General features: G+C 40.9%; 3 protein-coding genes across 6 annotated transcripts; 1 reads left to right on the top strand and 2 right to left on the bottom strand.

Moving 5' to 3' along the window:
* Positions 1-9,046: 9,046 nt before the first annotated feature.
* Positions 9,047-31,530, bottom strand: BTLA (B and T lymphocyte associated). 3 transcript variants are annotated; one of them, XM_034791183.1, is made up of 6 exons: positions 31,337-31,530; positions 18,717-19,037; positions 17,409-17,444; positions 14,652-14,795; positions 13,487-13,533; positions 9,047-11,303 (listed from the first exon to the last, which is right to left on the bottom strand). In XM_034791183.1, the coding sequence occupies exons 1-6, from the start codon at positions 31,422-31,424 to the stop codon at positions 10,962-10,964; spliced, it is 978 nt and encodes a 325-aa protein (XP_034647074.1). In that variant the 5' UTR covers positions 31,425-31,530; the 3' UTR covers positions 9,047-10,961. The 3 variants fall into 3 exon arrangements, with proteins under 3 accessions (XP_034647074.1, XP_034647066.1, XP_034647084.1); XM_034791175.1 differs by having other exon boundaries at positions 14,652-14,807; XM_034791193.1 differs by lacking the exon at positions 14,652-14,795.
* Positions 31,531-46,748: 15,218 nt separating this feature from the next.
* LOC117888103 (CGG triplet repeat-binding protein 1) lies at positions 46,749-51,449 on the bottom strand. Its single transcript, XM_034791207.1, has 2 exons — positions 51,247-51,449; positions 46,749-49,846 (listed from the first exon to the last, which is right to left on the bottom strand). Exon 2 carries the CDS (start codon positions 49,828-49,830, stop codon positions 49,327-49,329), a length of 504 nt encoding a protein of 167 aa, XP_034647098.1. The 5' UTR covers positions 49,831-49,846; positions 51,247-51,449; the 3' UTR covers positions 46,749-49,326.
* A 403-nt stretch (positions 51,450-51,852) lies between these two features.
* Positions 51,853-111,731, top strand: ZNF654 (zinc finger protein 654). Of its 2 annotated transcripts, XM_034791135.1 has the most exons (9): positions 51,853-52,026; positions 72,386-72,531; positions 79,800-79,881; positions 82,026-82,161; positions 93,811-94,013; positions 94,916-95,055; positions 103,583-103,724; positions 107,013-109,311; positions 109,746-111,731. In XM_034791135.1, the coding sequence occupies exons 1-9, from the start codon at positions 51,895-51,897 to the stop codon at positions 109,751-109,753; spliced, it is 3,288 nt and encodes a 1,095-aa protein (XP_034647026.1). In that variant the 5' UTR covers positions 51,853-51,894; the 3' UTR covers positions 109,754-111,731. The 2 variants fall into 2 exon arrangements, with proteins under 2 accessions (XP_034647026.1, XP_034647036.1); XM_034791145.1 differs by lacking the exon at positions 51,853-52,026 and having other exon boundaries at positions 72,410-72,494.
* Positions 111,732-128,115: the final 16,384 nt, after the last annotated feature.

Consider the following 128,115-nt stretch of genomic DNA (forward strand, 5'->3'; position numbering starts at 1 on the left):
CCCCCCCCAGGCAGCGACAGCCCATTGGCACCAACCATCACCCAGCAACAGCCCATTATGTAATTGCAAATGTATACATGCCGTTAAAGCATTTAATGTTTTTAAATAATGTATTTAGTGTATTTTCAAATTATTACAAATTAATTTTTTAATTATTTCACTAGTTATTTTTTACATTTCCAAATACATGTTACTATAGTATTACAACTTTTTTTATGGAAGGGGCCCCCAAAATTGCTTTGCCCCAGACCCCCTGAATCCTCTGGGCGGCGCTGGAGAAAACTGAGACTAAGGCTCATATCCTCAAAAGTGTTTAGGTTCCTGTCATAAACATACAGCTAAGGGTAGCATAAAATCCCTCCTTTACCTGTAAAGAGTTAAGAAGCTCAAGTAACCTGGTTGGCACCTGACCAAAAGGACCAATGAGGGGAGAAGATACTTTCAAATCTGTGGGGGAAGGTTATTGTTTTGTGTTCCTTTGTGTTCTCTCCGGAGAATCAGGCAGGGAAAATACATCTCCCAAAGCCATACCTGAACTAAAGGCCTCTAAAATTACAAATTGTAAGAAATAGAAAAGAAATGCGTTAGATTATCTTTTGTTGAAGCTTGTGAATTTTCCCTGTGCTAAGAGGGAGGCTTATCCCTGTTTTTGTAACTTTAAAGTTTTGCCTAGAGGGGAAATCCTCTGTGTTTTGAATCTTTTTGTTACCCTGTAAAGTTATCTTCCATCCTGATTTTACAGAGGTGATTCTTTTATCTTTTTTTAAATAAACCTCTTTTAAGAATCTGATTGTTTTTCAGTGTCCTAAAGACCCAGGGGGGGTTGATCTGTGCTCACTTTGTAACCAATTGGTTAGGATATTATTCTCAAGGAAAGGGGGTGTAGGGACTTGGGGGGATATTTTGGGGAAACAAGAACTCCAAGTGGTCCTTTTCCTGAAACTTTGTCTAACTCACTTGGTGGTGGCAGCATACCATCCAAGGGCAAGGAAGAATTTGTGCCTTGGGGAAGTTTTAAACCTAAGCTGGTAGAAATAAGCTTAGGGGGTCTTTCATGTGGGTCCCCACATCTGTACCCTAGAGTTTAGAGTGGGGAGGGAACCCTGACAGTTCCTAATTCCCATTAACATCAATGGGAGTTAGGCACCTAACTACACCGCTACCTCGATATAACACGACCCAATATAACACAAATTCGGATATAATGTGGTAAAGCAGTGCTCCGGGGGGGCGGGGCTGTGCACTCTGGTAGGTCAAAGCCAGTTCAATATAACGTGGTTTCACCTATAACACGGTAAGATTTTTTGGCTCCCGAGGACAGTGTTATATCAAGGTAGAGGTGTACCTTTGAGCATCTGGGCCTAAGTAACTTGCAGATGGCCAAAGGACATTTGGTGTCCAGCATGGATTGGAATTTAGGAACTATTGTTGTTCTGGGGCCACTGGACCACAGCCTCTCTAAGCAGTGTACAGGTGGGATGCAGTAGTGAGCGTTTCTTTGCTGCAATTAGCTCCTGACCACAGCATCATAATGTTCCTTTTACATATACCAATAATGCATGTGCTCTGTAGTAATGTTTTCCTCAAGGTGTCTCTCTCTCTCTCTCTTTTTTACAGCTGTGGTGTGGAAATTTATCTGTGATTCATTGTCAGGTGTAAGGTTTTATATTTCTGAAAAAAATCAGCAGAAGGAAGCAAAAGCTGTTGCAAAGAAAACAGCACAAGTTTTGAGCTCGGTTAAAAGAATGTCATGTGCAACCACACAATGACTACAAATGTGTGTCTGGGTTGACCTGATACTTACCTCACACAATCTCACTTGAAAGGATCATTCCTGTTGGCTTAGTTATGAACACTGTCATATGGATTTAAAACTAGCTGAAGCACCATACGCATATAGGGTAATGTGAAAAGCAGCAAAGTTTATCATTGAGTTGGTGAGAAATATCTAATAGCAGAGCTCAAGGATCTTAGTTAAGTCTAGTTTTATTTCATATATCTTGCACCATTAACTTAGGAAATACAAGTATCAGAGGGGTAGCCGTGTTAGTCTGAATCTGTAAAAAGCAACAGAGGGTCGTGTGAAACAGTTTCTCCTCCCTTGGTGTTCACACCTCAACTGCTAGCAGAGCACCTCACCCTCCCTGATTGAACTAACCTCGTTATCTCCACACTGATATATACCTGCCTCTGGAGATTTCCATTACTTGCATCTGAAGAAGTGAGGTTCTTACCCACGAAAGCTTATGCTCCCAGTACTTCTGTTAGTCTCAAAAGTGCCACAGGACCCTCTGTTGCTTTTTTGGAAATACACTTGATCAGACTTAATTCTATCGACGCAATTACTAAAAATCAAGGAAACCACCACTAAGGGCAACGTAAACATGCATACCGACTTCAGCTAATAAAACTTAAAGTCAAATGTCATAATACCCAGACACTCAGCCCTACGATAAACTATTTTAATGTTAACATATAACTACCCACAGTGCACACATCCACTTCTTCGCAATCACACTCAAATGTGCAGTCGGAACGCCAGCCTCAGTTAGAGAGATCCCCTGTATGCATCTTCAGTGTTGTGTTTGTTGATGGAAAAAGTATGAGGTCAGAGTTCAGGTTTTGCCTTTGCGTGCAGTTGTGAGGAACTGGGAGTGTGCATTCTGGCTTGCTGTGTGATGAAACTGAAAGGGAGTTTGTTGTGCAGTTGATAAAGCTGAGGGTTTGGGTGTTCTGGTATCTGGGTAAGAAACGTGAATTCAAATTGGTGGGGATGTTAATGTTGCCTTAATTAGTGCTGTCCTTGATTATTTTGAGGGGGGGCGGGGGGGTTGGCTTGTTTATTTAGTGTGTTGGCAGGAAACGCACTTGAGCAAGTTTAACACTAAATTAATGTAGTGTTTTTGTGGAGGAATTTTGCTGCTATTTAAAAATCAATTAAGGGAAGTCTTCAACCTGCAAGCCCCTGCCCGAATTCTGTGACTCTCCCCACTGTGTTTCTGCTCATGCCCAGTAGTCCACCTTGCTTCCCTCTACATTCTTGCATCCCCATTTCAGAGCATCTTCCCTGTGACCCCTTCTAGTCACTCTCTCTTCCTTCCCCTAAAGTCTTACTGCCACTGTAGTCTCTTGCACACCCTCCCCACATCCTGAGGGGCAGAGACTGGAGATTTGACTAATGGAATCAGTGTGGGCAGGGCAGGGCAGGTGGGGAACAGAACTGGGGAGCTGGGCAGTACAATGGAGCTAACTGTACACAGACCCACTATGCAGCCTTGTTCCACAGTTCCCTTGTTCTCCATCCGTTCCTCTCCCTTATCTCTTCCGTTCACAGTGGAAAAACTTTTGATGGGTGTGGAGATCCATGGAACCTGGGAGCTAGTTGATAATTGGGATCAGGGAAATGGGTCAGTGGTGTGGGGGATAGCAGTGCAGCAAGGGTCAGGAAGTCCAGTGAGAGCCTGGCTGCCCAGCCCCCTAACATCCTTTGTTTCCCTCTCCTCATGGTCCTCCACCCTCCTTCAGACATGACTGTGGTGTATTGAAAACTGTTAAAATTACAAATGATCACTTTAAAGGTTAGAGGTTTCTGGGTCCTGCTTGCAGATGAGGGGCTCTGTAGGGAAGTATGAGATCAGCATCTGTCTGCAGAAACCTAGCCTAGAGAAAGATGGGATGAGTTGTGCCTCTCGGGGAGCAGCCTGCTTTGTCTCTCTCTGTTTTGGGGTTCTTGTGTTAGGATTCTGAATTCTAAGAAATAAAGTAGGTATGTAGCAACCATCCAGTAAGAGTATTTCAGGTTTATTTAACTGCTGTGTGAATATGCTGTGAACATAATGACATACTTTGGCAGTGCATCAGACCAAGGGCTGGTCTCTGATAAACCAAAAGGTCCCACAGTCTGAGATGCTGCTTCCTTTGGGGAGTTGCAAACTCTGCTTCTCAGGCATCTTTAGCTATTGCTCTTGTTCCCACACCTCATGCCTGCTCTTTGTTGTAGCTAAGAAGATATAGGATATAGTGAGAAGGAGATGATTGCAGCTTAACTTGATGGAGACACACAGCTTGCTGCTCCCTCATAGAACTTCTGCTTCATTGAGGAGCTTCCTGGTCTGGCAAGGGAGAAAAGAGAACTTGTGGTTCACTTGAGATAGTCCCAGGTCTGACAAACCTTTGGGCCTGCAAATCTGCAAATCAGTACATACCTCGCTATTTATTATTATTTTTTCCTAGTAAAGAACTAAATTTTTTATTGGGAGGGAATAGGGAAAATGAAACACTAAGAGATGACATATGTATTTTACTCCCTGTCCTAAAAGCCCATTTGCTGCATAGTACATAAGCCATTTAAAAGGCTGCATACCATGCTTATTGTTCCCAGGATGACCTGGCATCACTGATACTGTAACTACAAGCTCTTCTTGTGCAAATCAGGTTAATGGACTATCATGAAAGGTGATGGTTCAATCCTGCTCTAATTGACACACACACTCAACTCCATAGACTTCACTGTAACATCCTAAGGGTTTCATGGGTGTAACAGAGGGCAGAATACATCCCTGTATGTGTGTTTCTGGCTTATTGTCTGAATACAATACACAGTCTATACAGTATGTGTGATACAAACCTTGCTAGTAACCATGAGGATCAAGAAGAAGAATGCACAATATATGCAGTTTGCAGTGTTGTTGTAGTCAGGATATTAGAGAGACAAGGTGGGTGAGGTAATATCTTTTATTGGACCAACTTCTGTTGGTGAGAGAGACAAGCTTTCCAGCTATACAGAGCATTTCTGGTTTGGACTTTGTGTAAGCTCAAAAACTTGTTTTGTCTCTCACCCACAAAAGTTGGCCCAATAATAGATATTACCTCTCCTACTTTGTCTCTCTAATATATGCAGTACAGCCTCACATTGTTCTTCAGGAAGGTTGGTCAGGTATAGAATGGATCCTAGGCTCCTTTTCCTACTTGAATGTGCTACAGTGGCTGTGTAAGTTGAATGCTAACCAGGGCTGGCGCCAGGCACCAGCGTAGCAAGCACGTGCCTGGGGCGGCCAATGAAGAGAGGGGCGGCACATCCGGCCGTTCGGCGGCGGGGCTGTTACTCCCTCTAGGAGTGAAGGATCTGCCTCCCAATTGCCGCCGATCATGATCGCGGCTTTTTTTTTTGGTGTGTGCTTGGGGCGGCAAAAACGCTAGAGCCGGCCCTGATGCTAAGTAAGCATTTTCTGTAATGTTCTCTCTCACCATATTTTGATAAGTTCATGAATTATCTTTTGGCCCGTAGACCTGGTTCTTCTAAGTCAAGGGTTGAGGTACGTGGGTGGGACAAATTGGAAGAAACTTGCACTGGCATTGCTGGTGCTGTGCCTATTACTTAAAGTATGTCTACACTGCAATTAAACACCCATGGCTGGTCTGTGTCAGCTGACTCAGGCTTGCAGGCTGACTTTAGGGCTTGGCCTGCATGGCTATTAAATTGCAGTGTATACATTCAGGCTCTGGGACCCTCCCCCCCTTGTATGGTCCCAGAGATCCCAACAATCTACACTGCAGTTTTATAGCCGCACAGCCCGAGCCCCTGAGCCTGAGTCAGCTGACATGAGCCAGCCACAGGTGTTAAATTCCAGTGTAGATATACCCTTAAAAAACTGAAGTATATCGTCTCCGGGGCTCTCAGCTGAGCCCTAAAAATGATTATATTGAATTATTGGCAAATGCTGTAGATATTAGAACCAGGGGCGGCTCTATGTTTTTTGCCGCCCCAAGCACGGCAGTCAGGCAGCCTTCAGCGGCATGCCTGCGGGTGGTCCGCTGGCCACACGGATTCGGCAGTGTTTCTGCGGGTGATCTGCAGGTCCCGCGCCTTCGGTGTCCCCGCCACCGAATTGCCGCCGAAGCCGCGGAATCAGCGGACCTCCCGCAGGCATGCCGCCGAAGGCTGCCTGACTGGCGCTCTCACAGCGACCGGCAGGCCGCTCCCCCATCGCTTGCCGCCCCAGACACGCGCTTGCTGCGCTGGTGTCTGGAGCCGCCCCTGATTAGAACAGAATATACTAACTCCTGAACCAGAGAATGGGATAGTCTTTCTAGTTTTGGATTATGAGCCATGGCACGTTACAGGATTGATTGAAAATGAAATCAGTTTCAATCTTTCCCAGGAGAAGAAATGCCCATGGAGACTGAGCAGACTGCATTTTACCTGCGCAGATTATTTCCGTCTTAATAGTAGGTGCTCTCAGCTCTTTACATTTCACTGCTTCAGGATGTCTGGTCTTCTGTTAAAAACCGAGACCCATTGTAAGTGCATGCCAGCTCCTTTTACTATTTTTTGCAGTTAGCACATTTGGTGGTAAGGCACTTCCTGTTTATCTGCAGAAATCTTACTTTCCAAATCAAACGTGGGTCTGCAGGGAGCACACTAACCCACAGCTCCCAGTCTTGCACCTGCATGTTAATTTAATGGCAGTTTCTGCTTCCCATTTTCACATGCTTCATGAGATGATCATGGCAGAACTCACTCCAGAGAAGAATGTAACTACGCCCCCTGTGATAGTTATTTATAGGGTGACCAGATGACCCAATTTTATAAGGATAGTCCCAATATTCAGGGCTTTGTCTTATATAGGTGCCTATTACCCCCATCATCCATCCCATTTTTTTCACACTTGGTATCTGGTCATCCTAGTTACTTGTAGCTCATGGAAAGCATTTTACTTTCATTAATTGAACACCAGATGTCATTAGGGGCCCACTTCTGCCAGCCACCACCTGATATTGAGACAGTGTACCTTACTGGACAGTGTACCTTACCGGACCATGGACAGTGTACCTTACTCCATGATAGTCTCATTGAATTCAGTGGCCCCACTCCCAGGATAAGATAGATACTATTTCATCTGGGTAGCAGAATTTCGCTCAGCATAAAACAGAACATTTTAAAGTAAAATTCTTCTGGGAAATAAATGAACCGTGTGTGGCTACCTCTACTTTAACAAAGGAGAGTAATGTTCTATGGCTTGTGTTTGTTTAAAAACAAAGGACCTGATCTTGTAATCTTTATGCAGGCTAAACTGCCACTGACTTCAATGACAGCTTTGTTAGCATTGGTACTGCAGAGTTAACTCAGGCAGGTGGAATTAACACAGAAGAATGAACCATAAGAATAATAAATATTCTTTATTAGCAATCGAAAAGAATGATCAAGAACCTGTTAATATTTGTGGTGCTAGTTGATATAGTACAGAGATAAGATACAAACATTTCTCTTTTCCATTAACTTGAGCACAAATATTCTGGTATGTTACTTGCACCCTGCGAATGATAGATGTAGTACATCCTTCCTTTTGAATTGTGGTCTGAATTTTAACCAAGCTAGAAGACTCTCATTGTTGCAGCACTAATCTGTTGATACGAATATTGCTATGAGTAATTTTCTTCCAAAGTACATTTTTTGCAGGACTAGAAGCATGGTATCAGAGCAAGAGCTGATCAAATGTCGTAAACCAATGTTGCAAACATTCTTTCAAATTTAAAATGGCATTCTGGCGTACCCTTTGTATTCACAAAGTTTGACGTGAATGGCTTTTTGTTTGTACCAGTGTTTGAAGAAAAGCTGTTTGTACACTACTTATCCACACTTACTTGCCAATAAAAGCTGATCAAGCCTGAATGAGAACATTCATCATTCATTGTTACCCTGTTCAAAAACATCTTTTAGTCGGCAAACAAAAGCAGTATCATGTGACTTAAATAACCAATCAGCAGGGCCAGCTCTAGGCACCAGCAAAGCAAGCAGGTGCTTGGGGTGGCAAATTTGCAGGGGCGCAAGAATCCAGCATGGGAGCTGAGAATCAACAGGGAGCCCTGGGAGCTGTAGTTCCTTGGTTAGCTCCCTGCCTATAGATCCAGCCCTGGAGCAGGGAAAGAACTACATTTCCCAGCATTCCCTCAGCCGCAATTAACAGGAAAGGGAGGGGGAAGGAGCGTAGAACTGAAACCTCATGCTGCAGCTTGCTGTGAATGGTAGGGTCAGAGCCAGCTCTAGGTTTTTTGCCGCGTCCCCACCTCAGCCCTGGGTTCCCCCCGCACCCGTGTTGCTCCAGCCCTGGACTCTCCCCTGCCCACACCCCCTGCTGCCCCAGCTCTGGCCCCCACCTGCACTCCCCTGCTGCCCCAGCCCTGGGCTCTCCCCCCACCCGCATCTCCTGCCACCCCAGCCCTGGGCTCTTCTCCCCCCCCCGCACCCGCACCCCCTGCCACCCCAGCTCTGGCCCCACGCGCACCTCCTGCTGCCCCAGCCCTGGGCTCGTCCCCCAAAGAAAGAATTGGGTGGACTAAATGGACATTGCACCTCTCTATCTGAAGCCTAGCAAGGCAGGTACGTGGATCCCACTAGAATTTAAAATGAAAAGTAAGGGAGGGGAGGCTCTGCTAGAGGACCTGGGTAGCTCTAGTTACAGTACCAGGCATGTAGGAGGATTTACACTTCTGAGCCATGGAAGCAGAAATTGACTTTTCTTTTCCAGATTCAGAAAGGGAATCCAGCACCTGCCTTCCAGATTTGAACACCCTCAAAATTCAGCAGTGCTCAAGCTCAATTTGGGCAGCTGTTACTTCATTTCTCCCAAATCAAATATACTGATCCACTGTAACTTGCTGTAGAAAAAGTAGACTAAATTGAGCAAGAAATTCTTCCCAGTGGTTATTAGGACTGGAATTGCTATTTTCAACAGCCATTGCTTTTATTATTATTATTATTATTATTATTATTAAGTTTTAGTTTTATTTGTTTAAAAGGAAGACAGTGATATCGCATTGGCAAATTCCCCATAGAAACAAAGAATGGAACAAAAGAATAATAAAGGCACCAACTTTTCCTCATTTATGTAGGACAGTCTTATAATATGCAGCCAGATATCCTCCAATCACACAAGTTGAAAATTGTTCCACTTTACTGCAGTTCTGTAACCATATGGGAACCAGTCCTGTCTGTGTTCTGTGCACATCCAAAATTCCTGCTGAATGACCTGCCCTGGGAGCGAGTTACCAGTGACCCTGGGCTGGGGCGGCAGGAGGGTGTGGGGAGGCGGGGGGGGACAGCCAAAATTTTTTTTGCTGGGGGCAGCAAAAAACCTAGAGCCGGCCCTGCAATCAGAATCCCAGGAAAGCCAATTATGAATACTTTAAGGGAACAATTTGTGAACAACCTGTAAGCTGAAATTTGACCACATAAACTGTTCATCAAATAGTTATGGAAAAGTGAATAAATAAAAAAACCAGCCTGTTCACAAATGAAATATTTATAGGAAATAAATAAACTGACACTTAGGGTATGTCTGCACAGCAAGAAAAACCTAGGGCTGGCCCATGCCAGCCTACTCAGGCTGTGCAGCTGTTTCGTTACTATGGAGACCTCTTTGGCTGGAGTCCAGACTCTAGGACCCTGCAAGGTGGGAGGGTCCCAGAGCTTGGGCTCCAGCATGAACCCGGAAGTCTGCAGAGCAATGAAACAGCCTCATAGCCTGAGTTGGCTGGCATGAGCCAGCCAGAGGTTTTTCTTTGTTGTGTAGATAAACCCTTAGACCTTTTTCCTGTTTGTTTATCACCTCAGCAGCACAATACATCTTGGCCTTGTATAATATCTTTCATGTTGTATCCCAGGCTCTCTACATAAACAAACAGTACAGTTAAACGTGAAATCAGAGGTGGAGGGAAATCAGTTGGTATAAACCAGGGAGACAATATGTTTCAGATAAGATTTTGAAAGGGGAGGGAGATGTCAGGATCTATGAAGGGTGAAGGCTCTTTTTGCCAACTGTTTTGAGATGATATGATGGGATGTGGAGAAGGCCATGAGAAGAGTGTGATTGGGAGGAACAAAGTGTCAGAGAAGTAGGTCAGAGTAAGTCCATATAAAGTTTTTAAAAATTAGGGCAATTTCTAGCTGGATCCTGAACTAAATAGGAAGCTAGTAGAGTTGTTTGAGAATCAGGTGATCCGGTGGCCGTTCATTTTACTTGTAAGAAGGTGAACAGCAGCATTCAGCAAACTGCTGGTGTTTGGCTTCCCCAGTCATGGCTCTCCACAGAAAAGTAAATTCCATGTTCACCTACAGTCTATGCTTCCATATGACAGGTTGAGCCATCCATTCATCTGTAATGTGTCTTATCAACATGACATCTGTTTATCTGTAAATGCATAAATTAATGTATGCATCTATTACCACTGTTTGTGTATCTTGCAGTGTATCAATACATTCCTCCTCTTTGTTGCCTCTTTAACTTCACATAGTTATTTTCTTGTCTGTCATTTCAAACATGATCTCTTTCTTTTAGATTTTTTTTTCATACTGTCTAGATAACCCCATCTACGCGGATGGGGATAAGCTGCTGGTTGAGAGTGATAAATTAGTAGTAGAAAACAAAAACAAAAAACCATTAGCTTTGCTTTTTAGTTAGTAGCAGGTTGATATGTTCCTCATAGTCAAGAACACCTCCCAGTCTTATGCTTAAATATGTTCTTCAAGCAAAATTCATATCGTCAAAAGTTTTCTTCAACAAACATAATTCATAATTTCCCCCAGTGGACCTAATCTAGTTCATTGTCCTTTAAATTTGTTTTCTTTTCCAATGCTCCTAACCTTTATTATTCAGTTTTTATTGATCCTGTCCAAACTCTGACTTTGTTCTGGACAGTGCTTTGATCAGAGCAGGGGGTTCCTGGAATATGAAAGCTTCAAATGAATCCACGTGGAAGATAACAAACATGTGATTGCTAATATCCAAGCATGAACATGGGCTTCACTTAAGTGTGAATTCCAGCACATATCCTAAGAATCATCATGCTTTTATTGATGAGAGTTCCTCTTTGTTTAGAAGAAAGTCTACTTAAAACTTGAATCACTGCAGGACATGTAACGTTACGGTGCTGGCCAAGTTAAAGAGATGTCATTGCCAGGGCTATTTCTTCACACAAACAGTGGCATATTCTGTAAATTCAATTTCCACATCCTGCTCTTTTCTCGGGAGCTTATCTAGAATACTAGAATGGTTTAGTGAAGCATAAACAAGGACATCTTCGCTCTCAGATGAGGGCTGGTAGGAATCAACAGCAGCGCTGTCACAGGCGTTGCCAGTTGCTGCCCTGCTACCATTCCAGTGAGGGACATGATTATCATAAATTGTGCTGTCATCCAATGGCTGCTGCAGGCTAGCCATGGAGCAATAGTAAAGTGTAGATCCTTCATTGGGGGCATGCGTGGTCCTATCGGTGTGATATGGAGCACATGTAGATCTGCTGACCTGCAAGAGAACAGAATGGTGTTCACAGTTCTGTGTGGAACAGTTTATTAGATATGTGTCGGCTGCGCAAAGCACACATGTGAGACTAACAGAGATGCGGCATAAGGTTTCATTCAGCTGGGCTCTACCGCTACAAAATTGCCTTAAAAATGATGGATAAATGTTGGAGCAAAGGTGGACATCCAGGTTCCCTGGAATATACTTTAGGGTAATGCACCAAATTATGGGATAAAGTTAGAAATCATTGCATCTTTAGCCTTTCTCTACCTTTACTTCCCTTCCCAAACTCTCTGTCTCCTTTCTCTTCCCCCCCTTACCCTCTCTCCATGTGATATGAGTTTCAGAGTAAAATTGAACATCATGTTGCAAGAGCTCTCCTAACTCACTCATTCTGTGCCTCTCACTTCCATGGCTCTCCCTGCCCATCAGTCATCCAGTCTCAGAATGCAAGACTCTCTCTATTTGTCCCCATCCTTCCGTCTCCTAATCTGTCATTCCTTCTTTCATCCCTTGTCCAGCATCTGTCTGCTTACAAGTTCATTCATATATTTTTTCCTAAAGAAACCCTCCTTTGGACCCCACTTGCCTATTCACCTAAATTCTATCTCCCTCCTTGAGTGGAACATCTGTTCCTGCTATCTCAATCTTCTCTCCTACGCCGTTGAATCCTGTGTAGTCTGGTTTATGGCCTTTCAACTCCTCTGGAACATTCCGTGCAAGTGTCCATGTGACCTCATGCTGGCCACATTTCAGTACCATTTTTCTTCACTCATCTTTCCCACTGTTTTTTTTGACACTTCTCCTCCATGGGCTTCAATTTTCTCCTTCTTCTCCACAATCTTTCTGTTTTTTCACCAGTAACTTCTCCCTTTCTCCCCTCTCCTTTTGTCTCAAGGTTTTGTCCTTTGTCCCCTCCACTTATCCCTCCGTACTCTCACTAGGTAAGCTCATCCAGTCCCACAGTTTCAGCTACCATCACTAGGTAGGTGATTCCCAAAACTCTTGCCTTCTTCCCCTCATTGCAATCTCACATTTACGCCATGTCTGGGCTGTCCCACTGACAAATCAAGCTCACAGTGGCAAAATTGAAACTCCCCTTCTTTCCTCTTCAGCCCTCTCCCTTCTTTTCTCCATCACCTTTGACAACTGTGCCATCCTCTACATCAGCCTCGCAACATCACTGAATGTGACTCCTGTCTTTCCTTTTTTCCTTCATGTCTCTCCTTTCTCCAAATCTATCAGTTCCTCTTATACATTTCTGAAATCCACTCTTCCCTCTCATTCCTTCCCACTTTGTCTTCCCTCACCTTGTTTACTGCAATCTACTCCACATTGGCTGCCTACTGTCATTTCTAGGCCCCCAACAGTCTGCAAAAAATGCTGCTGCTAACACTATCTTCCTTTGCTTGCTATTCTGATCGGATTACTGGCCTCTGGCTTCTTGGTGCGTTGAGATCATTGCTTATCATACTGATGAATATGGTTTCATTGTTTCCTTGTACTCACTTGTCTGTACCCATTTATTGTCTCTTGTCTTATACTTAGACTGTAAGATCTTTTGGGAAGGGCCTGTCTTTTTTTGTTGTTGTTGTTCTTTGTACAATGCCTAGCACAATGGAGTCCAGGTCCACGACCGGGGTTCCTAACTGCTATGGTAATACATATAGCCACATTTTTTTTATTTTTCTTTCACTTTCCATGTCAAGTTCAAACTTCTTGTCCTCACCTTCACTGCATTACCCAGCTCCAACCTTACCAGGATCTCTGCTTTTATGCTTTTCCATTTCCCTTTCCACTGCCTGTGTTCTTTCCAGGCTCCTGTCCTAAAAACCCCATCTGTATCCTCTTTGCATCTGCTTCCGTAATTCCCATATATTTGGAATGTCATCCCTCTGTCCCTTCAAAACCCTACTCAAAGCAGATTTCTTCCACTAGTCTTTATACAGCTGCAACCCAACAGCTATAGAACATGGACTAGCAAAACAAAACTACTTCACTTGAACTTTGCACCTTCAGCCTATGTGGTGTTACATGACTGAGGCATATTCTCTGTCTTTTATTTAGACTGTTTGCTCCTTGAGCTAGGGACTGTCTTCCTATATGTTTGTACAATACTAAGCATGCTGTCAGCACTCAATAATACAGGATATGACAAGGCTTGGTAGCACAGAGCTCAAACATACCGTGTTCATTTCCTTCTGTGAGGTTACTGGGGTTGTCTTGGGTTTCACTGGGGAGGAAAAAAAAAGAAAATGGTGTATCAATAAAACAACTGTGAGAATTGTCTTTCTGCTAGTAGAAAAAGGTTATGGACATCAGTAAAATACCCCTTTCCTTACTGGATACACCTCAAAACATGAAAATCCAGTTAGAGTATGCCCAGGTTGGATTCAGGAAGATCTATTTTGACAAAGGGTAATAAACATATTCTACAGTTTACTAGGAAATATGACTGTCCCTCCATAGCCCCAGAAATGTAAAAAGATATCTTCCTAGTATATGGGGGGTGGGGGAAGGAGGGAGATTCTCCTAGATTAACTGAAGGGGAGGCAGTTCTAGTCATAAACAAGAACATACTAGCCAGAGGCATCAGGCATGGAAAACACTCGATAAACTCGAGCCATGTAGTAGGCAATTACAGAACCTTTCATTGGAAAGTCTCAAAGCATTTTTCAAATATTAACCAACGAACCCTCAGAAAGCCACTGAGAAATAGGTAAGGGAAATGACCCATCACTTCCCACCACTGAAGTGACAATGTAGTGGAACTGTGGGTTCCATTTCTGAGGTGGAAGATAGCATTTTTGTAACAGCCCATGACACTACATCTTAGGAAGGGAAGAAGAATATTGTATCTAATTGAAAATACAAAGGGAAATTAGGGAAGCAGAATGTAATTAGTTGGAGTGCAATCAGGACTGCAAGGTTAACTCTCCCACCCTTATGAACTGTAGCAAGGGATCTGTAATGACCATAAGTGGTCAAGACTCTTGTTTAATGTCTTATCTGTAAAATGGGGATGGGGAGAGACAAAGAGCAAATCACAGCATTTCAAACTACTAAAGAAGTGTAGTTTGAGGTTTGGGTGGGTTCTTATTTTATACAAACCTATTGCACTGTCCCTAGATGAGAGTAGGCCGTGTGACAAATAAAGCAGCCAAAGAATCATCATCATAACCAGGTGGGCCTTGGCCATGTTCTAGCTCATCTGTCAGTTGGGGATGATTATTCTCAGACATTTTAACAGTACTTAGAGAAGGGACATTTTAAATAGTGGAAACCAGAGAAAACCAAATGACTCTGCCCACAGCAGCAAAAGGAAGAACAGAAGGTGGTATAAGAGCTCACCTTGGTGCCACTGCAGACAACACAACAGGCATAAGCAGATAAGGATGAGGAGACACAATGCCCCCAGAGATGGTAGGGCATAAATAATCCACTTCTTATTGTTGTTGCTAGGTCCTTGAGGAGCTTCTGTGACATTAGTGGCACCTGCAAATTCCTCTAAGATTTATTAGTACATGATATAGGATGTTGGCTGGATTATTCCAAGCCATCTGATTAGTTCATAAATTCAATGTACCAATTCGTTTAATCTGCTAACCGCACATTTTTTAGAGTAACTTGAATTAGGCTAGTTAACCAAGCATTTTAAAATATTCATTAGGAATATATTTAGTGAACTGTGAGGGGTGAAAGGCTATCTGAAATTCTTAGGGGGACTGGGGTTAGGGGCTGCTCAAAACTTCCTTTTTCTGCTCCAGATTCTCGCCTCCTCTTCTCTTTTTCGTTTCCTGTACTTTTTGCAGTATAGAAAAAAACTAACTTGGGAGGTTCCATTTTATTTTTTTCTCAACTAAACTCAAAGCCCAAGACTTTCAGAAATGGATGCTAAAGACAGGCTCCTGAGTCCAGACTTTGGCACTAGCCTAATTTTCAGAAGTGGTAAGCACCCCGCAGCTCCCACTGAAGTCTATGCAGGGGCGGCTCCAGGCACCAGCGCACCAAGCGCGTGCCCTGGGTGGCAAGCCATGGGGGAGCGGCCTGCCAGTCACCATGAGGGCGGCAGTCAGGCTGCCTTCGGCGGCATGCCTGCGGGAGGTCCGCGGGTCCCGCAGTTTTGGCGGCAATTCGGCAATTCGAAGGCGCGGGACCGGCAGACCTCCTGCAGGCATGCCGCCGAAGGCTGCCTCACTGCCGTGCTTGGGGCAGCAAAATACATAGAGCCGCCCCTGAGTCTATGAGAGCTGCTGGGTGCTCAGCACTTCTGGAAATCAGGCCATATATTTAGGTGCCTAACTATGGACTCAGGAGCTTTGGGTTCCCTTTAAGGGATGGCAGGAGGAAAAGCTTAGAAAGGAGAAGGGCTGGCAGAGGAGCCAGATTGGTGGGGAACTATGAGATTTTTGTCCTTTTGCTGCCTGTAATATTTCAAGAGAACAGTATGTTAAATGAGGGTGACAAAGATAGTTAAGATCATTTCCCCCATATCTATTTTAAAACCCATGTAATGTATAGGGTGCACAGATCCCTTTTTGTTGACAAGGGCGCAGCTGTGCATCGTTGGTTTATATAGTATTGGTGTGACACTCCTGAATAGGCCAGGCAGACTAAACAGATTATGGCTTTGGGTAATCTCTTTAAGATGTTGTTTATGTTCTGTTGACCCTTGAACCCGAACTGATCTTGGAAGGTTTATGCTTGTGTTTAAACTATAATCTATATGTTAAAAGCTAACATGCTTATAAATGCGGATATTAAAGCTGTAATGTAAGTAGGGAAGAACAAAATGTATAAATAGTCGAAATAGGCTTTGCAACAAGTTTAATACCTAACAGAGACTAGTAGTTAGCATAAGGCTTAAATATTTAGCATAAGTATTTAACCTACAATGATAATTTTTAGCAATATGTATCTTGTGATAAACAAGTAAACTGCAAAGGAATAGATTACACTTAAAATAATAGCATTTTAGGGGTTTTATAGTACACCTTTACCCCGATATAATGCGACCCGATATAACACGAATTCTGATATAGCGGTAAAGCAGTGCTCCAGGGGGGCGGGGCTGCACACTCCGGTGGATCAAAGCAAGTTCAATATAAGATTTTTTGGCTCCCGAGGACAGCGTTCTATCGAGGTAGAGATGTATATGTAACCATGCAGCAAAACTAAGTTTACCCATTGAAACTATTGTGAAATACATTGACCGCAAATTGGCCATGCAAGCAGCCTGAACTCTGACATTGGCCCCCTGGAATGCTATACAACAGTGGCTCTCAAACTTTTTTACTGGTGACCCCTTTCACATAGCAAGCCTTTACCCCTGCTATACAAGGACAGGGCACTGAGACTTAATCAAATATGGTCCCATACATGTGTGGGTGTAATGGAAATTAATTACATTACAATTAATGTATAAAAAATGTACACTCAGCCCTTAGTTGAAACATCACTCCCACTTACAGTGCTTCTCCATGTACTATTCATTCCATCTTCACTCATGATGCTCTCCATAAGGTTGTAAATATACACATTATAGGGAATTGTTTTTCTATCCTCATCTGACTTTTCTATGACTGTAATTATACTTCCTTGCATTTGGGTACTAAATAAAGTCTTCATGTCTCTATATATGTGACTCACCAATCTTATTTCCTGTAACAAATATTTAAGTAGTCACCTGAGTAAAAGAACCTGTTATTAGTGACTTGTGCATTTTGCACTGTAAATTAATCAAAGACTACAATTCTGATACAGTGTGACTCCTGGAACAGCATGAGTGACATGTGTAGCATGTATTACGCAGTATGAGAGAAATGTGTGTGAACTGAACAATCTGTTACACTATGATGGAGTGTCTAATTAGCTTTGTCTTGCTTATGCTGATATATTCATGCATTAGGGTGGGCAGCAGCAAGGGATTCTGGCATAGGTGATGGCTGTTTAGGTCCAAGTGAAGCATTCAAGCTATGGTGTGAGCAACAGTGATTTAGTGAGGTTAAACAGTATTTCAGTATGTGCAAAAATATATGACCCTCCCCAGACACAGTCATATAAATATTAGATAGTTCCCCTATTTTATGAGAGAAGATCAGAACTTACTTGATGGTGGATTTGTGGGGGCATTTGTAGTCACTTCTGAAAAAGAAAAGCAGGACAAGAATTGAAACTGATCTGAGAACTTGGTAAACTTTATGTTCCGGTTATGTTTTCCATACTCAAAGAGCAATCTTATAGTGAAGTCTCCATGACTTCTACTTTCGATTAAGGGAAACAACAAAACAAGAAAGAAGGCAGTTGGTGGGAGGGCACAGCACTTGTCTCCTAAGGCTGCTTGAGTAGTACACACACATTTTATTCAAAGACTTTGACATTTTAAAAAATCAGCCAAGTGAATAATTTGCAAATAGCTATTATGTCACTTTTTCAAAATACATTTGTGAATACTTTTTTTGCTCATCACTTTCTATTAGAGTTTAGCTCACACTAAGAGACGTGTGAGCTGGACACAGCCTAAACCACCTCGCAAGGTTCAGCAATAAATGCTGTGAGGGATTTTCTCTAGCCCTGCACCCTATGTAAATTGCTGCAGCAGTGAACAGGGGCCATAAAAGCTCCTTAACATACTGGGAGAGAATTCTCCTGGTGCAGGCACTGTGTAAGACAGCCTTACAGCTGGACTAGGCCAGGAGTGTGCCAGAGCCATATTGAGCAGTTCCTGGTTGCAGAGCTGCTTATAAGCAGCCCAGGCAGGGCTGCCATGAATTAGAGCAGACCTCTGAGTTGTTCTGGGAACCACACCAAGCCCATATCCCAAGGGCATCATATCCCTCTTGCTGCTGGGACTGTACTGTATTCTTTGCCTCCAACAGGCATAGCACGAAGTCATACACTCCTTTTGTACTCTCTGTAAGACAACTGTTGCTTTCAGCATGATTTTCTCGTAAGCCATTTCATTCCTTGTACTTTGTTGACCTTGTCCAATAACATGCACCTTTTCGCATCTTGACTGATTTGTGCAGCTTGTGACCAGACTGTACCTTTCCTGACTTTCCTTGGCTTTGACTGACTTATATTTCTTATTACTAGATTGGCCTTTCATGGATCATCCTAAATTCCAAGAGTTTTAGAATCCCCCATGACTGTATTTTTCTTTTCCTGATGCTCTTGAGTCTTTCCTGATTTCTTCCTAATGACCTTTAAGAGAGCCAGAAAGAGGGAAGACAGACATTAACAGGAGCAGAATGGGAGAGGTAAGAATGTTTAGGAGGCCGGTTGGATTACTACTGTGCCACTGAATAGTGTGTGTGTTTGTAGAAACAGGCTTCCAGATAGAATGTGTTTTTAACAGTTGGAATCAGTTCTGATAAAGAGAAACTCCTTCAAAACTAGTTATCCTCTAATGCTTACCTTGAACATGAACTACTACTGCATGGCTCTGACTGTTTAAACTTCCCACAGTAGCTTGGCAACGATAGAATCCACTGTTGTTCTGATGAACAGGTACAAAGTTCAGAACAAACACTTTCTCTTGTTTCCAGGCTGTGTGCATGTTTGACTCATCTTTCAGAAGTAAGCAGCCCTTCTCCTCTATCTTGCACCAGTTCATGGCCGGCTTTTCTGTGCAGTACTCCACTGGACACTCTATACTGAGGAAGTCCCCAGGTTTTCCCTGGTATTGTTTACCTCTTGTAACATGAAGTTCAACAGTACAGTTTACAGTCACATCTCCTGGAAGAGAAGAAAAACCCGGAAGATTATAATTGTTTCATAGTGTCTCTTCCCCTTATAGCTCTATTCATAGTCTCTTCCGACTGTCATTGCCCATTCTCTGCCTTGTCTACTTTTATGAGATCTCCTCATTATTTCTGTATGGGTCACTAAAAGAAGATAAAGCATAGATTATGGGTTCTTTCATCTCAAGGGACACAAAACTGGCTCTTGCAGAAGATTGGTAACGTGATGCAACTTTTGTCTATTGGTTCATGTCTAGCCCAGCTGTGACATTATAGTAGGTCAAGAATTCTCTGTAAAAATTATTTTTGATGGAAAATGCAGTTTCTGCAAAATTGGGGCAGAGTTAAGGTTATGCTGGTTGCGCTACTAGTGAGCTGTGCCTCTCTGGTTGGAGAAATAAAAGTTATTTACTATTAGATGCCTTAACTCTTCATTTCCTTGTTTTTGTGGTTTTCTATTTTGTGTGTTATGTATAGAGCCCCCTTAGCTCTCACACAACTTAGAGGTTTTGTGCATTAATAGAAAAATAGAGAGGGGGAAAGTATCCTAAATCTGGCCTCATTTCTCCCCCAACATTGTTCCCCGCTCCTAAATCCAAATGAGGGAGGGGACATCTGATCAATTTGACTCCAGGACAGGGCACAGAAGTAAACAGACAGGTCAGTAACTGTCGCCTCCAAGGTGGTGTGGTATAGCCTTTGGAAAACTGCCAAAGTAGTTAGCAGCCGCATTGTGCGCACACGAACAATAAACTGGACTAACTCACTTCACAGCAAAGTTTAGTTCACTTTGAAAGAGGAATCCAGAGTTTGTGATAAGTGCAGAGTCAGTGCTCACAATAAATTGTGTTGTGTTTACTCAAGTGTGGTCAAAGCAGATAAACTCAAAAAGCTGTGGATTTAACCTCCCCCTCTCCCTCAGCAGACAAGCCCTTACAGATGATGTATGAATGAGTCTAAACTATGGTAACTTGCTGAGCATACCATCTGGAAGAATGTGAACGTAGTGTCAGTTTAGATTCCCTTAAACCACTTCCTCCCACTGTTGTGTAATTTGCCCCTCACATATTACTTCTAAATTTGGAATCCTATTTGTCAGGAAGAAAGGACATAATTATGTGTGTTGGGTTTGGGGGGAGGGTTTCCCCCTATTTTTCCTCTTAGATTTTTTTGCTACTGTGGAATTTACTTGAGGTGCTGGTGGTTTCATTAGTAGTGACAACGTGCTGTCAGTGTGTTGTTTTTATTTTTATATACCATCTTTGCCTCAAATAGCTTACAATCTAATAGTGGTGTCTAGTGATTGTAAAAACTGTGTTTTCAGATTACTTTTTTTAAGGCGCACAGAGGACTTTGAGAGCAGATGCCTTGAAATAAAATAAATTATGAATGTTCTAAACCTACGAAATATGAATCTGTTGTTTTTAATATTCTCCTGCAATCACATGTATAACTGTAAGCATACATGCAGTACTAGTCCCATTGAACTCAATAGGGCTAAATATATGCTATAAGTTAAGCGCATGTGAAAGTTAAGCACATGTGAAAGGAGCCTAAATCAGAAAGTGGGATCATCATCTTTGCCTGTAGCTCAAACCCTTCCATTTCTGAGGAAAGGAAAATACAAATAGACTGTTAGTGTGCAGGGCAGAACAGCTGCACGGCTGAATAGTCTAAAAATGGAAACAAAGAGCTAGAATTAGAAAGCAGAAGTTTCAACCAGAACAACAATTAAAATGTCTATAATAATCTTCCGGAAATACAGTACCTGCAATGATCACAACTTGCTAGCCGTCCTTTCAATGCTATCACTGCGTGTGACAGATGCCTATATCAGAATGTTAAATTTGATCTATAGTTTTTTGTAGTAAGCCTGTCTGATACTGCATATACTTGATGACTCTTCCCTAAATACATTAAATGTGTTATCCTTCATCAAAATAGCTGTCCATGGTCAGTAACACAAACCAACTCTGTTCCTGCCATTTTCTTTTCAAACTCTATTTTTCTAAGAGGCCTACACAGTCTAGTCCTTCCTTCCTTTGACACAGCTTTAAAACAAACCGTTAGTAACCTTCACTACTTTGGCATCAATATCCAAAGCAACATTGTTATACTATTTCTGTAGCTTCTTCTTTCCCCTTTCACACCAGCATTATCTTCCCTGTCTTGTTGTAAATTAGATCCTGATCCTACAGTGAGCTTCGCAGAGATGCAAGGGGTCTGCCACCACAGACTTTTATGGTGGTGTAGAAATAAAAACATCACCATTCACTATTAGTTGAGGAAGAATCACTCAATTAACATTTCATAAACACTCCCTAAGGGATGATGAATGTAGCCGAGGGGACTCTCTTGTAAGCGGGAACTAAAGAACAACATAGATTAATTCATGTAAATGTTGGTAAAACCACATTCCTTTTCAACCAAGTCTTTAGCTAAAAAGCAGACATCACCCAAATAATCATCTTGGAACGGACAAGATACCCTGATGCTGTGGAAGGACCTCCCTGGATTGTGGCAAAGAGGTGCAGAAGAGCCTAGCTGGGCTCAGGCCCTTAAAGAGGCTGCTGAGCTATCCTCCTGCAGGGCCGGATTAATGCAGGGGCTTTAGGGGCTGCCACCCAGAGCCTCAGGCTAAGGGGGGCCCTGCAGGCCAGATGCGGCCCTCTGCTTCTTTTCATCCGGCCTGTAGCAAGTCTCACACCACGGGCCGGATACCAGTCCCCAAGCCTCAGTGCTATCCCCCGGGGCTGGAGCTGCAAGCGCTGGCTTGCCGATGTGCCCCTGTGGCTCCTAGGCGAGGGGCATTCAGGGAATCTCTGTGTGCTGCCCCCGCCCCCAGCACTGGCTCCACAGCTCCCATTGGCTGGGTACCCTGGCCAATAGGAGCTGCGGGGGCAGTGCCTGCGGGCACAGGCAGCGTGCACCATGCAGAGCTGCCTGGCCCCTCTGCCTAGGAGGGACATGCCAGCCACCTCAGGGAGCAGAGCAGCACGGAGCCAAGGCAGGCAGGGATCCAGGGACCCTGCTGCACCGCCAACCAGGAGCCATCAGTGCACCCCGTTGTGCACCTCTACCCCAGCCTGGAGCCCCCTCCTGCACCCAAACTCCCTCCCAGACCCCACACTCCCACCTGCACCCCCACCCCGTCCCATCTCTGGCCCCACCCCAGAGCCCACCCCCCTCTCCAGCTGGAGCTGCACCCCCTCCTGCACACCAATCCCCTGCTCCAGCCCTGAGCCCACTCCAAACCTCCAGGGGCACCACACAATCTAATAGCTCCAGGCCCACAGGAGAGTTAATTTGGCTCTATCCTCCTGAACACGGTTTGCCAAGCAAAAGCCAGGAAAGAGACAGAAGCAGTCTGTTGGAGGCAAGTTGGCACTGAAACATGGATAAACTTGCACTTCTGCTGCTTGTGCCATACCTGCTCTGAGATTGAGGACTTCAGTTTTCCAGACCAAATGTAACAGCCTACATAGATGATCACCGAGGGAAATTCCCCTCCTGTAAACTCCCTGCAGTGCTACCAGTTAAGACAGAAGAAGCCATTCCATGCTTAATATGAATATTTCACTTGCTTTGAACTTTACAAAAATTTCCATTTGCATTGAGAGTGCTCATACTTTGTCTCATCCAAAAGGTAATTTTTTTTTTCAAGAGAGAGTTTGAATAAAATGTTTTCATCTGCTTCTCAGCCAGGAGAATGTGATTCATGTTTTCCCCTCTTTTAAAAAGAAAGTGTGGTGTCTACAAAACATCTTTATCTTAACATTTGAACAATAACAAGTGCTGGGACAGCAGAAAGCCCTCTTCCTTCTGGAACAAACTTTTTGCCTTGTCTGAAGAAATAGGACTCTGTAGGCACAAAGTGATGAACATGGGCAGTATCCTTTCCTTTCCTATCTGATTTCAGTGTTCACAGAAGTGAGATGCTCTCCTTGGCTGCAATGCAAGTACTGCTATTTGCTCATTCAGCGTCACTTGTAGGAAACCACAACAATCAGGCTTGCTGCAGTGATGAGAGTGCTGGGGAGGCAAAACTGACTCCCCAAAGGCCAGAAGGATTGCTCTCCCACAGCCACTTCCTTCAGCCCAGAGCTGTGAGGCGTAGTAATAACATGATACCTGGCTCTCATAGTGCTTTTCATCAGCAGATCTCAAAACACTTGACTAAGGAGGTCATTATCATTATCCCCATTTCACAGATGGGGAAACTGAGGCATGGGAAAAGGGAAGTAACTTGCCCAAGGTCACCCAGCTGCTGCTAATAGTGATCTGCAAAAAGAAAATGGGCTTGTACACTTTTTTGTTTCTTTGCTGCATAATGACGTGTGTGTGTGTGTGTGTGTGTGTGTACCCTAAAAAAACAAAAAAGCCACTTCTGCTTGGTTTTTTATGTTAAAGATTCAATTCCTGCCTAGGCTGAAAGATGCTATTGAAGAGTGGAGAGCTAGTGCAATGGTAACATGATGAGAATCAGATGAGTGAAACCTGAGGTATTGCAATGGAAAACAATTTTGGACAGACTATTCAAAACTCCTCCAGTTTTGGGTTTTGGTTAATACCTATTTAACTGCAATAACTAAACACTTGGGATAAAGGAAGTCTTTGCTCAAATCCAGCATACTCTCTCCTTCAGTTAAATGGTTGGAGCCCACAATGAATATGCTTTGAGACCTCTCAATGGCCCTTCAACAAAGCCAATGGAAAATCAGACCTGACATTCCAGGTTTTTCTAAGTGGAAAAACGAGCAGTAAAAAAAAAAAAACAAAAAACAAAAAAAAAAAAACCATAGAAATATTTCAGGCCTGCCTTATATGTAATTAAAGGACACAAGGCCAATTTTTGAAAAGTTTTTTGCGGGTTCTCTTTAAAAAAGCAGTAGTGGGCCTCTGACTCAAGGAAGAAGTGTTCTAAGGTAAGCCTTAGGGTTTTGCTTTGTTTTGGTTTAAGTGCCTAAATAAAACACAGTATCCTAGGAAGTGGGAGATGTTTTTTCTTTATTTACCAGAGTATTCATTAGCAAGGGGAAACTCTGGACTCTAGTGCAGTAATACAGAGTTTATATGTGCTCGTACAAGCTTTACTGGGGGTGAATAATGCTCACCTTCCTTTTTCTGTAAGAATATCTCTTGAATGTTTCTGCCTGTTTCCTGTGCTGTGGTTTATTAACAGTTAACAATAGTGGTGTAACTAACCAACTCCAGAAATGATATTGTAGATGTGTGAGTGCATGGTATTTCAAGAGTCGTTGGCTGAGGCCTTGAAAAAGCTGGCCTGTTTACGTCAGATGTAGTGGAATTTGTGTCTTGAAAAGCTAAACAGGGATGGCCATGCACGATCAGTACTTGGATGTCAGACTTCAAAGAGGACAAAGGAATCTATAAAATATGCATTGCTTGTGTATCAAATTAGTCCTTGTAGTCCTCTAATAACTTATACTGCAAAAGGAAGAGATTCTTTTAGATCATTTGATTGCTCTAATGTTTTGGATGCAGAGAGCCAAACTTTAATTTCTGGCTAGACTGGATTCTTCATAAATAAGGATATCTTTTTTCTGTTTTCTGAGATAAATATCTCCACTCACATTAACGCACATGCCATAACCTCACTGATAGGAAAATCCTCCTTCGAATGATTTATACTTTAAAGGCTTTTTTTCCAGGACTGTCAAACGATTAAAAAAATTAATCGCAATTAATCGCACTCTTAAACAATAATAGAATACCATTTATTTAAATATTTTTGGGTGTTTCCTACATTTTCAAATATATTGATTTCAATTACAACACAGAATACAAAGTGTACAGTGCTCACTTTATATTTATTCTTATTTTCACAGTAAAAAACGAAAGAAATAGTATTTTTCAATTAATCTAATACAAGTACTGTAGTGCAATCTCTTTATCATGAAAGTTGAATTTACAAATGCAGAATTATGTACAAAAAAACCTGCATTCAAAAATAAAACAATGTAAAACTTTACAGCCTACAAGACCACGCAGTCCTACTTCAGCCAATCACTCAGACAAACAAGTTTGGTTACAATTTGCAGGAGATAATGTTGCCTGCTTCTTGTTTACAATGTCTCCTGAAAGTCAGACCACGAGTTCGCATGGCACTGTTGTAGCCGGCGTCACAAGATATTTACATGCCAGATGCGCTAAAGCAGGGATCGGCAACCTTTGGCCCGCGGCGTGCCAGGGTAAACACCATGGCAGGCCGGGCCGGTTTGTTTACCTGCCGCATCTGCAGGTTTGGCCGATCACGGCTCCCACTGGCCGCGGTTTGCCACTCCAGGCCAATGGGGGTGGCAGGAAGTGGCAGCCAGCACATCCCTCGGCCCGTGCCGCTTCCCGCAGCTCCCATTGGCCTGGAGCGGCAAACTGCGGCCAGTGGGACCCGCGATCAGCCAAACCCGCAGATGCGGCAGGTAAACAAACCAGCCCAGTCTGCCAGGGGGCTTACTCTAGGGTGACCAGACAGCAAGTGTGAAAAATCGTGACAGAGGGTGCGGGGGTAATAGGATCCTATATAAGAAAAAGCCCCTAAATATCGGGACTGTCCCTATTAAATCAGGACATCTGGTCACCTTAGCTTACCCTGGTGGGCCGCGTGCCAAAGGTTGCCAATCCCTGCGCTAAAGATTCATATGTCCCTTCATGTTTCAACCATCATTCCAGAGGACATGCATCCGTGCTGATGATGGGTTTTGGCAATAACAATCCAAAGCAGAGTGGACCGACATATGTTCATTTTCATCATCTGAGTCAGATGCCACCGACAGGTTGCAATTCCCTTTTTTTGGTGTTCGGGTTCTGTAGTTTCCTCATCGGAGTGTTGCTCTTTTAAGACTTCTGAAAGCGTGCTCCACCCTCATCCCTCTCAGGTTTTGAAAGGCACTTCAGATTCTTAAACCTTGGGTTGAGTGCTGTAGCTATTTTTAGAAATCTCATATTGGTACCTTCTCTGCGTTTTGTCAAATCTGCAGTGGAAGTGTTCTTAAAATGAAGAACATGTGCTGGGTCCTCATCCGAGACTGCTACAACATGAAATATATGGCAGAAATGTCGGTAAAACCGAACAGGAGACATACAATTCTCCCCCAAGGAGTTCAGTCACAAATTTAATTAACACACTATTTTTTTAACGAGCATCATCAGCATGGAAGCATGTCCTCTGGAATGGTGGCCGAAGCATGAAGGGGCATACGAATGTTTAGCATATCTGGCACATAAATACCTTGCAACGTCAGCTACAAAAATGCCATGCGAACGCCTGTTCTCACTTTCAGCTGACTTTGTAAACAAGAAAAAGGCAGCAGTATCTCCTGTAAATGTAAACAAACTTGTTTGTCTTAGCGATTGGCTGAACAAAAAGTAGGACTGAGTGGACTTGTAGGCTCTAAAGTTTTACATTGTTTTGTTTTTGAGTGCAGTTATGTAACAAAAAAAAATCTACATTTGTAAATTACACTTTCACAATAAAGAGATTGCACTACAGTACTTGTATGAGGTGAATTGAAAAATACTACTGTATTTCTTTTATCATTTTTACAGTGCAAATATTTGTAATCAAAAATAATATAAAGTGAGCACTGTGCACTCTGTATTCTGTGTTGTAACAGAAATCAATATATTTGAAAATGTAGAAAAACATCCAAAAATATTTAATAAATTTCAATTGGTATTCTATTGTTTAACAGTGCGATTAATCACAATTAATTTTTTTAATCATGATAAATTGTTTTGAGCTAATTGCATGAGTTAACTTGCGACTAATCGACAGCCCTTTTTTTTAGTTTGTTTTGTTGTTTGTTTGTTTACATTAAAAATTCAAGTCTTGTTTTCCCTTGTTTTGTCCTGGAAAACATTAAGGAGAACTGGAGAACTGTGTGTTTATGATTAATCATGCAGGTTTAATCTGATTAATTGAGATTCGCAACACTTAACTAACTCAACCCATGGGTAGAAACGCTGTGTTAAAAATTGACCATCCTGATCTTTCAATTAACAGCTGGTGCTAGTTTACGTCTGAGTTATGTAAGAATCCATCATCAAAAACAGTGAAGCCAAGACCCTGTGCTCTTGTAAAAATCACTCCCTTTAAGAACTGCAACTGGCCAGGATCTTGCTTTTACCTTTTATCTAAATAAAAGAGCAACACTAGCAGCCCCTAGTTCCATTCTGGGGTGCTGACTAGGTGGGAAGAGCAATTCCTCCTGAGTCTTCCAGCATGTAAGTGGTCTCCCATCTAAGTACTAATTAGACTTGATGCTGCTTAGTTTCTAAGAACAAACTGTGTGGTGGTTGATGGCCAGTTCTGCACATGAGGTCAGTCTAGAGAATCCAAGTAACAGAGGAGTAGCCGTATTAGTCTGAATCTGTGAAAAGCAACGGAGGGTCCTGTGGCACCTTTAAGATTAACAGAAGTATGGGAGCATAAGCTTTCGTGGGTGAGTGCCCACTTCATCAGGCGCAAGGGTCTTGCGTCTGATGAAGTGGTCATTCACCCACAAAAGCTTATGCTTCCATACTTCTGTTAGTCTTAAATGTGCCACAGGACCCTCTGTTGCTTTCTAGAGAATCCAGTGATCCCTTCTGGTCTTAAATTCTACCACATGATTGATATTTCTAAGGCAGAACAAAAGCAAGAACATTTTTGTTTGTTTAGCAAACTTTCTGAGACACGTTTAGTCATCATAAAGAAACAACAAAGGGCACAAACCAACCCCCCTTTGCAAGATCACATCAGGTGATGTTACATTTTGGAAAACCAGTTTGCCAACTCTCTATCTGAATATTTGTGGTCTTGATATGTAAAACTCTTTATATCCTAAGCCCTGGTCTACACTACAAACTTGTGTCCATATAACTATATTGTTCATAGAGGTGGAAAATCCACACTCCTGAGCAATGCAGTTATACCGACCGAACTCCTAGTATAGACAGCATTATGTCAACGGGTGGGTTTCTCTTGTTGATATACCTACCAGCTCTCGGGGAGATGGAGTACCTGCGCTGATGGGATAAGCTCTCCCGTCAGCATAGGTAGCATCTTCTTTAACCACTACAGCGGCACGGCTGCACTGCTGTAAGTGTCGACAGAGGTACAAGTGTCGGCAAGAGGCACTCTAGAAAGACTCAGGCCATGTCTACGCTACAAAATTATGTCGACCTAACTTGCATCATACAGCTCTCTCTCTATATATATAAGTACAATATTTATATTCCAATTGATTTATTTTATAAGTATATGGTCAAAATGAGAAAGTAAGCAATTTCTCAGTACTAGTGTGCTGTGACACTTTTGTATTTTTTTATGTCTGATTTTGTAATCAAGTAGTTTGAAGTGAGGTGTAACTTGGGATACGTGAGACAAATCAGACTCCTGAAAGGGGCACAGTAGTTAGAAAAGTTGAGAGCCACTGGTTTAAAGAATATAGGGTGGCAGTGAGATCTGCTAATTAGTTATGCTAATCTGCTAATTTAAAAAGAGAGAGAGATTGGGTGGGCAAATCTGCTTCTGCTCCCATCTGCAATACACGGAAAGGGGACCAAAGAGAGGAGTATTGCAGAAGGCACTCTTCTAGTTGATTTCCTTGACATTTGGAGTGGAGTAATGGATAAAACACATGAGTGCACACATTAATGTTCTCACAGCAGAACTATCTCAGTCATGTTGCACAAATGTAGTGTTTTATATAGCTAAATATCCATGATAATATTTTTTAAAAAGTCACAAAATATTCCACATATGTAACAAGGCTGAATTAATATTGTTATTGGATGCTTAATTTTTGCCTTTTTTCACTTAATTTTATCAGAGCTACCTTAATGCTTCATCAATGTACTTCTTTATCTACAAAGAGAAAATTTCCTGTGAATAATTATAGCAATTACAGTTTGAAATTCACCTTCCCACTGAGATGCCTGATAGATAGTCGTTGCTGTTTTCTGGCTGGTGAAAGTTCTCTGCAAGGCCGTGTCAACCGTGAAAACAAATCACTTTGGCTGCAGGTTGATAATAAGTTGTTGTTGTTTTTTAACAGAAGTTTAGAATTTGCAGATTAATGTGCAAAAACCATGAGTCCTTCATTTTTTCCATCCAATCTTCTCCTTTCCCTGATGTTAAGACAATACTTTTGGCAGGACTCTGTTTCAGGGAGACTTTTATAGTATTCTCCATGCAGACTGCCTCAGCAGCTGCTGATGTGCCCATCAGGCTGTGTGGGGAAAAAATACACTTTCATGTCACAGAGTTAGTGAGGTTTTATTAGGCTAAAAATAATAGAGGCGTACTGAGCACGTTCAGAGATTTTCCACTCATTTGACATTTTGTGCCTGTGAGGTAATACTACTTTTTCCAAATTTAAGAAAGCATACACTTCTTACTGATGACTCCTTACATCAAGTGTCAATGGTGAGCTGTCTCTGTGGAGGCAAAAAGGGTCCGTTTTTGTCCGTGTTAGGGGAGGGGAAACATTTTCAGTCCTATGTCAAAAATGGCTGAAGCAATTTGGCTTAAACTCTTCAGGCAAATGCACCTTTAGGCGAAGAACAAGCAAAAGAAATTCATGGCCAAAACGTAAATGTGTCAGAAAGTTATGAACGTGTGAAATCATGGGGCAATAATGGAGATTGCTTTTGCAAATTTCAGCACTGTGCAATATTTCTGATGCCGTTCTGTTATTTGTTTGCGGTAGCATGCATGATGTGCAAGGCACTTTCTAAGTATATAAGAAGGGCTGGCCCCTGCTCTGAGGAGTTCACAAAGGACAGACAGGTAGCATTAGATGTAGGTCAGGGAAGGGGAACAAAACCAGGGATTTTCTTCATGCACACAAGATTCATTATAGTGCACGTAGCAGAAATAGATTTTTGACAAGACTTAAATGTGGAGAGGTAGGGGACTGGCTGATGAATTTGGAGAGGCTGACCCATGCACATGGGTCATGTGGAATAAGGCAGAGAAGTGATTATCTGAGACACTGGCCACTGCCAGACAGTTGGCAATGGCAGAGTGACGCTAAGTTCAACAAGGAAGCTTAAGAAGGGAAGAGTAGACTTCCACAGAGACCTGAGGGAGATGGTCAGTAGTTGTAGAAGCTCACAAAACCTTTGAGGTAGATAATTGTTAGTTTAAAATGGGTAAAACAAAGTACTGAGAGATTAAGTGACTTGCCCAAAGTCAGGTCACACACTGAGTCAGTGGTAGAGAAGATCACATCGCTAACCAGGCAGGGCACGTCCTTTACCCCACACCTCTGACTTTCCCATGATCTGTGGCTAAACTGCTAATGACATGCACTTTAACTTAATTGTTGTCTCATGCTATTAATAGGAGTTTTACAAGTAATATTACGAGTCTGTACTGTGCAGTAAATTATAGCAGTGGTGGAAATACAACTTTAAGGTTAACATAGCATAACTTTTCAAAATCAGTTTAATGCTTACAGCATATTATGTGCACTGTTTCACACTATTTTGGACAAATGGAATGGACTGGAATAATCAAGACTGAATTAAAAGTGGCAAACACATGAGAGGCAATAAGCAGTTGTAATGGATGTGCTTATCTTTGTCATCCTTGACTCTAATTTTTTTTTAACCATGAACATAAAGTATAAATGTAAAGGGCTGTTCTTCTTTGTGAGACAGCCCAGAACCTCTCTTTCCATAATCACCATGGGCTAAAGTCTCTGTTGTAATGCCACTGACTTCAGAAAAATTATCATAGATGAATTAGGCACAATGTCTTCATAAATACAGGGACCAACTGTCCCTTATACTGGTATAAATCAGGAGAACCACTATTAAAGTCAACAGTTTCACTGCAGAAAGTGAGAGGAAAATTAGACCCCTGGATTTTTTTAGGACATGTGACTGAGGTAATTGGTAATTACTAGGTCTGGACATGCAAGCACTCTGCCGGCACTCTGGGGTCAAACCACACCTGGTAGAACCTAGGACTTTAAAAAGGTGCTTGGGTTCTACCCTTGCACAGCTGGCAGAGGCTTTGGTCAGGAACTGGAGAGAGCCCAGTCCCAATTAGCTGACTTTCAGTCTAGACAGTAACATAGAGGCCTGGTTTTAATATCCATAATCCACGTGCTCATTATTTTACCTTATTAGATTTATGTCTATCTTATTCCACCATCATCCAGCATACCATAGTTTCACAATCTGAATTTCTCCTCACCCAGACTACACTGAAAATCACTTGGGTACATCGTTTTCTATGAAGGCTAGTAACTTAAGTCACATTAGATTGATAAAGCATCTTACCATAAACCTGACAGACATCCAGAGATAGCACCACAAGAAGGATGTGCAGTACAATTCTATTCGCCTGCATGCCTGGAGAAGCCGTCATTTCATCGGCATGGTGGAGATGGGAGAGATTCCTCTGAGGTTAAAGAAGTGCACTTTGTATAGACACCTATACCTCTCTGTGATTGCCCATGGTGTCTCTGAACTGATTCTCTTGACTGAAGAGTTTAGACAGAGAAGGAGATTTGGGGGTGGGGAAAAGGGCGGGGAAGATTTCGGTAACATACTATGCAAAAATCTGACAGGTTACGTGGTGTTCTTTTATGTGGTTGTATCAGCATCCACCGCTTGCTTACTTTCAAAATCTCTGAATTGCAAAACTTCTCGTTTTCCCCTGAGTGCTTTTTCAGTGCAGTAAGTGGAACTACAGAATTAAAACTATAAGAAGAAAATCCTCGGTTAGTGCAACATTAAGACTGAGATTTTAATCTTACAAACAGTAAATTCAAAGCGAACACCTGCACAGTAGTGTTTCTTCCCCCACACTTTTTCCAACCCTTTTGGATCGCTTCTTTATTCCATTTTATTTTCATAGTACATTTTAAAAAAAACCTACATTAAAGGAACATTAAGGTGGTTCTTTGAGTAGTGTCCCTATGGGTGCTCAACTGTAGGTATGCTTGCATCGGAGGCACTAGAACATGGCTGTGTGCCCATCACATTTAAAAGTGAGAAAGACAGTGCGGGGGCAGGGAATTGGGGAGAAGGAGCGGGGGATGAAGGGGGGACAGGGCCACAGCTCAGGTTCCGGTGCCCCCCCCCCCCCACACACACACTTTTAGGAGCTTCCGCCACTTCTAGCTTGTGCCCTTGCACTACTGAACTGAGAACTTTGTAGCAGTGGCCTTTAGGCCACACATGCGCTATGCCTCCTTGGGCCATGCCATGAGGCTAGCCAGCATGCACGGGCAAGGCCCCCTGCCCCTTAATTCCTTCTCTACCACAGAGTCATTGACAAGAACTCTGAAGTAGAGGGGAGGAGGGTGGGTTGTGGAGCGCTCGTAGGGACACACATCTTGAAGAACTATTGTTACTGCAAAAGGTGAGTAACTTCTTGCAAAGTCAAGCATTCAGTTTAGGAAATGACAGAATTAAGGTTGCCTGTGCAACTTCAGTTTGGCTCCCTTGTACATATGCATAATGATACAGTCTATAATCACATGAGCACATGCTACCATTTTCCCCTGCTCTCACTTCCAACAGCCAGAGGCCCCCAGAACACAGAAACATCAGTTATATACATCAGCCCCTGAGATGGAATGTATTCACTTGTTCTGTGAAGATGAAATAGGCATTGTCCAGTCACACGTCGGAGCTGTGAAGGGATGGAGCATGAACATAAGAGTCACGAACGTTAACATCCAAGGTCCATCTAGTCCAATAACTTGTCTCTGACAGTGGCTAGAACCAGAAGATTCAGAGAAAGGTGTAAGACCCCTGCAGTATCAGATATGAGATAATCTGTCTGCCCCACATAGGCTCATCCTGGTCTCTAATAATTAGAGATTACTTTAGACCCTGAGGCATGGGGTTTAAAATCCCTTCCAAACATTCATTGACATTTAATTATAACAACTCCACAGATTCTTAATATCCATATAAATATTCAATCTCATTTTAACTCTTGCTCAATTCTTGGCCACAATGACTTCCTGTAGCAAGGAGTTCCACCATTTAATCACACATGTGAGAAAGTATTTCCTTTTTATCTGTTTTGAATTTCCCTTCTTTTATTTCCACTGTATTCCCACTGTTCTTGTGTTATGACACCAGGAGAACAGATGTTCCCTGTCTAATGTCTCTAGACCATTCATTATTTTATATATTGTTAGTATGTCCCCTCTTATTAATTTCCTTTCTAAGGTGAACACTCAATGTTTCAATCTCTCTTCAGAAAAGTTTTTTTCCAGGCCCTTGATCATTTGTGTCTCTTTTCTCTGAACTCCCTCCAGTTCTGCAATATTTTTTTGGAGATAGGGTGATTGGAGATAGGGTGATTAGTGTTGCACACAGTTTCCAGATAAGGCAGCTCCACTGGTTTATATAAAGGCTTCTACTATTTCTGATAATATCCTTCATTCCATTTCTTATGCATTGTAACATCTTGTTTGCTTTTTTGACCGGAGCTGTGCATTGAGTAGAGGTTTTCATTGAGCTATCTACAGTGATGCCCTAGTCCCTTTCTTGGGTTGACACAGGTACTTTAGAACTTTGTAAGGCATATGAGTGGTTTAATTTTTTCTCTCAATGTGTTTTACTTTGCATTTATCAACCTTAAATTTCCTCATGCTCGGTAAAAATGGAATCTTCAGAGAATTTAGCTGCCAAATTATGACAAGATTCGGAGTGTGAACAGCAATTTCTCAGTGGCTTATAAATTGGCCCAGATTGAGTGAATTTTCACAGAGATGTCCAAAAGCATATTCCTGGCACCAGACCCTGCCCACCAAATTCAAGACATTGCTTCAAAGCATGGGGGTGCACGAGCTCCTCAACTAAACAATTGTAAGAATTTTTTTAACATGGGTAAAACAACTTATTTTTTTCTAACCTCAGTCTCAAAACCAACAGAACTATTTTAGCTGAAACTTCTCAAAAAAAAAAAAAAAATCAACCTGAGACAGATTCCCGGCATGAAAATTTCAGCCCAAACAGTTAAAGTTTTAGCATGGTTACAAGCAACTGAACAAACAGGGTCTTATAAGGGAAATTGTAAGGCAACTTTATCTATAAGCAGTACTGCCAGCTCTGCATATAATACCTTTATCAGCATGAAAAGACTGCTTTTTGTAGATGATGCACTAATGAAGATCTAAATCCAGAAAGGTGTTTCAAGGCAATCTTTCAATGATGAAAAAATAGCATAAAAGAGTTAGAAATAATACTAATCAAATATTTTAAAAGCAGTTTGCAAAATGTTCATGAAAAAAGTGCTTAGCTTAGTTTATTATGATTTATTGATCCATGTAATTTGTTGTTCATGTACATTTGAGGAATGTCCTGAAATATGGAATCTCGGTCCATCCTAAACAGGACCCATTTATTAAAGAGAACTACCATAGACTATGGACACACACGGCAGACTTCCACTTAGCTTAAATACTAGTTTTGTCTCTTGTCTACCAGGGACAGGACCCAATCTAGAATTCTGTGGCTCACAGAGACATCTAGTGACTGAATAATATACTGCAATTGCACATTATTACATGGGACAGAAAGACGTTAAGGAAAATGATCATGATCATGAAAATTCTAGGCATTTTAGTGTTAATGATTATTTATACTAGAAGTGTAATATTTGCTGTTCCTGTTTTATCATTGTTTTTCCTACTAAAGTTTAAGTTATCTAATTAGTGAGGAGAAATAATATAACTGAATGGTGTAGTGAATAACAACACCATTCAAATAGTGACTAGCCTGAAGTGAACAGTTGGCAAGCAACTCACAGCCTTAAAATTATTTGTCCAAACAATTCAGCAAGTAAAAGAGCAAAGCCTTTTGGGGCAGTTTTTGGACTTCATGAGTTCTTGACATTTGTATGATACGTTTTAGACAGGGTTTGACACCTTCTTTACCACTGAGCTATGTTTGGACCCTTTGAGTGCTATTGGGGGCTTGCTTTACCCCATTTGAAACAAAAAATCATTTTGGACCATTTCCTCATATTTTCATAAAACAATTAAACCCTTTTGGGCATTTCTGAGCACTTCTTGGACCTTTTCAAGAACTTTTGGTAGCTCTTAGGCATTGTACTCATACTCTGGGTACCCTTTTGGCTTGCTTTAGCTCACTTTTTTATGCTGTTTCAATGGTTTGGGAACTTCTTTGGATGATTTTTTTTTTCATGTTTAACCTTTAAGTAACTTGAGGAATGTTCTGCTATTAGGGGCATTTTGAAGGAGGGTTGGAGCTGGATTTGAGTTTGTGTTTGGAGACTGATTGAGGCTCTGTTTTTAATTTTTTTAGGGAACAGTGGGAGTCTCTTTTTCTTTGTGCTGTTTAGGGTGGTCTTCCAGGCTATTTTTGAAGTTTTTAGTGACTAGCATTTGGTCTTTTTGAACATCATCTGGACCCATGGAAAAGAAGCCCTCGAAGAATTCCACCATGATTTTAACAATTTCCATCCCACCATCAATCTCAGCCTAGACCAATCCACACAAGCAGTCCATTTCCTAGACACTACTGTGCTAATAAGCAATGGTCACATAAACACACCCTATATGGGAAACCTACTGACCACTATACTTACCTACATGCCTCCAGCTTCCATCCAGGACACACCACACGATCCATTGTCTACAGCCAAGCTCTAAGATACAAACGCATTTGCTCCAATCCCTCAGACAGAGACAAACACCTACAAGATCTCTATCAAGCATTCTTAAAACTACAATACCCACCTGCTGAAGTGAAAAAACAGATTGACAGAGCCAGAAGAGTACCCAGAAGTCACCTACTACAGGACAGGCCCAACAAAGAAAATAACAGAACACCACTAGCCGTCACCTTCAGCCCCCAACTAAAACCTCTCCAGTGCATCATCAAAGATATACAACCTAACCTGAAGGACGATCCATCACTCTCACAGATCTTGGGAGACAGATCTGTCCTCGCTTACAGACAACCCCCCAACCTGAAGCAAATACTCACCAGCAACCACACACCACTGAACAAAAACACTGACCCAGGAACCTATCCTTGCAACAAAGCCCGATGCCAACTCTGTCCACCTATTTATTCAAGTGACACCATCATAGGACCTAATCACATCAGCCATACCATCAGAGGCTCGTTCACCTGCACATCTACCAACGTGATATATGCCATCATGTGCCAGCAATGCCCCTCTGCCATATACATTGGCCAAACTGGACAGTCTCTACACAAAAGAATAAATGGACACAAATCTGACATCAGGAATCATAACATTCAAAAACCAGTGGGAGAACACTTTAACCTCTCTAACCACTCAGTGACAGACTTGAAGGTGGCAATTTTACAACAAAAAAACTTCAAAAACAGACTCCAAAGAGAGACTGCTGAACTTGAATTAATATGCAAATTAGATACAATTAACTTAGGTTTGAACAGAGACTGGGAATGGTTGGGTCATTACACTAATTGAATCTATTTCCCCATGTTAAGTATCCTCACACCTTCTATGGGTCATCTCGATTATCACTTCAAAAGTTTTTTTTCTCTTGCTGATGATAGCTCATCTCAATTGATTGGCCTCTTACAGTTGGTATGGCTACTTCCACCTTTTCATGTTCTCTATATGTATAAATATCTTCTTGCTGTATGTTCCATTCTATGCATCCGATGAAGTGGGCTGTAGCCCACGAAAGCTTATACTCAAATAAATTTGTTAGTCTCTAAGGTGCCACAAGTACTCCTGTTCTTTTTGCGGATACAGACTAACACGGCTGCTACTCTGAAACCTAGGTTATGGGCAGTGGGTTTTGGGGGCCCACATCTCCTGAACTGGGTAGTGTGTGTGGTTTTGGGAGTATTTTGGGGGTTGATTATTGGGTGGTATTTCTCAAGCCGATTATTGGGGATCACATTGGAACAGGTGACTAAGCTGACTGTGGAGGATCTCTCTGTGTGATGGCTTTTGCATCAACTTGTATGGGGGCTGGTATTTGATTATCTCTTTGAACCGCTTTGGGCAGTTTTTGGACCATCTGCCCATCCTGAGCATTTCTGGGCTTTGTTTTAGACTCTGACATTTTCTACATCTTTTGGGCCTCTAAACGTAAATGAATTAAGTGAATTTCTTTTAGAAAACAGCTTATGAAACACTAAAAGAGAAGGTTACTCATCCTGTGCAATAACTGAGGTTCTTCGGGATGTGTCTCTTTGGGTGCTCCACTGCAGGTCCAGCAGCACCCTTTGCACCTGGGATCGGGGATCTTCATCAGCAGGGCCCATCGGCCCACACGTGCACAGCTCCCGATCTCATGCCATGAGAGGGACATATATAAAATGCTGTGCAGTCTGACTGCCCCACTCCCACACCCCCAGTTCCTTTTCAGCCACAGAGCTTATCTTTCAGCTCTGCAGCAAAGGGAAGGAGTGTGGGTAGTGGAGCACCTGTAGGGGGACACATCTCAAAAATCCTCACCACTGCATAGGGTGAGTAACCTTCTCTTCTTCTTCAAGTGATGTCCCTATGGGTGCTACACTGTGGGTGACTATAAAGCAGTGCCCCTCATTGGAAGGCTGGGGCTTCGGAGCAGCATTTACTGTCGATGATAGGACAATGTGTCCTAGCAGAGTATCTGATGCGGCGTCCTGAGTAATGGAGTAGTGACAGCTACAAGTGGCTGCGGATGCCCATGTGGCTGCTTTGCAAATGTCAGCAATCAGGACATTGTTGAGAAAGGCAATCAAGGTGGCTAGAGAGCAAGTGAAATGTGCTTGAGTTCCAGGAAGAGGTTGTTTATTGTGTAGTTGATAGGACAGGTGTATACACTGTTAGATCCACTTGGAAAGGCATTGCTTAGAAATGGTAGTGCCTTTCAGTCTTTCAGCTGTTGAGAGGAATAAGTGTGGCAATTTTCTGAAAGGTTTAGTTCTGTCCAGGAAGAAAGCTAATGCTCGTCTGATGTCCAGGGTGTGCAACATTGCCTCCTGTTGGTTGCTGTGTTAGTTTGGAAAGAAGCACGGAAAGTGAATAGGTTGATTTAGCTGGAAAAAGGATGGCACCTTGGGTAAAAATTTGGGCTATGGACATAGTGTAACCTTGTCTTTATGAAAAAATTGTCCACAGGGGTATGCCATACCGTGCTCCAATTTCACCAACCCACCGGGCAGAGGTGCTAGAGACAAGAAAAGCTGTTTTCATAGATAAATGGACATTAGGAGCATATTGCCATTGAGTTGAATGGAGGTCTAGTAAGAAAGCATATGATAAGGTCAGAGTCCCAAGCTGGAGTTGGATCCCATAGGGTAAAGATTTTGGAGGTCCTTCAGGAATAGTTTCATGAGTGGGTGGGTGAGGACGGAGTGGCTATCTATCTCCTAGTGGAAAGTCATGATGGTTCCCAAATGCACACAAATGAAGCTTCTGGATAACCCCAATTGTTAAGGTGTCAAATATAGTCCAGGATAAGTAGTAATGGAGTGCTTGTTGCCTTGACCTGATTGGAGGTGCACCAGGATTGGAATCCAGTCCTATTGTGGAGGTAAGTGCATCTAGTCGTATCAGACCTGCTGTTCAAGAGTACTTATTTAACTGCTTCTAAACAGGTTATTTCTGAGTCCTGGAACCATGGAGGAGCCATGATTTCAGGTGGAGCAGCTTGGATTGGGATAGAGGATGCATCCTGTGAAAGAAGTTGCAGAGTCGGACGGAGAGAGATTGGCAGGCATACCATCATGTGAATGACGTAAGTATAGCAGATCTGTTGTGGCCATGGCGGAGCTATAAGGATGACATGGGCTCAGTCCCGTGGGATCTTGTGGAGTACTCAGAACAGAAGGGGGAAGGGAGGAAAGGCATAGAGTAGCAGCGCATCCCATTTGATGAGGAATGCATCTGATCTGTGTCCTAAGCCCGCTCTTGAGCAAAATTGAGGGCAGTGGCCATTCTCCGGTGTGGGAAAGAGATGTATGGTGGAGAATCCCCAGTGGTTGAAGATGTGCTGAAGGGCTAATATATCTAGTTCCCACTCATGATCGTGGAAGAATCTCCTGCTTAATGAGTCCATGGTAGTATTCTGGATCCAGGAAGGTATGTGGCTGAGATGGTGATGCTGTGTTGGATACACCAGTTCTATAATTTCATTGCCTCCAAACACAGAGAATGGGAACTCACTCTGCCTTGTCTGTTGATGTAGAATATGCAGGCAATATTGTCCATCATGATTCTGATAGTACAATGTGCGATCAGTGGGAGAAAGCATTGGCAGGCATTGTGGACTGCTCATAGCTCTAGGAGGTTGATGTGTAGGGCGGATTCGGTTAAAAACCCCCAACCCTTGATAATTACCAAAGCTGAGTATGGCTCTTGAGTGACACAGCGGCAGGCTTCCGGTAGCCAAATCTTCCATCTGCCGGTGGGGACCGCAAGATGTATCCAGAGGGAAAGTCCAAACAAGTCCCAAAAGAGTCCAACTACCTCAAACTTTTCCCCCTTATTTATACATTAGTAATAGAGTGGCATATCCCTTAAAGAAAACTTGTCAAGTAAGCAGTTTCAATGGTCAAGCAAGAGGTTCCTTCTGATTATTGATTAACCAATCAATGGGTTTTTCCAGAGTTTTCAGCCTTGAGGCCCCAATAGACATTCCTGGGGCATATCCTGCTCTCCTAAAATGCATGTATCAGCAAATTCAACACAATTCTTACCAGGAAGGACGCGGGGTCAAGCTGCCCTTTCTGTGGCACCCAAAACCTCATCCCCTCCTCCCTTGGTCAAGCTGAGATTGCTGACTAGGCTGCTTTTAGCAATAAGCCATAGTGGTTTCAAGAACTTTACTGGTTTGCCAAAATCTCCCCGTACAAGCTGGAAACATGTCCTGGCTAAAACTTGAGGGCAGATTCTCTCCTTGAATACAAAATCAACTATAAACTCCCATGTTGCACAGTTGTTAGTGTAGATTTCTCTAGGTTTACATGAAGGCTGAGGCTCAAGAAAAGATCCATTGTCATTTGGACAGCATAAAGGGCATTGGTTTTGGATGTGGCCTTGAGGAGACAGTCATCTAAGTATGGAAAGATGACAATGCCCTCTTTGCGTAGGTAAGCAGCCACTACCATAAGGATATAGAGCACATGTGAGAGGCTGTCGAGACTCTGAAGGGCAGTACTTTGTATTGAGAGAGATCAATCCCCATAATGAATCAGAGGAACCATATATGGGTAGGGTGTATTGTGATAAATAAATAATGGGAGTACAAACCCTTCCCTCTGTGCTGGGATGGGACTGGCTTTATGGCTCCCAGTTGCAGAAGGTGATTTATATATTCTCATAGTACGGGTTTGTAAGAAGGGACTCTGAAGGGGGACTGGGAAAGAGAGGGATTATCCTTCCTTGATGATCTCTAGGACCCACTTGTCCGAGGTAATTAGCTGCCATGATGGAAAGAAAGGGGCTGGACTGTCGCCAGATTGCTGGGATGTCAGAGATGGTTGTTGTGACTGGAACAGGATGAGGCTTTTCGGGGCCTCAACCACCCCTTCAAAATTGTTGTTTGGTTGAACGTGCATGAGAGGTAGCCCCTTGAGCAGTCGTATATCTCCACTTGGTAGGGGGTTTCTGTCAACGGTGTTGAGTATCGTAGCGTCACTGGAGAGTGTATTATGGTGGTCAGGGTCATGAGGGAAGTTGGTATTTCCCCAGGCATCTCTTTGGCACTGGTGTGTAAATACTGAGAGAGCGGAGAGTTGCTTGAGAGTCCTTAAGGGAGTGTGGAGATTCATCCGTACGCTCCACAAATAATTTGGGACCTCCAAACAAGAGGTTCTCAATGGTGGTTTATACCTCCTTAGTAAGGCCAAAGCGGTGCAGCCATGACACTTCTCTCATGACTACAGCAATTGTGATGGAGTGGGCAGCAGTATCCACAGAGTCCAAAGAGCCTTGTAAAACTGTACAGGCCGAGAGGTGTCCTTCAGACACGAGGGCCTAGAGTTGATCTTTTTTGTCCTGAGGAAGGTCTTGGTAGGAAAGTCTGTATTTTAGAATAGTTCAGATAATTGTATTTGTTCATGAGAGTCTCATAATTGGATATTTAGAATTGTGGATAGTGAGACTGTGTAGAGGATGACTTTTGTGCCAGTCCCATGTATGAGGGTGTAACGTAGTACTCCTCCACCTCTGCATCGCTGGGGAAGGATGTCCCTCTCCCAGGCAGAGAATGCATTTTAGGTGACCATCAATTACCAGAAAGGCATCCTGGCAGGAAATGCTCCTCTTAAACCCAGGCAATCTGGGCATAAGGATGAGGGGAAAAGCTTCCTAGTCAGGAAAGGCAGGAAGTGGGAAAACGAAAACCTAAGCTATAAACTAATGGAAACGGAAAAACAATTTTTTTTTATTCAGGAAGAGGACAAGAAAGGAAGAAGTAACTATTAAACTACACTAAAACTAACAGGTAAGGCACTATCTAACAGGTCAAAAGGAGAAACAGGCTCTGCTGCAGATTCCGTCCCAGACCAAAGGCACTAGAGAAGAAACCGGGAGGGTGGTCAGACCGCACAGTGCTATATCTATGTCCCGCTCATGGTATGAGATTGGAAGGTGAGCATGTGCGGTCCAACAGGCACTGCTGATGAAGATCTCCGAACCCAGACGCAGGCGGAGCTGCCCCACCTACAGTGGAGCACCCATAGGGACATTACTCAAAGAAAAAGTATAAGTTCTTCTTCAGTGGCATCCATCTCCAAAAGGGGGTAAATATTTCTAGTTCAATATGTCGTAGGCTAGTTCTGAGATGGTTTATTTAAAATGCATACATTAGAGAGAAAAAGAGTAATATGAAGAGTGTAATTGAATAAGGGTGAAGGATCACCATGAAAATGAAATTAGTGTTGTTAGGGATGAAAAAGATTATATATAGGCATGGAAGGATTAGCTTTTTATTGGCAAATGTCAGTAAACATCAGTTTCACCATACACACACAAACTGACACAAAATATTTCCATTGATAACAACAGAAATTTACAGATAGGCAAAGTAAGAAAAATGCTATTTGAAAACATATTAGAGTTTGATTTAAGGATATTTATTGCATATATTTTGACATATGTTTTAAAGGCAGCAGGAAGGGCTGATGAGGCACTAACCTATCTTTGATTGGTTCATGATTGGCTGAAATATCTGCTCAATTTACGAGTGGATGAAGTTAATCTTTAGTAGACTTGGGTCATGGGGTATGAGCAGCTTTTGGCAGGACATGTGAAGAACCAAATTGCCCCAGATCACAAATCTTTTCCACATGGAATTACATGTTATTTTGTAGGTGGCTACTTCTGGCCAGGAGTACACATATCACCTGCCTGGAGATACTTATGAATCTGGATCTTTATTCTTCATCTTGTCTAATTACTATTTTTAATGAGACAAGGTAGGTGAGGTAATATCTTTTATTGACCCAACTTCTGTATTGTGGTATGCAGTGTAGTTGTAGCCAGGTCAATCCCAGGATATCAGAGAGATAAGGTAGGTAAGGCAGAAGTTGGTCCAGTAAAAGATACTGCCTCACCCCTTGTCTCTCTAATATCCTGGGACTGACATAGAATATCAAGGTTGGAAGGGACCTCAGTAGGTCATCTAGTCCAACCCCCTGCTCAGGGCAGGACCAATTCCCAGACAGATTTTTATTACCCCAGTTCCCTAAATGGCCCCCTCAAGGATTGAGCTCATAACCCTGGGTTTAGCAGGCCAATGCTCAAACCACTGAGCTATCCCTCCCCCACTAGACTGCACACTATTTTTAACATTTATAACAGACCTAAATTCAGGAATTTAGACTTAACTCACTCAGTGTTCAGTTGAGATGGAGGTGATGCTTCAGGGACTGCTTCTGACAGTAGGAGGAGGAACCTATATGTTGGGATTCTTGCCAACACCTCTTTCCACTCGCCTTTCCAAGAAGTCAGTTCGATCCAGACTTCATCACTCAGATATCTTTATTTGGCATACAGCAAAGCTATGCTGAGTTGATCAGACTCAAGCGTACGGGGTGGGTATAGGGCAATCCATACATCTAAAGATACACAGGAAACCTCTTCTTTTATGTACATTTACACACTACATTGCATATACATAGCTTGGTTACTTAGGGATCATACAATCATACACACTTAGGGATTGGCTTGGTTACTTTGTAGGAACCAGTCCCTGTTATAGCATGCTCAATAGAAGCACTGTCCATGCACAACTTTCTCTGTACCTCATCTTGTGTTCTAGGCTTATCTTGTCTATTATAAATGCTTCCTTGAGTGTCTTCCCTTATCTTAGCTAGTACAGACATTCTGTCTCTTAGCTTACCAACCCATTAACGTATCCTAATTAGCAAAGCCATTCTGTTTCCAGGTTGCTGATTCAGTTACCTCCCTAATCCTGTCTCCTAAGAAATGAGACCTCACCCATGTCATTACGTATGTCAAGCCAGGCCTACCTTCCACTGTTTTTGGTTTCCTTTTTTATATTGCAGTTTGTTTTATTTGCATTGTATTATTGTTTTGCTGCAATTTTATCACCCAGCAAAACTGCAATATTTGTAATTTTTTGAAGCACTATAATAACCAGGCTTAAAGTATGCATCAGCGTGCACAAATTCACCTCCTCTGGTATAACTACCAGCCTGTAATCCCACATTATGGAATGGCTTTCATAGAATCATAGGACTGGAAGGGACCTCAAGAGGTCATCTAGTCCAGTCCCCTGCATTAATGGCAGGACTACGTATTATTTAGTATTATAAGTATTTGCTCTTAAAGCATTCTTTTGTAATTTTAACTTTGCTTTTATTTTAATTACATTATGAAAAACTGGTACAAAATATAGAAATCTTTCCATTTATCACCAGATGAAACAGAACATAGGCTAATTAAAATAACATTTCCTGGGTTTGACCAGAAGTGGTCTGCTTCAGCCAATGCACAATACTTGTTCTTACCAGGCCTACACTATGATGATAACGGGGAGGTAGGACTTTTTATAAACATGGATGAAACATCTGATTCATAGGTCCTTGCATAGGCACTCAAATAGTTAAACTGCATTAGAACAGTCATGGGATTATGTAGCAAATTGTGAGATTCTTATAGTGGGGGATCTGCAAAAGGGTTGCCACATGACGATGTCCTTTACTTGTCAGTAACAGTTCTAGCCTCTGTGCCATCTGGATTTCAGGATTCCAGAGACAGGCCACTGCCTTTCCTTGACACTGAACTGCAGCAACTTCTGAATATTTTATTCATCCCCAGACATATATACATCTAGTGATTCTTGTTTGTTCTATATTTAACTTTATAATTTTATAAATAGCATTACAAATGAAGAAATGTAAGTATTATACGATAATGCAGTTTATACATAAATGTGTTTGTTTACTGAACGAAAGGACTATATCTATGGCCTATTACTATAATATCTGAGCACCTCTTAATCTTTAATATAGTTATCCTCACAACACCCATTATCACCATGTTACACCTGCAGACTGAGGCATGGAGAGAGACTATGTGACTTTTGGCAGCCCTGGATCCAATTCCATTCCTAGGCTAGCACCCTAATCACTGGGATGTCCTTCCTCCTTGAACATCAACTTGTTGTGAAACAACTCTTTCCATGCCATTTTGACTTAGTATAAAATCTTCAGTTTTAAACACAGGCATAAGAGGGCCTCTTTAGTAATCACTTCAAGCTTTCTGTGACTCAAGATGGTGCATTCAAACAGCTGGTAATGTAAACTTTTTTTTTTGCTTAAAACATTTATTGAATTCAACACACAACTTTAAAATTTTACACAGACAACGAGTGCTCAGGTTACATGCTCGAGCAAATAAAAGTTAGCAATGAATACAACGTGAACACAATAAACAAGGACTATTTCTCACTGCCAGACTTCCAGAGACGTTCTGAAAATTAGGTCAATATGGTATCAAACAACCAGGGCTGGAGTGCTTCACTGTTCAGTTCCATAGAAGCAGTAAAAAAATAAAATAAAATAAAATAAACCCTGACTAAAATAATCCTTTTCAGGCTAATGAGTTTTTCTGGCATGAGAATGTCCAACACTTTGCAGAACCAAGTCTCTCTTTTAATTGAAAACCAGTCTCTCTCCATCTATGCAAAATGTTTCATGATTCCTATGAACTAATGACCAGCCAAATTAGAGGTTTCTACATGCTTTTAAAATAATTAGAGCTTAAAAAAAAAAAATCAAGAACTTGGGTGACACACAAACTGCCTGAACAAACTACAATAAACCTGGTGCATAAACTCACCAATGACTGTGAAACATGGAATGTTGTTTTTGCCCACCTTCTTACTCTGAAAATTGGCTTTTAAAAATGCATTTCAAAGTAGTGTCCGGATGCCAATTAGTTAATCTAGCTTATTTACAAGGTTAAAAAAACAACAACCATAATCAGCAAATATTTTAACAGTGGCAAAGCCATTTGCAGCAGGCCCCCAACTCTACCATATTAGAGGTAATTGAAAACTTGAAGTTTCTACTACCACACCCATTGACTAAGAGCTCTCTCTGCAGGAAGCATTTGGAAAAATAATGCGGATTTCTTGTAAAAGTAAGGAAAACCCACGGGATTTTTAAATAAACTATTTCATTAAATACACCTCTACCTCGATATAACACAAATTCGGATGTAACGTGGTAAAGCAGTGCTCCAGGGGGGCAGGGCTGCGAACTCTGGCGGATCAAAGCAAGTTCGTCACAACGCAGTTTCACCTATAACGCGGTAAGATTTTTTGACTCCCGAGGACAGCGTTATATCGAGGTAGAGGTGTACTGAAATCCTAGGATACAGTCTATTATTTATGAAAGTTAGAGATGAAGTTTTGATTGAAATTTTCCCGCAAAATCTGACCATGACAAAGTTGCAGGGGTTTTCTGGGATTTTGCATGGGACGCATTTCTAATTTTAAAAGAAAACAAGTGTCTCACAGGCATTTTGGATTGTTTAGAATTACATAAGAAACAGAATAAATTAACTCACCACGTGCCTGTCACACTTACTTTGTCTCGACTCAAATTTGCCTGGAATGCCAATTGTATTTTTAATGTTTTGTTTATGAACACTTGCCATAACAAACTGATGTCTGGTATTTCTGAAACAAAGTTTCGAGAGAGAAAAATTATTATCATTTTTCCACTAGTACAGCTAGTGAAGCTCAAGAAAGGTTTCACTATACAGCCCCCATTATCTCATATAGATAGTACGTGCCTTGTATTTAACATGTCTATTTATTCTTTCATAACACCTGCTGTATTTCAATTATTATCTGGGACATTATTTGTGAAATCTTAATGACACCAAGATATCTGGAAAACCCTAAGGTTTGTTACAAGGGCTGTGCTGCTAGCACTGACTTTAGATTAAAAAGAAAAATTGGCACTGAAGTATTCTAGAAAGCCTGTGAAGAATTACATCAAACTTGTAAATTGATATAATTGAAGTCTAATTTTAGACCAGATTTTTATCACTTTATAAAGATAAATATAGGGTTTTAAAAGGCTGACATCAAGTGTATCTTAATCATATTACTAATGCTTTATTTTCTATTATTTGTAGTAATCTCCTTAGATACTTGAAAAACAACATAATTTATTTACCAAAGTTGCCTGTCATTTTTTATTTCTTCTAACACAAGAGTGAAGCGGCCTTTTTTGTTTTGTTTTATTAGTCTGTGTACCAACATGCTTAATCATAATGCTAGCATAGCTTTTTGAAGAGGGTTTATTAGTTTGATAGTAGAGAGCAGAGAAAAACATTTCTGTTTAGGTCTTTTGTAAAGCGACTTTAATATCAACAATAGCCTGTAAAATTATTAAAAAACATCAAGGCCAGAATTAGTCATCTCAAACTAGTACATAAAATAGCACTTTCTTGTTTTAATGGAAGACTGATTTCAAAAATTCATACTCAAGCTGTTTCCTCAATACTCACAACTGTTTTCCCTTTGTGATTCAACCCTAATACAACTGTATGGATGGAGTACAAAACTAATTCAAAGATATCTAACTTTGATTAATGAAATGCAGATAGCATGACTCCACTGAAACAAGAAGAGGAGCTGTCATGGAAGAACACAATTTTTTAACATAGAAAAGGCTATTGGCAGTGGTAACTTATACTCATGTGTCTTAAGAGGATTTATATGAAACAGTACCAGCCCTACGCAATGCATGATCCTAAGCACATCCCATAGCTAGTCACACTTGTGAAGGCAAATTGAGACATCCAAGATCAAGAGAAAGATTTCCACTACTATTTCTATCTGAAGTCCTAAACCAGCAATTGATATTGAATGGGCAGATTGCTTTAACTGTGTCGAGCCTCACTGGCTTCAATGGGGCTCAGCACCGGTGCAACGATTTGCCTGCATACTATTCATTTAGTTTGCTGTGTCTATACAAATACACCTCGCACAGCAGGCAACCAGTTGCAAGAAAGAAATGATTAAATTGTGTGAATACACTTTGAGCCATTCATCTGACAAGTTCTTTAAGATTGCATAAAAATAGTCAGCATTAAACTGTTTCCTCTCTTCAAGCTGATGTGTATTTTAAACTACCGAGAACTGCAGAAACCAACCAAATTAATAGCAGGCTAGTCTGTGTCCCTCTACAACTCCACCTGTAAGCACTATTAGTTAATGCTACTGTCAGCACCCTAAAATGAAATGGGCAAAATGAAGAAAAATGAGAAATATAGTGAAAACCGAGAAAGGGAAAAAGCAGCAAAATAGGAGGAACTAAACCTGCGAGACAGAACACTTATGGTGAGTGGAAGGCATGCTGCACTGCCTAGGAGATGCTCAGCACCTCACAGAATCACAGCAAAGAGGAGGCAGGCAGAAAAGGCAGTTGTGTTACTTGCCTCTGCACAATATTCTCTCTCCTCACCCAAGAGCTTTTTTGGACACTAAAGTTGAGTGGGCTACCACCATACTTAATTTAGGCATAATACTCAACTCCCCCAAAAAGATGTGAAAAGGGTTGAGAATTACACAATTTAGAGAAAGAAACACACATTACTGATATACAGTAAGTCACTTTTTTTATGATCCAGTGAAGATGGCACTGGATTGGAAAAGGAATTGTAACCCAGGTAACACTTATTCTACTGTTGCATCCTTTTCGGTACACTTACCTCATAGTTACACTACATGAACTATTTGTCATCAACAGTAACTGTTTTAAAAACACATTTAGGTCACTTAGTCTGCGACAAGCAAAAGACCCAGGAAAAGGATATGAGTGCAAGAGCTTAAGTGACCCCATACTCAAGTAGGACTCTTGAACTGCTACTCCCATGTCCTGATCAGTTCCAACTGGGTTCTGGTTTATAGCTAACAGATTGAAAAGAAGATGTTCTGCTTCTGCTGTCATGCTAGGAAAACACACAGCAAACTGTATTATTAGGGATCGTGACCAGGCATGTGTTTCATAGGCCAGCAGCTGCACAAGGCACCTTGCTCAAAGACACTAGTCTCTCAGCTTACTATAAGGAGACACATTGAAACTGCAAGACAGTGAATTTAAAACCGAGATAAGAAACTGCTTTTTCTTTTATGCAATGCGTAACAAACCTATTGAACTCCCTGCTTTAAGAGAAAAGTGAAGCCATAATTAGGTATTTAGATAGACGAGAACATCCAGAGTTACGTTAGATAGGATAAAAGAGTTTTTTAAAAGGATGTAAGTCCCCATGCTGCAAGGCATAAGTCAACCTCTACCAGCGGTTAGAATTTGCTTCTGTGGGCAGGTTATTATGTAACTGGCCATTATACGACTTTTTGCACGCTAACAATACAAGTCTTATTCCTGGTCATTGACAGAGACAGAATACTGAACAAAGATGGTCAATATGTCTGATGTAGTAAAGTAATTCCTACTGTTTGGTCCTTTCTTGTGTAATGAAGATGTCATGTTGGTGATTGAATTGGCATGGAAAGTCCTCCATGCACACGTGAGTGTTTGTTAATGGCACAGTTATGGTTGGCCTTTACATAGATGTTCCCTATCTTGAAAATGAGTTCTGAATCACAGTGGATATAAACTCTACAGTAGGGTTATCAAGAGTCTGTGGCACATCATTAATTTTGGTGATAGATTGTCATGTCTACAGTAATATAAAATAAACTGTAAAACCAATATATAACAGTGTATGCATGAATATAAAAATAAACCACACCATCAATATGTAACTTTAATACGCCATCCCCAAAATAGTTATCTTCTCAACAGTCTTCCATACTGAGGAGTTGGTTCTCATTCTCATATCCATCAGGCAGGTACGTTTTCCTTAACTGATCTGACTGCGGAATGGAACTACCATTCTTCACATGGCGAGACAGGAAAGCTCGCACCGATGGATGGTCAGCTTTCTCAAGTGGGATGTTAGCTTCCAAGCACATCTTCACAAAGTCCTGGATGACATTGATTTTCTCTGTCTGAGTAGCACTGTTGCATTGGAGAGAAGCAGTCAGAGCCCTCGGCTTCTTTCTGACACTCTGCTCTTCAAACTCTGCCTTCCTCTTTGTATGAGTTTTAGACTTGAGATGGTCATTGATTGCAGATTTGCGAACATGATTCAGGACCATATTGCAGGAAGTACAGAACAATTTCCCTCCATCTTCATGCAGTTCACTCCCAAACTCGGTTACACGATCCTGAGGGGTCACGTACAAAGCTGTCTTAGAACGGTTATGGGAAGGAGTAGCTTTCACTCCAAGTCGCTCCATTGTTGTTTTCACTAAGCTACTTTTAAAAAACAAGAGAAATACATATCAGATTCATGTAAGTCAAGTGTCCAAGGCTCCACATTTATATATCTAGATGTATTTTATTCACTTTAGACATAACTGTGTGCAAAATATTGTACATGCTAGATATGACCACCAGGAAGACAATGTGAGAGAAGTGTACTTAAGAAACTACATATAAAAACTTCAAAATAATTTAGATATCCCATTCAACTATCCCACAGTAGGGGATATCTAAACTCTGAGGAATCCAGAGTTTTACTTATGATTCAGATTTGTTTGGTTAATAAGTCACCTTGAACAGCCTGTGGGAGACACAAGACCCTACAGCTATCTATTTTAAAATTTTTACACCAACTGGCTGACATGGTATTTATCTTGAACAACAGACAAATTTCCAGGAGCTGAGACAAAATTACATGAATAGAAGAATGTGTAGCCTCATGTCATGGTGAAAAGGTTTCTGTTGAGGCAGAAATTTCTCATGAACTAGGGTAAAATGTTCAGAAGTTTCTATAGCTGCAGAACGGACAGGACCCAGTTTGAAATAAATTAAAACTGCTCATCACTGGAAATTAGATGTGTACTTTAAGAAGAGATTTTTACTGTTCAAGAAATGTAGCTTCTTCCCAACTACTTTTATTAGACAAACATTGCACTTTGATGCCTAAGTGCTGTTTTGAGAGTAAACATTGCTTCATTCTGTTTACCTCCTTCGAATCAATACAATTTATTCCAGGAGATACATACTTCTCAAACTATGTAGTATTAACAAGACATTGCCAAATATTGCTAATGGAAACATTTGACCCTTTGTCAGAACTGATTTGAGAATATCCACCCCTTATCTGCTCATATCCCAAATATGTATGTATTTAAAGTAGAATCTGGGTTGAGTTTTAAGCAATTAGCAAACGGAAAGCCCTATTGATCATAGCATTAGAAAGGAACAAGCAACGCCTTGTGCTTTCACAGGGCCGCACTGAAATCACATTGCAAAAGTGGGGCCTAGGTTTTTCAAGTATGAGGTGATGTATCTCTGAGATGAATGCACAGCTGTTACCTCTGTTCGGCCTAAACCCTTCAAAATAACTCGTTTGCTGTTACGAAAGCAGCCGGTGTCTGGGGAGGGAGGAGAAACTGGAACAGGGGTTGTTAGAGCGATGATGTCCGGTTTTCGCTAACACCCACCCACCGGAACCCGCCCACGCTGCCCTTAGACCTATCACCCCGGACTGCAACTCACGCCCCCATTCTCTCCCCCCGCCCCCCGGCACCGTTCCCCGCCCAGCCGCGTGCCCCCCCCCCACCCAGGCCGGAGGCGGTGCCGATCCCGGCTCCCCGCGCAGGGCCAAGAGCGCAGCGCTCCCCCCTCCCGCCCCTGTCCCATCTTACCGCCGCAGGGCGGACGGGGCCCGGCCGGGCAGCCCCCGATCTCCGCCCCCTGGCCAGCGGGCCCTGCACAACCAGCGGCTGCAGCGATTTACCCACCCAACCAGCCGCGGTAGGCGGGACTTGGCAACCTAGCAACGTCTGCTCCAATCAGTGAGCTGTTAACCTAAAGAAAGATGCGAGGGACTGGTCGCCTTGCGAGATTGTAAAAAGATGAGCAAGCTTCCGTCCAATTACAAAGTTGGGGGCGGAAAAAATCTTATGGTTGAGAGCTCTTTCGTCCAATCTGAAGGGGGGAACTACTACTATGATGGACGGCTATAAAATCCAATCATATGTAGGAAAAAATGGACTTTAATTGATTGACTTCACTTCTTACCAATCACAAGGCAGAACCGAAGTAATGAAGATAGTTTCATCCAATCAAACGCAGGCGATCCGAGACAGGGCGAAAAGAGGAGTTAAGGGTGAGAGATCGTTGGCTGCTCTTTCCCCCTCCCCACCGTTAGCAGATGATTGGCACCTTCAGTAGCCCGTGAGATCGCGGCCGGTGGGAGGTGCCGGATGTGAGGTAATTGGCAAGGAGGCGGGCCATCCGGTGTGTCGGGGCGAGGGAGGGGGGCTCGGTACGCGCAGGGTGGCCGGAGCAGCATGGCGGAAGACGAGAGCGACCAAGAGTCGGAGCGGCTCGGCGAGGAGCTGGAGGCCATCGCGGGGCCGCGTATCCTCGCCGGGGTCTCGCCCGCGCTCAGTAGCCAGTATTACTGCCGCCGCTTCTGCCAGGTGAGCCCAGCCCCGCCCCCGGGCCGCTCCTCGCCCCTCCCCCAAGCCTGGGGGGTGTCTGGTTTCTTGGGGGCTGTTCGGTTCCCACGGGTGGGGGGAGGGCGGTTCGGTTCCTCCCTCGGGCCCGTCCGGCGGGTGTCGTCCCGTCCCCAGAGCGGGGAGCGCAGTCTCGCCCTCCCCCCACCGAGGGGTCGGTCTGGGGCCTCTGCCCGTCACCGGGGCCCCGTTTGGATCCGAGCCTTGGCTGTGGCTGGGAGCGGCCCCTCTCCCCGCCCTGTGTGCGGCCTCCTCCCGCGGCTGCCGGATCCCCCCCGCGGCTGCCGGATCCCCCCCGCGGCTGCCGGATCCCCCCCGCGGCCGCCGGATCCCCCCCGCGGCCTTCCCCGGTATCACGGGTGGGGTCGGAGGGTTGCGCTGGGCGCTCGAGGGCTGGCCGGGGCTCGGGCTCGGGTGTGTCTACGCTGGGGAAGTGAGGCCTGGAACAGGCAGGGGGGGGTGGTGGGAAGGGTCATGGGTCGGGGCACAGCGGGGGTGGGGAGCTGTACAGCCACCCCCAGGTTAGGCGTTGGTACCCCACACACACACACACAGCCCGAGAAATGGCAGCAGTTTTCTCCTGCGCTGGGGGCCAAACAGGTTGTGTGGCTTTTGTGTGACTTGGGGGTGTTTGGAGGCGGCGGGGAGATTTCTGACACTGACTGTCAATAGGAAACACCCGTCTACATGTAGTGTCTCTCCTCGCGTACTACCAGGGCCCTCCTCTTAACGCCTTTCATAATGGTGGGATTGCCTCCGACATTGAGCTTGAAGTGTGTTCCTGACTAGCTAACCAGAAAACTGCAGGTAGTTTTTCCTGTATGGTTTAATTGGACACCAGGCAGTACAATTGAGGAAGCATTGTCCCATTTAAGTGCCACCCAGCTAGCCATCTAGAATCTGGCCTAGAAAATTTCTGTGAATTTATTTCATTTCTAAACTTCTGACATACAGTTCCAGGAAATTTTTTGGGGGGGTCGTTTACCAAAGTACCATATTTTCTCAACAGATAGTGCCAGAATGCCAGATATTTTGTGTTTTCAGTAGTTTGCTTTCCTGTTATTTCGTTGAATGGGACACTAACTTGACATTGAGTGTATTGAAATTTAGACTAAGCTCTTTGGTTCAGGGACTGCCCATTTGTTCTGTGCTTGCACAGAGGCTAGCACGGCATGGTCTTGGTCCATGACTGTGAGTGCTGTGCGTTATGGTAGTATAAATAAATAACTAATGAGTTGAAAATAGTTTGGTAGTGGTTTTACAGCTACATTTCTGTTGTTCAAACATTTCTTTTCCCCTTTGTTGTGAGACACTCATATAAACATAAACTGCCAGTACACAATGTCAAAAGTACAAACTGAAAAATCTGTCAAATATTTCAGTTATAATAATTTGTTGCTTGCAACAATAGTAGGCAAAAATATTCAGACAGAAGTTGTGACTTTGAAATTGATGGGGTTTGTTAATTTTGACAGGGAATGGTATACTGCTTTGTCCAAGGATAGGGGTTTTGCTTTAAATCTTTCCAGTGAAACTTGTTTTGTAATGCACCCTTTTGCCTCAGGAAGAGGTGCTGGTGAGGTGATAGTTGTATATGCTAATCCCACCACCACCCACACAGAGATGAATTAATAGGCAACAGGAAGAGGCCAAGACCAGAGAGGGAAGTTGGATACAAAAATGTATAATCCATTTTATTAGCAATACAGTGTTTTAAATCCCCAAACAGTTGGGGTTTGCTGCAGTCCTGTTGGCTAGAGATTTTAACAAAACTTTTACACCCTCTTACTCTTCTGTTTGAAGAGTAGAGGTGGGTGCTAATTTTGAGTGTGTGAAGGATGCAGTTTTCTTCAGTCAGTATACAAATTTTCAATAATCCAAATAAAAGTGAGTGTCAGTAAAATTTGTTTTCATTCTATCGGATTTTTAATGTTGGCCAGATGAACAGTAAATGCACATTTGTGTGCTTATTCAAGGCATAATCCTTGGAGTCTTGTGAAAGTATCCTTGAGTCTCAAGGCTTGTTAGCATAAGGCAGTGGTTTTCACACTGGGATATGTGAGCTCTTGTCAAGAAATATGTGAAAAAAATCCTATACTGGTGGATAACACATTTTATTTAATAAGACTTGGCAATCCAATCTGATTAGGGTCATTACATATCTCACGTGGGGATACAAAGCGGACTACATTATTTGGAAAGGGTTACATAGCCTAAGAAGTTTGAAAACCACTGGCATAAGGGATTTCTATACTAGTGTAGCTGCATTATTCCAGACTCCCAACATAGAGGAGCTGCAGCTGTGTAAAGCAGGGTTTGCAGCTATGATTTATCATAGTTTGGAAACAGATTCAGTTGCATAGATAAAGCCCTATATTAAATCAATGCAGAACATCTATAGTGAGGTTTGCAGTGGTGCAAAAAGCCCTCAACCTCAGTCTGCATGCAGCAGAACTGCTCACTAATATAGAATGATTACATAGATGTATTTTCCCGTTACTACTTTTCTAGATCCCAATGACTTAGAATTATGTCTCAATTTGTTGTCTCCTTTTAAAACTAAGTCAAAAACATTCCATCTTGCTACTAAATGCTGTTTACTTTGTCATTCCTTTTCTCATTTAGATATTTTCTTCCTTCTCTAAACAATATCTTCTCTTCAGTCAGTTCAGAACCCATCGCAACATTCTAGGCTCCTGATCTGAGCTTTGTGCTGATTTAGTTCGACCAAGAGACAGGCCACTTCACAACCTCCTACCCTCCTCCCTCCCTTTTGTACCAATAAAAAAGCTTGTACTTCTCCTTTCTAAAGCTCTTAAGTAGAGTGCAGTTTAATTAACATCACTATATTCCTGTTCCTTGGTCAAAGAGAAGAAGCAGCTGTGTCGGTAATTGCTTAGAAAAGATGCTATGAGATTGAACTGCCTAAAGGAAGCGATTTGTTCCTTTCCAAAATAGCAAGTAAACTGTTAAAATAACTAGGTTGTAAGTTAATATGGACAATGATATAAATCAGCATCACCAAATTTATTGCTGGTCCAGGTATAATCCTGCTACACAATCTGAGTAATGTATACACAGATGATTTTTATGGTTGGGGTATGTTATAAGGTGGTACCATGTGTTTGAACAGAAGGATCCCTTACTCTGTTGAAGTGTGCTTTATTGTATTGGAATTTCAATTTAAGATAGTGGTTGAAGAGGCAGCTATGACAATATCTCTGTTGTTTATTGTATATCAAATAGTGCTTTTCTAGATAGGTGTGCCTACATTTTAATAAGGTCAGAACAGATTAGTGTGGTGGTGTACATGGATTCTCTAAAACGACAATTGGCTTAATTTTTTTTTCATGATGTCATAGATGTGCACCAGCATGCAATAGTTTGCAGCTGGAATCTTATCAGAAGAAACCTCCTCACAAAATATCTGATCCCATTATGTGGAATGGAGGTGGGGAATGTTGGGGAAAGACAAAACCAGCACAGTTTGTGGGGGTGGGAGGCAATAGGAGGCTGAGGTAATAAGTGACAGTTTTACATTGTCTCATTCTCTGACAATGTTTTTTCTGAAGCAGTATGTAGCCATTTCAGCCACTTGTGCCAGACTTTCTAGGGTGAAAGGTAAAGTATAGATGCTTAATATTTCACATGTAGGTTTTGATTCTGCAAGGGGCTCTTCAGGGTGCAAAGACTCTGGGTAGGTGGAGATGGCTGCAGACCTGGGGACTTAAATTTATAAAAGAAAGCAAGTTAACACTTGCTGCTGAAAAGGTAAATGGGCTTCTGGTGGTAGAGGATAGGTTTTTAAAAAAAAAAAAAAAGTCCAAGGAAACTTTAAAATAAAAGGTTAAGAAAATAATAGAATAGTAGAGAAACAGTATATATAATTTCCCTGCTAATTTCTCTTATTCTTTCACTCTGAAGTACTTTTTATAGGGTGGCGATGTGTTGCTTAAACCTACACACAAATGTTAAAAAAGCTTTTGAAAAAATAAATTAAATGTGAAGTGAATGAGCCATACATATTTCAATAGCAGACAGCCATCCAGATTGTGTATTAGTAGGCAATTGCTGCATTTCTTGGGTGGCTGAAGGCATTCAGTCTTGTGCCTCACAGTGTACCCAAGACAGCCTATTAGCCTGCACTAGTACCCTATTATGATGACTTATTGCAATACTCACCCACGTCCATTAAATCTGTATTAAAATACATCGATCTATACCATATATCTTTTTGTTCATGTTTGTGCTTATTTACCAAATTGGTAGAAAACAAGGGAGTGTACAACTAACTCTTCAAGCTCTGTAGAATGTATTTAGTAACATAAAACAATAAACATATATACAAGGACCTAAACACTCTTGTTAATTTCATTGTTCATTTAGGACCACTCCTTTATCGCAATGGATTACTTGCAGAGGATTGCTTCTAGACTATTTTTTGTGCCCTAGATTGCTGTTTTTGTTCTTGATGTCAATACAGTATGCTTTCTTCACATAGAAGAGCCAATTCAAACTTTCTTACTGTGTAAAATTAAAGATCTTTAACTAAAAACTTATGCATACCAGTACCAGCTGCAAGTGACCACCTCTGTGAAATAGTTGTCTTGATATTTTATACATGGCCCTTCAATATCATCTTTTTAACTGAGTATCTGAAAGAGCTTGACAAAAACTAGTAATAGTGCATACAGAATTTGAAGTCATTAACACATGATTTGTTTTCAAGGACTTCTGTTTTTATGCTTTTCATTTGGAAGTTGTTACCTCTGGGTGCAAAACAGTGAATGGTGGCTCCAGACAACTTACAGGCTAAAGTAGAAGGTTAAGGCAACTCTCTAGAGGGTTATAAGGGTGTTTATGGCTGTTGTCCTGTCAAAAGAAAGTATTTCCAATGTTAGCTGCTTTGAAAACAAATTTTAATGGTAAACTGTGGAAACACATAAAAATGGAAATATCATGACAGTTCACTGCAATTCTGGTGAAAACAATATCACAATATGCATTACCAGTGTAGTGAGTAAGCCCCCCTGAGTGCATAGTAACGTTTTTATGTTACTCAACACTGCTGTGACTTGATTTTTTTAATTTTTTTTTAGATCACTTAATGTGCATAAATTTGAGAAGAGTACTTTCTATCTTCCTAAGAAATACTTGTGGAAATCTCCTTTATTATTTAATGACTTGGTTAAAGGGAGCTCTGTAGATCAGTTTACAGCATGTATGTTAATAACTTAAATTCATGTTCACCATAGCTAATATTTTGTGATTGGGTTTATATAGTTGTCTATATGGTTGTGTAAAGATACTAAATTTTATTTAAAATGTTGCTCAAAACTCATTAAAATAATTACTAAATGATACTGGTCTTAAATAGCAAAGGAGTGTAAAGACTGAACATTACCTGCTGTCCTCTACTGTGGATCAATTTACAGCCCTGCATAGAGAGAGGTGGCACCATTTGGACCACAGTTTGGTTCTGTTTTGTTTTTGCAGATGCCAGCATGTCTCTGATGGTTTTGTGTTCTCAGATGATAATTTAGTAGTGAAAACTTACTTGCTGAAATGGTTTAATAAATGTTTTAGCCAGGGAGCAATTTTTAAAATACTGTTTTATAAAAGCTTTTAAGACAATACTGGAAAAACTTGGTCAGTGCTTCTAATTTAAAAATAAAATGCTAGGAATTAAAAAGATAATTTGGTAAGCATTTAGGCCAAAATATTGTAACCTGTTGCATTTTTCACAGGAAATAAAATGGCTAAGGTAGTGTCTTAAATATAGTTTTTATCTATATCTGTTTTTTGAGTGTGTGCCTCATTTTCATATGGAATTTAAATACAAAGACATTGGATATGTCCTTAAGGTAGGAAAAATGTGAATGTTTCTGAATGTTTGAGTTGTTTTTGTCTTTGGTAAATCATTTATAACCATTCTATTAAATACAACTTTAAAAAGTGTTCAATTTAAACTAGAGAGTAAGACTCAACAGTGTTTTCACTTTCTAAACATGCGCCGCGCCCCCCCCCCCCCCCCCCCCCCAAAAAAAAAAAGTGTAATGGCAACCAGGAGTCTGGTGGCACCTTAAAGACTAACAGATTTATTTGAGCATAAGCTTTTGTGGGTAAAGTGCCACTGGACTCCTTGTTGTTTTTGTGGATATAGACTAACATGGCTACCCCCTGATATTTAGTGTAATGGGTTATGTCAACCCCTAGTTACCTTCATGTTTTCTGGGGCCCTCATCAGTCTGATACCTAATATATTTTTTTCAAAGTTGTGCATAGGAATTTAACCACTGAAATCTCACTGATGATATAGGGAGTTGTAGAGCTCAATCCCTAAGCATTACTCTGCATCTTAACCCTCTCACATAGTAAAAAGGTAGTTCCTAAGGCCTCAGAATGTATGTTACAGCCCTTGTATCAATTATGTATCAATATCTGATAATACAAAATACATTGAAGTCTTATAGCCACTGTTAATGTGCTTTTCTTTTTGTGTAGGGCCTGATTCTCGGGCTGTTTCATACAGAAGTCCAATAGAAGCTAATTTTGCAAATTTCAGAATAAGTATTATTGAATTTTATTTTTGAATTGATCTAATACAGTTGTTTCAGACCTATTAAGGGCAAATCATATGTTGCAAATAAACTTGTGTGTAACATCTTGGATTATTGGAAGCTGATGGAATTTAAAAATTCATTTAACCTGTCACTGCACTTTACATACTTACTGCATTTTTCTCAGGTTGGTCAGTAAAAAGGAATGAAGTTCATTTCACTTATAATAAACATTCAATTTTTTTAGTGCTGCATGAGTGTCAAGCATTACAAGGGTAATGGGATTGTCATGGGATTTTTTTTGTTTAAATTGTTTCTTTTGGTCTTAAATTTTAGAAAATCTTACGCCTTCTAAACTTAGATTTGTCACCACTTTTAAAGATTGTATGAAAATGTCCATTACAAACCTTTTTTCATATAAGCACTTTATGTAACAATGACTATTTGGGTGTAAATTAGCAGCCCCATTTTACAAATGGAAACTTGGTGTAGTAGAACTCCGGGCTTCTTGCTCAGATACTTGCAAATCTTGTGCAAATCACTGTTAATATGAAAAATAAAATTACTGTGAACCACATTGGTGCACAGTTTGTTTGGCTTGCTGTTTTGTTGGGACTTCTTCCAGAAAACCAGCCTAATTGTAGTCACTACTGATTTCTAAACATTATGCAGGAGATGTTTAATATTTGTGGGCATAATCCCTTAATTCTTCCCATTCATATTACCAAATTATTCACTTGTTTCACTTGTTCCTATTTACCCTCCTCTGAATTGAATTATTCTATCCTTGTGTATTCTCCCACGTTCATGCCCACTCATCTTTTCCTTGTTTAGTATTTTCCCCTTCAATTACTTCATACTCTCTCTCCTAACCCTCTAGTTCACTTTTGCTTTATGCCTATCCCCAAGTCAGTTAACTGCTGATGACCCTGTACTGTCCCGTCCCCTGTCGTTGTGTCGTACCGTCCCGTCCCCCCAAAAAATCTGGTAATTGCCTACTCCCACTTGCAAATAAACTAGTGTTTGTCCTTCCTCCAGTCTTAGGCTAAGTCTACACTACAGAATTAATTCAAGCTAAGTTATGTCAGCATACAGCCATTGCAGTAAATTAATTGGTTTTACGTGTACATGCTACGCTCCTTGTGTTGATGGTGTGTGTCCTCACAAGGAGTGCTTGCGCGGATTTAACTGCTAGTGTGGGACTTTGTGGGATGGTTTCTGAAAGGCAGCAATAGTTGATGTAAACAACACAGTGTCTACCTGATTATGTTGACTTAAGCGCTATGCCTCTCCCAGAGGTGGAGTTACATTGGTGTAGTGGGCAAGTTACTTTGATGGGAGCTACATTTTAGTATAGATGCGTACAGAGTTAGGTTGACCATAGGCAGCTTACATCGACCTAACTTTGTAGTGTGGACCAGGCCTTAGTGAGCATCCACTTGTGCTGGGGCACCGAGTGCAGCACGGTGCCCCTAATCCTGGCCTCGTGCCCCCTGTCCCCGAGTGGTCCCAGGAGCCTTCCCTCACCCTGGCCTCGTGCCTTCTGTCCCTGTGTGGTCCCTGATTTCCCCCCATCCCAGCCACAAGTGGTCCTTGGAGTCCCCCACCATGTCCTCATGTGCTCTCCAGTCCCCCATCCTTTGGGGCCAGTCCCCAGAGCCCTCTCCAGTTCCTCCCACCAACCCCAACCAGTCTCTTTCCTTCCTTAATCTGCCTCCAGTCAGCTTCTGCCACATCCTGGCCTCCCCCCATCTGCCTACCGCTGATATCTGAAGTCTCCTTGTTCCCTCCTGCTACCTGGAGCTTCCTTCCTGCCCTTTTGCTATCCCAGCTCCCAAAGGGGCATTGCACCGCTAGCTGGATCATAGTCCAATAGCTTCACTTCTTGGCTCTGACTCAAAAGTACCCACACCTCACTTTGCTGCCAGATCCCAGCCCATAGCCATTCCTCTTCCCTGGGAGTGGGAGTTGCAATACCAGCTCACGCCAGCCCCACTTGTCCCCTTTTCAGTTTAGGGAAATAAGTTCACCTTACTTTCTGTGTGGGGAGCTGGCGGGCAGTTGCGGCGGGGGTGGGAGGGGAGGGTGGATTTGACAAAAAATACACTACAGTGGTTTGAGCACTGGCCTACTAAACCCAGGGTTGTGAGTTCAATCCTCAAGGGGGCCATTTAGGGATCTGGGTCAAAAATCTGTCTGGGGCTTGGTCCTGCTTTGAGCAGGGGGCTGGACTAGATGACCTCCTGAGGTCCCTTCCAACCCTGATATTCTATGTTTCTATGTGCTAGGATTTTTCTCTTTCCTTTTCTATTCTACAGTGGTGGTACTGGGATCTTCACTCTTTATTTACTATCCCACAAGCTTATGGAACAGGTGAAGCTTGAATCTTTTCTCCTTTTCCCACAAGCTCTGGTAGGAAGGGGCTAATCAAGCCTTCGATAATCACTCCTGTGTCTGTAACTCATCCCTTTTTCCCTCAGCCAGGAAGTGTAGCAATGGGTTTTGGAGGAAGGGAGCTGCATCTCTTTGAGTGGGAGAACCAGCATCCTCTTCCTGGCCAGGTGCAGCAGTAGCTGCTGGCATGGGAGGAAAATGAGCCCCAAAGTCAACTCCTCCCCAGCTACAAAGTAGATGTCTCCTGCTGAAAGAGTTTGTTTGTGTGGTAACCCTCACTAGTCAGTGTGTAGTACATTCCAGCAAGGTGCATAAGTACATGCTTGCACAGTTTAGGGGGAGCTGTGGTAATGACGATTCATTAGGACATTAGCATAAGTTATTAGTGTAAAATATTTTAATATTAATTAACCAGATATTATAGGTGTAAAATTCTAGGATTTAGCTTTTTGATAGAGGTGCTGACAAATTACGGGTTTTAAATTACATAAACTCTCAACAAGTACAACATTTTTGGTGCTGCTAAAACAGCTGATATTTAATGCTAGCATGTGAAAACAAAGTATACTCACCTTATTGGGGGGGGGAATCTACTTTTTGTTTTATTTATTTTTAAGTCAGATATTGATAACTTTCCAGTTAAAGTACAATTATGTATTCTGTATGTAAAGAAGGATTACCCAGTCTTTTACAAAAGTATATCCTATATACAAAGGAAGTATCAGTTGGCTTTCAGACAAATTGAAGCTAGGTTATGTTAAAACTAGATGCTCTAAGAAGACTGCTTTCATTGTATTTTTTTTAATTGCTTCTTTGAAAAACAGTTCGCAAAATATATCTCTGCTATAACAGGATTTGTTCTCAAAAGAATGAAAAATACCCTGTTAAACATAATATATTGATGGTGACAATTGCAACATGATTTAACTGGAAGAGAACTAGCATAAAAAAGGTCACCCCATCCCCATTACACAGCCTGCTTACTTATACCCATGACTGTCTCTACTTCCTGTATGGGTGATAGACCCTCACCGCTTATCGACTGTTTCCTGATCCCGACCACCGGTTACCCACCCCTCATTGGGGACATTGCAGTCTGTATATACTATGTGTGCTGCCCAACCCCAAAACACCAACATACCCCTATACTCTGTATGTTACCCCCAATGACCAATAACTGACGCCTCAAATTTTCTGTATCGTTTATTTTTTAAATAGTCTCTAATAAAATTTAAATCTAAAAGAAATTTTACTGAGCCACTATGCAACAAAATACCAGATATATAAAGTTGTGGAAAATTATGAAAGTTATGCATAAATACCATGTGATCATTTAATAAACAACTACCTTATGCATATATATGAGTAGTACAGAGGTAAGGTTGCGAATTGAGCCTTTACTAAAGTTAGAAAAAAAAATCATTTTCTATTAGATAACTTGAATAGTGCATTAATATATTTTGTCTGAAGCAAATGTTTCTACATAACTGTTACTTATGTTTAATGCTACGATTTAGTCACGGAGGTCATGGCAGTCACGGATTCCCTGACTTTAATGGAGATCACTGACTTCTAGGGCTTCAGCAGGAGGCGGTGGGACTGTGCCCCTGCCCAGCAGTGGGCTGGCTGGAACCAGGACCCTGCAGCCCCAGCCCCACTGTTTCTTCTGGGGGGCTGCAGCCAGGGCTGGGACTCGTCATGTGCCAGGCTTGGCGGCGGCTGTGAGGGGCTTGGCCGTCAGTCTCTTCCCCTTCGCCCCCTGTCCCCCCCCCCCACATGGGACTCCATTCCTCCCCTAGCCCTGCACTCAGTTATTTGTAGTAAAGTAACAGACAAGTCATGACCTCAGTGAATTTTTGTTTTTACCTGTGACCTGTTCGTGACTTATACTAAAAATAACTGTGGAAAAAATCTTAGCTTTACTTATGTTGTATGATTGAGCCCGGTATATTTGTCTTTCATCAAGATTTCACTGCTTGACTGAGACACTATTTGTGTGAGAACCTGTACATTAGGATGATTTTTATTTTTAGTGTTTAAAAAGTAGTTGTAGATTTACTATAGTATGATGTCATACAACATGAATTGTAACGAAGATTTATTTTATATACCAAAAGCACCCATCTGTTGAGCTTAGAATAGGTTAATTACAAATTCTTTATTACATAATTAAAACAAAACAGAAATGAATTAAAAGTAGAATCACAGACTGTCCCTGCAGATATTTATGGCTTTATAATCATGTTCTTGTAGTTCAAAAATATTTATTTTCTCTATTGCAAGGATGTATACAAACAGGGGAAACTGCATATATAGGAGAAATGTGAAACTGACTATACACAAAGTGCTGTCAATCACAGAAAATAGAAATAAAAAAAGGATGCAGTGATGTCTCTTGTTCGTGGTGTCCCTTTAAATGCTGTGTGTGTTTTAAATAAATGAAACAGAATAATCCTAGTGTGCTGAGATACAGTTATTAGTGGAGCCACAAGTCTGCATGTGCAGAATATTTGCATAACTTCAAATCTCTTTTAAATTGTAGTTTCTCTTTTAAAAAGTTTTTAGTTGAAGAGTTTTCTTTGTATATACTGTTTGGTTGTTTATATAATCAACTGCATCCTTGCAAAGTTTGTCTCTGCCTTAATGTCAGGTGAGTTAGATACACCTAGAAGGTGAATAGTGCATTTGTTGTACTACCTATGCCACTTGTCCCTTATATTGTTTTGACAGCAAAATGGTTCACATTTTAGAAACTGCTCTTATATGAGTACTAGCAATCTCATTGCACTCTTGTTTGATTTGGAGGTGATCTCAGATGCTTCTTTCATCTTTGCAAAATCAGTTACTCTGTATAAAGTAGCCATTTTATAAAAATGTCAGCAACTCTCTTGGTAAACAATCCAAACTAGGCCTAAAAAAACAAGTTAAAAGTAATATTAGTAAAGTGAGGGGAAATATGATTTTACTCTTTCATAAATATAAATATTTAGTCAAAATGACACTAATATTGAAATCCATGTTTGTTGTCACTGAACAAAACTTTGCCCCAAGAAAATACCCCTGCTAATGAACACATGGATGGCTTTTTTTAAAGGCAAAACTTAGTTTTCATGCCTTAAGGGCCTTCACCCATGACAACTTAGTTTAAAATAATCACAACATTGGGCCTCATTATCTGATGACAAAACAGAGGCACTCATTATGTTAAATTTACCTTAGCATGTATCTTGTAACACTGTTTTCTCCATAGTGAAGGAGTGTTAATGTGGAATAATTTCATTTACTTCAGTAGCTCTTAATTTGGGCTAGTGTAATTAGGAGCAGAACTTGACCTCTAATGCCTGCTGAGTCAGAATGTTTATAATATTCTTTTTCTTAATTCCTGAAGACAGCAGCGCAGTGGTAGGTGAAAATTTGTAATAGAAATTGAACTATATTTTTAATTTAGGCTGTAAAAATAAAGTAAATCAAATTTAAAATTTTCCATTATAATTTGAAGTACACTGTCATGGAAAAAAGTAATTGTAAACACGAGTAAATGAGAATACTATTGTGGATGATAGTCTTTGTCCATCTACTGCTATTTATTGGTTACTGGAATTATTCTTATTACCAATTATCTTGAAACACCTAGTAGTAATATTGTATGGAGCCATGCTGCCAGGAGTACAGGGCCAGCATGAGAGTCTCTAAGGCTTTTACACAGGACGTCAAGGCTGGGGGCAAGCTGCTCAGCCTTTATGGGAGGAATCCTTTCTGTAAAGGAATCCTTGTAGTTAGATTCCTGTGGAAAGTGTTCCCTGCTGCAGATTTTCACATTGGAAGCAGGGCAGGAAATGATCTGGCATTTGATTTATTAGAATTAGCTTGCATACACTTTAACAAGTTAAGATTTTTCCTCAAATTAACATCTTAAATCACTGTTAAAAATTGTGACCCAAGAGCTCTTAATGCCAATTGGCATGGTGATGCAGAGGGAATCTCATGAGACTGGTGTGTACATTAAAGTTCAGCATATGATGTCATGTGTGACCTCAAGTGAAATCTAGTGTCACACTGGTCATGAGTATCGTGAAACGTATGTACAGATACTGCATGAGAAGATGTGTGTATGCACAGGAAAATATGCTCTTAATGTCTCTCAAGGTACTGGTCCTGAGCAATGGTGAAAAACAGGTTTTCTGTCAGACACGAGGTGTTCAGTCATCTATCTGTTTACATGTAAATTGACTGTCTTGTTCAGTGTGTCCCCTGGATCACCCCTTTGAACTGAATACAAATGTAGGATTGTAAGAAAGAAACAAAGGGAAAGAACAACACAGCATGGGGTAGATGAACTTATCTTGAGGTGCATATCAAAGTTTGCTTGACTATATTTGGGAGCCTAGAAGACACCCAGGCATGTTTCACTGAGGAAGTAAGAGGACAGTGCTTTTGCTTAATTAAAAAATTGCTTTAACAGGGCTTGGTTGAAAATGCTGGCGAGAGCTTTGGGTGAGAGAAGCTTCTTTAGAGAAGAGAGTAACTTGTTAGTTAAATTTAGTTTCTAGAAAGCAGTGTTAGGACTTTTTTTTATGTAACCATTTGTTTCCAATATTCTTTCTTACTATTAGTCGAATCTTTTTTCTTTGATAAACTTACTCTTGTTTTCACGTTAAATATATCAGTGCTGTGGTGGTAAGCAAAAAGATGGTCCTGGGTTGAATCTTACAAATCATGATATACTGTTGCCTTGCCAATTGTAAGCCTGGTAATTCTGAGAGTTCACTGGGTAAGGATGCTGCAGGGAATCCTCTAAGTTTTGTGGGGCTAGAGTGTGCCCACACCGAGAGAACAAGGCCTGGAAGGCAGTGCTTGTGTTGCTGGAGATGGGTGGTTTCAGGGAGCTGATCCACGACGGGCACAGACAAGAATGCTGTACACAAAGGGAAGGTGCGGAGCTGCCTCACAATCCTGGGGAGCATCACAAATGGTTAAAACTTGGGTTAAAAATGTTTGCATTAGTTGAAAGTTGCATGTACTTAGATAATACCCATTTTCTTTCTTAAGGATCGTAAAGGATCTTACTAAGTGCTCACCCGCCACTAAAAGGTACTGGTCTCCAGGGTGAAAATTTGCATCCATTTTGCACTGACAACACTACACATATGTTAGGAGTGGCAATGAGCGACTTCTCCAACTAAAACTACAGTTAAACTTAAATAGTTCAGTTTTAATAACCTGTGGTGGAAATGGGCCATGATTCCTTGCTCTGGCATAAAGCTCTACTGAAGTGTGGAATCTACTATGACCTGGCCACATATTAGTCATCAGTTACTGTAATTAAAATCACTCTTGGTACTGGAGTAGAGCCATTCCCAAAGTGCAGGTTTGCAGACAGAGGAATTTGAAGTGATTAGCCAGGCTTTTTTGTCTGCTGCGGTCTGGTCTCTGATGATATTTTATTTAGTTGTCATTCGTTTTGAGAAACTGAGCAGAGTAGTGAAGTCAGGAGAGCCAATCTTTCTGTTTTAAGCAGTGACTAAACACTAGGTAACATACTTTCTTTGCTCCAGGAATTTTGGTAGATCCTATGAATTACAGAGCTTTCTTCTTTTCTCCAGTATTTGTAAACCAATAGTCATGTAGTCTGGGTTATAAATGTATGTCCAAATTTATTTTTCAAGGTCATAGGAGTAGTGTGACAATTTCAAGATATGCAATGTATGGCATGCCAATTCAGCATATTCAACTTGAAAAATTTCAGGATATTTATATAGGAGGCTTAACCATTGAGAGGGCTTTCAGATAAAACTTGAAGTATACAAGCAAATTTAAAATAAATATGGATTATTTTCCCCAAAAAACTAATATTCAATCAGGTTTGGAATTTCTCGTTCCTTAACAAATACTTTAATATATTTCTCCCCTCCACATACTGTACTGGTGCTTCCAATTGGTTGGGTGAAGAAAATGACTAACTTCACAGATTTGAGCTTGTGGAGACCTACAACTGTAGATTGAAAAATGAGAAAAGGAACACAGGATTGCTATTCTAGTCTTTCCCTTTTGTTTAACTAACTTCTGTCTTCCTGTCTACATTTCTCGTTTGACCATGTGCTTCATCCTTTTCAATCTTCTTTTTCCTTTATTTTGTGATAGTGATTGTACCTAAGCATATTACTCTTTGTACTTAAAGCACTTCTCCTTTTGATTGTTGTACTGTTCTTGAGTGCTGGTTATTTACAGTTACTCTTCAGGACAGGAATTTTGACAGTTGATGAATGCATGCTGGACTTACTAGACCGGGGGTGGGCAAACTACAGCCTGTGAGCCATTTTAATCAGACCCTTGAGCTCCCGCTGGGGAGCGGGGTCGGGGCTGCTCCCGGAAGCAGCCACATGGGCTCCTGTCCCCCGCTGCACCCCACGGCTCCTACCTGTAGGTGCAGCCAGGGGCCTCTGCTCTGCATGCTGCCCCAGCATTCAAGTGCCACCCCTGCAGCTCCCATTAGCCAGGAACCACAGCCAATGGGAGCTGCGCGGGCAGTGCCTGAAGATGGGGCTGTGTGCAGAATTGCCTGTCTGCGCCTCCGCGTAAGGAACTGGAGAAGGGACATGCCGCTGCTTCTGGGAGCCGCTTGAGGTAAGCGCCGCCTGGAGCCTGCACTCCTGAGCCTCTCCCCGCACCCCAACCCCCTGCCCTAGCCCTGATCCCCCTCCTGCCCTCCGAACCCCTTGGCCCCAGCCCAGAGCACCCTCCAGCCCCACTCTAGAGCCCGCACCCCACTCCAGCGCCCCAGTCCGGAGCCTCCTTCCGCACCCTGAACTCCTCATTTCTGGCTCCACCCTGGAGCCCGCACGCCCAACCAGAGCCCTCACCCTCTCCCATACCCCAGCCCCAATTTTGTGAAGATTCATTGCCCGCTGTAAAATTTCTATTCCCAGATCTGGCCCTCGGGCCAAAAAGTTTGCCCACCCCTGCACTAGACATATGTACTTCATTTCTCTTGTGCTTTTTTATGCATACATATTCTTTCAAATAGAGGGAAGATGAAATCAATTAGAATGAAATTGAAAGGTAGCAAATTCAAAATGGATAAAAACACTTTTTTCATAAAACACACAATAGTGTGTGCAACTCAGTGCTACAAGAAGTTGCTGAGCCCAAAAGCTTAGCAGGATTCACAAAGGGTCAGACATCTATAGGGATAACAAAAATATCTAGAATTAATCTAATAAGTATAAAACCCCCAGGTATTCAAAGCTATTCAGTGACTCATGTTTCAGAGCATAAACCAAACTTTTAACTATTGGAGGTCAGGGAAAAAACCTTCCCTAGGCATATTATCCCATAAGGTGGTACTATGGGGTTTCCTTTGAAGGAACAGATGCTGAACTAAATGACTGTTCTGATCCAGCATGAAAAATGCATATGTTCCTCTGCCAGTTCTGTCAAAGTCTATAAACAAGTGTAATACTATGATCAGTTTATCTGCAAATGAATGACATTTTTGGAAGTTAATATAATAGTGTAAATAAACATACTGGTATAATATCCTAGAGATGGAAGATCTTCATTTGCTTATATAGTAGAAACAGAAAAAGCCTCTCCACACCATTCTTAAATCCCAGTCCTGTTCTGTATATGACTAAATCTTAATTTGAAAACATAGTTTAGTTTCCATGACTATTCAGTCCTTCAACCATCTGCCAAAGGCTCCAGTTGTGCCTGAGGTGTTCATGTTGCAGACAGATATCTGCTACAACCAGGACCGATGCCACCTACTCATATCCCATAGGCAACTTAACATCTCGGTCTGAATGAATTTTGGTAACTACTGATTTGATTGGAGGTGTCCAAGTGAAAGTTTTCATATCCCATCACCCAGTCCATTCTAATAAAGTAAAATAGGAAATGCACACAATTTCTTCTAGACTAGATCTGTTCTGAATGTGTTATAATCTGAGATGAAAAGGAACCCCATCACAGCTTTGGACCTCATCCATACTACCTGGCTATTTATGTGGTAGGATTCACTGTAACATCTGAGCACCACACAGAAAATAAAGGAGCTTATTCTTTGCATACTTGTGATACACAAAAGTAATATTCCCTTTTTAAAGTTGAGAATTGAGGCACAGAGCAGCGCTGTAACGTGGGCAGTGTAGACACGCTTTATCGCTGGGGGAGAGCTTTCCTGGCGATAAAAATAAACAAAACCCACCCCGAACGAGCGATGGTAGCTGTCTATACTGGCGCTTTTCAGTGCTAAATCTTTTGTCGCTCGGGGTGTGTGTGTGTTTTTTCATACCCCTGAAGGACTAAAGTTTTAGTACTGAAAGTGGTAGTGTAGATACAGCCTGAGTCAGAGCGTATACTTGAATCAGCATTTTCTAAACCATTCCTGTACCTTAGCCACCAGATCATCCCCTTTTTTCTGCACTGCCATTTTTGGCTTGGCTCTAACCATGGTTTATATTTGCTTACAGCATATTTAGAACTGTTAGTGGTAAATGGTCATGCGCTTTTTTTTTTTGGTAACGTAGAATGGATACCCTATTCATGTTTGTGTGGCTGGTCTGGTTGGTCCTCACAGAGCTGAAAGAACGGTGGTAGGACATCCGAATGCACTGCCACCAAATGTACATGTTTTCTGAACATTCTGTTTTTCTTCATTTAATTGCTCAGATTTTCCCAGATGCCCTGAAAAGAACATAGGCAATTTATGGTACACTTTTACCTCGATATAATGCTGTCCTCGGGAGCCAAAAAATCTTACCGCGTTATAGGTGATACTGCGTTACATTGAACTTGCTTTGATCCACCGAAGTGCGCAGCCCCTCTCCCCCCCCAAGCACTGCTTTACCGCGTTATATCTGAATTCGTGTTATATCAGGTAGCGTTATATCGAGGTAGAGGTGTAGTTGTAAATGCATGAACTGTTGTAGCAGAAATGGTACTGTGTGGACACAAATGGAACAGTGTTATTGGTAACTAGTTAATGTGACCGTGCTTCTACCTGGGATTACCGTTGAAAGCCGTAGCATGGACACGGCCTTGGATGGGAATTAAATGACCTTCGTATTAATCTCACATTCTTTATTGTGATGATGACCTATCCTAAGTTTAAGCAGTTAAGGAATATTTTCGATGTATTTCTAAATTTGTGTTTCATATAGTCTTAAATACAGTAGTATATCATTGTAGTTCAGTTTCTGATAACTTTAGGCATGTAAGGATTAGATTTTTATCAATTAAATGTCAGTAAATGTCAGTTTCATCATACACACAAAATAACAAACACCGATTTCCATCAGTGATAACAGAAATTTACAAATAGGCAGAATAAAAAATATGCTACTTAAGAACTTAATAGAGTTTTATTTAAGGATATTTACTCTGTATATTTTGATTTGTGATGTTTATAGTTTGTGTTTTAATGGTTATAAACCTTTACCTTTTTAAATCCCAATATGTACTTTAATTACATACACCTCTACCCCAATATAACGCGACCCGAAATAACACGAATTCGGATATAACGCGGTAAAGCAGTGCTTCGGGGGGCGGGGCTGCGCGCTCCGGCGGATCAAAGCAAGTTCGATATAACGCGGTTTCACCTATAACGTGGTAAGATTTTTTTGGCTCCCAAGGACAGCGTTATATCAGGGTAGAGGTGTAATTGTCTGACCTCCCCATAATTTCCCACAAGTGTGAAAATTTACATTGATAAAAATTGAATTCTCTAAAGCCTACTTAGAACATTGTAATGTTTTAGTGATATATAAGATTCATCAACAGTTTATTTTGTGTTCCTAGTATGACCACAGTCTCAATTTTAATTGTTTGGAGTTTAGTTTGGATTGGCTGCGTTTTACAAATGTTAATAGTGTAAAAAAATAAAAAGCCAGGACTGCTTAGGCTTCAGTCATTAACAGTTGTAAACATATTGCATGCAGACACAAATCAGACTAATAAAATTAGGATAACTCTATTAATCCAGAGGAATTTAAACCAAGGATGATTTTGGCCTCATATTTTAACTGGCCAAGGCTTTGAACTGGTGTGTTAAACTACTTTATCAAGGGAGGGATATATGGTGTGCGCACATACACTTGGGTTCTTTGCATTTGTAAGGTCAACCTGTTGTATGTTCTGCCAAAGCATTATTGACAAAAATTGACCATGAGAACACATTAATCTGTTCACTGTATATTCAGGGGCACTTGAGGTGTTTTATGATGATGAATACATTTACCTATCAAACCCTTTATTTGTACCTGTATGTACTTCATAGTTAGGAAAGAGTTATTTCTGCAGAAAAGTACATTGTGCTAGCAGTATATATATAGTTTTGTAAGTACTTATCTTACATTTGTTTTCCTTTCTCTAATTGTACTTTTTCTCCTACAAAACTGGAGTAGTCAATAAGTTTAAATGTGACATACATAGAAAAAATGTTTGCACACAAGATGTGAACTTCTTTTTAAAGGGTTTTCTAACCATTAAACCAACGAACAAATGTAGTTTATCCTGTTTGGTCTTTTTTGTAAACAGTTAACTGAAATGTCTAGTACATTTGGAAGAAAAGCCCTTTATCTAAAATTCCCTTGTCTTGGAAGCGGTGAGACTTCCAATTCTCCATGTATTTGTGCCTTTCAAGGAAAAAGTACAGACTTGCTCTTGACTTTAGGAATAAGGAATGTCAATCAGAAAACAACCATTTTTTTCTGAAGAGTATCTTTAGCCTTCCTCTGTCATAAAAAACAAAAGGGGCACAAACCCATTTTTTCCCCACTTATTGACATTTCAAGTGGTAGGTGTTAATATGGCTGCAGACTATGCCTTTTTCTTCTGTTGCAAAACAAAAGCTTGTATTTAAGCGTAGAGCATACACCTTTACCTCGATATAACGCCACCCGATATAACACTAATTCAGATATAACATGGTAAAGCAGTGCCCCGGGGGGCGGGGCTGCCCACTCCGGTGGATCAAAGCAAGTTCAATATAACGCGGTAAAAATGTTGGCTCCCGAGGACAGCATTATATCGAGGTAGAGGTGTAATTGCTAATCTGATAGCATGTAAGAAGAATTCTTCCTCCACAGCTTTTTGGTCCATATTTTGTGGTGTAAGAAGGACAGGGCTTCTTCCTTTATATTTTTGCTTTATCAAAATGAAAGAACAAGAGAAAATTACATATATGAAACATCTTAAAGTGTTGCATCCTAGAGGAATGAATTGTGGTTTTATATTGATATCCTCTATTAAACCTGCTACTTAAAAGCTTTTTTCCCCCTTTATAAACTATAGACCTTTTTTTACTATTTCTGGCGAAAGAGAACTTTCTCTATTGTAATACAGGTTTGTGACTGTTTTCCTTATAGATTGTTGAAGACTATGCTGGAAGATGGCAGGTTCCTTTGCCTCAGCTTCAGGTGCTTCAGACAGCTCTTTGTTGTTTCACGTCTGCCTGTGTATCATTCCCAGCTGAATGTGAGCACGTACAATATGTTTTGAGTAGCCTAGCTTTGTAAGTACATCCTTTTTCCTATTAACTCCATTTACAGGCTAACTGTTAGTGTTCTACTTTTGCAATGAAAGCAGCATGTCAAAAGAGGTCCTGTTTTGTAAAGGCAGTCTTACTTTCTACTATATAAATACACGAGACCAAACTTATTCCTGGTGAATTAAATAATTGAAGCTCTGAAAGGGATGACTTTAGCCTGTTCTTTTTATATCACATTTACTCAAAGAACATGCTCAGATCAAACTTGTGAAAGTGTTGTACAGTTTCTTTTAACAACACCACCTAATAATAGAAGCGTGCCTGTGATCGTTTTATATTTCACTGACATTTTAAATTTTATGTTTTCCTGAAATATTTGCAAACCAAACCTTGTGGCAATAAATGGCCATGAACAAAAGTGAAATTGACTGGTACACTTCTGTTTAAGCAGAGAGATGCAAAAAGTAAATAAACAAAAAATTATTGTAATGGCCTAAGGTTTTTGTAACAGGAAAAGATTTGTGTAAATTGCAACTCTAAATCTGATTCTTCAACAAAACACTTTTTGGAGAAGAGTTTGTTACATAAGATAAGAAAACGTTTTTCTTTTGAGGAAAAGATTTGTTTAGGGATAATATACACATCTTCAACTGATGATTTTGTTATCCTGTTTATTTGCCCTAACAAAATCCTCCTCACCATCACATTTATTGTCTAACTCAATAAAGTAGATGCCAAAAACTTGAAAATGTCAAAATAAAAACAAACAATTCTTGTATCCTATAGATATTGGCTTCTGTCATAAGTAGGTGAAGAGAGGAAATTTGAAGCATACTGAGTGCTGCTTTCACAAATAAGAGCGAGTTCCAGCTCAGTAAATGGGTTAATTTTTTGTCCAGCAGGTGGAACAGCTGTCTTGCTGAGCTCTGGTTTTAACTGTTCTTAGTTTGTTTTTGTTACTAGTTTTACTTGGTCAGAATTTGTCATCTCAATGTGGGATTTTGTGTTGGGGAAAAAAAAAATATCTGTAAGGGAACACTTTATTGGTCTTTACATCTCGTGCTTGCATCTCGAGAGTGAGCTGGCAGACCCACCTTTTTTACCTTGTCTTTGAACTACCATCACTATTCCCAGGAGACTAGAAGCTTCTATTTTGTGCACTTATGATGTACTTTAAAAAAGTGAAACTGAAGAGTAGGGTAGAGTAGATTTATGTGGAAATACAACTCTTAAAAGTGAATAACTGTTGAGTGAAACCAGAAAAAATAGATTTATCAAAGTATGGTGGTCAAGTACCTGAGGATAAACTATTTGCCCCTATAGAGTAGAATGAATATAGTCATAGTATCTGCTTTTAGAGAGAGATTAGTTATTGTCTGAAACATGATTCAGGTTGTTTAATACCTGGCTCATAGTTGATGCTTATTAGCTACTGTGAATCTTGTAAAAACAAAATACATTCTAAGAAAGATTTAGTGTTTCAGGGTAGGGACAATACCTTCATATGTGTCTGTACAGCATATAGCACGGTGTCATTTCGATCCTGAGTGGGGCCTGTGGGTCCTACTGCAACACAAATAATAAATAACTGTCACACCAAATTTAGTGTCTGTCCTACTCTAGATTAGGTACTGATCAGAAATTGGGGCCAATTGCCGGGAGGGGGGGGAATGAGTTTCTCGGTCATCTGCTATCACCCCTTATGTTAAATCTGTGTACAGAGTTTGGGGATTGATTGTCCTTTATAGCTTGCTTGCCCCCAGCTTATGAATTTGAGGAGCATTGAGCACAAAACAAAGTATTCCCTCCCACCCCCAGCCCCCCCAAAAAACTGCTTTGGTTGGCTTAGTTTTGCTGTGATGTCACAAAATGATTCTGGGGCCTAACAGTTACCAAGGAAACATTGCTGAAGTATGTTAGCCCTAAGGGTGTTGAAGTCTGTCTTTCGGAAAATACACCATACATAATACAAAGTCCTAGCTCTTAAAGGAGAGAGGGAGGGAGAGAAAGAGGGGGGGGGGGGGGGGGGAAGTAGAAAAAGCAGGAATCTGCCTGACCCCATATGGGCTTTCTCCATACTTGAGCAGGGTTTCCTTGGTAACCAGATGGTAAACTACTGAGAGCAGGGGCTGCTGTTCTTTCTGTGCACTTACTAAGCAAACCATTCATAATAAATGAGGCAGCATCTATAGTCACTTTAATACAGGAGTTGTCTACTGGGATCATTGGTAAACAACATATACAAGCACTGACTTGTAGCACCTATGTTATCTGAAAAGATGGTGTGGCAAATGGCAGTAAACAACATGAATGTAGATACCTATATTTTAAAACGGCGTGGTAGGTCAGATCACGTTTTGGAGCATCAGGAGAGATGAAATTGACTACGATAATTTTGATGTTTATGTAAAAAGATTGATGGAGAAGGAAGTTTTAAGTCTTGTTTTGAATGGCCCATCTGAGCCTGCTGATTTAAGCGTGCAGCACATATTGAAGGTGAAGAAATGTGAAATTTAGATCTGCAATTCACTTTTAATAAAAACTAGAACGAAGCGATTTGCAGATGATCCCAAATTCAATCAGAAACCAAATAAAAACACATACTTAGAGTTAGTGTAGTCTTTCCCAAGCAGCGTGTGAGTTCCCGAGGCTGGTAGTTTTCCAAACACTCACATGACATGTGACTTCTGCTGCAAGTAAAATGTGTTACTTAAACTTACTGATCTCACTTCAGATTGGCAATGAGAATTTGTGGTTAGCAGGAAGTATTTGTTGTTTCAATTAGCAAAATTGATCAAATTTTCCTTTAGGATTGAGATTAAAGGGCCCTTGTGCAAAAGAACCACTACAGCTTTGAATATGAAGGAAGGTGCAAAAATTGACCATGCCATTTTGAAAAACAAGAGACTCTAATGTAGAATATCTCTACATATTTTTTTTTTTTTTTTTACAAATTCAGAGTAACTTTTTGATTCATCATTGGATAAAGAAGAATTAGGTGCATCTTAATGTAGAAGTAGCTCAACCCTTAATTACTTCCAGACAAAGCCTGTTGTTGTAGATAATGTTCTTCCCTTTATAAAGAACATGACTTTTACAGAAATGTTCGTTGGCCTGGTCTACGTTTAAAATGTAGATCAACCTAGCTGTGTCACTCAAGGGTGTGAAAAATTCATATCCCGAGCACTGAAGTTAAGCTAAGAACACAAGACTGGCCATACTGGGTCAGACCAAAGGTCCATCCAGCCCAGTATCCTGTCTGCCGACAGTGGCCAATGCCAGGTGCCCCAGAGGGAGTGAACCTAACAGGTAATGATCAAGTGATCTCTCTCCTGCCATCCATCTCCACCATCTGACAAATAGAGGCTAAGGACACCATTCCTTACCCATCCTGGCTAATAGCCATTAATGGACTTAACCTCCATGAATTTATCTAGTTCTCTTTTAAATGCAGTTATAGTCCTAGCCTTCACAACCTCCTCAGCTGATCTAACCTCCAGCGTAGAAATGATTTAAGTCGACTGAAGAATTATTTCATCAACCTAGCTGTTGCCGCTTGGTGTGAGGTAGATTAACTACATTGATGGAAAGACCACATCCGTTAATGTGGGAAGTGTCTACACTGCAGCAGTGCAGCTCTGCCGCCTGTAGTGTAGATATGCCTTCACTGTTCACCTTAGATCATCTTGGCATTTGTACATACCTTAATTCCTTTCAATCAGTTTAGTGTTGAAGCTTGAGTAAAACAATTTGCTTTTATTTTAGGAGTTCTTTGGAAACTGAATTTCAAAAGTACTGAATATAGAAAGTGAATTTTAATTGGTTATTTTCTAGGTACCTTGTGAACTGTTAAGTTGACCAAAACTTTTAAGCTGTTTTATAATAATTTCTGAAACTGTCTTTCACTACTTAAAGTTTCTGATACCTACAGTTGCAGGAATAAATGTTCCAGGCAGAGAAAGTGTTAAAGACAAGGATAAGTTGTCTCCACCAGTAAGTTCTAAGATCAGTCCCCTGTTACCTCCAGCAGCTGCAGAGGATGCTAGGACTTGCACAGAAACCCTGTTTGGGCCTTAATATTTCATGACAGCTCATGGCTGGTATCAGTCTGATAAACTTCAAGCTCCATTCTCACTAGCTTTTCTAATGGAAAAGGAGCTTTGTCTGAATTATTTATTCCCCCGAATCAGGGCCTGTGCCTAAGAGGGCCCTGCACCCTAAAAATGAGCACCTAACTTAGGCGCCTTTTTTAATTTTTACTCACCTGGTGGCGCTCCGGGTCTTCGGCAACGAGTCTTTCACTCGCTCGGGGTCTTCAGCGGCATTTCGGCGGCAGGTCCTTCAGTGCTGCGGAAGACCCAGAGTGCCGCTGGGTGAGTGATCCCTGCTGGGGCCCCGTCGAAACTATTCGAATTGGGCCCCGCACTTCCTAAAGCCGGCCCTGCTCGCTATAACATCCTTCCTAATAACGAACCTTCTGCTATAATAAACCTGGTCCCTGGATCCCACCTCCAGCCCCATGGCTGTGGCAGTGCTGGAGTAGCTGTCAGCTGTACCACCCCTCAGGGCAGTGGGGCTCTTCTGTTATAATGAACCCCTGGCTATAATGAACAAATGGCATGGATCTCAGTGGGTTCATTATAGCAATGGGGTACTGTATTTGCAAAGTTACTTTTGTAACCCCAACGGCTAGAAATTTAACTTTCTTTAAATGAAATCTTAAAATCAGCAAAAATTGATGTCTCGGGTCCTCAGCCCTTTTGCTACAAAGTTACTCATACTAGTAACCTGATTTTGGAAGCCTTTATTTTTTTTTCTTTTACTGTTTGTTCAGGAAGTTTTAACAGGTTTACAAATCCTTGCCATGTAAATATCAGAAACAAAATAATCATTACAATAGTAAGCTTTTGTTTTGAGAGACACCGTACGGTAATATAGTCATCGGCTCTCTCTGTTTATAACATGTTAAAACCTGTTGTTGTGAGAATCATTACAATGTCCATAACATGTTTCTAATGAGTATATTAAATTGAGTGGAATTTCTGATTACACATGTAACAGACCAGGCATGTCTATCAAATGTTAATATTCTCCCAAAAATTGAACAATTGTGCTCTTTTTTTTGTGGTGAATGTACTTTGTTGGAGCATTGAATAAATGGTAAACCAAATATGTTTGTCCTCTGTCTATTTTGCTGGGTACTTCATTGGTGCATTAATTTTTCATAACCACCTTTGATATTTCTTTGAACCATTCTGTTAGTTTTTTCAAGTTTTCTAACACTGAGGGTGATTTTTAGTCCTGTTGTTGCCTTATCAAATAGCAGAATACTATTAGCAGTTAAGATGGTAAATTTCTGTACTTTTATTTTTATCTTTAAGGTACTGGGAAAAAAAAAAATTAGTGACTCTTCTTTAGAACTAGATATAGTGGATCCCTACAGAAATCCGTTCAAGTAGTGTGGTAAGCTAAAGTCGATAGAGTAGAGTGGCAGAGCAGTGCGTAGCAGTACTCCAGCAGTTCTGTCTCAGGAGGGAAGTTAGTCTGCATCTTGCAGAGTGTGGGAGCTTTGCCACTGGATACTTCACTGCTCTCCTTCTCTGCTCACAGAGTGGCAAGTGGGATACTTTTAGCTAGTGACTTGCTGCAGGATTTGTCAAGGATTGAGCTGTGAGTAGAGCACAGTGTCTTTGCAAGAAAAACTCAGAGTAATAAAAGAAATTTTAAATCAAATCTTTTGTGTGAAAGGGATAGAGTGAGGGGCAAGACGTAGAAACTATACAAATATAGGGGAGGAGCAGTGAAAATAGGTCAGAATTAAGACATGCCAATTTTGTATGTCAGTTTGTTTTGTCACACAGAAGCTAAATTAAGTCTCATTGGGTTGTGAACACAACACTTCATCATTCTTGAAAACCACCTTAAAAAGTTTTCCATAGACAATACAAAACAATTTATCAACTGTTTAGTCATTTTTCTGGTACAACAGTTTCAATCACACATGGCCTTGACAAGTAATAAGTATGTAGTGACAAGACAAAATAAGGAATGGAAAACTTGTGGGTGAGAAGGTAAATTACTTGTGACTTTGACATTTAATAGAAAGTAACATGTTAGGGGTTAAGTGTCTATCACCCAAAGTCCTGTGCAAAGTATTAGGCTAACCTACAAGACTTGTATGTTTCACAAGGTTTTGAATTATGCATCATGGAAGTGTATTCTATCATTTGTGAAAATTCAAATTGCTACATTTTCTTACACTCGAATACTCAGGCTTGTAGAAATGTAGCTTCAGAGCATTGCATGGCGACTTAGCAGTGACTAGTGATAACTCAGGGCTAAATCTTTGTGCAGTGCAATTAAAATTAATCCCATCTAGCAGCTGCTGTTAATGAGATTCAAAAATCTGAAAATAAGAAATTTGTGAATCTTTTCCTGAATGGTGAGGCTTTGAGTTTCAAATATAAACTATGCAATTGTATTGCCATGTTTTTGTTACAATGGTACGTTATGCATCTGGATGGGAGACAACTTCACCTCATTCTGTTGAATTTCCATCTCCATGTCACATGCTTAGAGTGAGCAGAAACCAAGTTAAAGGTGATGTGCACAGTTCTGTTTTAATTTATAGTATCATCTTGTTATATAAAGGAAGTCAAAAGGATTTTCTGTCCCCAAAGGGTTTTTTCTGTTTGTGTTGAGAAATATCAGATAGGTCCATTCCTGTGTTCTCTAGCAAAATGAGGGGACTGAGATCATAATCATATTGGGAGTTTTCAGATCCAAAAGTTGAGGAAGTATCAAGTCTTCAATCTATGTTCTTGCTTTCAGCAGCTGTTTAAGTTAACACTTGAAGTAAAAATCTCTAATTTGGTTTCATTTACATGATGGCTGTGATTTTTTTTTACAATCCTAGGAGTTACACAATAGTTTGCGTTTTTAGGGGTGGGCCAGACCTGAGTTTCTCATTTACAGCCAAAAATATTGAGTTAACTGGTGCAGAACTGAGGATAGCTTTTATACATTATGGGTGGGATTTTCAATGTTGAGCATTTTTTGCCTAAGTCTTACTATTGGTATAAATTGGGTCTGAGTCAAACAAATGGTAAGTGCTTTGGAAAACACTACTCTATATTTTAGCTGCTGTGATATGTAATACAATTTTTAATAGAGTTGTTGTAGTTTGACTGCCTAAGTACCAAATAATTTCAGGATCCCTAGCTGTGAAGACAGCTGAAATGATTTGCTTTTGTTTGGTTTGGTTTTGACTTGTTGTTTACTTGTGTTTGTAGGAGTTTTTTTGAATTGCTGCTGTTCTTTGGAAAAGATGAATTCTATGAAGATCCTTTAAAAGATATTCTAGGTTCAATCCAGGTAATACCAGTTTTTGCTTGCTTCTATGTTTGTTTTTGTAAAACACAATTTTTGGTTTTTGAAGATCAGCCTGTTTGTAGAAAGTCATGCTTTCATGAGTGTTTGGAGGATACAAGCATTGGTAGAACACTTCAGTAGCGTGAAGATAGTGAGCCATTTTATTTACACTTCCCGTCTCTGTAATTTTATCAGAGGAAAAATCTTTTAGTACACTTGCCATTGCTGCTACTATTCATATCAAAAGCCTAAATAAACTAGAGCACAATCCTTGTTTTGTAATGATGAACAGATTAATAAGGTTCTATTTTGTGAATTTGCTTTAAGAGACAGGAAAAAAAATTCAAATAAAGATCCCATCACCAAATTAATTTCTGACAGCTTTCCTTTAAGTATCTGACCAGAGTTTGGTGTCATTCAAGTAATCAAGTGTTCCACGTTAAGATTTAAATCTACAGTTTCCTCCTCCACAATTTTAGACAGTGGACTGAAAAAGCAAAACTGTTATCTTATTTTATTGTTTAGGACTAGGCTGTGTTCAGTTACTTGCCTTATGTGTTGGGCATTGGAGGATGCTAACATCTAGTAACTGCTTTATAATTGTACAGTAATGTTCTCATTAACCATCTGACATGAGTTACCTAGGCACATGCTGCAGAATTGGATAGGGGAAGGGAGCTGATTTAGACACACAGAATGAAGCATGTCATGGTTTTGCTTAGGTTTTGTGGGACTGTTTTTTGTTAATATTTAGGGTACCCAAAGGAATGGTTGCTATGTCAGATTCAAGTTGAGACAGATCCTTGCCGTAAAGAATTTATAACGTAGACAGGGGATGTAAGAGGAAACTGATAAAAAGGCCCATATTTTTTTACCCTTAAATTGTTTGTTTTTATTTTAGCTTTTTTGGTTTCTCCTTTTTTATTTTCGATTTACTTAAACCATTTGCCTCTCATTTGTCATTTTGCATTTTGACACACATTAGTTTTGTTTTCTTTTAAATCAATAGTGCATTAATGGTCAAAATGGTCTTTTTAATGAGGAAACTTGTAAGATTTGCTTTTCAACCGAACACCTACATACAAATTGTCTGGATGAAAATAAATCCGTTTCAGTTCCTTGACAGTCAAACACAACTCATTCAGACATAATAGACAAACTTAGGAATGAATTGAAGAACATAGTAGCTAAAATAACCTACAGCAGAAATGAATGTTAAAGCAGTGAATTGTAAATGCCTGGAAGCTGTTCTCTAGCTTGCATGAAATATGGATTGTCCCAAAGACACTTCAGTGTGCAATAAAATCTAATGATAAATTGTCTTGAATAGAATGATCTGAAAATAATTTCAGATACCATCTTACTTTCCATTTAGTATCTTGTTTCTTTTTGCGAATGACTGATACCAGGTGTTGTGTTAAGCTATTAATTGATGCTGGTGGCAAAGGCTACTTTATACCAGTAAATTACAAAGAAAAAGAATAACTTGGGCAGCATGAAAATTGTGGCTGCTGCTATCGGATTACTACAAGTAAACATTTGGCTTGATATAAGAGTTATAGGGTTTAAAAAACATATCTGCTTTCGGACATTCCATAATCACCACATAATTCCAGGGTAACTTCTTTTTTGTACTGCATTTATTCACTTCTGCCATTAAAATTAACTTAGCAGAGTATAGACTGCATGACTGGACCAAACCTCACCTGTTGTAAATCAGTGCTGATTTATGCAAGCTGAAGAGCGCCCTAGTATGTGTTCTACTTAAATATCTCTTAATTGGAGACTAGAAGACAGCTCCCCAAAAGTTTGGGAAATGGCACAAACTTGTCAGGCTTAGTTGACTGCATTGTTAGGATGTTTACCAACGTTTGTGTATAACCTTTAGATTACAGAAAAGCTAGATGGGTACCTTTTTTTAAAGGCTTAATATATAGCTTCAGTCAACATGTATGTGGATTTCATAGTTTTAACTCAAAATAAATATTTCTTGAAACTTGTTTACAACATTTTATAATATGTATTTAACTTGTACGGTAACTTTTAAACCCTTCTTAGGAAGTTTGACTTTTTAGCCATTAAATGAATAAAAAAGGTCTGTCAGACCTCTTGACAGTTTTAAATCTAATCCACTTTTTTACTCCTAGGAATGCCAGAACCTCCTAAGCAGATATGGAAATGTCAACCTGGAATTAGTGACTCGAATTATCAGAGATGGAGGGCCATGGGAAGATCCAGTATTACAAGCAGTTCTTAAAGCAAAGCCTGTATCTCAGGAGTTAGGTACTTGATTTAACACACAGACATTTTTAAAATACTTTAAAACATGCATGTTTAAGTATTATTTTACAGATACTTTTGCATATTGGGGCAATACTGACAGAGAAAGTGTGGTGTCAATAGTACTTAAGTTGTATTTTTGATATAATTTACTATACATGTTATACTTGGTGTCCTATATAATAGGTACTAATTTGAAAAACTTGTTAACTGTTCGCTCACCCAGTAGGGCATAATGAGCTAGTTACCCTGAGGCTGTTTTTTTTTTTTTTTTAAATTGAAGTAATTACATATAATACTTAGAGCCAGGTATTTACCTGTCAACTCAGTAGTTTGGGAGGAGGGGCAAAAGCTCTTCATTAAATTTCTATCAAGGCAAGACATCAAGGTAGTTGAAGTATTCATAGCTTTATACAAGAAAATAAATCTGATTTTGAGGTGATTGGTGAAAGGTTTTCACCACCAGCCTTATGAACTACATTCTATTCTATTACATAAATGTCTTTACTAACCTCCTAGGGAATGTGGTCTACTAGCAGTGATCTATGGCACCTTTTTACCTCTTGCTTACTAGTTCAAATTGGCTCAATTTGATATTGACTAAAGAATGCCACTATCTTTCACTAGTTTTCCAATTTTTACATGTCAGAGTATCTTTCTTGAGACAGACTGGTTCAGTCAGTAGACAAGTGTGTACATTATAATTGTCACCTTTATGGTAGCATTAATTCAGAAGGTAAAGACTGAAAGGCCATGGAAACTGAGTTGCCCCCCATAAGCATAGATGGTTGTTCCAGAACAAAGTGGAGGGAATTTAATAAGGCTTGGTCCACACTGGGGCGGGGGATCGATGTAGGAAACGCAGCTTCAGCTACGAGAATAGCGTAGCTGCAGTTGACGTTTCCTAGATCGAACTAAGTTTACTTACTGCGGGTCCATGCGGCGCAGGCAAACTCCCCCGTCGACAGCGCTTCCTCCTCTCGGCGAGCAGGAGTTCCGCAGTCGACAGGGGAGCGCTTTGGGATCAATTTATCACGTCCAGATGCGACGCGATAAATCGATCCCAGAAGATCGATCTCTACCCGCCGAATCAGGCGGGTAGCGTGGACCTAGCCTAAGATAATGCAGGGAAGCTTTGAGTGCTATACATCATCTGTGGACAAAAGGACTTGGGTCTTCAGAGGTGTCAATAGTGTACCTTTCATTATAAGTAAATTTGTATGAAAGCAGAATTATGGTGGGGTGGAAATCTCATTGGAGAGTTTTGTATCACACTGCAAGTTCCACCAGAATTTCTGTTTGTAATGATCTGGTGGTAAAGGAAGTAATAGAAGTAATGAAAGTGATAGAAGTCCAAAAGGATTTGGGCTTTTTATAATATCAACAGGATGTTCTGAGAGAGATGGAGAGCGCTCAGATACATAGCAGATTGCTCTTCAGGTTTGGACGTTTCAGGTGGCTTGATCCAAATTCTTGGCCTTCCAAATAAATAAATAAATGGTCCTTTTCCTAAGAGCTATTTATTTTCTGATTTGTCTGGTTAGTCATTATGCAGAAGCTTCCCCCAGCATGCTTTCCTGCTACCTGGTTCTTTGTCTCTCCCAGAATAAAATTAGCTGTAGCCTTTAGAAGATCATTTTACCTAAGATGACTGCAGGCTGGATCTCCCTTCCTTGCTATTGCTAAGTATTTTAGCTCCTATATTTTCTACTGGCTTTCTCTCACACATCTATCTCTGAGATGGTAGCACATCCTTATGCTGTTTTCTATTTCCTTTTAGGCAAATTACTCCTTGTTTTAAAAAAGAAAAAATATTTTATTGCTACTTAAATTTGGCTGCCTCTAAAGCCCAAATCTTCTGGAAAGAGCTTTCAGTGAGCATAGGAGGATTTTTGAATCCTTAGTGTGAGCAATTCAGTACTGCAAAAATAATACATTTAGGCTATATTTATCTTTCTAAAACATTACCAAACTGCTTTCACAGTGGGCATTTTTGGTCAGGGTGGTTTGTTTTAAATCATGAGTTAAATCAGCAAGCAGGAGATCTTGATTTAAATAATCCATTTTAATCATGTTTTGTGTTTGTACTTATTTTCCTAAAGAGAGGTTGATTTTTCATTATTTGGTGTAATTATTAAAACATGTTTGCAACTAAAAATAGCCTTTACACTAAATGTGGTGCTTTTTTGCTAACCAGGAGGACACTTTATCTATACACATTTAGTTAAGCAATTTAAATAGCTTACCTTACTTTTATTCAAATTCTTAATTTTTGCATTTTTCTTGTTACAAAATGGCGAACCATGCATTTCTTATTTTCTAGATTAACTTTTTACTTGTGATTTATATTAAGTGCCTGTTGGAATTCAAATTCAATTAAAAAATGCACAAAAACAGCACTGTAATACTTTTATTAAATAAAGATACTAGATTCATAAAAAGTTTCAAAGTTGATCAAACATTATTTGCATTTAGAACTGGCAGTAGTATCTCTAGTTAATGAACTGATTGTTTCTGCTCATCATATCCTTCAAGATTTTAGAACCCATAGATCTCACCAACACCTAGTTTTTATTCATAGATTGGAAGAGGAAAACAAGCTTTTCTGCATTTTCTTCAACTCCCAGTGGGTTTCTTAATTTTGAATGAACTAGTCATCAAACTGAACTAGTTGAATAAACTGAAATGAAGAACATACTCTCTTCACACTTGCAGAAGAGGTTCTTCTTCGAGTGCTTGCTCGTGTTGATTCCATGGTAGGTGTGCACATGCCACATGTGCAGTTGCTGGAGATTTTTCCCTTAATGGTCTCTGTAGGTCCGGCCCTAGCGCCCCTGGGAGCCGCGTGCTTATGTGCTGGTATAAGGGGTGCCATGGCCTCGTGCCCTCTCAGTTCTTTCTTACTATCCATGACAGTTGCTGGAACGGCTTTTTGCTCTCATATGGTTTTCCTTACCCTGGTGGTTTGGACTTTTCTGTTACTTTTATTTATTTATTTATTTATTTATATATATAAAAACTATATATAGTTTATATACTATATATAGTTCTTTCTAGTTAGCTTAGTTAAAACAGTAAATGTTAAAGTATAGATAGTTGTCCCAGTCTTGAGGGACTTTGTCCCAGGGACTGGGCATGTCCCGGTCTGCACATTTCAAGCCGTGCTGTACCTGCGGCAAAGCCATGCCTATGAGCAACATGCATTCAGCTTGTCTGAAGTGCCTCAGGGACGCTCACATCAAAGACAAGTGCAAGTGTATTGGTCTTCAGGGGCTTCAGGTGTCCAAATCCTTCCATACCTCGACAATTGGCTAATCAAGGGCCGTTCACAAATTTAAGTCCAGTGCAACGCTGACTTCGTATGGGCTACTTGTCAAGAGTTGGGCCTATTAATAAACGAGAAACAGTCAACGCTAGCCCCTGTTTGGAGAATAGAATATATAGGGGCAATGCTAGACTTCACTCAAACAAGAGCCTACCTACTGGAGGCCCGGCTCCAATCTATGTCGAACCTAGTCCCCTCGTCAGGGCCACCCACTCATGGTCATAGGAATGTGGCTCAGGTTGCTGGGTCACATAGCAGTGTGTACTTACTTGGTGCAGTATGCGTGGCTGCATCTCAGACCCCTACAGATGTGGCTGGCCTTAGTCTGTTTTCCAGGCAGGCACCATTTGGATATGATTCTCCCAGTTCCGTTGGCTGTCTTAGTGTCTTTGACTTCGTGGGTGGACCCATGGTCGGTGACTAACAGCGTGCCCTTTGCTGCCCCATATCCTTCAGTGACCTTAGTTTTGCTTCAGACCTGGGATGGGGAGCCCACCTCAGCAGTCTCAGAACCCAGGGCCTCTGTTCCCAGGAAGAACTTTCCTTACATATAAACATCATAGAATATCAGGGTTGGAAGGTCATCTAGTCCAACCCCCTGCTCAAAGCAGGACCAATCCCTAGACAGATTTTTGCCCCAGATTCCTAAATGGCCCCCTCAAGGATTGAACTCACAACCCTGAGTTTAGCAGGCCAATGCTCAAACCACTGAGCTATTCCTCCCCATCAGGGAACTGAGTCATATACTTAGCCTATCAGGTGTTCCTTCCCCCTCTGTCAGGCAGAGTAGTGCAGGTCTTAACGGACAACCCAGCCTCCGTGTTTTACACCAAAAAACAAGGGGTAGCTCACTCTTCAGCCCTGTGTTAGAAGGCCCTCTGGTTGTAGGACTTTTGTGAGGATCACGCAGTCCACTTCAAGGTGGTGCATCTCCCAGGAGATCAGAATGTGCTAGCGGATCCCCTCAGCAGGTCCTTCTCCTCTCGCCACGAGTGGTTCCTTCATACACAGGTGGTCAGCACCATCTGCCACAAGTGGGGGACTCCCCAGTTGGACCTGTTTACCACCGGACAGAACAGAAAATACCATCAGTTCTGCTCGGTACATGGGCTCAACAAGGGCTCCTTCTCAGATACCTTCCTGCTCTCCCGGGCAATCGGGACTACTGTGTATGCTTTTCCACCGATACTCCTGGTTCACAAGGTTCTCTTAAAGATCAAGACAGACAAGGTAAAGGTTACCCTGATAGCCCTCGTATTGCCTCATCAACGTTGATTCAGGATGCTTCTGGACCTCTCGGTAGCAGCTTCACTGGGGCTTGATCTTGATCTTGCAGAACCAAGGCCGATTGCTCCACCTGAACCTCTCCTCCCTACACCTGATGACGTGGCTGCTGTGTGGCTGAACACAGAAGAGCAAGTCTGCTTGGAGCAGGTCCAGCAGATCTTGCTAAGCAGCAGGAAACTCTTCCCAGGCGACCTACTTGGCAAAATGGAAGCATTTCACTTGTTGGCCCTCATAATGGAATCTCTCTCCCTCTTGGTCATCCCTGCAGTCCATCTTGGACTATCTGCTTCACCTGAAGCATCAAGGGCTAGTTCTGTCATTGATCAAGGTTCATTTGGCAGCCATCTCGGCCTTCCATTATCTGGTCTACAGTAGATCGGTCTTCTCCCACGAGATGACGGTCTGGTTCCTGAAAGGTTTAGAGAGGCTCACCTGCAGGTTTGCAAGATTCCCCCATGGGACTTAAACCTGGTGCTGTCAAGGCTCCCGGGAGTCTGCCTTTGAGCTTTTGGCATCTTGTTCTCTGCTGTTCCTCTCGTGGAAGGTTGCCTTCCTTGGTTTCCTTGGCCAGCAGCATCTTCAAGATCAGAGCCTTGACTTCAGAACCCCCTTGTATGGTGTCCCTCAAGGAGAAAGTTCAGCTACATCCCCAACCAGCCTACCTACTAAAGGTGGTGTCGCAGTTTCAGCCAGGACATTTTTCTGCATGTCTTCTTTCCGAAGCCTCGCAGAACAGAAAAGGAATGCCGGCTGCATACCATAGCATTCGACAGGCCCTGGCCTTCTACATTGAAAGGACTAACCCTTCCACAAGTCAACATAGCTTTGTAACAGTGACAGGATGAAAAGTCTGCCAGTGTCATCCCAGAGAATCTCATCCTGTATAACCACCTGCACCCAGGCTAGCTAGGAGCAGGCGAAGGTTCCACCTCCGGCCATCATGACGGCTCATTCTGCGAGAGCTCAGGCTTTGTCAGCAGTATTCCTCATGCAAGAACCAATCCAGGACATTTGCAGGGCCGCAACATGGTTGTCAGTTCATACTTTGATGTCCCACTATGCCATCACCCAGCAGGCCAAAGACTATGCCAGTTTTGAAAGGGCAGTGTTACAATTAGCACGTCCATGAACTCTGAGTCCACCTCCAAGGGTACTGCTTGTGAGTCACCTAACATGGAATGGGCATGAACAAGCACTCAAAGAAAACCTGTTACTAAACTTTTGTAACTATTCTTGGAGATGTGTTGCTCATGTCTATTCCATGACCCACCCTCTACACGTCTGTCGGAGTTACCGGCAAGAAAGAACTGAGAGGGCATGGGGCCGGCAGTGCCCCTTATACCTGGTTTGACTTTCTTCAAAACTTGGCAACAAAGTTTGTGAGTTAATGGAATTAAATCACTTCTTTTTGAATTACAGAGGGACTAGGCAGTCCACTAGTCCATTGTCTCCTTTACCTTTTGCACTAGCTGCGGAGCCTTTTGTACAGAGAATACAATGGATCCATCACAGGAATCAAAGTTGCAGGAACACATCAGAAAATAGCAGTATATGCAAGTGATGTAATATTTTTATCTAAAGCAAATATTTTCCTAAAATTAGCTTATAAAGAAATTTGGGACTTTGGGAAAGTGTCTGGATTTCAAGAAAATAATGCCAGATCTGAAGTGATAGCTATAAATTTGCCAGACTCTGAAAAGTCCTCCTCCAGAAAACATTTGGTTACAGATGGGCAACATAGTCTATAAGAGACCCGGGAATTCAAGTCTTAAAAAAACCTAGAAGAGCTGTATGATTTAAATGTCAAACACTACCTCAACACTCCAGATCTCTGTTCATTTGCTGAAGAAGTATGCAATTCCTTGGTTGTGAAGAATAGCAACAGTGAGAATGAATATTCCGCCAAGGATATCTTTATTTCAAAATCTTTCTGTAATTATCCTAGACAAAGCCCTAGCAGGAATGCAGAGGATGTTGTTAGATTTTATATGGAATCAGAAAAGACCAAGAATGAGAGACAATACTTTGTACAGTCCTATTAAACAGGGTGGACTGGCTGTTCAGAATATTCTATGGTACTATCAAGCCAGCCAACTCAAAGCAGTAGTGAATTGGAGGTGCTCTAGCCCAGCAAAACACTGGGTCTGTATTGAACAAGAAAATTGTGGCAGTGTAAACATTGCTGGGCTATTATGGATTAATAAAGAATCAAATCTGCCAGAAATTTCCACACATCTCTTAGCAAAGGCTACTCTATGGGTTTGGGATAGAACTAGAGATAAGATCAGTTCTTTTTCCTCATCAATGACACCAATTGCAAATAATCCAGATCTTAACTCAAATCACAAACCAGGGAGCTTCAAAGATTGGGTGAGCCTTGGAATAAACATGGTTGGTAAGCTATTCAGTAAAGAAACTTTTCTATCTTATTTAGAGATTAAAGATATCTTTAACTGGCCTGCTCTTCCCTGATACCAGTACTTTCAAGTCAGACGCAGTTTATCAGCTTTCCAGAAAACTGTTTAAAGCTAACTTTAATAGAAGCAAAGGCATCTAGTCAATTAGGGAACAAAAAATTGTAACTAATTTATTTCAATCTGTGCAGACAGATTTCCTAACAGAAAAGTGTCCCTATATGACATGCTTTGAAAATGATGTGGATAGACCAATCACGCCAAAGGAATGGGGTTTGATCTGGAAAAGGGAACCAGCAACCTCAGTCTGCAGCACAATAAAAGAAAATGTATTTAAGATACTGTTTCAGTGCTACTTCACACCAGCCAGGTTAAAAAATATAAATAGGCTGAACGAACTGGAATAAATGTTGGAGAAATTGTGGCGAGAATGGAGATTTTATGCATATATGATGGACATGTCCAGTCACTTGAGAGTGTTGAGATACAATTGGTAACTAAATATCACAATTTCTTGGATATTTATTGCCAAATGATCCTTTGATAATGCTCTTGGGGCTTCCTAATGAAAATGGTCTCTCACAAGGACATGAAGAATTAATCTCTCATCTGCTAGTAGCTGCTCAACTGTGGGTAGCCTTTCATGGGAAAAAGAAAAATAGCTCAACCATTGCAGAATGGTTCAAAAAATAGGAGGTTGTGGTTATGGAAAAATTCACACCAATTATGTACCCAGTAAAATAAGCAGAAGACAGATACTTATATATTTGGTTACCTTTTCGTCAGTACTCGGATTGCATTCACCTGTGGAAAAAAATGCAGCACACCAATCCAGTTTTTTTGGATCTTAACATTTGATAGACATACCTGGTCTGTTAAATGTGTGTATAAAAAGTTCGCTCAATTTAATAATATCACTAGAAATGTCATAGGTATTGTAATGATACTTACTCTGTACTATGGTAATACCCTGTTAAGTAGAAAGATCCGATGACTATATTCCTGTATGTCTCTTTAAACAAAAGTGAAGTCTTGTAATGATTTGTTTCTGATATGTACGTGGCAAGGATTTGTAAACTGGTCAAAACTTCCTAAATACATAGTTTAAAAAAACAACTTAGCAGTAAGTTTGCTGCTTAATATTATTTTTTGTATTTAATTTAATAGTGTTAGATTATAGTAAGTTTAAATCTTTCTATAGGCTGTCATAACTTTAAGTAGGTTTATTTTTAAAAAGCACCTGTATTTAAATAAAAAAATCAATTTAAATTTAAAAAAATCCCTGTTCTTTAAAATAATGGATTTTTATCCATCTTGCCTGTCTGTCGTCCATCTAGCTATGGATTTAGGATTTATCATTAAGTATTACATCTATGAAAATCAGTTGGACAGTGTGTACTGTATGAATAAATCCTATTACGCTGTGTTAGGTCCCCCAATTAGTAGACAGAAGAATAGGCTAGGATAAGCAATGGTTATCATTTCAGCAATATTTCCGGATGGCCATGCAGGAGGGCAATATTTAGAAAAAGATCTGGGCTTTACTATTGGGAAAAAATGCTTTCCTGGAGACAGATACACGGACCTTTTAGGCAGACCATTGAGTCTCCAAAGCAGCCTGCCATGAATTGCAGGAGAAGTTAAAATTAGAAGGGGTAGAGACACTCTGGCATAAAAGCTTTCTGCTACCAACCTGTAACCTTTATGATCAGAACATCCAGTTAAATTCAAGCAAGATTCTGTATAGTCCTTGTCTGGACAAGAATAGATGCTTTATTTTATTTTTCTCTTACCTTTCTTAAATTAACACTTGTTCAAATGCTGTGCCTGTAATTAGGATTTGTCTGTTGCTTTGGGGCTTAGATCAGCAGCATGTATATTCTTGCCTGGGAAGGTAGGGCCCTCTATGCTAGAGAGGGGAGGAAAGGAAAACAGGTGGGGTTAATCAGCCAAAAAGCACCTAAAAATCTGAGAAGTGACTTGTGAATAGCTGTGGTCAGTACCCATGTAGGTGAGAGAGTCAGTAGTCAGGGGTTCCTGCTGTGAAATTGAACTCTCACCTTTGGATGCTGGGGCATGGTGACCCATGGCTATATCATCTGAAAAAGGGAATTCTATAAATAAGCTAAAATAGTACTGCAGACTTTCCATTCATTACTCAGTGAAAATGTATAATGTACCAAATCATTATGCTCAGTCTTTTGATATGAGTAGAGGTAGGAGTTAAATATCAAATCTCATAGCTTGTCAGGGACTTTTTTGGCATATAAAATAGGTGGTTGAGGATTGGGTTACCTTTAATGTAGATATAGCATTACACAAGTAGTCCCATCATGTGTTTTTAATTTAATTGGAAATATCAGTGATTTTGGTTCTAGTGGTAGTCTGCAATAACTATTGTAGTTCATGCTCGAATTCTGCCTTCCATTTAAATCCTTCCCACTCCTTTTTCACTTGCTCATAACTTTCTCACATAGGTACCTTAGAATGTATTATTATTATTATTGGAAAGTTGAGGTAGAATTAGACTATTTGCATTACAGAAGATTGTCATCCAACTTTGTATGCTTAAGTAATTTACTTCACTATTATGATAAACCTATTATTTCTGTGTTTTGATAGCACCTAAAAATCCCTTTAAAAATCAGCCTCATTGTCCAAGACATGTAACAAACGGTCTCCGCCCCAGAGTACTCACAATGTACAAAAAAGACAGGATGCAACATGTGCTCCTCAAACTAGAAGCATCACACTGAGATTTTGTAGTCTGGAATGAGACTTAAACTGTTCAAGTTTAAAGAGAATATGTTAATGTAAACTTTGATCTAAAATCTGCAATTTTGCATGTGTTTTATTTTTTCTATTTTTTATGAACACATTTAAGTTTTTTTCCATTTCAAGTTGAAGAAATTAAATGTAAAATCTAGCATGAGTTCAATCTTCAGATTTGAAAATTTAGTACTCAGTCAAGGGGCCAGATTTTTAAATGTAATTAGGTGCTTTTGAGTGTCTACAAAGTGCCTTCTTGCATTTTTAGGCTCCTAAATATCTTTAGAAATATGTTCTAAGGTTTCTACTGCAACTTTAACTTGGTTGTGTTGCACATAAGTAGTATTCTAGTCCAGTTGTCCTTGTTGAAAGTAAACCGTAACATACTCTTCGTTAGTGCACCTTTAAGGCTGAGATTAACTTAATTCTAATTATAAGGACACCTTGGGTTGATACAATGAAGTGATGAAATAAACACTATATCTAATAATCATTTCATTTTTTTTTTGTAAATGATATGTGAGGGAATTAGACTTAATTGTGGCTTGTGGAGATATTAATATGAGAACTATATATTGACTAAAGTTTGAGGTTATCCTATAATTTCAAATAGAAATGCATTTTGACAGTAGAGCTGGGGTGATCTAAATCGGGGGTTCTCAACCTTTTTCTTTCTGAGGCCCCAAAACATGCTATAAAAACTCCACGGCCCACCTGTGCCACAATAGCTGGTTTCCTGCATCTAAAAGCCAGGGCCGGCATTGGGGATAGCAAGCAGGGCAATTGCTCAGGGCCCCGTGCCACAGGGGACACTGTGAAGCTAAGTTGCTCAGGCTTCTGCTTCAGCCCCCGATGGCAGGGCTCAGGGCCCCAGGCTTCAGCCCCATGCAGTGGGACCTCAGCTTTCTGTCCTGGGCACCAGCAAGTCTAATACTCGTCCTGCTGAACCCTGGCGGACCCTCTGAAACCTGCTCGTGGCCCCCCAGGAGTCCCCAGATGCCTGGTTGAGAACCACTGATCTAAGTTAGCTTGGAATTGCTATATGACTCATTAAATCTGGTGTCCACAGCGTAACATTGTAGATAGTCATTTAATACAACACTAATGCCCGGGCTTTTACTTTATTTTTATGGAATGCATTTGCAGGAATAACAGATTGAACAGTTCTGAAAGTTTCTAGCTTTTATTTAAATTCAGTTCTCTGTAACAGTTCAGAATTTCAGCTTCAAAATGTTTCCACGCCCTGTCGTATTTACTGAAAGGAGCCTAGCGTAAATCAGAATCTTAAAAATAGTTGTCAGAAGCTATAGTTTTCCATCTATCTAAGCAGGTAAAATACAATTGTATTAAAAACTAAAACATGCAGTATTTGAACTGAAGCTAAATTATATTTGATTATCTAATCCCATTCCCACTTTCCCCATTTTTATGGATATCAAGAACATCCAGGATTGTTAGACATTTTAAAGAGTGTTTTGGAAGGGAGATGTATCCTCATGCTTCAGGACATGAGCCACACTCTATTGGGGGTGAGGGAGAAAGTCTGAGTGCATGTTATCCCATAATTGCCTACTGCAAGGTTTACAACACATTTCTCTGAAGCAGCTGGTACTGGTCACTGTTGGAGACAGGATTCTAAATGAGTAAGACCACTAGTATTGTCAGCATAGTAATTACTCTCACTCCAAACTGAAAGCTAGATCCCTGAATATGGTATTTAAATATATGGTTGGCTTCATTTGCAGATAGTTGATTATACAACTTGTAGATAAGGTCCTGTAAAAAATGTGTGTAATTTAAATATTTTTATGGGGACTTGAGATTCTAATTACGTCTAAATTTTTCTTTTCCATACAGTTAACAAATATTTAAGCTCTGAAAATCCACTATTCTTTGAACTACGTGCCAGATACCTTATTGCCTGCGAACGCATCCCAGAGGCAATGGCTTTTATCAAATCTTGCATAAATCATCCAGAAATCAGTAAAGATTTGTATTTCCATCAAGCTTTTTTCACCTGTCTTTATATGTCTCCAGTAGAAGATCAGCTGTTCCAGGAGGTACTGTGTCAGTGTACATTTTTATGCCTCTAGCAATATATTATACTCTTCTTCTGTATAGTCATCAAGAGAAACATATGAAACTTTTTATTTGTACTACAGCCAAATGTCAGAACAGCAGGTGACCTGATTGGTATCCATTTGAATTTATTTTCTGAGGGCTGAAGTCTGAACATACAACACCTAGTGACTTCATTGGTCATTTACATTTGCCTGAAGACACAATTTTCCCCAGATATTCTCTAAATAACAGATTCAGAGACATTTTGTAACAAAGTCGAATAGTTGTTTTAAAACAGCGGGGCTATAGCAGAAGACGTTAATTTTAGATTACTTTCAGTTTAATTCTGCCTTGTCAAATTTCTTAAACTTCTAAAGAAGTGTTTTCTTTTCGTTTGTGCTGATATGCGAAATGGCACTACATAGTTTCTCCTTTTAATATTGATCGTACATGTTACAAACGAGTGCATTTTGTGTCTAATTTGTCAAAATCAAGATAAAACTTTCAGGTGGGCTTCCAGGATATGTGCAACACAGTGCCTAGAAAGAATAGGTTTTATATGTACTAACCCCTAAATCCCATTGAAAACTTTATCCTAAATATCTGATAAAATCTAACAGGTAAACTTGTCTTAGGTTTCAGAGGGTAGCCGTGTTAGTCTGTATCAGCAAAAACAACGAGGAGTCCTTGTGGCACCTTAGAGACTAACAAATTTATTTGGGCATAAGACAACTCGTCTTAGATGATTATCTGCAGAAAAACACAAAACTTTTGCCAAAGAATCCTTGTCAGTAGCAATTCCCGGAAATATCAATGACTACTTTAGCATAGCAAGGTGTGATCAACTTTTTTCCCCCGCATTAGCAAACTTATCTAAACTGATCTTATTTTAATTGCATAGCACTTATTGAGGACTGATTGCAAGAGTGGAATTGAGATCATCTGCAACACTGAAAAAGAAGGGAAGACTACCTTAGCCTTACAGCTGTGTGAATCGTTCCTGGTCCCACAGCTCCAAAATGGGGACATGTATTGTATCTGGTAAATACTTTATTTTTGGTGAAGGAGCTTAGAAGATAAATGCTTATTGCCAAGATAGAAGTGAAGTGTGTTAACTTTAAGATGCAGCTAAACTTTAAAACTGCAGTTGTAACTGTTTTGACTTTTCCAGTATGCATGTCATGCATATCTAGTCTGTCTATGTAGTTGTAGGTGGGAGGCAGCCGTTCTGTACCCCTAATAGTTTTCATTGTAGTGGGTGCATGCTACATTCATTATACTTGATGATAGCTTCAAAGTAGCAGCAGAAGGGTGAGTGTCTAAACTAGAGACTTGCACTGCTGTCAATATCAGTAAATATAACCTAATTACAAATTTTCTGGCACCACAAGTATTTTGCTATCCAGCTTTTTAAACAGTCACACCAACATTATTGTAATTTACCTACAGCATCCCATGGATGTATGCTTTAATATCTAACAGAGGATCTGTAATCTTCTATGAAAATCTGCTGTTTGAGAATCCTTTTTTGTTAATTCCAATTTAATTTATTCTCTTAGGCTATTGTGTTACAAATCCAAAGAACCTGCAGCATCACAAAGTTAAATGTATCCATTTAGATAAGATTCACATAATTAAAATAAATCTCCATGCATTCAGAGAAAAGATAGGGCTTGAGATTTTTTTGAAAACATGTATTCTCTAGAATACATCAGAACAAGTATTGCTCTATCCTCTGAGGTCTGAAAGGTCTACCAGAGAATAATCTGTTTTACTTTTGAAATTTCTTCTTAAACCAGGTAAAATTTGACAGACTTTTATTAAAAAGTACTTAGTTTATCTGTGTCTAACATGTTGAAGCAAGAAGATTCAGTTGGTTTTGCTGAATCCTACTGATCTGCTTTGTGACGGATCAAGAGAGGGTTTAAAATCAGATTGAAAAATGGAAAATAAGTCTTCCAGGATCCTCAGATCCCAGTATTTGTCTGGTTTATCAAGGGAGATGAGAAAGACAAGAGAAGGTTTTGCATTTTAAAGAGGAGTTCACAAAGATTATCTAATCTTTATTTTTTCTGGCTAAAGTTTGTATTATATCTCATATGTAAGAGTTACTTATGATGATGAAGCAAAAAAGTTGAATGAATTCTGAACCTGAAATTATTTTTTGGCATTCATACAAAGATACAAATGCAGATTTTTACCAAGAATTCATGATTACAAATGAATAATTTTTGTCTACACTTTGGGTTTCAGACCTGTTTTTAACCATATGTTTCCTTTACCTTAAGTTTTTTAAATGTTTTATACAATTGATCTTTGGGTTAGACACTGTACATAGTCCGTTGTAAAAACTATAACCAAAGATTTCCTCATCCTCACGTTCACGTCTGCATTCAGGGTCAGAGTTGTGAAATTCCAGTAAAGGTGCTTCATGCTTTATCACTTGTCTTCAGAATTGCAACACTTTTACCATTTTCTGGTGCTTTGGCGTCCTTAAGCAGAAGTAGCAAAAGCTTCTGAATTTTCTAAAGGTTCTGGGGCAAATAATTGTGTCCACAGCCGAAATAATTACTGTGCTGTTTATAAAATGCTTAGCTGTCTCACCTGCACACACTGCAGAATAACTCTTCAGACCTCAAAAGGTTAAGTCATCACGGGCAACATTTGTGAAGACATCTGAGAATCACGGTGCCATTATTAGAGGGCTGGAGACCATAAAGTTTAAGCTAAAGTACCCCAAGTCTCAACTTTTCTCTGAGGCCACTGGAATCCCTATGCTTGTGTCATGTGTAGGAAGAAACCATCTTGCTCCCGGTCGGGATCCAGGGAACTATGGATCTAGCAGAGAGGATTTGCCAGGGCCAACAAGTATCTGCAAGGATAATAATACTGACGTTGGGCTGATGGCCACATATATTGTCAGTATCTGTGGCACACCTCCACCTGAAGCAATCTTGGTCTATCCTGAGATCTCTTAATGTGAACCACTCACTCACATACCCCCTCAAAGAAAGATGGCCTCTGAGCCACTCAGTCTCTAGGCTGCCATCAGTTTAATCTGCAGTTAAGAAGGAACAAAGTCTGATGATCCAAATTGTAGTTACTGCAGATGCACCCCCTCTGAAATAACACCCACATATAGGTGTTTTACACAAAGCTGCACTTGGTCTCTGAAGGAACAACTGCACATAAATGTTTTGGAGGAGAGGGCAGTCCTTGACACACTAGAGGACTAAGTACCTTCAGAGCCCAGAACATAAGACCAGCCCTACTGGGTCAGACCAAAGGTCCATCTAGCACGGTATCCTGTCTTCCAACAGTGGCCAATGCCAGGTGACCCAGAGGGAATGAACAGTACAGGTAATCATGAAGTGATCCATCCCCGTCATCCATTCCCAGCTTCTGACAAAAAGAGGCTAGGGAAACCATCCCTGTCCATCCTGGCTAATAGCTATTGACGGAACTATTCTCCATAAATTTATCTACGTCTCTTTTTAACCCTGTAATAGTTTGGTATTCACCACATCCTCTGGCAAGGAGTTCCCCAAGTTGATTGTGTGTTGTCTGGAAAAAAATACTTTTTTGTTTGTTTTAAACCTGTTGTCTATTAATTTCATTTGGTGGCCCCTAGTTCTTGTGTTATGAGAAGGAGTAAATAACACTTTCTTATTTACTTTCTCCACACTACTCATGATTTTATAGACCTCTATCATATCTCCCGCCCTCCCCCCCACCCCCCCCGTTGTCTCTTTTCCAAGCTGAAAAGTCCCAGTCTTATTAATCTTCCTTTATAGGGCAGCCGTTCTATACCCCTGATAGTTTTTGTTGCCCTTTTCTGAACCTTTTCCAATTCCAATATATCTTTTTTGAGATGGGGCGACCACATCTGCATGCAGTATTCAAGATGTGGGCGTACCATGGGATTTATATAGAGGCAATATGATATTTTCTGTCTTATTATCTATCTTTCTTAATTATTCCAACATTTTATTTGCTTTTTTGACTGCTGTTGCACATTGAATGGATGTTTTCAGAGAACTATCCACAATGACTCCAAGATCTTTCTTGAGTGGTAACAACTGATTTAGACCTCATCATTTTCTATGCATAGTTGGGATTGTTTTCCAATGTGCATTACTTTGCATTTATCAACATTGAATTTCATCTTCCATTTTGTTGCTCAGTCACCCAGTTCGGAGAGATCCTTTTGTAGCTCTTTGCAGCCTGTCTGGCACTTAATTATCTTGAGTAGTTTTGTATCATCTGCAAATTTTGCCACCTCACTGTTTACCCCTTTTTCCAGATCATTTATGAATATGTTAAATAGGACTGGGCCCAGTACGGACCCCTGGGCAACACCGCTATTTACCTCTCTCCATTCTGAAAACTGACCATTTATTCCTACCCTTTGTTTCCTATCTTTTAACCAGTTACCAATCCACAAAAGAACCTTCCGTCTTATCCCATGACTGCTTACTTTGCTTAAGAGCCTTTGGTGAGGGACCTTGTCAAAGGCTTTCTGAAAATCTAAATACCCTATATCCACTGGATCCCCCTGGTTCACATGCTTGTTGACGCCCCTTAAAGAATTCTAGTAGATTGGTGAGGCATGATTTCACTTTACAAAAAGCACGTTGACTATTCCCCAACAAATTATGTTCATCTATGTGTCTGACAATTTTGTTCTTTACTATAGTTTCAACCAGTTTGCTTGGTACTGAAGTCAGGCTTACTGGCCTGTAATTGCTGGGGTCTCTTCTGGAGCCCTTTTAAAAAAATTGGCATCACACTAGCTATCCTCTGGGCAGTTGCTACAGAAGCTGATTTAAATTATAGGTTACAGATGACAATTAGTAGTCCTGCAATTTCATATTTGAGTTCTTCAGAACTCTTGGGTGAATACCATCTGGTCCTGGTGACTTATTACTGTTTAGTTTATTAGTTTGTTCCAAAACCCCCTCTAACGACACCTCAATCTGGAACAGTTCCTCAGATTTGTCACCTAAAAACAATGTCTCAGCTTTGGGAATCTCCCTCACATCCTCAACTGCAAACAATTCATTTGGTTTCTCTGCAATGGTCTTATCCTTGAGTGCTCCTTTATCATCCTTAATCATCCAGTGGCCCCACTGGTTGTTAAGCAGGCTTCCTGCTTCTGATGTACTTAAAAATGTGTTTGCTATTACTTTTTGAGTCTTTGGCTAGCTGTTTTTCAGATTTTTTTTGGCCTTTCTAATATATTTGTTTACGTTTCATTTGCCAGAGTTTATGCTCCTTTCTGTTTTCCTCATGAGGATTTAACTTCCACTTCTTAAAGGATGTTTCTTTACCTCTGATTGCTTCTTTTACTTTGTTGTTTAGCCACAGTGGCACTTCTTTGGTTCTCTTGCTATGTTTTGTAATTTGAGGTATACATTTAAGTTGAGCCTCTATTATGGTGTCTTTAAAAAGTTTCCATGTAGCTTGCAAGGATTTTACTTTTGGCACTGTACCTTTTAATTTCTGTTTAACTAACTTCCTCATTTTTGTGTAGTCCCCCTTTCTGAAATTAAATGCTACAGTGTTGGGCTGCTGTGGTGGATTCCCTGCCACATGGATGTTAAATTTAATTATATTATGGTCACTATTACCAAGCGGTCCAGCTATATTCACCTCTTGGACTTGATCCTGTGCTCCACTTAAGACTAAATCAAGAATTACCTCTCCTCCTGTGAGTTCCAGGACTATCTGCTCCAAGAAGCAGTCATTTAAGGTGTCCAAGAAACTTTATGCATTCCTTCCTGAGGTGATATGTACCCAGTCAATATGGGGATAGTTGAAATCCCCCATTATTGAGTTTTTTTATTTTAATAGCCTCTCTAATCTCCCTGAGCATTTCAGTCACTATCACTGTCCTGGTCAGGTGGTCTGTAATGTATCCCTACTGCTATATTCTTATTGTTCAAGCATGGAATTACTATCCATAGATTGTATGGTATAGTTTGGTTCATTTAAGATTTTTACTTCATTTGATTCTATGCTTTCTTTCACATATAGTGCCACTTCCCCACCAGCAGAACCTGTTCTGTCCTTCCAGTATATTTTGTACCCTGGTATTACTGTGTCCCATTGATTATCCTCATTCCACCAAGTTTCTGCGTTGTCTGTTATATCAATATCCTTATTTAATATGAGGCACTCTAGTTCACCCATCTTATTATTTAGACTTCTAGCATTGGTATAAAAGCACTTTAAAAACTTGTCACTTTTTAGCTGCCTGCCATTACATGATGTAATGGGACTTTTTTCATTTAACTGTTTCTCATCAGATCCTTCCTGCATTTTATCGTCTTCCAACCTCTCCTCCTTATTAGGACATAGGGCATCTCTATTTATAGATCCTACCCTAAGGGATGTCTGAACCATATGGTCCTCTGCACCTGTCGCTTTCCCCCAGCCCTTAGTTTAAAAACTGCTCTACAACCTTTTTAAGTGTAGCAAGGTAATCATGATTCAAACTGACAACCAGGATGTTGACCTAAGCAAACTTAAACAGGATCACACCTTCCAGATATGTGATTTGGTAGTTTCCAGACATCTGTCATGGTCACTTGCTTGGCATGAAAGAAACACAGTTGTTGATCTGTTTATCTGATCTGCTATTGACCTTTGGCTCAATGGTACTTAGTTCGGTATCTTTTGTGTAGGGTACACCAGAGGGATCTATTCATAACCATTCAGAATGGACATCTAGTGTTATTACCAATACCTACGTGCAGGGATGTTTCTTCCATTTACTTGAAATAGGTCACATTTGCCTTTCCTCTTAACATCGGTAGCAAAGGTCTTAGATCTAGGGCAAGAGAGACAAAGCCTCAAATGCTGTTTGTGGTGGCAAATACTGTTTTCAGCATTTGTTAAGGATGGTGATAACTGATCACATTGGGCTGAATGTCTGGCCACATTGGTCAGAGAACCAGGGATCATATCCTGTGTTCACGCTTCTTGTCAGTCTGGCCCCCGAGAGGATAGACGCTTGGAGTAAAACTTTCAAAATCATCCCATTTTCAAAAGTTACTGAGCCACTTAGTCTAGATCCTATTCACTTTCCGTTAGACATAAGTTCCTATGTGCCTAAATGACTTGAAAATGGGACTTAGGGTCCTGAGTCATTTGGATGCTTTTTAAAATTTTACCCTTGGTGTTTATAAATGTCAAGAGTTTTCCTGCTAATGAGTAGTCTACTTGGTGGACATAGGAATTTAAGGGGAAAAGTTTCAAGATCCTGTGCTAAAAGGCCCATATGAATACTTCTATATGCCCTGTACAAGCTGCTCAGCTTTCTTCTCTTGTCTGTTTAGGTTCTGAGCTTCTTCCCTTAATGTTTGTGAAAAGTTGAAATAGCTATTTGATTATACAGAAGATAATCAGTTTCTCTCTGGGCTTTCACAAGCTTTACAAGTGTCTTGATGTATTTGTGAGATATTCATGTTCCTGGCAAAGCTGAGCATGAGTGGTTCATACATCTTGTTTAATCCTTAAGGCAGGAGATTTTTTTTTTTTTTCCCCTGTGAAATTTATTGGAACAATATTTTTGTGCATAAAAATGGCTACCACCAGTTCAGGCTTTTTTGGCTGGCTTCATGGTATAGATAGTTCCTAATACAAAGAGGCTGAAATGATAGATGGTCTTTTTTTTTTTTTAGTTTCATACGCTTACACAATGATAGGATATGCGATTACAGATATGAGGAAAGCCCATTTTTAATTTTGTCCACTATCTGTGAGCTCAGATTTTGCTTGCAACTTAATTTTCCTGGGGAAAATGACTTAAGTACTGAATAAGTGAAATTCAGGATCTAGTATCTGAACCAATTTATATTGTATTTTTAAATGTACCGTGGAGCTGTTGAAACACCCCAAATTCTCAAGTGATGTAGGTGTTCTATCCTATTCAGTCAATCCTAGCAATGTTTTCCTCTGTTTAGTGAGGCTGTTCTTCACAAGCTTGATGTCAAAAAGCTTGCTAGACTTGCATCTGGCACATATTAAAAAGACAGCCAAACCTTTTGGTTTTTTTATACTAATTCACTAAGTTCTGTGGGATTCACTAGAAAAAAAATCGAAGTGTCCTGATCGCATCTCATGGTTGGTTTGGCAGGGCTGCAACCTGGTCATGACAAGGCTCATTTCATACAAGTGTGAGATTCAGCCAATCTTGGCTCTTTTTTTAACCCATGAGATTTGGAAGGTGTGTGTAATTCTTTAAATTATTAACTAAGGGTGGTTACTTAGGTTTGTTGTAGAGGTGTTAAAGAACCTCTTTCTGGGGTATAGGTGCCTTTATTTTTAGACTTCTTTCTTTTGAAAGGTATCTTACGTTGAATCCATCTGTCATGGAGTCACACTAGTGACTCCATAGTTAAAGTTGGAAGAAATTACCTTTATTTCCTGTTGCCCATGAGCTGTACCAGTTTTCAACTGTGAAATACGTATCCCAGTGAAAACTCTGCCTACTATCCTGTAAATTGCAAATGTACCTGCTCATTAGAGGTTCACTAGGCTGTCCACCTATATGGTATAGACCAAAGACCTCATTTCCTTCTACACAAGATTCCACTCCCCCTGCACCCAACTATGGGATGGATAACATCAAAGACTTGAAGCTGCATATAAAGGCAGGAGAGTTTTTTCTATATTAATCTTGAAGATGCAGGCCAGAAATTTCCACTACCATACATCCTCAACAGATGACCTGATATTGCCATATATCTGTTATAGGCTAAAAGGGCTAGTACAAAAGTTAAGCTGGACAAGGTAATATTTTATTGGACCAACTTCTCTTGGTGAGAGAGACAGGCTTTTGAATGCTTTTCTCTCTTGCAACAGAAGTTGGTCCAATAAAAGATATTATCTCACCCACTTTCTCTCTCTCTCTCTCTCTCTCTCTAATATCCAGTGCCTGACATGGCTACAACAATACTGCATAGTACAGAAGAAATCACCGGTTAGAAAAGGACAGTATAGTAGTGATCTAGACATGCACATGGAAAACATCACTATCTTCTAAATGGTAGCCCATAGGCTTCCCCTAATAATGGAATGAATGAGAGAGCATGTCCCTACCATCCTTTCATTTTGTCACCCTCGGACATTTGTGCTCCTGAAAGCTTCCCCACCTTACAGTGAATGTAATTTAATCCCAGAATATATTGGCATGGCCATCCTGACAGTCATCTTCCCTATAATCTTGGGAAAGCAGGGGTAAATGCTATAAGCTTTCTGTTTTGTTGTCCAGTTCTCTGTAATACTAAACTGGATCCATTAATCTTCTGTTACATATTTTAGTGGGTCCATGATAGGGTATATCATAGATGCTTTAAAAATGACATTTTCCATCATGTAACTTCATGCATATATTTGTGGTTATAATTAGCTTTGCCCTTAACTGTCAAATATGATTATAGTTACAGAATTACTAGCATGTAAACAATATGCATAGTCAAGCTGCTTATAGAAATACATCTTGCTTAGGGCCAGCTCTGTTTCAACCATAGCTTAACAAAACTGTTTTGTTTTATATTTATAGGGACCTGATATTTATGTGGAGTAAACTGCAGCTTAAATCTAACCCTTCGAGACCAGTATTTGTTGATCAGTGCTACCAGCTTTTAAGGATAGCTACAAATGTCAGAGTAATTTTCCCTTTCATGAAAGTCATTAAGGATGAAGTAAGTGTTGATATTTTTTTTGCATTACCAATTTGACTTAGTCATTGCTACCTCATTTTCTTGTATGCGGCAAAGGAGGAAAGAAGGGATAGCTAGACAATATTAATTTCAAATTAAGTCAAGACCCAAAAAACTAGCTAAAAGAACTTGTGGGTACTTCATATGACCCTGAGTTCCCTTGTCCATTGTTGTGGTTTTACAAATGCACTTTTTCCTATTATTTAAATTGTTTTTCTCATACTTCTATATGGTTGGGAGGAGCCCACATAAATAAAAGAGGAAATTGACACAACAGAAATGGCATCATTTACAATAAATAAATGCACAAAGTAAACAAACTAGAAAGAAAAATAACTTGGTTTCTAATTTACTGCTGTTCTCGTAATCTTCAGTGTTCTAATGATAGTAACATGCTTTCATGCAGAAATCTGATAAACTGTGTGCCTTTTGGAGTTCCTTCAGCAACAGCCACTCTACAATAAGCTATAATGGGATACTACAACACAGTACGTGTCAGTAGATCAATACAAGTAACTTGTCTGTAGCACACGGAGAGGAGTTAAACATCCAGTGATCTAAATGATCAAAGCATCTGTAGACTTACAAAAGAAAATGGGAATGAAAAAATTATAGACTTATATTTCTCATCTAGAAGATGGGTTTGGCTGATTTCTTTAGTATTTTTGTATAAGATCATTTTGCAGTATTTTTGTTGGGTTTTCTTCATTTCAGCTGAGATTCAGTTGTCATTTTGACTAAATAGTATCTTCCATATAATTGCTTTCCGGTTGGATTAAATGTACCACCATTTATTGTTAATGGCTTTCACTGGGCCTCTCATACCTGTCCTGTGTCCGTTGGCATCCTAATTCCAGAAGAGCACATCTGCTAAAGCTTTTTGAAATATTTCCCCAAGCAAACTGTATATATTTACCATTCAGGAGGCGAATAGAGATTTTGAATTGTCTCACGGCAGGTATTATCAGTTAAATCAGTAGTTGTTAAACTATCATCCATCAACTACAAGTGGCCCCTACAGCACTAGCTGGTGGTCTGAAAACACCTGACTGGTTACATGGTGTTGTTTTCATAGTTTATATGAAAAGGAGCTAAAAGTACTCTAAATGCTTTTCTAATACTCCTTTGCAATGTAAGCAATTGCTGTAATTGACAGAAGGATGTTACTTGTTTGCCGGTGGGAGAGCTGATGACCCATGCAGTCTCAAATGAGAGAAAGTATGATCTGTGAGACAGCCTCTACTAAGATAAGGCCCACCCTATGTACATTTGAGACTCCTTGAATTAAGAAACTGACATGATTAATTGTAGCCTTGTTATTGGCAATATATCTGCTGACGAATTGGACTGTTTAATGTAATGTGGTATTACTTACCTTTGGCCAAACAAGGTTCTAAGCAGAAGACATGGTAAACTTAGTTGGTTCTCTGCCTTTTTATCTGTAGCCAAGGTATAGATCTATTTCTTTTAACACGAACCTTCAGTTTGTATGATAGTGGCAGTGTCCTGAGGGATTATTAATTCTTTGGCAAGGATCAAGCCTGGATCCTGGAAAAAAGAAAGTACTACAAACTCCACGCAAAAGAGCTAATATAGTAGATCAATATGCTAAAACACATTGTACTTCAGACACTCATTTGATGACATTTGGTACCAGGTTCAGCTTGTTCTTGTCCTATATGCTTTCCCATGTCTCTCAGAAGTTTGTAATAAAGTGCAACATTGCACATCCTAATGTGCCAAATAGCTCAAATTCCATATCAAATATCTGACTAACTTTACAGCTGACAGCAGATTTTATAGTAGTAGGAACGTATTAGGTCTTCCTGGCATTCTGAGACTTAGGTGCATGAAGAGTGTAATCATTTTTTTCACTTGAACCAAAGTAAACATATATTGTTAACATTACAGTATAGTTATACACAAGTGAAATAATTCTGTTAATGTTCACCATGTCTTGACTCTAAGTAAATAGTCCAAAAAATATTCCTGGTGGTTATGTTAATCTGGTACTGCTCTGTTAGTAAGATTTAACTAAACACTCAAGTGCTATTTAGATTTTTAAATGCCCCAACAAATATGTGAATATGTACGTACTCGTTAATACATAGATATTGAAGATGTATGCAACATATAGCTATAATAAAAACTTGTTCCCAAATTTTTCCTTTATCAAAATACTTTATCTCAGATAGGAGGCATTTTCAGAAACACATCTTAATTATAAATTTCAGTTAAGGGCCTAGCTTAAATTTCAAGTGATTAGTATTTTTCAGGGTGATAGCTCACCATTTCTGAAATGTCAGGCCATTATGATGTGTCAGTTTGGGCACCCAAAATCACTTGTCACCTTTGAAAAGTTACGTCCATGTTTGTAGTTTTCATTTTTTATGCAGTATAAGTTAAATGAGTCAAAATGGGGACAGATTTAGAGAGCCCAAGCTTCAGCAAACCTTGACCAAAACACTTCATTATATTCTTCTTTCCCTAGAGTCTGTGAAAGCATATTTAGAATACAGGCGAGTCTCATCTTACGCGGGGGTTCTGTTCCGCGGTTAGCGCGTAAAGCGAAAACCGCGTATAGTCAAAATTACATTGAGTTGAATGGCGGGCGGAATCGCCCGCACTACAGGTACAGTATTAAAATTGTTATTTTTCTTTTTTGTTTTGTTTTTTGTTTTGTTTTTGCCGACCGCGTAAAGCTGAAATCGCACATGTTAAATGCGCATAAGATGCGACAGACCTGTATGCTCAGTTATATTATGAAATATAGACCAATTAATCAGGATATGGATTGCAGAATAGTGATTTGCACAATGGTCCTTTGCGTGCAGTTCTCTAAACTGAAACTAAAACATGCCCAAACGGTTATCCTGCTGTCTCTTTAACACAGAAAGTGTGCAGTGCAAAAGTATCAGAAGCTTTGTTGACAGCACTAGATATGCAGCCTGCAGTGCAAGCCAAATGTTATGCTCGGCATAGCTGTAGTTTATTTTATTGCTTTATTTATATATCATTTTAATAAAATCTGCTTTTGGAGGACTTTGCAAATTTAAACATTTACGTTAACAACTGAGATGCCTTCTGAATTCTACTTACCTTTGAAATATTTTAATACAAAGTTGTTATATGTTGAAATACAAGTATCGTTTTAGAACTGAATTTTTGTTTGTTGCTCTTGCTTTATTTTGCATTCAAACATGCCTCTGTCGCAAGCCAACAATAAAAGCAGGGGATGATGTATAATTAATCTTAATTTCTTTCCTGCAGGTTGGAGAAGATGGCTTGCAGATTTGTGTTGAAATATGTGGCTGTGCTCTGCAGTTGGACCTTCGTGATGATCCAATTATGAAATGTCTCATATATAAAACGATTGCTCATTTTTTGCCAAATGACTTGGAGATACTCAGAATTTGTGCGCTTTCTATCTTTTTTCTTGAGCGCACCTTAGAATCATATTACACTGTTGAACATCTATATAAATGTGCAGATGAAGAGTATAATGAGCACACTAGTTCTGTTCAGAACCGTGTACGTTTTGAGTTGCTTCCAATTTTGAAGAAAGGTTTGTTTTTCGATCCTGAGTTTTGGAATTTTTTGATGATCAAGCAAAATTGTTTATCACTGTTGGGGGATAAAGCATCTGTTGGCTTAGGTGAAAGTACACTGGAAAATTCTGTTGCTAATACAGAGAAGCCGATGGAACGTCAGGCTTTGAGTGAAGAAGTTATCTCTTTAACAGATCTAAGTAATGGGGAGCTTGACTCTGAAGACCCCTCTGAAGACCAATTTAAAGGTCACGCCAGTAAGAACCATGTAGCTCTTGCAGCATCTAAAATAGATCATAATGTACCAAGACACCGTTGTGCATTATGCAACAGGGAATTTCTTGGCGGTCACATTGTGAGGCATGCACAGGCTCACCAGAAAAAGGGCAGTTTTTCATGTGTAATATGCTGTAGGAAATTCAGGCAAAGAGGAATCATGCTGAAGCACTTAAGGAATCATGTCAAGAAAATACAAAGACAGCATCTTGCTGCTACCCATCATGATGATCAGGAAACCCCTGCTTTAAATGAAGTAAATTGCTCTGATGCATCCGTCTCTTTAGAAAATGGGAATTCTAACAGTTCTAAAGATAATGAATCAGAGGCTGCCATAGTTCCAAGTATTGATATGGAAGTACAAAACCATGACCAGGACTTGGATGTGGCTGAAAATCATGTAAGCCAACAGGATAATGTTATTGAAAATGGCAGTTGTGACAGCTGTTTAAATAATATTCCTGAACCTTTAACTACAGAGAGTTTGCCTGAGGGTGGTGGTAGCCCGAGTCAAGAGTCTCCTATACTTCATAAAGTAAATGGAGCTTTGTGCTCTCAAAAGGATCTGGATGTTATAGATCAAGAAGGTAACTTCAAGTGCCCTGCCAACAGTTGCATTAGAGTGTTTAAAAAGATAAGATTTCTCAATAAACATGCAAGAAAAGCTCACCCAACTGATCTGAAGGTGCAGCAGCATATAATGAAGTGGAATAAAGGAAAATGTCGGTTCTGTCAAAGAAAGTTTGCAGATTCTCAGCATTTCATAGATCACCTGAAGAGACACGTATATCCAAATGTTTACTTTTGTTTACATTTTAACTGTAATCAGAGATTTAAGCTGTCCACTGAGCTTGCAGAGCATACGAAAAGTCACAGTGTGTTTAAGGCTCAGTGCAATTTTGCAGAGTGCTGCGAGCTTTTTGAAGAGCTTCCTTTGCTGTATGAACATGAGGCTCAGCATTATTTAAACAAAACAGAGTGTTCTGAAGTAAATGAAGAAAATTCATCAGATACTCTATCAGAGTCACTTTGTGGTTTTCAAGAAAAAGATGCATCTAGTAGCGAAAAAGAAGCTGTAGATTTACCAGTTCCAACTTGGAAGGCAAGGAAAGACTCTACAGAACCAAAGACATATATCCAGAGTATTGAGAAGAAAGCATACAATGTAATTCAGAATGGGAGTGAAAATTCATCTGATGTTACTGCTACAGTTTTAAGCTTGATAGACCAAAAGATGCCTATAGTACAGCCAAAAACTGAAAACTGTAATGTTCATGACCAACTGGTCAATGGGCACATTGAACTGGAGCAGACTTGTTCAGCTTCATCAGATGCAGCTTTGGACAGAGCGGCAGATGAAACAAGGACAGAAAATGGGTCAATACCAGTTTTACAAAACTGCAATGATATACCACAAAACAATACTACTGCAGTCTCTCAGTCACCTTCCAAACCAAATCAGACAACTGAAAACACTTCATATGGCTTAATTGTGACAAAACCATATGTTAGACCGTTGCCTCCAAGTTACCTTGATGAACGATACATTAGCATGCCAAAACGTAGAAAAACTGTAACTGATAAAATAGATGCCCATTCTGAGCAAGATAAAGCTTGTAGCAAATCAGCAGAAAGATTTAGATGTGGGAACTGTCTGACCACCTACTGTAACTCAGAAGCACTTGAGGCTCACCTTGCACAAAAGAAATGTCAGACGCTCTTTGGATTTGATTCAGATGATGAAAGTAAGTCTTACAATGTTTCTATATGCAGACGTTTAGAGAGAGAAACTAAGAGAAATGGTCCTTGGAAACAGGCTTCAAGGCAGAACAGATTTAAAAAAAGACAAATAGAGCAGATAACCAATTCCAGTGTATTCGAACCTGTACTAGATGTACTAGAATTGAGTGATAATGACCTGAATAAAAAAGTATTTTAATAAACCGGAAGATAAACTCAGTCAATCTAAGTGTTTAGGAAAAGAAATGAGATTTGAAAATCAGCAGACAGCTTTGATGAGAGCGCATTCAGACAAGACCGACTTTGGTAGTTTAGTCTATGCATTTTCTACTTGCATGTTCAAAACTAGGCATGTTGACAAACTCAAGCAAAATTCCAATTTAAAGCACTATTTGCATGGGAACAAAATGAAACCTAACAAACTTAATCTGTTTTACAGGTGCCTGATTAAATGTTGTGGGAAGATGTATCAATTGAGGAGTGGTGTGAGAAAACACTACGTGAAGAAGCATCAGTTTGCTGTTTCCCAGATGGCCTTAATCATAAAGCAGACTCAAATTACTAAAGAAAAATGTGACCTTGATAAAAGACAAAGCACATTTTCTAGATAAAACTCACAGAGGAATAGTAGGAGCGGTGCAGGTTTTGAGTCCAGAAAGGTTGCTACAAACTCCCCAAAGTACCAGTTACCCAGAAAGCCCCATGAAGTGTATGAGCAAAGAACAGCAGCAGTGTCTGGCATGAGCGCTTAAGAAAAATAAAACACTCAGCTGAGTAGGCAGAGAAGAGAAGTGGCTGTTGCCTTAGAGAAAGAAACACCACTGTAACCTGTGCCACTGGATTAAAAAGTTGTAATAAGAGAAACCCTTCCTATCCATGCAAGTTGAAAGGGTGTCGTTCCACATTATTAAAAAGATTTAATTTAAAGAGACATTACATTTATTTTCATGGTGTGTATAAAAATCTGATAGAGGAAACGGACATTCTTTTTTCAGCGTTTGGGTCTTCAACGAAAAATCAAGGAGGTCATTTAATAAACTTGTGTTCAGAATCCAAAATGAAGAATTTAGAGAAGTCTAAGATGGACAGTGGGTACCAATGGCCAAAAAATTAAAGTGTAGCATATACAATGAAAATTGTATCAACAGTCTGATATTAGATGTGTCAGCTGTACAAGACACAATTCAGATGCACTTAAAAGCCCACTTAAAATATATGGCAAAACTACACACACTGACTTTTTAGAAATGTTAAATAAAAAGTCCATTACAGGCACAGAGATTTAACAAAAGTAATGTGTGTACAGCAGCTGCTGGTACTAACACATACAGATTGAGGCTAAAAAATAAATGTATGCGCGGCATGAATAAAGATGAATTTGAGCTGGCATATAGTGCTAAAATAATATCCAAATATAAAGATCCTTCAATTCTTAGTATGACTGATGGACAGAATTTAATAGAGACGCTTTTTTATGAAAAATGTGAGTTAAATGAAGATAAAGCAAAGAATGTCAGTTGTTAGCAAAAATAGATCAGGAAGAAACTTCTATACCCACTCAGCATCCTGCAGTGATACAGCACTAAGTTTTGATTTACCCAGTAATGCTCTGTCATGTAAAGGAGGAATTCTGGGAAAATGTTAACAGGTCAACCTTAAAACACAGTACAGCCAGCAGTAGCAGTCTCTCTGGGGAAAAAAAGTGGTGGTCCTTATCAGAAACAAATGAAAGAGCTCAGCAATGTAAATCAAAGTGTTTAAGTACTTTGGCCAGCAAAAGATTGCTGGTAAAGTGACATCCAGAATTAGTCTGTAAGGATGGAAAGTTTCAATATGTCACCTGTATGTAACAGACCTAAAGAGACACACAACAAAAAGGCATTCCTGAGTTTTACTAATGAGGGTATTCTGCTTCAAAAAATAAAAAAATTAATTAATTCTGCACACAATATATTAAAATTCTGCAAATGTTATTTGTGAAATAAATGTGGAGGCGCCTGCTTGGCATTGGAGAGCACAGGCACTGGCTGCATGGAGGTGGTAGATCACTGAGCAGCTCGCCCCACGCTACGGACTCGGCGATGAGGCTGCACCCACCCCTAACACAGCGCAAGGACAGGACCTGCCCTAGAAACAGCCCAGAGTCCTACCCCTCCATGCCAGGTGCACCAGGTGTGGGCAGGCAGACTCAGCAAGGCAGGATCCAAGTGTGGAGGGGCTTAGTGTGGGGGGATCCAGGTGTGGGTTGAGAGATTTCTGTGTGCGGCGATTTGAGTGCTGGCAGCTCAGTGGGGGATCTGCATGCGGGAGACATCTGGATGCATAGGGGCTTCTTTGGGGGGTTCTGGGTGCAACGGTAATGGGACTCTGCAGGCGGGTCCAGGTAAAGGTGGTTGGGGTTCAGTGGAGGGGGTCTCAGTGTGTGTGTGTGGGGGGGGGAATAGAGCTCAACAGGGGGGTTTTGGTGGGGGACGCTTGGGGGGGGGATCCAGATGCTGGAGGAGTGGAGCTCAGTGGGGTAGGGATCCAGGTACAGCTGGTTGGGGCCCGGTAGGGTGGGAATTCAGGTGTTGGTGGTTTGTCGAGGTTGTCCAGGTGCAGAGGGAGTGGGTTCTGGGGGGGTTGGAGGTGAGGCTCGGCGGGAGGGTCTGGGCATGAGGAGGTCTGGATGCAAAGGAGTTGTGCGGGTTGGGGAGCAGCAGCTCCCTGTACAATTAACCCTCCCCCCTGCAGCTGAGGAGTGATGGGCACAGGAAGCATGGAGGAGAGAGTTTTCAGAGTGTCCTACAGCCAGGGGAGAAATTGGGGTGGGTCTGATACAGCCCCAGATGCCATGGAGGGGAAGAGGAAGTCCTGTCCTCCCCAGCCCAGCTGGGACTAGCAGCTGAACCCGGCACGGTGTAGGTGCCACCAGCTGGGTTTTCCCCAGTCCCGGCTCCTGCCCCCCCAGTGACTGACTTGCTAGCTGCCCTGGGCACCCAAAACATATTGTTAGGCAGGGTCTCCTGGTTGCTCTTGTTGCTTCCCTGTCAAGTCATTTTTTCTGCAGGAAGCAAATAAATCTGCAGGGGAGATAAATTCTGCGCATGCAGAGAGGTGCAGAATTCCTCCAGGAGTAGAGTTTGCAAAGGAGAATGTTGCAAGTGCTCAGATTTTCAACTGCAATGAAAAATTACCCACTAACAATGCTACCTTGTTTTGTAGATCATACAAACTGTATGTTTATTTCAGACCCTGCTTGGTGCTGTTAGCTAGAAAGTTGGGTACATTCAGAGAGCCAGAAGCTATCATTGATAAAAATAGTGGGCATGAGTCAAATTTTCACAGTAATCCAGGACAACACAGAAGGGCTTTCCCAGCTCAATTAGTTTGCTCGTTGAATGATTCATCACAATGTGTGTACAGTATAGTAAGGCAGTCGGCTTACTTACTCAACAGATTATGTAAGAATTGGTACCAGGTAAAAATATGGATACAGGATCTGTTCATTGTAGCAACAACTCACATTTGGAAACGCAGAAAGGTTTCATTGTAAAGTAGGCTGTCAAATATTTCTGGCACTTAAAACACTATAGTTGAAAAATGACTCTGCTAGTAATCCTCTGTAAAATCAAATAGATGTTCATATAACTTCTCCCTCCTTTTCCCCTCACTTAGGGAAAAAAAGAATGCTAACTCAGATTCTTACTACTTGAATCCTAGAAAATGGTCCTCTAACTTGGATTTGGCCAAAAGTAAAAGGGTATAAAATTATGATCACAGGTATGTGTGCATTACATTAATACCAATGTCTGGGGCGCTTCTAGAAAGATCTGCATGACATTTGAGGCACCAAAGAACACATTTTTTGTTTTATATTTACAAGATAAAGTGCATCATGTGTATAAAATTTATTAGCTTTTTAAATAAATGAAACTAAGGGAACAAGTCAGTCAAATGCATTTCCATACTTCCACTTATCTACTGTAAAGTTTTTACCCAACTAACTTTTAAGAACCTGGTTATCTTCTTTAGAATATTCCCAGGCTCCCCTTTGTATTTTAGCTTCAGTTTTAGTCTAGTTAAATTGCTTAAATACATCTGGAAAAAATAAAGGTTATTTTAGAGTATTAAGTTATAAAAACTTGAAAACTTGGTCAGTAGATATCAAAAAAATTATGTATTAAATCTTTAAGTGTACTTAATCTTTGATGCTTTTTTGCTGGTACTAAAGCGCCACGTGTTGCTTCAAAAACATGATTGGGATTTGTATTGGTTTAAAGTGTGTAGCTTATGTGCATCTATGTACATGCATAAAACTGTGACCATAATTTTTCTACCTGTTCAACTCATTTTTTGTTTAAAGATGCTTGTGTTGCACACAACCATCTGTTTATATCACATGTTCAGTATATATAATTTTGAAAAATCTAGTTTTTTATTTCACTTAGGTGAACACTTAAAGGAGTAAGTGGCAGGTAACATTTTGAAGTACAGATTTTAGTTCAAAAGACATGTAGTTGTCCCTTCTGTAAAATGTTACCTGTTGGCATACTCAGTTGAAGTATTAAGTAACTATAATTTGAAAATAATGTGTGGAATTATTATACATGCTTTATAGGATTCAGAGATATTTAAGACACCATCCTTAATTGAGTTGGCAATTTTTAGTTTAAAAAAGTTCCAAACCTAGGATTTGTTTTTTTCCCAAGACTAAGTGTCATATTGTGTAATTTAAAATACACTTACTCCAACATTGATGTATGGTTTTGATCCAGCAAAGAATGTGTGTAACTTTAAGCATGCAAATAGTCCCATTGAAGTTAATGGCAGTATTGATGTGCTTAGTTATTCATGCACCGAAGTGCTTTGCTGGATCAAGGTCTGTGTGCTTTTTGTGCAGATTCTCATATTTTAATCATCTTCCTCCAAGTGGACTTAACTCGGTTTGACTTGGCGGTTAGTTTTCTAGAGCTCATCTGTTACTACTTGAACCCACTCCATTATAAAGGTCACATAAATTCTAATTTTCAAAAGTTGCTGCTTGATAGGCACCCTCCACAAATAATTGTGCTAAATAGGTTGAAAATGGTCATATCTGTGGGGAAAGGTTACTGGTACTTGGGTTATTTAGCCATATTCATTTTAAAAAAAGAACTATAAATTGTATAGTTTGGATAATTTATAACATTAAATTTGTGATTTTAATATCACAGTGAAGGTTCAGCTGTACTCATTTACTTTTATTGTTTAACATCAGTGGTATGGATGAAAGACTTAAAGGGGTAGTAGTGTTATTTTTTTTAATTTATTTGGTACTGTATAACACCTTTCTGACTAAATGCAGTGTATGCATTTTGGGACTCTGTTAATTTGTAAAAGCTATTAAAGGTTCAGCAAGAAAGGAAATTAGTGCTTCCTTGTTGAATGTTAAATTATTTTACTTTTCATTTATATGAGTACAAATTAAAACTGAGCCGTCAAACTGCAATAAATCAACAGTAGTGTTTCATTTTAAAAACCTTTTTGTACTGTACATAGATTTGTTCAATAAAACATGGTCTTTGTTGTTAATATAAAGTGAACTTGTGATTTCTTCGGGAATGTGCCTGATAAAATTATTTGACCACAGTATCTACCATTACTTGGCACGCAGTATGATACTATATAGTATAGCATCCATACAAAACTAAGTCAGCACTCCTCAATCTGTCTATGGCAGTGGTTCTAACTGTGGGTGGGGACCCCAAAGTGGGTTGTGACCCCCTTTGAATGGCGTCGTCAGGGCTGGTTTAGACTTGCTGGGGCCCAGGGCTGAAGCCCGAACCACACTGCCCAGGGCTGAAGCCAAAGCCCGAGGGCCTCAGCTTCCCCGCCCAGAGTGGTGAAGCTCAGGCTTTGGTCCCCCTCCTGGGATCATGAAGTAATTTTTGTTAGAAGGGGGTTGCGGTGCAATGAGGTTTGAGAACCCCCTGGTCTGTGGGATGGTGCTTATACCAGCATAGCTTTGTGTCTCAGGGGTGTGAAAAATCTACACCCCTGAGAGGTAATTATGCTAACCTAACCCCCAGTGTAGACTTGCTAAATCAATGGAAGAATTCTTCTGTTGACCTCACTACAACCTCTTGGGGAGGCAGATTAACTCCAGCAATGTCAGAACCCTTCCCCACCCGGTAGTGAGTGTCTACATTGAAGCACTTGTATATGCAAACACAAGACGTGGATTAGAATATATTGTGCAAGTACAAACAAAACTTGTGGCATATAGAAGTGAAAAGTGGTGATAAGGAGAATGTGTTGGGGCTTTTAGTTTGGTTTTTACAAATCGTATACCTCTCAGATTACCTGTGTAGTAATATCCTGCCTGAGTGCATAGAATTGAATCAAAAGCGTTGTTAAAGGAACCTAATAGGAAAGTCAAAATAATGACACATGGATAAGAATCCTTGAGGAAAAACATGGGGAAAGGGTTTATTGGAGAGTGCCAATTATTTGGCTCCATCCAGAATAGAATGGTTTACTTCTCCCATGGCTAAGCCTAGGATCAAAGGATCCAAAACCTTGAAGATTCCTTTGGGAAGTGTATGTGTGGTGGGTGGGGCAGGGCTTGGCTGCTCAGTGAGTCACTGAGAGCTAACAAGCATGCAGAGCATCACACACGCGCATGCGTCTTCCAGTTAGATATGGACGTAGCTGGTCTAGATGAAACATATCAAAGTTTACAATGAAAGATTAAGGATTAGGTAAAGAGACTCATGCATGTAGACATTTGCTTTAACCTTTTGCTCTGCATGCTATGTTTAGGTGAAGAAATAATGTTTGGTTTTAAAGAAGCTGTTTTTTGTCATTTTAATCAACCACAGTCACAGGATTCTGAAGAAAAAAGCTTACAGGTGTCATACTCATTTGGGCCAGTTAGATTAACATAGTTAATGGGGCATGTGGCCAGGATATCCTGTAGTAGGGTTGCATAGTTGCATCTAGAGAGAGGTGCAGGAAGCCAAGTTTGTCACCAATGGTGTGCACTTGAGGAACAAAATCGGACTAAGGTGCAGCTTGCCTGGTAACTATGAATACTAAATGAGGGAGAGTGGGTCAGTATAGGGAAACCAGTAGGATAAGTGAATAAGATTTTACTTGTAGGTAGGGAAAGAATTAGACAACAGAGAGAATGAATTATGAGATATGAATAGTCTTGAAACTAAATCGGTTGTAATGAAAGGCTGTTTCAGCAGGTAAGGCTATTATCATAGACTTTAAGGTCAGAAGGGACCACTATGATCGTCTAGTCTGACCTGCCCAACGCAGGCCACAGAAGCTCACCCACCCACTCCTGTATAAAATCTGTCTGAGCCATTGAAGTCCTCAAATCATGGTTTAAAGACTTTTAAGATGCAGAGAATCTTCCAGCAAGTGACGCATGTGCAGAGGAAGGCAAAAACCCCCTTTTTCAGTACATCAGAAGCAGGAAGCCTGCTAAACAATCAGTGGGGCCACTGGACGATCGAGGTGCTAAAGGAGCACTCAAGGACGATAAGGCCATTGCGGAGAAACTAAATGAATTCTTTGCATCGGTCTTCACGGCTGAGGATGAGGGAGATTCCCAATCCTGAGCCATTCTTTTTAGGTGACAAATCTGAGGAACTGTCCCAGATTGAGGTGTCAATAGAGGAGGTTTTGGAACAAATTGATAAATTAAACAGTAATAAGTCACCAGGCCCAGATGGGATTCACCCAAGAGTTCTGAAGGAACTCAATTGTGAATTTTCAGAACTACTAACTGTGGTCTGTAACCTAGCATTTAAATCAGCTTCTGTACCAGATGACTGGAGGATAGCTAATGGACGCCAATTTTTAAAAAGGGCTTCAGAGGTGATCTCGGCAATTAGAGGCCAGGAAGCCTGAGTTCAGTACTTGGCAAACTGGTTGAAACTCTAGTAAAGAACAGAATTGTCAGACACACAGATGAACATAATTTGTTGGGGAAGGGTCAACTTGATTTTGGAGTCTTTCCAGTTACTTCAATGGGCTTTGAATCAGGCCCTCCAGGGCTCTTGCAGAGTAATTTACTACTTAATGTAGTAAATTCATGTGACAGATGTAGTAGAGGATAGGAGATGATGAAAGCCCTGATATGAGCAGAAAATGATACACAAGGAAAATACATATGAAACAGAAATAAAATAATAATAATGGGCCACATCTTCAGCTTCAATGGAGCAGCACTGATCTGAAGGTATGAGTCATAATCTCCTAGGCAGGAGCATGCCTTTTTTGCAGGTGTTTGTACAGTGTCTGGTACATTGAGGGGACTACTAGACATGTCATGTCAGACATACCCATATACCTGAGTGTTGTGCCTTTCCAGCCACACACAGCAGCTGTAAACTGGTTTAACCAGCCACTTGAGGGTTCTCCATGTGTAGGGGAACACTTGGGTCATGCAGATGGACCATGGTGGCTCCTAGTCCTATGGTTGGTGTACTGGAATAGGCTGCCTCCCTAAGAACCACCCCCCACTGGGTGAACAGGCTGATCCTCCCACAGCGGGTTTGACAGACCCCAAGTTTGTTGACCTTCCAGGCACACTGCAAGCCCCATCTGTTTTCCATTGCAGACTTATTTGCTGGAAGTGATGGTGATCAGAGGAAAGGATCTTTATGGTGAGTGCAGATTTTATTGAGACATTTACTGGATTTTTAGATCAGTCCTTTAACTAACATTGGATCAATTTGTTATTTGCTACTTTAGCTAATGTGTTCCAGTTTTGTACTCTCAGAAGTCTGAGTGTCTTTGATCAACCTATATAAATAAACAAAAGGACAGGACGTTGGGATGAATTCATCGCAACAAAGGAAAAATGGATATTATTAATATTCCACCATCTGTGTGTCTGGCACTTTCTAGAGTCGGAGTGCTGATTTAAAGGGCCATCCAGACAAGCTGGCATCATAACCAGTTCATCCAAGACAAAGTATCAGCCAACATCAAGAAACATGAGGGCAGGCATCTCATGGATAATGGACATCGGCCTGGGAGACTTCAAAAAAACAGCAAGAATGCGTGGTAGGGAAAAGGATGAGAAGCAAGGGCCATGACTGATGAGAAATATTAATCTTGACCATTAACATGACTCCACCTGAGATCTGGGAGGATGGGTCTGAGCAAGGAGTTAAAAATATGAAACAATTGCACTTAGCTAAGATCTGCACTCTCAGCCAAAGACAAATAAAACTGCGATGAGGAGACCAGTTGTGCCGCCCTTACTCACAGAGATAGTGTCGTACTAAACAAGTATCAGAGGGTAGCCGTTTTAGTCTGTATCCACAAAAACAATGAGGAGTCCGGTGGCACCTTAAAGACTAACAGATTTATTTTATTTTTAACCACAAAAGCTTATGCCCAAATAAATCTGTTAGTCTTTAAGGTGCCATCAGACTCCTCATTGTTTTTGTACTAAACAAGTTGTCTTGTTGAAACAAGTGGGACTCTGCGTAGTGAGGTACAATCCAGAGATTCCATGATGTCTTCTAGGGACTCTGCAGTTGCTATTGATTTTACATGAAAGCTACTCAGATACTATGGTGATGGGCAGTAGTGTAAAACAAATGGTTAGCTAGATAATCAGCGTGAGTGAGGGTTATACAATTAGACCATAGTTAAGGCCAAACTTTCCTTACAGCGGATGCTGGAAACTTCTGGTGGAAAATGAAAGATCAGATTTAAAACCAAACAATTGGCCTGAAGACCAGCTAGGATTTTCACTACTAAGCTCCCTCCTGAATCGCCCCTCTGATATACGGCCTGTATTGCCATATATCTCCAGAGATGTGTGGAGGGTCTTCAATATTTTCAAGGAAAACCCAGCTATATAGAGATGCTTAACACTGAGTCCATTAACTTATCAGTTATATCAAAGATGAATAGAGCTGTTTGTTTGTATGCAGCACTCATACAGCACACATGCATCTGTTATATAATAAATATTATATAAAGATACAATCTAGTATTGCAATAACTTTGCTTGATGTCCTGTGTTGTTTTCTCTGTCTTTTGTAATAATGATCTTATTTAGTTCTATGTGATATCTGTTTTTATAGAAGCTGTGATGGGATGTGTAACGTTCCCATGGTGTTATCTGGACCGGTGATTTGCTAGGTCACTCCAATCCTCAACTCTGGGAACCAGCCTTACCAGGCTTTGCTGTGAGAACCTCCACTCCTGGGCTGTTCACGCACAACATCTAGCATGTAACCTGCTCCCAGCTACATGAGTGAGCACTTTTAGCAAGCTGGTGCTTGGATCGTGCAACCGAATGACACTAGCCAATATCTCCAGCCCCAGAACCAACCCTAGGAACCTCTGTCTTGCAATTTCCAGTTATGCCCACTGGACGCTGCAAGCTTATATGAGTTCATCAATTTAACAAAGAAATTGATATGTACCCGGTGTGACAAAGTTCCTCCTCTATCTTGGTGGGTCCTGTGCTTATTGGTGGATTTTCTTGCCTCAGAGATTCACCATGTGGGTTGGGGAACAGCCCAGAGACCTTCCCGTCTGGAAGACCCCACAGTCCAGGTCAATTGGGAGGTTTGGGGGGAACCCGGGCCCGCCCTCTACTCTGGGTTCCAGCCCCGCCCTCTACTCCGGGTTCCAGCCCAGGGCCCTGTGGACTGCAGCTGTCTATAGTGCCTCCTGTAACAGCTGCATGACAGCTACAACTCCCTGGGCTACTTCCCCATGGCCTCCTTCGAACACCTTCCTTATTCTCACCACAGGACCTTCCTCCTGGTGTCTGATAACGCTGGTGCTCCTCAGTCCTCCAGCAGCACACCTTCTCACTCTCAGACTGTGAAGAACTTCAAAAAGATCTCACAAAACTAAATGATTGGGCAACAAAATGGCAAATGAAATTTAATGTGGATAAATGTAAAGTAATGCACATTGGAAAAAATAACCCCAACTATACATACAATATGATGGGGGCTAATTTAGCTACAACAAGTCAGGAAAAAGATCTTGGAGTCATCGTGGATAGTTCTCTGAAAATGTCCACGCAGTGTGCAGAGGCGGTCAAAAAAGCAAACAGGATGTTAGGAATCATTAAAAAGGGGATAGAGAATAAGACTGAGAATATATTATTGCCCTTATATAAATCAATGGTACGCCCTCATCTCAAATACTGCGTACAGATGTGGTCTCCTCATCTCAAAAAAGATATACTAGCACTAGAAAAGGTTCAGAGAAGGGCAACTAAAATGAATAGGGGTTTGGAACAGGTCCCATATGAGGAGAGATTAAAGAGGCTAGGACTCTTGAGCTTTAAAAAGAGGAGACTAAGGGGGGATATGATAGAGGTATATAAAATCATGAATGATGTGGAGAAAGTGGATAAGGAAAAGTTATTTACTTATTCCCATAATACAAGAACTAGGGGTCATCAAATGAAATTAATAGGCAGCAGGTTTAAAACAAATAAAAGGAAGTTCTTCTTCACACAGCGCACAGTCAACTTGTGGAACTCCTTACCTGAGAAGGTTGTGAAGGCTAGGACTATAACCGAGTTTAAAAGAGAACTGGATAAATTCATGGTGGTTAAGTCCATTAGTGGCTATTAGCCAGGACAGGTAAGGAATGGTGTCCCTAACCTCTGTCTGTCAGAGGATGGAGATGGATGGCAGGAGAGAGATCACTTGATCATTGCCTGTTAGGTTCACTCCCTCTGGGGCACCTGGCATTGACCACTGTCGGTAGACAGGATACTGGGCTAGATGGACCTTTGGTCTGACCCGGTATGGCCTTTCTTATGTTCTCTTGGCTTTGCCCCCCACCCCTTCAGAGTCAGGTGAGCATTACCTCATCGTAGTCCCAAACTGACCAAGGGAAGGGGGGTGACTCGAGAGTCCAACAGATCCTTTGTTGCTGCTTAGGCCAGTGTCCTTGTTCCTGTGAGGCTGGGCTGGGTTTGTCTCATACATGCTCTGATGAGGTGTGAACTGCCCCTCTGCTCTTGGAGAGTTTTTGTTTGGGCCTCTGCTCCTGGAGGGTTTTGCCTGGGCTTTTTTTAAGCCACGAGGACACATTTTCAGCCTCATAACTATATACATGAAATTACAACCTATAACATTGCTATAACAACAATGCTCCGTGCATCATGAGCCTTCTGAAAACACCCAACGTGACAAACTTTGCATTGGATACCACACAATCATATTATAAGGATGAACATGGGGGTGCAGGGTGTTCCCCAAGGTATAGAGCATCACAGGGTGTCTGTCCCCTACAGGGCCTGAAGGGGTTAATTAGGCCAATTAACCTATAGGCCACATCTGGAGGAGAGTCAGGGAGTGCTGCGGCCTAATTTGCTGATAAAGTCCAGCTGGGGGAGGAGCTGGTCCAGGTTTATAAAGCCAGGAAGTTGGCAGCAGAATGTGGCTACAGGGAAGGAATCCCTGGGAATAGGGAGGTCTGTCACAGGGTTCAGTAGTCTGTAGTTACTCCCTGGGAGGAGGGAGTTTGAGCTGTAACACCCACAGTGGGAGGAACCAGAAACTGTAGAAAGGAGTCCAGGGGAGGAGCAATGAGGTCTGAGGGAAAGCAGACCACAGTTGCCCAGTGCAAGGTTCCTGGACTGGAACCTGGAGTAGTGGGCAGGCCTGGGTTCCCCTGCTAGCCACGGGGGAAGTGGCACCCTCAGGGGAGTGCCAGAGAATACTGACTGAGACCGTTCATGTGGAAGAACTTTGGTACCCTGTAGGGGAAAACTGCTGAGTGACCTGGCCGGAGTGCTAAGTCACCAAGAGCAGGCTGCAGCTTGTGGAACTAGAGGGGGGCCAGAGAGGTGGAGAGACCGCATGTAACCGCAGGAAGGGCCATTGACCTCGTGAAGCTAATCCCCAGAAAGGCCAGAGGAGGTGCCATTCTAGTGGTGAGTCGAGCTCCCCGTCACAGAAGCATTGAAAGTGACTGGCCGATCTGATTATTTCTGAGAAGTACTGACTGAGCTGCTCCTGGAGATGGGTTCTCTCCACTCGCTCCTTTGGAAGGTAATAAATAATAACGAATAACATAAATACTCTTTTGAACTTCTATGGCAACTTCTGCCTGCGGGTTTACAATCAGCATGGAATGCAGCCGAATAGCCCCTCATGTGACATAGCAAAGTGTTATCCCTAAGTCACAGACGGGGCATCTAAGGCACAGAGACACTTTGTGACTTACCTACGGTCTCCTAGCAAATGTGAGGCAGACTCAGGAATAGAAGCTGCATCTCCTAACTCCTGCACATGCTTTGCCATAAAACCACCCCTATCCCAGGGAGGTTTTTTAGTGGTCTTTGGTCAAAAGTTGAGCTCAGCTCTTTGGCCAGGCCAGAGAAACCCAGCCGATATAGCCTGTGGGCACAGAGTGATATTACTGTAAGGTGAAACGTTCTGTTGCACCAGGGGTGTGCCTGGTGCCACCTTCCAGCTTGTAGTGCCACCTAGAGATACTCTACGGAGCTGAGCTTCTGAAAGACAAAAGCTGAAACCTGAGATTCTCTGTAAACAGAATTTTGCATCCATCGGGAAATGCTGCCTTTGGGCTGCTTTAATATTTCATTTGATCACTACAGACCAGACTGTAGCCCACCCTTACATGGCTATGCAGGGATGTACTGGGAAGTAAGACCCTGGTCACACTCCCACTCCGCTCTGCTGCCTCTCCACATTGCAGGTGCAGGCATAGGAGAAGAGTTGCACACCTGGCATTTCACCTCCACCCCCAGCCCATGCAGGTGGATGCGAGGGGGTGGAGAGGGGTAGGAAATGGGTGGAATCTTGGCTTTGCTCTTCCTCCCCCCAATACAACATGCTTAATAATTTGCTCCATTTATCTTTCTGGGTACTGAACTTAAGATGGCCTCTGCAGGGTGTATAGGAGAGATTAGGGTTACACTTTTTTTTCTGAGAAAAGCTTGTACTCCACCATGTCTTCAAGAGAAGTTTGCAGCTCCATCAAACGCACAAGCAGACATCTTGGGGTCCAATTTACAAGCATTTAACTCTTCTAAGACGTGGGTTGTCACAGATGCAGCCGATGTGTCTTCTATAACCTGAACATCTAGAAATGCATCTGCTGGCCTACCCCTGACATCAAGATAAGACACGCAATGACTTAATACTCGATGCCCATTTGCACTGGTGCATTCATCAGACATATATGCACATTTTTTGAATGTGGTGAGAGAGTTCTTCACTTTTTCAACTGCTGAGTCTTTCAATGTTGCACCGCATGATTCTAACCAGTCCATTGAGTTTCTTGCAGAAAGATAAGCTTTCGTGGGCTAAACCCCACTTCATCGGATGCATGCAGTGGAAAATACAGTAGGAATATATATATACACAGAGGACATGAAAAAATGGGTGTTGCCATACTAACTATAATGAGAGTAATCCGTTAAGGTGGGCTTGTTATAGTTAGTATGGCAACACCCATTTTTTCACGTCCCCTATGTATACCGGTATATATATTCCTACTGTATTTTCCACTGTATGCATCCGATGAAGTGGGTTTTAGCCCCCGAAAGCTTATGCTCAAATAAATTTGTTAGTCTCTAAGGTGCCACAAGGACGCCTCGTTCTTTTTGCTGATACAGACTAACACGGCTACCACTCTGAAACCTTGCAGAAAGATAGTGAGCATTTGCTGGTCTTGGTTGGAACCAGTGTCCAACTTCAGGGTTAACAAGTAACAATGCACTTAACATTGGCCTCCAGTTTGTAGGATGTGGTATCTTTCGCTTAAATAGAAAGTATGATATGACAGCCATGTTTGTTTGCATAAACTGTGTTGTGTCTCCAGCATTCTTAACAGCCTCATTAAGTACTTCTGGCAGTGACTGGCTTATAAGGCTTTCAGCAGGCTTGGTGTTTTGCAGCCTTTTCATGTAGTTTGTCAGCTCTGGCTTTGCTGATCGGTCCGGCAAACCAAGCTCCTCCAGTTTTACCAATTGTAACAGTGGGAAGCTTTCCTTCTTCGTAAGCTTATTTGCAAGAGGTGCACCAGCAGCCATGTTTTGTAACTTCAATAAATGGGACAAGTTTGACCGACAAACATCGGGAATTGCCTTTAGATTGTGGAGACTTTCTTCAGTAGGTAGCTGTATTTGTGCTTCGGGCTGTTTGGATGTTTTGAACCTGCAGAGGACAGGTTGGTATATTCCTGGTTCTTGGTATGTTCTTCAGCTTGGTTGGGTTGACCCCTGGGAGGGTGATGGGGGAGTTTTTTTGGGGGGTGGGGTGTAGGGAAATTCCTGGTGTGGCTGGAGAGGATGTGGAAACCGCAGGAGGGCATTGATATTTATGCTTCCTAGTGAGAGCAGCTACAGAACTGTGCCGTTTCGACACTGACGGAGTAATGCTGGATTCTACGAGGAAAAGGCATTATCGGTGATGTGACTCCAGAGGACCCAGATTCTCTGAGCTATCATAGAATCGTAGAAGATCAGGGTTGGAAGAGACCTCAGGAGGTCATCTAGTCCATGAAGCTAAGAAGCTATCTGTTACCATGCCGGGAGTCTGGGTAGCTGAGGTACAACCTATCCTGCCTGGCGAAGGCGGAAGATCAACTCAGCACTTACAACAACTAGTAGAGTGTGTGGGTCAACTAGCTGCACCAGCAGATGCTGCTTCAATTCCCCAGCAACCACAAAGAGGGTGGGGGGGGAAAAAGTTTCTTGCTACATATGGTCACAGATGGGCCATTTATTACAATATGAATGCAGGGCTAAGAATAATGCCTGGAAGCCATCAGGAAATTAGGGGTGAGGGCTGGGCTTATTGGCCAGACCCTCTGTTATCATGGTGATGGATACGGTGATGGATACGGTGAATCAGAATAGAATAGGGACTAACTGAAGCAGAGCAAAGGCCATTTACTGAAGTAGCATTACCTCCGTTGCTGGTGTTGTATGGGTCACTGTGAATCAGACAGCTGCTGCCTGGTTTAGTGGCTATGGGAGCTGCTGTTTCTCTAGTGACTTGAGAACTTTGAGCAAATATTCGCCTGACCTATCCTCATCTGCTTCCTGTCCATGGAACTGAGGGCCAAGAATTGTCAGTTAAAGGCAAGGCAGATCTCACTGTACATATTGGTGCCTCAGCAGGGGACACCCCTTTGTGGTCACTGATATGGTCCAGTTTGGGAGTAGATTTTTGTAGACTGGAATCCGATGGCGATTCCATGTGCGTAATCAAACATCAGGGTGAGATGAAGATCGTGCTGAATTACACACGAACACCAATGTATCAATTTCATCTTCTGTGACTGATATAACAGTGCCCTTGGAGGATGTGAATATCCTTTTGTCCAGTTACAAAGGCATCTTAATTATAGGACTTAGCGCCAAGCTGGGATGGGCTCATTTGACAGCACTATATCGATACATCGAGATGTACATCCCATAAACAGAGACCCTCTTGCACAGCTGTGCAAGACAGTAGAAAACCTGTTACAGGTCAAAAAGAGAGTGATTTGGCCATCTCATGGACATCACCAGTTTTTCTAGTCACAAGGGAAGATAAAGTACACTGCTTTTGTGGGGTTGTTAGACAGCTAAATACTGTTACAAAAAACATACACCGCCAAGCCTACAGATTGATGATGTTCTGGACCAATTTGGAGGTGCTCAGGAATCCATTACTCTGGATTTGCCCAGTGGATATTGCCAGGTTCTCTTACGGAAGTTCTGCATAAAGATAACCTTCACTATTGGGCTGCATCATTATAGTTCAGTTCAGCTTTTTGGGATGACCCAGGGGCCTGCTGCCTCTCAGAGATTAATGACTTAAGCAGATGTTTCTTCTACTTGGATGGTATCATTGTGTACACCATCCAGCTGGATGGAGCATCCGCAATGTCTATGAGCAGCATAGGAATGTTGACAGTTAGAACCAATGAGGCCACCATCTTCAGGGGAAGTTCTGAGTGGTAGTTGGGCCCAGAGTTTTGCAGGTATTTATGTGCCTAACTCCCTGACTGAGTAAAGGTCAGAGTAAAGGTTAATCCATACTGGTTAACCACCTGCTCATAGGGAAAAGCAGGAATTTATGCCCCATTTTAGACAAAACCTTAACCTTAACTGGAGTCGCCACCAGGCACCTCCATAATACTTTGTCGCTTATATTCATAGATTCATAGATTCTAGGACTGGAAGGGACCTCGAGAGGTCATCGAGTCCAGTCCCCTGCCCGCATGGCAGGACCAAATACTGTCTAGACCATCCCTGATAGACATTTATCTAACCTACTCTTAAATATCTCCAGAGATTGAGATTCCACAACCACCCTAGGCAATTTATTCCAGTGTTTAACCACCCTGACAGTTAGGAACTTTTTCCTAATGTCCAACCTAGACCTCCCTTGCTGCAGTTTAAACCCATTGCTTCTGGTTCTATCCTTAGAGGCTAAGGTGAACAAGTTTTCTCCCTCCTCTTTATGACACCCTTTTAAATACCTGAAAACTGCTATCATGTCCCCTCTCAGTCTTCTCTTTTCCAAACTACACAAACCCAATTCTTTCAGCCTTCCTTCATAGGTCATGTTCTCAAGACCTTTAATCATTCTTGTTGCTCTTCTCTGGACCCTTTCCAATTTCTCCACATCTTTTTTAAAATGCGGTGCCCAGAACTGGACACAATACTCCAGCTGAGGCCTAACCAGAGCAGAGTAGAGCGGAAGAATAACTTCTCGTGTTTTGCTCATAACACACCTGTTAATACATCCCAGAATCGTGTTTGCTTTTTTTGCAACAGCATCACACTGTTGACTCATATTTAGCTTGTGGTCCACTATAACCCCTAGATCCCTTTCTGCCGTACTCCTTCCTAGACAGTCTCTTCCCATTCTGTATGTGTGAAACTGATTTTTTCTTCCTAAGTGGAGCACTTTGCATTTGTCTTTGTTAAACTTCATCCTGTTTAACTCAGACCATTTCTCCAATTTGTCCAGATCATTTTGAATTATGACCCTGTCCTCCAAAGCAGTTGCAATCCCTCCCAGTTTGGTATCATCCGCAAACTTAATAAACGTACTTTCTATGCCAATATCTAAGTCATTGATGAAGATATTGAAAAGAGCCGGTCCCAAAACAGACCCCTGCGGTACCCCACTCGTTATGCCTTTCCAGCAGGATTGGGAACCATTAATAACAACTCTGAGTACGGTTATCCAGCCAGTTATGCACCCACCTTAGAGTAGCCCCATCTAAATTGTATTTGCCTAGTTTATCGATAAGAATATCATGCGAGACCGTATATGGTTAACAACCCTTGGTCCTTCCTTTATTACTCGCCCGTGGTCATGGCAACAATGACATAAGTGCTGCAGTGTGACCTCACTATGCTGTGANCACCAAATTAAATTCGGTTTTTTGGCCCAGAACCTCAAAAGTATTTAGGCACTTAACTCCCACTGAAATCCATGGGAGTTAGGAGTCTAAATACCTGTGAGAATCTGGGCCTTTATTCCATTTTATGTCTCTCTCGCTCTGGCATGAAAAGTGCCATCCTAACAGAATCCAGGAGGGAATCCAGCTGTCTGATCAGGGGCTACTTGTGCCCTACCTCTCTCTTACACTCAATTCTTTAGTTCAGCTGTAAAAATTGTGGCAGATAGGGAATAACTCCAGAGTTGATAAGGCTGCATGGTAAGGTTATATTTCATTAACCCAGCAAGGACTTCCGGAGATCACTGAGATCCCTAGAAAGACTTGCCCCCTCTGGGAGTCTCTTCCGCTGATCCCTCTCTGGGACCCTGTTCTAGGATCTCACACAGGGCCCTTGTCCCTGA

This window comes from Trachemys scripta, chromosome 1, assembly GCF_013100865.1.
Source record: "Trachemys scripta elegans isolate TJP31775 chromosome 1, CAS_Tse_1.0, whole genome shotgun sequence".
Lineage (NCBI taxonomy): Eukaryota > Metazoa > Chordata > Testudines > Emydidae > Trachemys > Trachemys scripta.

Coding starts and splice junctions, on each gene's coding strand:
- BTLA (XM_034791175.1), bottom strand. CDS start 31,424: ATGACGGCTTCTCCAGGCATGCAGGCGAATAGAATTGTACTGCACATC. Junction 17,445..18,716: donor AGTAGTAGTTCATGTTCAAG/GTAAGCATTAGA, acceptor TTTCTTTTTCAG/AAGTGACTACAAATGCCCCC. Junction 14,808..17,408: donor CCCCACAAATCCACCATCAA/GTAAGTTCTGAT, acceptor AATAAATCTTAG/AGGAATTTGCAGGTGCCACT.
- LOC117888103 (XM_034791207.1), bottom strand. CDS start 49,830: ATGGAGCGACTTGGAGTGAAAGCTACTCCTTCCCATAACCGTTCTAAG.
- ZNF654 (XM_034791135.1), top strand. CDS start 51,895: ATGGCGGAAGACGAGAGCGACCAAGAGTCGGAGCGGCTCGGCGAGGAG. Junction 72,532..79,799: donor GTTTTGAGTAGCCTAGCTTT/GTAAGTACATCC, acceptor TTGTGTTTGTAG/GAGTTTTTTTGAATTGCTGC. Junction 103,725..107,012: donor TGAAAGTCATTAAGGATGAA/GTAAGTGTTGAT, acceptor TCTTTCCTGCAG/GTTGGAGAAGATGGCTTGCA.